The sequence below is a fragment of the Onychomys torridus genome, chromosome X (genome assembly GCF_903995425.1).
Source record: "Onychomys torridus chromosome X, mOncTor1.1, whole genome shotgun sequence".
Classification (NCBI taxonomy): Eukaryota; Metazoa; Chordata; class Mammalia; order Rodentia; family Cricetidae; genus Onychomys; species Onychomys torridus.
Window position 1 is genome coordinate 96,799,618 of NC_050466.1, and position 144,179 is coordinate 96,943,796.

The 144,179-nt window shown below is 36.6% G+C and overlaps 1 protein-coding gene across 1 annotated transcript; it reads right to left on the reverse strand.

The window, feature by feature from the left end:
• Positions 1–1,071: 1,071 nt before the first annotated feature.
• Positions 1,072–109,126, reverse strand: Brwd3 (bromodomain and WD repeat domain containing 3). The gene is made up of 41 exons (XM_036174419.1): positions 108,879–109,126; positions 108,676–108,734; positions 108,443–108,472; positions 107,983–108,042; positions 100,383–100,533; positions 99,897–99,995; positions 71,051–71,211; positions 69,722–69,943; positions 65,190–65,290; positions 64,533–64,603; positions 63,102–63,202; positions 60,740–60,780; positions 56,023–56,127; positions 54,648–54,801; positions 52,645–52,779; positions 51,293–51,421; positions 48,520–48,745; positions 46,716–46,883; positions 43,689–43,872; positions 41,938–42,031; positions 38,887–39,036; positions 37,862–37,938; positions 36,857–37,025; positions 35,514–35,627; positions 29,908–30,015; positions 26,896–27,020; positions 26,055–26,137; positions 25,087–25,198; positions 24,646–24,707; positions 24,384–24,539; positions 23,733–23,853; positions 22,438–22,563; positions 22,267–22,345; positions 20,089–20,145; positions 18,923–19,060; positions 17,909–17,980; positions 16,446–16,598; positions 14,286–14,449; positions 13,611–13,708; positions 12,627–12,785; positions 1,072–8,988 (listed from the first exon to the last, which is right to left on the reverse strand). Exons 1-41 carry the CDS (start codon positions 108,907–108,909, stop codon positions 8,234–8,236), a joined length of 5,400 nt encoding a protein of 1,799 aa, XP_036030312.1. The 5' UTR covers positions 108,910–109,126; the 3' UTR covers positions 1,072–8,233.
• Positions 109,127–144,179: the final 35,053 nt, after the last annotated feature.

The following is a 144,179-nucleotide window of genomic DNA, read 5'->3' on the forward strand; positions in this document are numbered from 1 at the left end:
GACATCATTATTGTTTGCCAACTCATTCACCGATTTTTTTTCCTCCTGATTTTGTGTTCTCTCTTCCAACACTTCTCCTTTACTAAAATATGAACGTGCACTACCACTGATTACAATCTGTCTTTTAGAGCCCCAAGGTCTTGTTTCATTTTCTCTACTGTTCTCCCTCTCACTCTATTGTCCACAACTTATTTGAATATCCAGACTTACCATAGCTCCTAATTAGTCAGCCTTACCTACCCAACTTTTCCCATTTTACAGGGAATAGAATCTTCTTCCTGAATCAGAGTGGATTCTCTCTCCTTTTGTTGGCCCTGTGAGATCACTTTGCAGCATAATGAAATGACACTGTGCCAGACACACCCCCTCTAGTTACCAAGGAATGGAAAAGAGAGTACCACACAGTACCATGTCATGACTGAAGGACCACTCCAGTCACAGTAGTTCTCATCAGCTCAATGAACAGTGTGGACACAATAGCATCAAAAATATCAGTAACAATCCCGTGACTCACATTACACATGGCATCAGACCCTGTAACCACCATGTCCCCAAATTTTGAGGCTTCAAGACACAATTCAGTGAACATCCTCATTAAAAATCTGAACCATGTGCTCACTTTGGCAGCACATATACTAAAACAGGGGGAAATGTGGACCAGAAGCAAACAGAAAAGTGCTCTTTAGGTTACACTTACATACATGACTTAGGACTCTCTATTTCATAGCAGTTAGGAAGCAAGCCAGCGGAACAGACGAAAAACTAGGAGTAGGTACCCTGGATGAATCAAGGTTTTTCTTTTTTGGTTTTTTGAGACAGGGTTTCTCTGTATTACCCTGTATATCCTGGAACTGGCTTTGTAGACCAGGCTGACTTAGAATTCAAGAGATCACCATGCTCCTGAATCTGAGTGTTGGGATTAAAGGTGTGTGCCTCCACCATCCGCCTGGAAAAATCAAGGATTTTTGATTTACTTTTTGATTACTAACTACATGGACCTAGGCAAATTACTTGATTTTACTGAAACTCATTTTTCTCATTTGGAAAAAAAAAAATGGGAGTCAACAGATAGTCTTTCTGGTGATTGAGACTATTGAGGGACAAATTTCGCAAACTATAAAGCTCTTTAAGAAATTACAGTGTTAAAAACCCAGAAGGTACAGATGAACAACCCTAGGAAGGAAGAGTGTACTCTTCCTGCTGCCATTTCCTGTAAATGCTGCTGGTAAATATTCTATAGGAAGAAAAACACTATATAACTCCAGAGAAAGAATGTGACTCGGTCCCTGACAATTTTCAGTTGAACAATTAGAAGTATGTGATAAAAGATTTAGTAACTAAAACTGTCAAGGGCAAGATATGTTATGAGGTCAGACTAGATCAAGTAACAGTTATTATTATTATTTTTTTATACAAGGTGGCTCTAGTTTATAAATTAAACTTAACATATGGAAACAATCCAGAACTATCAGCACTTCATTACTGACATTTTAAATGAACAATACCCAAGAGTAACACAATCTCCTGTGAAAATGTCTATTATACAATTTGGGAGGCATATTTCATTCAAAATGACATTTTGTAAAACTAGACGTCTTAGGACAAGTTTCCTCCTTAAAGTACTTGACAGAGTACACAAAATTCCTAGTACAAATTAACATACTACTATACAAATTCTGGGTGGGATTTCAACAGGACAAACATGAACCACATAACACCTCTAAGAATTAATAAAATTTCTTATCAATTAATATTAGTAACTTGTATTAACTGATTTGAAATGTTTTTTATTTCTTAAAATGTCTGGAAGAAAATTTATAAAATTGGAGACTCTAAGGGTACTGAGCAGGCAAGTTATTAAGTAGAACTTACAAATTAATGAAAGCATATTAGCATCACAGAGATTTGAAAGTCCTTAAGATATGCTAAAAGATTAGTATGCTAACAATTTTGCTAAAATTAGCTACTAGATGTTTATACTCTGGAGGTGAGAAGTAACTTCACTAAGTTACTACAGATGGCAAAGGAAACGTTACTAAAAAGTTACAAAACGAGAAAAAATGTTACTCCAATTCTTTTGGGAAAAATGACACCATAAAAATTTTATTTTATTTAATATTATATTTGGTCTACCAGCATTATGCATCATAAAAATGCCTTCAGTACTCATATAAAAAAACTTAAGACAGTAAATGAAGTACATGAGCTTAAATATAGCACCAAAGTCCCATGTAAAAGTTAACTCACAAGCTCAATGTATTGGTTTCAATTTATTTTGTGCATTTTTGGAAAGTAGCTTTAAGTAAGGAGTAAATAATATATAGAGAGGGCAAAGAGCACTTCTTCTCTTGATCTTCTCAACGAGGCAAACAATCTTCTGAATACTTCAGTAAAGTTTTGTCATAAAAATTCTTTAATTTTTCTATTTAAGAAATCTAGCGAGTGAAGAAAATACCAAATCCTGCTAACAAATAATTTTAATGAAACATGTTTACATTGTAAAAGAGGGATATTTTTAAGCAATCAAACAGCTAAACAAAAATAACAAGTATCCCCAGACCTCACTCAGGGTATTGTGAAAACTGGGCTGTCAGTCAATAGATCCAATGTCAGAAAAGAGGTGACCTGTACTGAGTCATCTCATTTATTTCTAAAAACACAAAACAGCCTCCATATGAAAGATGCAGAGCAGTCTTTAGCCAGCTTATTTATCTTGAACTCGGTAGAATTCTTGACACTGGGAGAAAACTTGTGGAGACAGATTAATGGCCAAAGATGAGTGTTCCTGGGAAAACGTTCAGATGCTGGCTCACTCCATTCCTCCCCCTCTTAGATTGACATTGAATTAAAGCACCATTTATAATAAATTCAAAGTTGATAGGCAATTTAACTCCAAATAAAAAGCAGTAGGTCTCTATAGCTTAGCTGCTAAACTTTAACAAGAAATATACTAGAAATCTGTCCATCTCAAGAAACTCTGCAGAACAATCAGACAAGTGCTTTGGAAGCTGCTATTGAAGGCACCAAGCAGCCCACATTTTAAAGTATTAACATACTCATCATCTCATGGTGATCCAAAGCATATCAGCAAGAACTAGGAACCACACCTGTTCTTTCATAGGAAGCAACTGAGTTGCTAAGATCAAAAAAAAAAGATAGTAAGAAAATATCTTATGACAAAGAGCCAAGGATTACACAATACAATCTCTAAAGCTGGGTAGTAGAAAGGTTAACTTCATATTTCTTATATTTCTTTGTCTTGTTAATTTATCTCTAGTATGAGCTAAGGCATAAAGCAGCCAGAGTGCAACTGATTCCAAACAACTTGGAATTTTATTGTAAACATCCCATAAAGAATGGAAACAAATTAGTCCAGTATTCTTTGTCTTTGAAGGTAATTGCTTATAATGACCGACAACTGCCAAACAAAACATCTTTTATAAACCAAGCCAGTTTTGTTTACCTTTTCTCCCCACTGAATTTTAGTTTAATGGACATTCTGCCCATATACAGCATCACATCAACTATTAAATGAATGTTTCTCCATCTTAAAATTTATGGACACTAAGAACAAACATAAAGTACAGTTTTGTTAATACTGTGTAAAGGACTACAAAAGACAGAGATGATAAGTTACAGAACAAAGAAATAAATTACTGATTGCCATCACCACAGTATTGTTTTTAAAGAATTAACAGTTGTAGTACTGCCTAATGTGTATTTGGTGACATATGCAAAGGACACATTTTCCAACTGGGTTTCTAGGTATTTCGATATGGGATTTTTAAAAGTAAATTACTAATGGCGATCTCAATATGTAGCAATAATTTTATTTTTTTTTTAGAAAATAATTACCATGCTTTTATATGTCTAAGTCCCATATTCTAGATTTAATTAAGATAGGTATAAGAATAAGAACTGGGCATACATATAAATAAACACACCTTAAGTCTAAACTGCAGGGCCTTTCTATTGTACTTCTCTCAAAAATGAATCAGAAATTTCCAGTCTGGTTCAAGAATGCTAGGTCAGGTGCAATGTCCATTGCAGAAAGAGAAGTGGAGCTAAGCGCCAGGCCAGATGACAGGAGTGACCAGACCAGAGCGGGGACTAAATAGGAAGAAACCTGAGTGCTAGCCATGTTCCCCAAAATCAGCACCATGAAACTACTTAACCTCATACTGGACTTGAACCCAAACTGTGTAAGTCTGATAAATTAACACTTGGTAAAGAAGCTTTCCTAAGAGATGTAAAGTAAAAACAGCATGCAAATATTTCACCACTAATTTTAAAAACAAGCTTTAAAAATGAGGGATACTATGAAAGCAGTGCTAAGAGGGAATATTTTCAATAAAACATTCATAAAGCCTTTCGTACCACAAAGAGGCTGTGGAATGTGGTTAGCAGTTAAAATAAAGAACTTTAAATATCAAAGGTCTTATTCCTTCCCCTGGAAATATTCACTTCAGATTTCAAATGTTATTGTAATTGCTTAAATGGCTGGGCATCAAAATGTAGTGAAAATCACATGTTAAGACTCCTTTTTAAGGGCATGAAAATTCAACTTTAAAGATAAGTACCAGTTGGCAAATGTGTATAAAATGATTCCATATATATATATATATATGATGTGTATCATTACCACAAACTTACAAATTTTGAAAAATGCTCAAAAAGTTTTATTAAAAAGTTAGAAGTGGTATTCACATCTTTCTCTTTTAATTACTGTATTGTCTGATGACAATCTAAAATATCTGAAATCTAATTTAGATGTATGAGAACTCAATTTTGTAGAATGACACTTGGGTATTTTACTCAGTTGCTTTGCCTCTGGGTGAAACAAAACACTGTATGGAAGAATTTTTGAATAAGCCCAATTTCTGGGGAGGAAAAGAGAAAAATAAACAAATAAAAGGGCAAAGCAAATTAAAAGAATAGAGGGGCACAGTTATATGACAAAATCAGAATTGGTTATCTAAAAGACATGATGACATGGATGATTAAGCATTAAAAAATGCACAGGCTGAGCTCTAAAGAGGCAAATAATTGGTAGACAGTGCCTTCCATATAAAATATTCTCTTTTTTAATGTCTGGGATAAGGTATGTCAAAGTGGAAAAAAGCTACATACATACAAGTACACAAACACTTATACAAAAACAAATTTAGTTATTAGGCTAGTAGGTTTGTGAATGTTTTGGAGAGCATCCTATTGCTAGATGAGATACATACAGCAAGCCAGCAAAGAAACACATGATTCAGTTTTATAAACATATACACATGCTAAGATCATAAAGCTTGGAATCTGAACATTAGTATTTATGAGAAATATAGCTTACTGAATATTCAGATATAGCATAGGATTAAACTTATAGTATGTATGCTCTCATGGGCCTAAATAGAACAGTGGTCTTCATTTGCAGAATTCTTAACTCATTCCCTATTTTCTTTGCTATGGCTGAACCCAGATCTTACTTAGGTTTAAAAGATCTCTAGAAAATGAAATGATAACATATTCAATATGACACAAATTATGACACATTTGTAGGAAGAGGTGTTATAAAACCTAAAATATAAATTGAGGAAAGGGGAAAGTCCAGATTAAAAAAGTAAAAATATCATTTCCCAGACTTTTATTTTCATACTTATGAAAATAATTTGCATGCAAACAGAAAATTATCTGTTTGTTTTATAATAAATGATAACTATGTTCACCTAACATACCCTGGTGACTAACTCTTTAAATTCTAATAACTGAAATCAACATCACAGCAAAATGCTGCTCACTAGTATTTCACAGTATTTCACTACATATAAAATATGCTTAAAAATGTCTTTAGCCTTATTATTCTAATTATGTAAGCCTAGAAAATCTTGAGATTTGGGGAATAAATGTGGCATTTTTATTTTTCAAAATAAATTATAAATAAAGCTCCAGACAGCTAACATCTCACAAATGGCAATTCTTCTACATTTGAAGGGGTCAGCTCTTCACAGAAGAATGTCAACACAAATTTCACACTAAAATGGTACACATATTTGGGTACATCCAGGAATTTAAGGAACTATATTATGTTGGTTGTTGTAGGACAAAATGTTACTGACTCCAGGAAATCATAGGCACAATTTAGTCTAAATGCCCAAGAGATGAATAACTGAAATCGTATATTTTAGTAAAAGTCAAATGTAGACTCTCAAAATGGGAACATTTGGAATCTATACTATGGTTAAAATGGCAGCTGAGTTATAACCAGAAATAGTTTTGGTATATAGTGAAGAAAAACAACAACAACAATAACAAAAATATCAGCTTGGTCTGCTCTCTAGCAACAGACATTAGTGCCATTAACAGTTCATTCTACTTTCTTAAAGCCTGAACATCATTTCTACTGCAAGTGAAAATTGCTTACGGGTATTAGTTCAAGAATAACCGCCCCTCCCCCAACCCCACCAAAAAGCAAAGTTATGTGTGCACTCCTTCCTCTGCACTTAACAGATTTTCAGATGCATGAAATGATTGAAAGCATGAGACAAACATGTCAGCTTAAGAAATATCCTGGATTACCAGGTGTACAGTAAGAAAATGTTTTATCACACAAGTCTGATCTAAGTGCAACGAAATAGCTGTTACAATTGTTATCCCTCCCACTTCAAGAACTGAAGTATCTAGCGAAGTAGCATAACTGTGATGTCAAATCTGAGGAATACAATTGATCTTGGACTGAAGCTCACTTATGGAACCATGTGCACTCTACTGTTGTAAACAAGACCAAAAAAGAGTTTAAACATTTTTTTTCCCTCAACTATAAAATAATGATTCAAAATATCTGCAGTGCAATGAGGCTCTTTTCTGGAAGTCTAGAACAGAAGAACCCTTTGGAATGAGGAGAGAAGAACCCATTAGAGTCGATTCCAACTATTAGCTAGCCAAAATAGTCCAACTCAAGTTAGGTATTGTTACCTTTTAAGAGTCAAATACAAACCAGTAACTCACAGCTGTGAAATATAGTAAGTGGTTGCAGAGATAGATAAGCAGTAGAACAAGTCTCCTTACATAAATATGTTCTACAAAAGCCTAGAGCATATAACACTTAGGAAATTTTGTTACAACTATCAATTTGAGAGCCAATATGATTATTGAAAATTCTCAGCTTATAACTTAGGAGTATTCATCCCTACCAAGCCTGTTCTAGTTCTCCTTAGTAATGAGTAACAGCATCTATTTTCCTTAGGATTTCCAGTAGTTGTCGTTAATAGAGGTAGCTGAGCTACTGTTCAAAGAAGTTATTCTTTGTGGATGAGGATTTCTCAAATGTTTAAGTTACTATTAAGCTACACAAGTTTCTATTAATGCAATAAAATATAACAGGAAAAGAAAAATGGATGCAAGAAACTTTTGCATTTGGCACCTTGTCTAGATTGATACCTCAAGTATTCTCTTTTAATAAAGTTAATGCACACATCAGGACACACCACAAAGATTTGCTACATATTTACAAGGCACCAACCCTTTCTCACCTTAAACGTGAATTAAGCAAATCAATGAAAAGCATATCAAGATACCCCCCACCCCACCCCAAAACTGCAGTATAAATATATACTTCAGTTCAGTACAGTTCATGAAAGTTTGGCCTGGGAAGAGTAAAATAATCCAGATCGTTCTTACAATATAGAAACTGTAAACATTTAATAGCTGCCTTTAGGATTGGTGTATTGTGCAAAAGTTATTATTACTGGGTATAGGAATCAAATGGCAAAAACAAACTATATAAAACTCTGTAAGAAGGTGCTATACTTCTGTGATACAAAAGCAAAGAGGGATATCTTATTGAGATAAAAATGTCATGCTACTCTTAAGAAGCAGAATGCTCCTTTTATGTAGTAAATCTGTAGTGTGTCTGTGGTGTGTGTGTTTGTGTGTGTGTGTGTGTGTGTGTGTATACGTATGTATGTGCCCGCTTGTGTATGCATGTCCACGCATGTGTATGTGCACACATGTATATGTGTGGGCAGAATTTGTTTTAATTTAAGGCCTAATGAGTAAGGCTTGTTTGAACAAATGAAGTGTGGAGATTAAAGTCTTGAAACAAATGTATACTGGCATAATGGAAAAGCACCAATGTGAAAGGAAGCAAAAGTCCCCACACAACTTGCTTTGTAGATTTTCTGGTAAATTCCCTGCAGTAGAAGGCCATTGATTTTATTTTTAAAAATTACTCTAAATTCATTAACTGTTAATAATTCCATCCCATGAGATGGCTAACCCTGGCTTTTTCTGTCATTTTCCGTACTCTGCCTGATCTGGATGTACCAAGATTCAGAGGATCCTCAGTGGACACAAAATTGTCATTATCTGAATCATCATTATATAAAACAGTCCTCCTGCCTTGGTTTCTTGTTTTAATCCGAGGAAGTCTACTGAAACGTCCTGAAAACATCGTATCAAATTCATCATCTGCAACACGTGCTCGCTTGGCTCTGGTGGCTCCTCTAGAGGCACCTCTTCCTCCTCTCCCTCGCCCTCTCCCTCTCCCGGCACCTCCACCTCTTCCACGCCCCCCTCGTCCCCTGCCACCTCTTCCTCTGCCTCCTCTACTCCATCTACCCCATCTTCCCCATCTGCCTCTTCCTCCCGTGCCTCTCATCTTCCAGTTTCGCTTTCCATTGGCATGTTGTTTTCTGAGTTTTCTTTTAGGTCTGGTTTGTATGAATTTGCTATAGTCATGATCGCCATCTACATAATCTTGATCTGTTCTGGAAGTAGATTCAGAGTCAGAATCAGAGCCACAGGTACTTTCTGAACTTAAACTGGATCCTAACTCTCCACTCTCTGAGGAGGATAAATGTGCTTTTTCTTTTGTTTCTTTCATTTCTTTTTCTCCTCCTCCCATGCTTTCATCCTCTTCTGATGCACTGAGAAGTTTTCTTTTGGCTCCTGTTCGGGGCTCTCTGCCATCACCATTTGTAAGAGGCCCATCAACGGAGTGATCTAAAGCAAAAATGAATGATTTTTAAAAATGAAGTCTTGACATTGTAAGATAGTCATTCAGACTCAAAATCAAAACAATCTATTAAAAATAGCTAGTGCTCCAAACTGATTGGACAGAATCATCAAAGGTGTTGGAACAGATACTTAGGTTGTCTGGGCAGAAATTTTAGCAAAAACTTAATAATTATAAGGAAGCATAAATTATAAGTTTCATTCATTTGTTTAACAGGTACTTAGCAATTAAATAGTATGGAACAAGTATTAGTAGAAGGTTGGAACTTGATGATGAATGAGATAAAGTCCTTGCTATCATACATCATAACTCATATACTACTGGGGACAGTCTGGACAAAAACAAAGTGAATAAATAACCAATGCAATTTTAAGTAGAGAGCTAAAGAATGAAAATAAGAGCAAAAAAGTATTTGACTATGTTTTGGGGTGCTATTTAAATCAGTAAGATGTCTTAGGATGTAATATTTAAATAATGAAATGAAGTGAAATGTGGGGGGAAAAGATCTAAGGGAATCTAGTTCAGTCAGGATGGAATAGAAACATGAAATGGTAGATGATTAGAGAGACAACATCCGATTTACATTAAAAAAAAAAACTATTACATAGAGAACAGATTGTAGAAGGTGTTTAAACAGAAGTGGAGATCAGCTAAAAGACCTCTGCAGTCGGTAGTCTAGATAAGACATAATGAGGTGTTAAGAAGTGATAGCCAATCTATTAGAACATTTCCTCATGGAAGACCAGCCAGAACAAATCTTTTATTTCAAAGGTGGAAACAATGGGACCTGCTGAGGGGGTTTCCATGTCAAATACTAAGAACAAAACAGTTTCTAGGCTTTACAGTCTAAGAAACTGGGTAATGGGCAGAAATATTGGCTAAGATAAAAAACAGTGAAGATTGAACAAGTGTGGGCAGTGTGCTGAGAAAAAGTCAAGTTTTCTAGTTTTAGATTCCAGTAGAAATCTAAAAAAGGAAATTAAAAAAAACAACAACGAACAAACAGAAGGTAGCTCAATGGTAATACGCTTAGCATTCACGAAATCCTGGGTTCAGCTCCTGATATACATATGCATATGTATATACATAAGCATCCCAAAAAGAAATGAAAAATCATATAGGTATACAAGCTGGATCTCATAAGATTGGAGCTAGAGAGAGAATTCTGGAAATAAATTTTCAGTCTACGGAGAGAAAATAAAGGGAAAGAAAATGGATGAGGAAAGCAAGCTATGTTATGTTGACATTTAAGATAAAATTGTTATGTTGAGGCCATAACTGCCAAAGTGATTACATTTGGAGATTGGAGATTAATCAAGGTCTTAAGTATCATAGAAAAAGGAAGAGACTTGGAAGTTTCTATCTCTCTACCCACCCCCAACACACATGGCAGGGGGTGGAGGCAGAGACAGAGCAACACACAGAGAAACAGAAATATAGAGCCGTATAAATGGCCACAAAGAATACAACTTAAATGTGGTATTCTATAAGCCTGATGAAAATTAAGCTCGTCAGATAATAATCTCCATGCACCTTCATTCTTTGGACTTAGAGCCTCCAGAAGGTTGGTAAAATCAAAGTCTGTTGTTTAAGCTGCTCACTCTGGTATGTTGTTATAGCTACCTAAAGTGACTAGTACACTCAGCTAGAGACGGAGTTGGTGTCACAAAAAACAAAACAAAAGCAAACAAACAAAAAAAGGGGAGATAAGACATTTCAGTAGTATTTAAGAGTTATAGTGGGACTGGAGAGATGGTGCAGAGTTTGTTTGCCAACACCTACATGGGCAGCTCCAGGGAATCAGATTCGGTCTTCTGGCCTCCGGGGCACTGCACTAATGTGCACAAACCCACAAACATATACACATTACCACAAATACAAATTTAAAAAGATATACAGATTTAACAAGGTTTTACAACTATGTGGATGTGAGAGGTAAATGGAGAGTTCAGATTACTGTGTAGGGCATGGTGGTACATGCTTCAAACTGCAGTATTCTGAAGGTTAAGGCAGAAAGATAAAAGAATTTGAGGTGAGCTTAGACTACATAGTGAGAGCACACCTTTAAAAAGAAAAGATTTAAGTTGAATGAAAAGGATGACCTTGAGACACAAAGATAATGAACATGAATGGAACTTACTTTTAGGAAGCACCTGGAAATGAGACTGAAGTTTGAGCTGATACATTTACACAGCCACTAGCATCAAGCAGACTGGTTTAAACTAGAAATGGTGGCACACGCATTTAATCCCAGCACTCTGGAGGCAGAGGCAGGCAAAACTCTGAGTCTGTGGCCAACCTGGTCTACACAGTGAGTTCCAGGCCATCTAAGAACTATATAGTGAGATTCTGGCCTATAAGGAATATGATGACTGGCTTAGTCAACAGATTTATTAGAGTTCTTTATTTGTAGGAGCCAAAAATCAAGTGAGGTACAATAGCAGAGAACTGCAAGCAAAGCAAAGCAAAAGAACTATATAGGAATAGCAGTGGAGTCTCTAAGGCAGTAAAGAAGAGCTTTAGAGGAGGTAGTAAACAGTGTCAAGTGCCACAGAGATCAAGAAGTCATGTACTAGGAAAAGGAACACTGGCTGGGCTGTCTATATTACCAGTGATTTGGGGAGAAGAGCTTTTGGGAGAGTGCCTGGTGCTATAAAGAGAGAAAGGGTCCTGGATGAAAGAAGAGGCAGAAAATACAGGCTACTTTGTCTATAAGCTTTTCCCATGAAGAAGAGTGAGGAAGTCTATGGCCTAAGTATGACCAATGCAATAGAATCAGAGAGAACAAAATTATAAAATGGCAACTATAAAAGTACATTTTAAATCAGTAAGTTTCCATTGCTTGTCAGTCTTTAACTCAGATCAACTACATGATGTTCCAATATTTTTCATATAACCAAATATATACTTATAGTCTATTTTAGCACATCTGTTGATTATAAAACAATGAACAAGAAAAATTAATATCCACTAAAATGTATATAAAGTTAAAAGGATATTCCAGTAACATATTTGTAAAAATAAATTAAATATTTTTACAAACTTCAAATAGTTGAACATAGAACTTTCTTTGAGCATGTTCAAGGTATGTACAGGACCCTATATAAGAGCTTCCGACTAATAGTAAACTTCAAATATTTATAAAATCAATTCTCTTGGCATACAAGATGGATAAATATGATCATGAATTAGGTCAATGATTTCTGTAAGCCCTACATTTTTCCCTTCAAATATAAAGTCATTGAAATAGCCTGTAGGAATGAGAGCTTTTAAAATATGAATTTTTAGTCTTTCTCAATTCTTATTGACATGGCTTAATATATGAAAAATCTTAAATGCTTCTGACAGTATGGTTCTTATGCACTTAGAAGAAGAATTATTCATTTAGTTTTTTTCCCCTTATTCATTTCAATTTACATTTTGTTCAAAAGCAATTAGTACATACACATCTGTTCTTAATTGTGGCTATAAAATTCTTTTGACATAAATTTGACTGTATTACAATTCTTATTAAGTGCCAAGACATTCTAGTTGTACTACCCTAATACATCAGCTTTTTAAATGACTGATCATTCATCATAAGAAAATAGAGAATAAGCTACCTCTCCAATATTCAATTTCCTACCTTGTTTAACTGGTAAAACTCTATTACGAAATGATTTGGCTTTCCCTGGGTCATGGCTATTTCCACTTCTGCTATATCCACTGAAACTCGATGGAGAAAACGGCCCATCTCCTTCATCATCAAGTAGATATAGTGAAACACCTTCAGCAGCATCTGAAACTTACATTTAAAAAGATTGTAATGTTAACTTCATTTCATTTGTTTCAGGAAATTTAATATAGGCTGCTTTAAAAATTCTACATTCACTATCTTACAATAAAATTAAATGTTGCTTTACAACTGGTAGCACATGTATATTCCCAGCTAGGAGGACAGTGACCCTAAAGTCCAACCCTGAAAGTAAATATGAATATCTGACCACAAGAAAACAAATAATTTATCATCACTAGACTTTCAAACATAAAATGTCAAAAAACCACCCTAGGAAATACCTCCATCACATATTTTATCTTCAAGTCTTATATTGACAAATATATGTACCAATTCTTTGAGATATTATAGACAATAAAAATCATAAAGTTACAGAACTTTCAAAAGGACATTTAGATTCTTCTAGTTAGGTACTAGAGAGAGATGGCTCAACATTTAAGAGCACTGGCTATTCCAAGGTAGATTCCCAGCACCCACATGGCTGCTCACAACCATCTATAATTCCGGTGCCAGGGGATCTGACATCCTCTTCTGGCCTCTGCGGGTACCAGGCATGCAGATGGTGTACAAATGTATATGTAGGCAAAATACTTATAAACACACAATAAATTTTTTAAAAATGAACTTGAAAATCACTTAGTCAAACAAAGAAACCAAATCACTTTAACCTAATATCTTACTGGAGGGCCATACAACTAGCAAGTAGAATAATGATTAAAATGCAATTTTTCTAAATCCAAATCTATTGCTCTTTGCAGTATAAACAGTGATAGCACTTCTATATCTTTTAATCAGCATCAAACTGTAGAACACAAAACCCAAATATATATTTACCAGGAGAAGAAAAAGGAGAACTAGTCCTGGCATAAGACACTGAGGTATTCTGGTCATTTTTAGGCTGTAACTTCATTTGCTTCTGTTTCCCTTTTGGACTGTAAACAAAAAAAAAAATATATATATATATATAATTATGACTTTTTTTCTGTTAGTAATTCAATATGATAAATAACATGACACAAAATTCTTAAGGTGACCAAAATGGCAACTACCTAAAATTCAAGTGAAATGCCTAAAATAGGTTATCTGACAAAGTTAAGCTTCAGTCATTTAATAAAGTAAATAATTAAAGCCGGGCGTTGATGGTGCACGCCTGTAATCCCAGCACTCGGGTGGCAGAGCCAGGCGGATCTCTGTGAGTTTGAGGCCAGCCTGGGCTACCAAGTGAGTACCAGGAAAGGCGCAAAGCTACACAGAGAAACCCTGTCTCGAAAAACAAACAAAAAAAACAAACAAACAAAAAAAACAAAAAACAAAAAAACGTAAATAATTAAAATTTAAAGCATAGTGAAATCCACATAAACAATACTTTGATTTACAAACTCCATTTTCCCACAGGAACAAGAGTTCTTGGGTCTCTTGAGAGATCCTGACTTTATTCATAAACTTTTGTAGATGAGTAACACACACAAAATGCTTTAAAACATAAAATGCTACATCAACATAATATACCTAGGAGCTCTGCTGCTGGATAATGAGCTGCTGCTGCTTCTCAGGCGCTTTCTGTACCGTGGCCTTCTCCTCTTCTGACTTTGGATTGCTGACTTATATTCAGAGATGATATTTTTAATGTGACTTTCAAATAAGGCAGACAACCTCAGCGTCATGCTATAGATCTGGAAAGGTAGAAAGTACAGCCTTGTTTTAGCAATTACCTTTAGTTATGGGAAAAGCATGAACATATCTGGACCAACATGAACATCATTGCAGATGAAAAACACATACTATCTATTTGAAAAATTCTTGAGGAATTAAGATGTCATTTTCATGTAATAAAAAATAATAAAAACTTTAAAAGATAATATTTGGTGCTGTGAAAGTCAGGGAAAAAAATCCTCATATAAGAGGGAATTTTCACTGAAACAATATTCTAAAAAAACAGTTTGAAATATGTACCACAGAACTTTAAAGATATACCTATCCTTTGGCTAATAATTTTATCTCTGGGAATCTGTTGTTTAAGGAACCATCAGGGGACTGTACATCCACGATAAGCATATTCAATGATATTAAAGACATTGGCTACAGTCATTATTTGTGTAAAATGGGAAATTATTTTTAAAGACTCTAAATTTGGATACTAGTAAAAAACAAAACTAACAAAATCCCAATAAACCATGAAATGATCAGATAACCTTAAACAGTCATAATATAGATCAGATCATCTCTCAACCCTCATCAGAGAAACTTTCTCTTTAGAGAAAATGGCATTTAACATTGAGACCCACAATTGGTCAAAGTGCAGAAAACAAAGGGTAAAGTGCTCAGCCCCAGTAAGACTTTCATATCTCAGCCCAAGGCTCAGGGATCTTCACAGAAGAGAGGGCAGAAAGACTGTAAGAGCCAGAGGTGGTGGATGACTTCAAGGAAACAATGCTTGGCAGACAAAGCAGGACAGATGCACAGAGAATGGGAAAGCATGCACAAGACCTGCACAAGGTCCAGACAAGACAAGAATTCCAACTTAGAGGGCAGGAAGGTTGACATGTAATCCTACCACTAGCGGAGGATTTAGAGCATTTAATAGATGCCGGGAGCAGGAAAGTCATTTTTTTTTTAAACACTGTGAGCCCCTTGTTGGCTGACCAGAACAAGGTCTGACACACACCAGCACAAGCCCTAATTGCAAGACTGTCTGGGCAACACAAATTGGCTTGATGACAAATGAATTAGAAGAAGAAAGTAATCTCAGCGTTGGGTGGGAAGGGTAATAAGTGATTATATTTTAAAAATTGTATAAAATTCTCAAGTAATTAATAAAAATTATTTTTAAAGTCATAATACATATATAACAATAACTTGAAATATGAAACCTAAACTTTTAAAAGCATATGAATGTTAAATATTAGTATAGCTAGGCCTAGAAGTAAGCACAATAAATATTAACTATAAATAAAAATGTGATAGTTTGATTTTTAAAAGTTTTTCATATTTTCCAAACTTTATATAGAGACTGTATTACTCTAAAAATTATGATGAAAGTGGAAAAGCAAATGTAAAAAGAATTTACGCCTAGAGAAATTGGCGAAATTGACTGTATATAAAGTAGTTGAAAGAGGTATATATATGCCTACCATGTAACTAATTTAACAGTTAATTGGACACTAGTGACTCCAAAAGATAAATATTACTGTTACTATTTCTTGTTCTTGGGATATTTGCAGTTTTGACAACACATAGGGGATTTATTTAATGTGAGTATGAATAAAGTTGTAACTTCCCAATAGGGATCGCCACTTGTAATAGCAATGGGAATATCCATATTAAGAGCTAATTAAAACACTTCATATAAATTAATATTGTCAACTACCTTTATATTTATCAGTTCATTTCCTGGAGATTTGAGTATTTAAATTATTGACTTTCCTCTCTTTGTCTTTTCTCTGGCAGATGTAATTATCATTAAAGAATAAAGAAGAGTAAGATAAGAGAAAGAAAAAGCTGCTTAATTTCAGAATGGTTATTCTGAATGTATATTGACATATGCCTTAAAAAATCCAGAATTCAGTAACTGTGTCAAAATATTAGAATATACTTGTTTACAAATCTTAAAAACTGTGGAAGGAAAACTGCCTGCAATACATAACTGCCCATTTAATATTAGTTTCATACCCTTGACTTTTTATTAGAAGTATAAGCTTTGGAGTTGCTGAATATTTGGCGAACATCTTTATAAAATTCCAGAGGACTATCATAATTTCCTGATTCCAAAGTTTCTTTCACAGTGCTGAAGTCCATAGGTGTGTCTATAACATCTTGATAATCCTACAAATAATAATGTGTTACATTTAAATACTCAAATTACAAAACAATTCTAAATAAAATAGCACTGAGAATTACATTACCCACTGATGCAAGTTATCTTGACACAAACACTACCTTGTCTACCAACTACTTATTCCCACTCCCAAACCAACTCCTTTTTAGGTTTCTGAAAATACTAGGAGTTTAAAGGGTTAGAAGAGAAAAGTCAAAGACACTGGCTTGAGCTGCTGATACCATGAAGTTACCTAATGACAGATGATGGGATTATTCAGGTGTAATTGAAGAGTTCCATTGCACAACCTACCTACACATTTCCAGGATTCTGAGTTATGAGATTTCACATTAAGTTGTTACTAGCTGAAGTCAAAGTTGACTGGTCATGTTTGTGCTCCCTACCCCTCTTTTCTGTCTCTCTATGCAGTGGAAGCTGCCTTTAAACTCATGATTCTCCCATATCAGCCTCCCAAGTTCTAGGGTTCTACTTCTGCACCATCACATTTGGCTTCCTTTTGGATCTCTAACCAATGTGATTTTTTTTATTTCATCTCTAGTCGTCAATCTCACTGATTAAGAGCTTAGTTTGAGTTTAATTAGGAAAAAGAAAAAAAATCCATTTTAACTTAAATCTTTTGTCTAGTTATTGTTTTCCTAGGGCTGTTGTATATGATAATATCTGAAACAGACTTATATTTCCTCCTACCATGAATTCATAAATTTGAGTAAAATACATAATAAGTATTCACTCATGCTACTTAGAATATTAAGAAGTAGAACTACCACATTTTCATCTAAGAAGAAAGTGAAAAGAGGAAAAAAGTAACAGAAAAATGGTATTATAAAGAAGAGAAAATGTTTTCCAAAGTATGAAAAACAATTGCTTTAAATAGATTTCCTTAAGTTATAAAAACACCAAAAGTATATTTCAAAAGACTATGCCTTATAAAGCACTAATATTTTCATAAGGAATAATGTCAGAACATGGGTAATCAGACAAAAACTCAGATTACTCAGATGACTATTTAAGGAGACCCAAGTGGGAATCATCGTCTGTGCTACAGACATAATACAGTCCACTGAATGTTCTCCGCTTTGCTGCATGCCTTTCTATCTGTATGTCCAAATAAACAACTATATGATGTCATGAAAAACAGCTGGGAACACATGCTGGTTCCAAAACCAAAATAAAATAATTAAAATGACCAAAAATAATTAAACAAACTTATAAAAAGAAACTAAGTCGAATTGAAAGGCAAACTGAGCAAATTGTACAAAATTCCAAATGGAACACCACAAAACTAGTCTAAGCCTACCTCAGAATGAGATGGATCTTGTCTGTCTGGAAGAGCTGATGCTGAGGGTTCTCCTTCTTGCTGTTGCTGAGCCTATCAAGACAAAGAACACAGACGGTTTCCATATCACCACTCTAGAGTATCCATGAAACTGTGAGTCAAGGCTCAAAAATCCATAAATCAAAATGATATTTTACTTGAAAAATTTCTGTGTTCACCATATTCTGCTTTGAAAAACACAAGCCTAATGTGTCCTCCTCAAACTTCCTACAAACAAATCAAACTTAGTTGAATGTAATATTGTTACTTAATTTTCTTTCCAAGACATACACACGATGTTTTCAAGTGTCTATACTATATGGAATTATCATATATGTATAAAAAGAAATCCAAGCCACAGGGCAGAGCAGTGCATGCCTTTAATCCTAGCACTTGGGAAGTACAATGTCAGCTTAGGACACAGTAGTCCCAACCAGCCTAGAGACCCTGTCTAAAAGTAAAAAGTAATTCTATAATCTAAATTGTCATAATGTTATCTTTGTTGAAAAGTAATGTTGGTATATGGATTACTCTATATAGCCATTCTGAAAACAAATTCACTATAAATTAAACAGGTCTGACATATTATTATTAAGTCTATGGTGTGTAAAGGTATCACTAGAGGTTTGTAGACTATACTAAACAAATAAATTAAAGCATGAAAGTAAAGAAAAGGGTTTTTTTGTTTGTTTTCTTTTAGACAGGGTCTCACTATTCAGTCCTGGCTAGCCTGGATCTCTGTGTAGACCAGGCTACCCTCACACTCCCAGTTATCCACCTGCCTCTGCCTAGGATTAAAGGCATGTGCCACCACATCCAGCTGATTAAAGTTTCTTTTAGAAACTGTGTAATTTACATACGAATTCCATGATAACTATTTTCCAAAGTTATAACTAAAAGGAAAAAATTGGGGAAATTGTTCCTAGATCGATACTAGCTTGGATAACTAATGGGAAATCATCCTGTTGGCAATTATTTAAACAACGGTAAGCTTACTGGGTTGGAATGAGGATCTCCTGCCTGTCGAAATGGCTCTGAGTCTTCACGTTCATAAATAAGGCTCAGTAGTTCTTTGCATTGTTTTTGCCAAGCATCAGGATTACACTTGAAGGACTGTTTTCTGCCTCGTTTGACCTACAAATTTAACAGAATTAATTTTTCCATAACCATTCCTTGATTTTCTCATAAAAGCCTAATATTATCCAAGTCAAACTCCAAGCAGCTGAGCTAATGTATCTGTCATTTGAATAGCATTCCCCTGTATAAGACACAACAACTACTACTTATGTTTCTTAGTTTAAAGCATCATTCTGTCTGGCAAAAAATAAACCAAAGTGAATGCCAACAAGTCTAGTATTCTGAATTTTCTTTAAAAAAAAAAAAAACAAAAATGCAAATAAAGTACAGACAAGTAAATATTTCCCCACTCCCCTTGACTTCAAATGTTGGCCTGTGGCCAATATGAGCCTGAACTGTTTCTTGAATTGTAAAGACTGTTTATTTAGACAGTATAAACAACGTAATCTATGCAGAGTGCCTGCTTCTCTTGTGGGAATCTGGGATGAAGGTATGCCTTAGTCAGAAGTTGCCTCCATTAGCAGCAGTCACTAGTAAAATTCTTGGTAACTGAGTCACTAATCACACACGTTTTTCTGTTTTGATTGCTGTGGGAAGAATGTGCTGTATGGCCCCTCATAGGAGGAGGAGGACATATGGGAACCTGTATGGTTTCATCCAGCCCTTGCTGTCTTTTTTTCCTGTGATTGGGTTGCATATCCTGACCCACTGCTGTAATAAACGTACATCACGTATAAGCTATGTGTTTACTACCAAGAATCCAGAATCCAGCTACTCTTTTTTTTGTTTGTTTTAAAGTTAGTTGTATTTAGCTTACTATTATTATTATTATTATTATTATTATTATTATTATTATTATATTTGTGTTATAATTTTACACATCAGCCATGGGTTCCCCTGTCCTCCCCCCTCCCGCTCCCACTCCCACCTCCCCCCATCCCCTCCTCTCCATTCTCATCTCCTCTAGGGCCAAGACTCCCCTGGGGATTCATTTAAACTCTTAAAGATTGGGTTAAGACTTTGGGATCTCGTGACTCAAAAAACCTGGAAATGTTTTGTTCTCAGCAAGTCACTGATTTACTCACCCTTCTTCCAGATGAAGTTCCAGGACCATCCGAATCTAAATCAACCATTTCTGTATCCTAAATTACAAGAGGAAAAGTGAGAGCTGCTGCTAAGGTACGTTAGAAATGTTAAAAAGCAAATGCACGCTCACACGTGAACGGCAAAGAAAACGACAGTTAACTTTCCTTCACTGGAGCAGACAGCAGAGCAAATGTAGGAAGGAGATTCACTTCAAACTTTGGCAATATGCTGTGTACAGGTTAGAAAACACACTGGGAGAAGAACTGAAAAGAATTTCCTTTTAAACTAGAACAAGAAATGAGGAAAAAGGTGAACTCTGTAGTCAAATAAGCGTGAGTATTAAAAAAAAAAAAACAACCTTATTCTATTTGACTCATTCATCTGATATACCAGAATTGAGAAATATTCTCAATTAAACATTGCTATTTCAACAATTAGTACATTTTCCCTAGGGAATTATAAATTTGTCCTAATTCAGTTAATTACGTCTCTGAGAGATAAGTCTGTCTCAAGACCAAAGTCAAGACCTAGGCACCACTGGTGAAGGGCAAAATAACTACACAATACATAGGAGAAATTAGATCAGAACATATTGATATTACTTTCCAATTAAACCAAGCTGTTAAAACTTTACCTTAAATTTCTAGTCTAAGCAAAACAGTACAAGTTTGTGGAGAAATTCTTATTATATCAAACCCTAAATTAAAATATATTTATATTAATGGTTAGAAAAAATATAAGAAAAAATAAACAATTTTGCTTGGATTTTTAATAGGTTAATATCTAACCAGTGTATTACATTTTCCATATTACTTGTATAAACAGCATTTAGGTATATTAAAATACATGATTTTATAGTCACATAAATTTTTACCAGGAAAGTGTCACATGAGATTCACAATTTTAAAGATAAATGATGCAAACAAGATGTTGTGGGATAATTTTTTTGTATACCGTAAAGATGTATCTCTGCCTAAGGTGCCTTCTGATTGGTTTAATAAATAGCTGAATGGCCAATAGCTAGGCAAGGAGAGACTAGGCGGGACTTCTGGGAAGAGAGAGGAACTCAGGGTTACAATCTGGTGCTCCTGGAGACAGGAGATGAAATGCCAGTGAGAGTCAGACATACAGAATGAAGGAGAGGTAAAGAGCCATATGGCAGAACATAGATTAATGGAAACAGGTTATTTGAAGTTATAAGATCTAGTTGGGAACAAACCTAAGCAAAAAGCCAAGCTTTCATAATCAATAATAAGTCTCCGTGTCATTATTTGGGAGCTAGTGGTCCAAAGAAAATCTGACAAGAAAGACTAGCTATAACAAAATAAACATGAAAAGTATCTTATGACCCTCCCATAAGATCTAGCATATTTGATTTATTTTATTTTATCTCTGGGGTGAACTGTTTTCTATTAAACATTCTGAATTAGCTAGTGGTACATGATGGTCTTGCTGAGAATATGAATTCCATTTCAGTCAGAGAAGATTGACTGTATTTAAAGCTTCCAAAAGGGAATGAGGTAGAAACTCCATGCATCTATTAAAACATTTAGACATCGAAATGCATAACTTAAAGATCTTTTGCTATTTTACATATAATATTGAGATAAAATCAGTAGTAAAATTAGCATCAACTGAACAGTTTTTTTTTCTTTTGTTTTTTTAAGACAGGGTTTCTCTGCATAGCTCTACCTGTCCTGGAACTCTCTCTGTAAATCAGGCAGACCATAGAACTCAGAGATCTATCTGCCTCTGCCTCCCAAGTGCTGGGGTCATAGGCATGCACCACCACTGCCTACCTCTAAGTAAACATTCTTTTAAAACTTTGAATGCAAAGAAAAAGACAAAAAACACACAAGAAACTCATTAAATAAGATAAAATGCAGGTGCTCTGTCTTATTTTTTTAAGGGCTAGAAACCAGTTGTTGATTGTGCATTATATAAATGCACCAAGTTTCAAGGGATAACTGGTTACCTATCTCTGACAATACCTTGTACATAGCACACCATTAAATTTTGGTATATACCATCTGAATGTGGCAAGATGTTAATATAAAAGATTCAGCTACCTTCCTAAAATTTTCACTATTCATAACCAATTATAGTATACACTAATATTTACTGTGGCCCAAATACCAGAAAAGAAACAGTCATACTCATGAAGCTGTGATTCTTACCTCCTCTGCATCACTGCTGTTTAGTTCTTCAGCTTTAACTTTCTTGTATGTATCCAAAATATCAGTACAGCTTTGATCCCTAAGAAACAAGATAAGTAAGGCAAAATACATTCCAATATTTAAAAAATAGAATGTTAGTTAGTCTCTGTAGAAAATAACAGCACATCTTACCCAATAAATCGAAGTAAGACATCAGTCACAATCTTGGCTGCTTTAACTATAGGACTATCTGGCTCATTGAAAGTCCTAGCATTATGCTCAATATAGCGTACCTCCCACATTAATGCTGATATTCTCCTATAAAATAAAAGATCCTGTTAGTCTTGGCCTGATACATTTGAATTATATACCTAGAATGTGCATTATTAGACTATTAGTCATTTTATCATTGTATGTCAAAGGTATTTCAATACATGTATGTGACACATATATATTGTGTGACTTATGCATGTTGTTAAAACATCAGCACGGATCAGTGGATAACCTGAAAATCTGATCCCAACACTCAGGATCCCACAGTTGAAGGAGAGAACCAATTCCTGAAAGTTGTCCTCTGACCTCCATATGTGTGTGGTGCCACAGGTGTGATGCCACACACACACACACACACACACACACACACACACACACACACACACCCCACACACACATTAAAAATAAATAAAAACCAAGCAAAAAGTTCACTGATAAATCAAAAAATCATGTGTAGTTTAAGGAAAAGGACAAAGGAAAGAAAGAAGAAAGTAAAGCAAGGAAGGAAGGAAGGAAGGAAGGAAGGAAGGAAGGAAGAAAAAGAAAGGGAAGGAAGGAAGGAACTTTATTTAGTGTGGAAAATAACACATTTCCATCTAGTTATGTCAGACATATTATCAAATGAAACAATACCTATTTTATAAAATGCACCCATTTCTCAAGTACCAGAGGCAGACTAGCTCACGGAATGCTGCAGTTAGTGTAAAATGGGCACAGCTGAATAAAGCACCAAGAACCGACCTTCAAACCATTTTATAATAATTTTTCTCCTAAGCTAAAATAAAGAACAAATAACTTGGTCTCTCTCTCTGTCTCTGTCTCTCTGTCTCTCTCTCTCTCTCAAGTAAATTTAGCCAAGGAGGATTTTAAATGTGCTGCATTATCTCTGTAGCATCTTGATCATGATACATTAGATTATTACCTAATCTGCATCTAGTAAACAAATTTACTGTAGTTTTTGTGTTTCACACAGTTGTGCTACTTATGTTTTCCACTGTCTTTTTGTCCATCTGCAAATGTGATCAAGTGTAAGGAGCTTTGGAGTATGTTTCTGGATGACTAGTGATCAAGTGTAAGGAGCTTTGGAGTATGTTTTTGGATGACTACTGGTGAAATTACAGACGACTATATCAGACATTAAAAAAAACAGATCTTAAAAAGGCACAAGAAACATAAACTATGGCTTCTGTAATAAATTATAAAACAAAACAAACCTGTAAAAGCGGTTTTCAAGTCTTTGTCTGATGGTATTGAGGTCAGTTGGATAAGCAACTACAGTACAATACAAGGGGTAGGCACTGAGATCCACTGGAACAGCAAAAGGGCTGGCAAAATCTACAAAAATCACCAAAAAAACCCACCAAAAACAGCTATTAAAGAGAACAGCATTCTTGTTAGTTAATATTCACATAGTGCAATATACCTAATTATATAAATTAATGTCACTTTTTCTTTGGACATAGTATCTTTGAATCATGCATGATATATTGGTTCAAATTAGATAAAATGAAACAAAATTAAATGAGAAATGTGCCAAATTTCATTTTATGTCTTTCCTGAATAAATGCTGAACTTCTCCCAGTCAGGCTCAGGAAATAGCTAGAGAGCCAAACTGACTCAAGAAAGAAAAAGGGACTTATATGCCTGCCTTCACTATTGGCCCCCAGAGTGATGAAAAAGTTTTATGAGTAACTAACTACTTTAGCCAAAAACATAAAATGTTAACATTAAACCAAAATCATTGTACTTGTTGAATTAAATGTAAAGTATACTGTGATAAACAATATTTCTTTGTGTAGAACTTAAAATTCTGCTGGCTTTCCAAGCTCCCCATTCTTTTCCTACTAATTTTCCATTCACCATACCCAAGGAAAGAAGGTGGTTGATGCCCTGAATAACTCGTTCACATTCCTCATCTCTGGAATGAGCTCCCCACTCTCCTTCCTGGGGTTTGTATAGCAAAGCAGTCAGTTCTTCCTGGGACACAGGAACACCAGCACCAACTTCATCTGGAAAAGCAGCTAGGTACAAAATAAAAAAAAAATACAAAACAATTAGCTTCCAACATCAGACTGCTGTCATTTTGCTTTCCCAAGAATTATAGTTAATTTTTAAAGGTATATTTACTTCCTTCTGGAATTGGCTCCATATCCCAGGGGCTCATCTTTTCTCTTTCATTATTGTCCCAGCTATCAACAAAAGAAGAAGATGCAAATCAGATTCCCAAGCATTGCTTTTCATGCAGTAACACAATTTGCATGATTTCTTGAGGGTGAAATTTAGAAAAAAGCAACAGAGTACTCAGGAAAGTACAACTCTGCTTATGTAAAGATAGTAATAAGCCACTGACAGAGAAAATATGCTACACCAATAGAAAGCTAAGAAGGCAGAAGCCCGCTCTTTAATAGAAGCTTTGCTTCTTTGCTGATGTTGTAATCAAGAATATATCTAAAATTAATCCACAGGAAAGAATACAATGATCTATTTGAAAAACAAATTTCAGGTGAAAAAAAAGTGATATTGTAGGAAACTTAGTATTTGTCAGAGTCACAAATGAGCTATACTTACTGAACACTGTAACACTGGAAAGAGCTATCAGGATATTCTGGCTGAAAAGGTTGCTGACTTTCCACAGTTCCAAACCACCAGGCATCATCTATTATACTGCGGAATCTATCACCTATAAGTAATTAAAATAATTAAAACAAAATGAGCTCTGTTCCCACTCAAATGCTTACATAGCTTTGAATACAGAAGCAGCTTGTGTTTAGCGTTTTCACATACAACTATGGTAAATTTGATAAATCGGGTATAGTAAGAGATTAGAAGTTGTATGATGTAATAAAACAACAATTAAAAATTATTTAATAAAAGGCTGGGCAGTGGTGGTGGCGTACGCCTTTAATCCCAGCACTCGGGAGGCAGAGCCAGGCGGATTTCTGTGAGTTCAAGGCCAGCCTGGGCTACCAAGTGAGTTCCAGGAAAATGGCAAAGCTACACAGAGAAACCCTATCTTAAAAAACCAAAAAAAGCTTGTGATATGGTTTTTCTCTTAAAGTAGTCTATTGTATTATAGTCACCCTTTCTTTTTGTGATTATGTGAGCTGGTACATTGAGATGAACTGTGGTGAACAATGTAGGCATATTAAGTACTGAAAGTAAAGGTGGGTTCAGCATGTTTGCCGGAGAAACCGGCATCCCAGGTAAGAAGGAATGTGACGGTGCAAGAATTCATTATAGTATTCAGAGTGAGGAACAAAATGTTTTGAGTTATTATTTTTGATATTTTCCATTTTATGTCTTTAAATTACAACTGGAAATAGGCAAATAAAACCATGTAGTGTGAAATGAGGTACAAGGGTGAACCCTTTGTTAAAAAAAAAATCAAAGTTACTTGACATTATGTTTAAATTTTTTGTTTTCCTTATAAATTTGACTTCTTTGTTCAGTTAAATCTTAAACTAATTTCCTTTTGTTAAACCAGGGTTAATACTGTACTTCAAGCTTAGTAATTATGAGTGACAATTTATACTTACCAATCTGCCAGTTCCTTTCTTTGGCTTCATTATAAAACTGATGTAACACAAGGAAATCAATGACATCTGGCATGTCATGATACCTACATAGAAAATAAAGCACAGTAGCATTTAATACTGTAATACAATAGTATTTATCACTTGCTCCATTTCCAAGGACAAATATTTGACAAAGAGGTCATTAAGAAAAATTTTTGTAAACTCCATGGTCTCAGAAATGCCTTTACTTAAATAATAAAAAGATATCAATAAAGGCTTTAAAAATTTAATATGAAGATCTTCATCAAAATTTTTAAAAAATGGATCAGCAGGTGTGGTGGCACACACCATTAACCTTGGCACTTGGGAAGCAGAGGCAGGTGGATCTCAAAACTTCAAGACTAGCAAGGGCTACAAAATGAGATCCTGCCTCAAAAAAATGGGTATATATTTTTTTCATTCCCTTCAATTTTATATTTAAATCCCACAAATAGCTATTTACTTATTCCTATTATTATTATTAACAAAAACAACACCAACTACTATGTTTCAAACATACTATATGAACATCTGTCTGATTTCCTACAACTCTAAAGAAAGTGTCAGCATTTAGGCATGTCCATTTTACATAAGCAGATTCAGTAACTTGCTTTGCTCATGGATAGTTCACCCATTCTTATCATACATTATACAGAGCAACAAACCAAGAACTAAACTCAGATCTTTGGAATCCAAACTACATAAAAGTGCTATAGTATTTCCCTTCCCATTGCTTTTGAGTTCTGAATTGAATATTAAATACATTAGCAACAATGTATTAAAAGTCATACAAACAAACATAGAATCAGAAATAGCTACTTACTTAATAGAAAAAGACTCTCCAGTCATTTTGCCTGAAATGGGGTCCAAAAACGCAAGTTTCAAGCAGCATAGCGTGGGTGGTCCAACCTCATATTTGATTCCTACAATCTTAACAAATTCTTGCTCCTATTCATGGAAACACCGATACATTATTTTTCTATAAATGACTACCTTTCATTAATACATTTCATTATTACCGGAATAATTTAAGAATTCTCTGAATACTAAAATGTTATTTAGTGTCTAATATCATAACAGTTGCAATTATGAAGTTTTATTTTATTATTTTTTTCATTTTTAATGAAAATTTAATTCACTACTTCCTCTCCTTTTCCTTCTTCCCTAAGCCCCTCCCAACCCCCCCCCCCCAAACTGCTGGCCCCTTTCTTTATTAATGTTAAATATATACAAATAAAAAACTATAACTTGTTGAATCAAAAAAGTGACTATTCATCAAATGGTAGGAACTACATTAAGCTGAACCTTAATATTGAACAGTAAGGCTGCTGAGGTGACTTAGTGAGTACGAATGCTTGCTCTGAGGGCCTGACAACCTCAGGTCATCCCCAGAAACAACAATGTGTGTGGAAACCAACTTGTAAAAGGTATCCTGTAACTTCCACATGTGAACCCTAGCAGATGAATATCTGTACACACATGCATATGCAATATGAAACCCCATACAAATAACAACCAAAAGAGATGGGTGGTGGTAGTGCATGCCTTTAATTCTAGAACTCAAGAGGCAAAGGCAGTTTAAGGCCAGTATGGTCTATATAGAGCAAGTTCCAGGACAGTCAGGGCTACACAGAGAAACCCTGTCTCGAAACAAAAACAAAAAGAATACTAAAAAGGTTGATACTTAAGTCAGGGCTATAAACAAGTCTAACTAGGAAAATCTTTAAGGAAGCTTTCCAGAACTTAAGTAATACCCTTAGTTCTATAGGTCATGGGTACACATCAGTCAAATATTTTTAAAAAGCGAACTTCTGACATTCTAGAAGATGCATTCTCACATCACCCTGTTCCTCTGGCTCTTAGAATTGTTCCACCACCCCACCCCCCGTCCCCTCTTTTTCAATGACTCTGGAGCTTTGGTGCAAGAATTGTGTTTTGGATGTATCAGTTGTGACTAGGTTCCAAAACTTTGCATTTTAGACAAAACAGACATGCTAACTTGGGAGGGGTAAAGCTCAACAGCCCTCAACCCTGGAAAAAGAACTACAGGCAATTAAGAGTGGGAGAAATAGTCTTCTCCAGGGAAGAGCACACCAATTATGTGCACATAGGATACCGCTAATTCCAAATGGTCAGCCCTGAAATATACACATATAACATACAAACTGAGCAGATTGTATATACAAATTATATATATATATATTTTCATAGCAACTAAAAAAGGGGGTCAGGAATTTGAAAGAGAGCAAGGGGGTAGACAGCAGGCTTTGACAAGAAGAGAAGGGAAAATGATGTAATTATATTATAATCTCAAAAATTAGAAAAATTACAAAAAAAAAAACTTCATGGGGACTGTGATACTATCTAGTTAAAAAACACCCACTATTGGCAAAATTAATAAATAATCATACAGATTTATATGTACATGTAATTGAGATGACAGATTTTTAGACAGAGCATTATGTCACAATCTTACAGTTTATTGATCACATTTGAGAAATAAGAAAAAGACTAATCTTCCTAGATATAGTATAGACAGCTAGAGATGAAATTCTTATATCTTACACATATTATCCCTGAATAGTTTCCTAGAACCACAGAGCTGTCATTAGAAATAAGACATTATATCTTACCCATTACCTAGGTTCTACAAGAATAATCAATTCTCATCTGATTCTAAATAGATGAGCAGGCAATAGAGATGATCATATAAAGATGATTTGACAGGATATTTTAACCCCTTAAAACATTAATATTTTATTTGCAAACGTCTAAAAATATACATGAATATCCAGATTTTTCTCTTTTATCTTCAAGATAAATAAACAGCAACTCTTAATTTTCTGTACAAAATCATAGTAAAACTGCCGTTTGTTTTCCTCTAAGTCAGAAACAAAGAATAAAACTCAAATAGGAATACATACTTATGCCTGCCTATACATATTTTATGTATGAGAAAGAATAAATTCATATTAACTGACAAAATTCCTCAATAAAAATAACGGTTTTAGTTGATGTTATAAAGCAATGTGAGTATTATATCCACAGAGATGATCCCACAGAATACAAGTCTTTAAGTTTCTTGTGGTTTATGATATTTAACCTGTCTCAAAACTACCAGAACCTTGAGAATGTCTGTAGTACACACAGTTTCCTCTGGAATGTACTCAATTGCTGATAGGGAAACTATTCAAACTAAGGAATGTCTGCTTTTCTGTAGTTGAGAAACGGTAAAAACAAGAGGACCCAAAGCTTACAGAAAAGTAGGGCAAATAAGATAACACACAGCATAAGAACTGTTTAATGATTTATTTTATGAGAATGATTGCTTTGCTTGCACGTATGTACGAATGAATACCATGTGAGTGGCCGGTGCCTGTGGAGGCCAGAAGAGAACATAAGATCACCTGGAACTGTAGATATGGAGGGTTAGGAGTCGTTATTTGGGTGCTGGGAACTGAATCCTGGTCCTCAGCAAGTGCTCCTAACCACTAAGCCATCTCTCTAGCCCCATAAAATGTTTTTCTTAATATTGTCCCAGTTTGTTTTCTCTGATACTGAGTCTCACTCTATAGCCTAGGAAGGTTTGGAATTCACCATGTAGTCCATGCTGTTTCAGCTTCCCAAGAACTGTGATCATCGATATAAATCACTATACCCTAGCATACAGATTTTAAGAACTATATATTATCCAGTCTACAAAATACCATGCATCAATTAATTTTGCAAATACAATACCATCAAAATACCCATGAAACTGAGAAGAAAAAAAAAGCTTAACGCAACTTAATCCCCAAACCCTCTAATTATATTCTAGTCCATTAGGCAAACTCACCCTGAGATCCATTTTGTTCCATGGCTGTTTTTGTAAATTAACACTATATATTTTTGATTTCCTTACAGCTCTCACATAAGCTTCGTGTCCTTGCCTAAAATAAATAAGCTAAAACAGAAAACAATGTATTACACAATCATATTTATTTTAACTCTACACTTTCCAATATATACTGTCTAAATATCCTCTTCCACATAAAATAATTACAATTTTTAAAAAACTTTTCCTGGTCAAATGAAGTTCATTCAACACTCATGTCTATCTAACCCTGTGCAAAGTTTCACAATGCATAAATAATATATGCAGTTTTTTTCTCCCAAGCAGCTGCAAAAGTCAACTGAAGAAAAGAGAGGTATATGAGAGGGGGAAAAGAGGTTTCAAGGTTGGAGGAGGGGAGGGCAACAGAACACCTGTGACATTAAAGTAGAACGGCCTAAAAGTGGAAGGGTACAGAAGGAGAACTGGGGCACGAAGATGTAGGCCATGAAGAGTGGGGGAATCAACCCAACCAAGCATTCATGAAAGTGCCATAGGGAAAGCTATTACATTCAATGATAATTTAAATTGTAGATATTTAGAATGCTACTTATAAGCTTAAACAATTCTTGGAAATGCAACCAGTTTTGTGTACATCCATGATTTTTTTCCTTCAGTGTGAAGCGCCTGGAAAACAGTATTGATATGAAGACAAATTGACAGTGTTTTGTTGTTGCAAGAGATTATGTCAGCACTAGCTGAGCACAGAAGGAATTCAAGGTAAGACATTTCAATTTCTTAAAAGATAGTATTTACTACTATTGCCTACATTTATTGAGGAAAGTTTCTTTTCCTCTGTGATTTCAGAATGTTGACAAATATAAACAAATAGAACTCTGTGAGTTCGAGGCCAGCCTGGTCTACAGAGCGAGATCCAGGAAAGGCACAAAGCTACACAGAGAAATCCTGTCTCGAACAACCAAAAAAAAATAAAATAAAATAAAATAAGGTAACATGAAATACCATATTATGAGAGTTTAAAATACACAATGAGGAATGAGCAAGATAACCCAAGGAATTCAATTTCTCATCTTTAGCGGAGTCCTGTAGATCAGTTCTCATAAAATGCTGTGGCTCTGAAAGTTCTGTACCAGTATGCTGTGTTTCTAACATCTAACTATATGCAAATCTCGGCAACTTGATTCTAATTCTCTGCCTGTGGTGATGTACTATGTCCCCCAATATAATTTATCTGAGGATCAGAGGAAAATGCCAGCCACTATACAGAAGTCAGGCAATGGTAACGCACGCCTTTAATCCTTTCACTTGGCAGGCAGGGATCTGTCTGGATCTCTGAGTTTAAAGCCACATTGGGAACAAAGCCAGGCATGGCACAGGCCTTAAATTAAAACACTAGTTAACCATGGAGGTCTGCAGGTCTGTACAGACAGACAGGAAGTAATAGAGCTAGGCAGGAACAGAAGTGATGTAGCTGGACAGAGAGAGCAAATCAAATGGCAGAACAGCAAGGAATATAGGCATGGGTAGACAGGAAGTAGCTCGCTCTTTGGAAGCTGCAGAGATGGTGAGGTGAGGTTAGCTTGTGGCTTTTCCTATTTCCCTGATCTCTCAGGTTTTCACCTCTATATCTGTGTTTTTTAATAAGACCACTTAGCAATTTGTCTACATCTGCCATCTCATTTGTAAATAAGACACACTGTGATATGCCTCAAATAGTTTATACCATGTAGCAATGGCCAAATGGTAATAACAGCTACTCTTTCTATTTGCTCTCATGTAAGAGACTATGCTTCACATACAGTACACTAACCAATCCTCATAGCATTCCTGTAAGACAGAACTCCTACTGTAAGTTATTAATGGAGAAGACAAAAAGGTAGTTTCCAATCATGAATGCTATCAAGTGAGCACATAAAGGAGGCATCAGACTGTGGACACAGCATCGTGGTTAATTTAGGTATGCTGCTGACATTACTATCTGAGAATGAAGGAGCCCTAGGTCCCCTCTGGGCCCTCTTGGTCTTACTGCCACAGTGGTGGCACTTAAGTAAGGCAAGTTCCCTTCTCCTTGCCTTCAATGAAATGCTCCTAAGTTTTCAGTTCTCGCTTCTCAAATACAGGTGAACAGTGTACCCGAACACACAAAGGCACACAGACACTCGCAAACGTGTGTCTGTGACTTTACTTGGAAAATACTATTTTTGGAGATATAATCAATTTAAGAGTAGTGAGTGCATAGCAGATGTATGTACACCCTAAATGATTGTACAGATAAGAAGATAGAAAGCAGGGTGCAGAGAAAATTAGAGGGAAGACTGCCTCATAAATTGAAGTACTGTGGCCACATGTTGACAAACACCAGTGATTCTGAGAACTACCAAAACGTAGTTTTTACCTTTTACCTTTCAAAGTGGCTTGGGAGAATAAATTCCTATTATATAAAGCCAAAAAATACATGAGCATACTCTATCAATCAAAACCTACATAAAGAGTGGGGCAGTGGTGGCACACGCCTTTTGATCTCAGCACTCTGGAGGAAGAGGCAGATGGATCTCTGTTAGTTCGAGGCCAGCCTGGTCTACAGAAAGAGTAACAGTAAGTATAGCCAGGGCTACACAGAGAAATTCTATCTCAAAAAAACCAACCAACCAACCAACCAACAAACAAACAAACAAAACCAAAAAAACCTACATAGAAATTGAAAGTATTTAAATATTAGTAAATAAAAATCATAGGAGTTTAAAATGCAAACTAAGGACATTATTATACACTCATTTTAGTACTCAATATTGACAAAATATATAAGCACAAAGTTCTAGATACTACCATAAGGTATTAAAATGTAGTATTTTCCTTTAAAGGGAAAGTAGTATAACACATACACAATCACACACACAATATAGGTATGAAAACTTGTGGTGATATTTTATTTGTACTGAAATGTGAATTTATTTGTATATTAATAAAGTTGCCTTGGGGTCAGAACAAGCCATAGCAGAAGCTGGGCTGGGCAGTGGTGGTGCACGCCTTTAATCCTAGCACTTGGGAGGCAGAGCTAGGCAGGGATCTCTGTGTGTTCAAAGATACAGCCAACATGGAGACACACGCCTTTAATCTCAATACCAACCATAGAAGACCTCTGTTCAGACAGGCAGTGACGAGGAGGTCACGTGGCTGGGTTTACAACCAATGAAAAGGCAGAACAGAAAGTCTATATAAAAGACAGGACACAGGAAGTAGGTCTCTTGCGGAGAGGAAAGACAGAGCAGCAGTCAAGGGTAAGGTTTTCAGCTCTCAGCTATTGCTCTGACCTCTTGGCTTTTAATTCTGCAACTGGCTTTGTGTTTCTTATTTAATAAGACGGTTACATCTCCAAAAACCCATACAGAAAGAGGTACAGGCAAGCCAGAATTTGGCATTTGAATTAGACCTTTAAGAAGAAGCATTTTGAAAAGCAATCACTTGTCAGTAGGGTTATTCTAAGCAAAATAACAAGGGCTTAACAGCTAGACAAAGTAGTAAGTAATGCTGTACTTAAGAAACACATTACATGAACAGTGCATTTGTGCCTTTATGAGCTCTTTTAAAAAACATTCTCAAATTGCTATTCAATTTCAGGATTCACTACAATAGTTTCTCCATTCCCCCAAAGAACTGTCATAGCCTAATACATAAGCTTGAAGCATATGATGTAATCAGTTTAATAAAACACAAGGACAGTGATTCCATCAAAGCATGGACTGACAGACATGGTCATGAAGTGGAAAGAAGGGTCTCATCAGACTTTAAAAGTATACAGAGGCTTATTTTCTTCTGTGAAGTCCTCTACAATTAATTCAACTTTACCACAGACCTCATGTCTCCAAATAGGCATTAAATATAAATACAATATAATATAATAAATTATCATTTCAGTTGTCAAAAATTTTAAGGCTTTTTAAATGTTTTATAATATAGCATTAATCATCAGAAGCATATTAGCATAGTAATGTAAACAAGAAATAACCAAAAGTCCAACATACACCAAAAAGAAACATTTTAAAAATAATCCCTAAACAAAATAAGCAAAGGCGAGCTTATTCATAATGTTATTTGATAGTTGTCTCTGCTACAAGATCTCTTTAAGAGAAAATTTGGCCAAATTTGTATTTGGTCTCATTATTTACTTGGTTTTCTTTTTCTGTCACTTATTGAAATGACAGTTTCACATTCCTACAATTAATTCTGAATTAAAAATGGTGTGCAGGGGCTGAGAGTACAACAGAATGGTACAACTGCCTAGTATGTATCAGCCCTGGGTTCAATCCCCAGCACACACAAAATATTTGGGCTTAAATATTTGGTCAGTCAATCCATCAGACAAAACAGTCTAACTAGAGAAAGGACATTCCAAGGTACCCATAATTTCACTAAGATACTAAAAGTTTCTTTTGGGTAATATTATATTAGCTTTTTCTATGCCTAACTATAAATGAGTATCTGCATTTATTCAATCACAAATTCAGTAATTATTCTTTAGCTCAGGGATTCAACTCTTTGATCTTGCAATGTAATATTATATACAAATGGGTTGCACCACGTTCATAAATATTCTGGATTGGACATACCTGCTTTAAAATATTTTCTATCAGGATGAATTTTTTAAACAATATTAGTTCTTGAATGAGGGCTCAAAGTACCACTCATTTCTACAAAATGACATTAAAATCAACAGTTTTCATAACTTTATAAACCAATCATGAATAAATTTAACTCCATGTTAACCTAGCATCTACTATGTTGACTCCATAATATCAGAGCCTTACGAAGGATGCAAAATTAATTACATTGAGTCACGTCCCTCAAGAAATACACAGTTGACCAAAGACACAAAGAGTACATATATAGTTACAAGAGAATTACAATATGAATTTCCTGGAGCCGGCAAGATGGTTCAGTCATTAAAAGCACTTGCTGTGCAAGTTGTCTGACCTGCGTTGAATTCCTGGAACCCATGTAAAAGGCAGAAAAAGAAACGATTCTACAGAGCCGTCCTCTACTTCCGTTTGTGCTCTGTAGCTTGTGTTCCCCTCAACTATGCACGTATATTCAATAATAAATCAGGTCAAAAATAAAATCAATATAAGATACCAAGATTGAATAATGTTAATTGTTGTTTTGGTTTTTTGAGACAGAGTTTCTCTCTGTAACAGTCCTGACTGTCCTGGGACGCATTCTGTAGATCAGGCTGTCTTCAAACTCACAGAGATCTGCCTGCCTCTGCTTCCCAAGTGCTGGGATTAAAGGCATGTGCCACAACTGCATGGCAATGTTAATTGTTTCTTTTTTTTAAAAAAAAATGTTATTGTTTGTTTATTTTAGTTTATGTGCCTGCATGAATGTCTGTGCACCATGTGTATGACTGGTGCCCACCATGGCCAAAAGAGGGCATTAGATTCTTTGGAACTGGAGTCACAGACAGTTGTGAGCTGCCATGTGGGTTGCTGGGAATCGAACCTAGGTCCTCTGGAAGAAAGTCAATGTTCTTAACTGCTGAGCCATCTCTCAAGCCCACTCTCAAGCCCAGTAGGGTTCTTGAAGCAAAAGGATTTTTATTGGGCAACAAGTACCTCATCTCCCATCTGTGGTACGAATGGAGAACGCCGTGGTATGGTATCCAAGATCCACTGAGGGGCAAACCATTCTTCATTGGGTTCGCCTGCCATAGAAACAAGTCCCCCTTTCTGAAACAAAACAATTTAAAAAACCCAATTAAAATATTTATACCAATAGTTCTAAGTACAAACTCATGAATGGTAGTATGAAAAACACAGGAAAAAATTATTTAAAATAGTTTAATTCACATTAAAATACATACTTTTTAAACATATCTAGGAACGGATCCCAGATAATAGCTTGACATTATATTACCATCTAAAAATAACACATTTTTTCTCTTCATGTTTCTAGACCACATTAACTCAAACAATAGTAATACAATAGTGACTATTAAGAATATAAGATGGAGGGTTGGGGATTTAGCTCAGTGGTAGAGTGCTTGCCAAGCAAGCATAAGGCCCTGGGTTCGATCCTCAGCTCAAAAAAAAAAAAATAAGATGGAGCAGATATTGCAAGTCTGTAATTCCAGATATTTAGGAAGCTGGGACAGAAAAATGTGCACGTCCAGCCTGAACAACTTGGGATTCTGTCTAAAAAATTAAAAAGTACACAAAAGAGCTGGTATATATACCTCAGTGGTAGTGTGTGAAGCAGTAGGTTCAAACCCTAGTATTAGTATTTATGAATACTAATAGAATTACTATATTAGTTTATTAATGTCTTTTAAATTTCGTATAAGAAGAATATGCAGAGCTCATGTTAATGGAACCAGCCATTTTCCATTTAGATACACAGATTTTTTTGATGTTCTAGTTCTAGAGAACACCAATTCTTTTAAAATAGGAAGTATAGAAACAGTATGTTCTTGTCACAACATTAACATGTAAACTTAAACTATCAAATTCAAAGAACTGTGTAGATTCAAGTATTATGTCCCGTAAACGAAATTATGGTGGTGGAAAGGAAGAATAATGGGGTAAAATAAAATACAAATTCATCAAACTCATCTATTCCATGAGTGAAATGTATACAGGAATACAAATTTATAATTGGGTAATGACAAGAATAATCATTTTATATTATTAATGGCTTATTCTTGTGGAACTTTGCTACATTTTAACAAGCAATTGTCAATGTTTTAGTTTAATAACATATTATAATGATGACATTTAACTGTTACCTTTGATAATAAGAAATTAAAAAATAATTCTTTCAAGTCAATTAAAATTTTATTTAATTGGCTTCTAAGACAATGTAGTTTTTAGAGAAAAAGCACATGTCACTATTAAATATTCAAATATCAAAGGCAAAAAAGAAAACTAAGGCAAAGATAAACTATTTATATATTACAAACCTTCTTTCTAGTCTGTTTAGGTTTCTTCTGCCTATCTTCCAATGACTTCACATTTTCATCTTCAGAGCTGCTGTATATTTTCTGTGTTGCCTGTCTCGTTTGTCTTTTGGGAGGCTGCAAATTTATCCCAGCATCTGCTGTCCAATCAGAATATTCACTTGATGAATCACTGTAAATAAATCAAAATGATAATGGAAAAGCGATCATTTTGTTATTGAAGAGCACTTACATGACAAGGACTGAAAAAAAGTAAGAAAATACAGAATTTTGATCACTATTTTATTTTAATCAAATGCTTCTTGAATACAAACACTTAATTTACTATAACAAGATTTAAAATCCCTGTTGGAAACACAAAACAGCCTAAAAATAAACATGAATCAATCCTATTGCTGAAATGATGAAAGAGATAGTTTTAAAACTGAAATAGAAGTTGGGAATGCTGCTGCATGCCTTTAATCCCAAAGGCAGGCAGGATTGCTGTGAGTTTGAGGCCAGCTTAGTTTACAAAGTTGAGTTCATGGACAGCCAGAGTTACATAATAATGCTCTATCTCAAAAGACCAAAACCTGAAATAATTATATAAAACTGCAAAGAAGCAGAATCATAAATTTTAAAAGAAGCTTATTTTATACATAAAGGAAGCCAGGCAGTGGTGGCACATGCCTTTAGTCCCAGCACTTGGCGAGCAGAGGCAGGCGGATCTCTGTGAGTTCGAGGCTAGCCTGAGCTACCAAATGAGTTCCAGGAAAGGCACAAAGCTACACAGAGAAACCCTGTCTTGAAAAACAAAAAAAAAATATTAAAAAAAAATAAAGGAAATAAACCTCTATAGTTATATCCAGAGAAAGTACTGGAGTCATGAAGAAATAAATGGTAGGTAGGTTTGAAATCCAGAACTTAAAATCAATTACATGATATTATTTTATCTATGGCTTTATCAAATTCCTACGAAATCGTAACTTCATATTGAATGCTGAATAATTTGGGGTCAATTAAAAGTACCTGGAGGAACTTTCACTTTGCCACTCAATCACAGGGTCTTCCACAGAAGCATCACTTGTACCAATAGTTTCATCTTCCTAGAGTAAAGAGACAGCAATTCAGATATATGTTCGGAGCAGCTAGTGTAATATAGAAAAAACTATTTGATTTATAACATTTCTTTACATCATCAAACATTCTACTTCAAATGCACATAATTATTTTCAACATAGATCTCAAATTTACAAATAAACATACTGGCTATGTTACAACATCTGGCATTATACTATTTATTGATATAAAACATTTTTATTTCTTAAAAAAAACTTTAAATCTCAAAATACTTATAGCCTTCTTAAATACTAAAAAAAGTTTTAAAAGTATTATGTGAGTATACTTTTAAGGTCAAGATATTCATGGAGGAAAGGGGAAATAAAATTACTTTAAGAACCATGAATAGCTGAAGAAAGAAAGTACTACATAATGTCAATGTGCAGTAAAACTCTCATGCACCTAAAAAATAGCTGTAAAAAGAACAATAGGATTGGGGAACAGAGGGAACAAGAAAAGAACTGCCATACTTTTTGTTCACTGGCATGATAGCTCTGAGATAAATCAAGACTCAATGATTTCCAGAATAGGTAGTTGGTAATAAAATAAAAAAAAATGGATGTACAAGCCAATTACAGAGTGAATCACTTCTGCGACTGTTTGCCTTATGTCTAGTATTTAGGTCTTATTTCTTTGCATTTCTAGGAAGATTTCCTGTCACTATCTTATCTCACTGTCACGGAGACAAACTTTTTCTGGCAAATGCTATACTCTTGCCAAGTTAGTATCTTAGGTAGAAGTTAGGATTTAGGTAGAAGTTGGGAAAGACAATCAAAAGGACTAAATGGGATACCCAAATCCATGTAAGCGCCTTATTAATGAGTAAACCTCTTAATTTCCTATTCAAGTGACTTTCAAAAGTAAGCTTAAATGAATGGTACAAAAGAGAAAACTACAAAATTTTCATTCAATAAGTAATAGCAGCTCTAACTAACCTCTGAGGAGCTATCTGAATCTTCTTGTACACCTGAAGTTTGAGATGATGCCTGTGAGTTATGCTCTATGTTGGACCGCGTTAAGTAAGTATGCTGACGCTTGCGCTGTGTTCTCCGTAAAGACCGTCCACAGCTGGGCTGATAATCATTCTGTAAACGAGAAGGAAAATGCATTTTAAAAGAAGAAATACAAAAGTGAATACCTAGGCTGCAAGAATTTGCCCCTTTAGAGTTTATAGGTGGTATGTTATTCACAATTATCATAGGAGGAATAAATAACCATGTTATATTTAATGTAATCTTTAAATGTACTTTATTTATTTAAAAGAAATATAAGAACGTCTGTTAAAGCATTAACATGACTAATTAGATTTAATCATTTATAATTCTTTCATTCCAGATTAGCATTCTTAAGATTTTTAAGGATTCTTTAAGATCTTTAAGTCAATTGAACACAGCTTTACATGGTTGTGCACACTTGTAACCCCAGCACTTGGGAAACTGAACCAGAAGGACTACACTAAGTTCATGGCCAGCCGGGGCTACAGAGTGAGACCCTGACTGTATTTATTTTTCATTTCATGCGCATGGGTGTTTTACCTCCATGCATGTTTGTATCTCAAATGCATGCCTTGTGCCCATGGAAGCCACAAAGAGCATTCATTGGTTGCCCTCAAATGGACGTTACAGATGATTGTGAGCGTGAGCACAAGGAATCAAACATGGGCACTCTAGAAGAGCCGCCAGTGCTCTTAACTATTGAGCCATCTCTCTGGCCCCAGAAAAATAATTTTTAGAAGCAATTTAACACATTTTCCTTGTAGAAAGATGCCCGGAGAGAATCAATAGACATAAAATAAACTTTAGATTATATAAGTATAAAAGATGAAAGACTCAAAACAATCCACATATAAAAAGTATTCAAATCAGATATGTGGCATATACTTATACTGCCCAAACCTGTGAATGGAGGTAGGAGTTTGAAGTAAGAAGATATGGACTTCAGGAGTCCAAGGTCATTTTCAACTACAATGTTCAAGGCAAACCTGGGCTATATGAGACATGGTATCAACAACAATAACAACAAAAATAGTAAGATTCCAGCGAGTTGCAGAGCCCTGCATCACATGCTGTCATCTTTAACCCTGAGCATAAAGCCCTTATAAAGCACTGTCAGATCTTGACTGGCATGATGACACATGCCTGTATTTGCAGCATTCAAGAGTCAAGAGGCAGAAGGAACATTGCGTTCATGATTAGCATGGTCTACATAGTAATTCCTAGGCCAAAAGAGGCTATATAGAAAGACCCTGCCTCAAAAAACAAAACCAAAATGAAAAAAAAATTCAATTTTTGAGCACAGAAATATGCAATTAGATAACAAGCAAGGAACTTAACTTCTTATATCTCATTGGAGTTAGTCCTATTCTTTGTGAACAATGTCAAACAGACAATTTTAGTAACAGGCAGTTCAGCTGATATTCTAACCCAGAGCTGGCAGAAGATCAATTCAGTATACTGGTTTAAAACATACTTAATTAGGGGCCCAGCTTGATGGCACATGCATTTGATCCCAGTGCTCAGAAGTCAGAGACAAAGGCAGGTGAATCTATTTGAGATCAAGGCCAGCCTGGTCTATATAGCAAGGTCTAGGCTAGCCATGTCTTCCAAGCTAGCCAGGGTTACATCAAGAGACCATTAATAAAAGGTACTTAATTTTAACAAATAAAATTTAATATAATATCAACCTTTCTACAATACCTAATATAGATAAGTAGAAAACATTATTGTTGATAATTATCACACAGCAAAGCTACAGCCTTAATGACATTGGGAGGAAGTTTAAAACTCTTATAAACTAGTCTTGAAGGGCCAGTTTCTTTTTCTTATATGTAAATGTTACTATGTTATCCAGAGTGACCTCAAACTCTCATTATCTTTCTACTTCAGCACCCAAATTTTGGGATTAGAGATAAGCACCACCATGTCTGGCTTCTTTCATCTTCAACGTATATAAAAATATCTAAATACTGGCCTCAATATCTAAATGCTTATATAACTAGTCTAAACCCTAGCATTTCCAGATAAACTGACAATTGGTAAATAAGCGAAACAAAAGAAACCATGGGTTAGATTTATATTAGAGATTTAAAAAACTTAAAAAAAAACAACTTACAATATACAAATTTAAAGCAGGTATCAAAATCATGTACAAATATTTTGAGGTATTTATGATAATTACCCCTAATTTTGTTCATTGATATTGAAAAAAATAATTAGAATTCAGAATACATTGCTTAGCTTTCCTTTAAACACTGAAAAATCATCAGTCTCCAATTAGCCATATTCGACAGAGTGGTTGTAACCTGGGAAGAAAGTTTCCATTTGATGCCTTTTGACTGGTGAATGAGGAGTATTAATAAGCTTATTAGGACAAATCCAGTACAGGTATCCCATTCATTGCACAGCAGGGTCTACTGGGAAATGAACCCAGTACATCTCAATGGATTGTTAGATTTTGCTTACATGATTAGGCAGGCTATACATGGGTTTGCAGTAAGGTCAGCAAACTGTAGAGGGTCAGAATGTCTGGCTTCTGTTCCAACTGCTCAACTCTGTCTTTATATATAACACAAAACAACTAAAGGCAAGCTATAATTGAGTATTTGGCTATATTTCAATAAAATGTAATTAACTAAAATAAACAGGATTTCATTCATGAGCTTGTCAACCTCTCATCTAATGGATCTAGCATTTGCTTTACATTGTGACTGATGATCAATAAAAAGTTTAACCATATGAAAATAGTATTTTTATACATATACACTAAAAGACATCCTTTTATTTAAATGTTTCTGTTAATAACCATGCACATGTATGTATGTTTGTATGTATGTATATATAGGTAGGTATGTGTATGGATTTGAGGTTTAATTAGGATCCCTGTAAGCAGATGCCAACTTAAATATCCTCCTGATTGATAATTGTTGCCTTTCAAATAACTTTTATTTGCAAACATTAGATTACAAAGCATGGAAAAAGCAAACTTACTCTTTGGATAGGATAAGATGGCTTTTTCTTCTTTTCGACTGTATAAAGACTAATTTCTAGGTCACCTTTTGCATTTCGACATTCTTCTTGTACCCTAATAAAATATCACAGGTCAAAATAATCAAAAGAATCCAATAGTTTAACCATCAAATCTGAAAACTGAGCAATTTCAAAATATAATATTTATCTCTGTAGTCATTTTAGCTATATACCAAAATGACAATGTTCTGCAATCACCACCATTACCTATTCCTACCAGTTTTCCATCCAAGATAAATTCTGTACCTACTAAGCAGTTACTTCTCATTTCCCCATTCCTCTGGGCTCTGAAAACTTCCGATATCTGTTGTATGTCTATGAATTTGCCTGCTCTAAATATTATTATGTTTAGTGGCGTTCCACAAAATTTGTCCTTTTGTGTATGTCTTCTTTCACCTGGCAAGATAGCTTCAAATTTTATTCACATTTCAGCAGTTACCAGAATGGCTTCATTATGAACTAATAAAATACTATTGTATGATTATCTATTTATTTACTGATTTATTTTTGATTTGTTCCACTACTTGCTCATTTGAATAACATTTCAATGAATATTAGTATGCAAATATCTAATACCCTGCTTCCATGTTTACTTTTTAGTTTTTCGAGACAGGGTTTCTCTGTGTAGCTTTGTGCCTTTCCTGGAGCTCACTTGGTAGCCCAGGCTGGCCTCAAACTCAAAGATCCGCCTGGCTCTGCCTCCCAAGTGCAGGGATTAAAGGTGTGTGCCACCACTGCCTGGCCCCTTGTTTACTTTTAAGTAAGAATTTTTTTTTTAATTTCTCTATTCTAGCAGTTGCAACTCATAAAATTAGATGTCTTTTTTCTTGATTCCTACTTACACCAGAAAGCAGAGGGGGAAATGGAAATTAAATATTTTTTGCTGCTTTTGGGTTATTTTTTTTAAATACTTGGCAAGGTGGTATGGTTAAAAAGAATTTTATATGTTCTCTGTAATAGTTCATATATATATATTATATATACACATATAACATATAAATATACATATAAATATACAACACATATATATAAATATATAACATATATACACATATATAAATATAACACATATATAACCATTTTCTTGTTGTGATTAATTATAATTGTTATTATAATAAAAGGTAGTTTTACAAGTAAGAATAGTGATTCTAGATTTGAAATTATATCAATGAAATCCTTTCACCACTGAAGACCATCTAAACAACATTTTTAAGTACATCTACATTGCATATTCAAACTGCTCCAATACTTAGTTGGTGATCATTTTTCGTGGAGTCACTGTGGAATACACGCTAAATATGCTACTCATGTTCACATATGATCTATTATGAATCCTTTCTGAATAATATATGTATTCTTACCCTAACTTAGATGATAACTTAATGCATTGGCAATAATGCTTCACATCTTCACTATTTCCCAAAGCATTTATCAAAAGCTGGGCACATTTAAGATTATATTTGTGGGTTGGGGATTTAGCTCAGGGTAGAGCATTTGCCTAGCAAGCGCAAGGCCATGGGTTCGATCCCCAGCTCAAAAAAAAAAAAAAAAGATTATATTTGTTACAACATAAACTAATTAGAATTAGTTAATATGGAAAAACTACTACATGATGCAACTAGATTAGAATATCTTGGTTATTAGTCCTATTTAAAATAATTCATTTGTAAACACAGTTTAATTTTCTTCTGAAGGGTACCACATCAACTCACCTACTGACTCCATTATTTAGTTCATTCACCACCACTCTTCGGCTCCAGGCCATGAGGTCTCGTTCAGTGGCCATCTGGCTCCTAGGAGCATTGTTATGCATTTGCCGAACACCTTCAATTTGACCACTACGCCGAAGCCCAATATTTGGGGAAGAAGGTACGTCCATGTTTGGACTACTTAGAGCTAAAGCAAAAGCAAGGAAAAACAGTTTTCTGAACAAAGATACCAGTGTTGGAGATTAGAGCTCTAGATAAACTGTAAATTTCAAAGACAGGATGTCTGGGACTGGCACGGTAACAGTGTTAGATTGCTTGCCTAGGATGTACGAGGCCCTAGATTTGATCCCTACAAGAGACGAGAGGAGGGGAAAAAAACCAAAGAGACTTCTGGAAATATGAAAGTAACTGCTGCCCCCATTCTACATTTTTCTGTGTACTCAATAAATGTTGAAATTTTGTACAATTCCTTTCATTTTTTCAAAGCACTGCTTATCAGACCTCTATTAAATACAGAATACAAAACTATGCCCAAGTATGATCTGAAAGATTCACGTGTATGTATTAATAATAGTTTAAGTTGCACCTTTTAAAAAATTTAAATTCTATCTATCTTTGTTTACATAATTAGGACATTTGTCAGTAAACTAAGTGAGTGTGGAGATGCACATCTGAGATTCTAACTCTTGGAAGCCTGAGGTAGATTATGAGATGTAGGCTCGCCTAGGCTACAGAGTATGCTACTTGTTAAAAATAATATTTCAGAATAAAACTTATAAAACTTTCAAAACCAACAAAAAAATTGAAAAGTACAAGCAGACACTTGGGAGATAGCTCAGTCAGAAAAGTGCTTGCCCTGCAGACATGAGAACCTGAGTTTGGATGTCTAGCACACAGTTCCAGTGTCTGTGCCGATAACACCAGCAGTCCGAGAAGCAGAAAGGGGAGCCATGGGATTGCTGGCTAGCCAGTCTGGATGAATTGGCTAGCAATAGATTCAATGAGAGACAGTCACGCCTTCCCATGCATACACTACACTGCACTACACTACACTACATAAACACACACACACACACACACACACACACACACACACATACACAGAGAGAGAGAGAGAGAGAGAGAGAGAGACAGAGACAGAGACAGAGAGAGAGACAGAGACAGAGAGAGAGAGAGAGAGAGAGAGAGAAACAAAACAAACAAACAAACAAAAAACAAAACAAAGTAAAACCAAAACTCACAACAATCAGGGTCTCACTCTGTAACTCAGGCTGCTGAGGAACGTGCTATGCATCTCAGGCTGACCTTGAAACCACTGTGACCCTGCTCCCATGACATAATTTAAGGCATGAGCCACCACATCCAGGTAGCAAAACATTTTTAATATCAAAATTCGCTTTTAAGATTAATAAGCAGTAAGAAAAATGCACTGACAGAACTTTTCCTTTTATTTCTCTAATAAGCTTCCTGTTGATTTTTTCATATTTACAAATTAAACCCAAACAGAAAACTGTAAATGTCAGCTATAGAAATAAGCACTCAAAAACAATCCAAACAAAATGAGCATTGCAAACAGAAGTGAGTGGGGTTCCATTGGCGAATGGACTTTCTAACCTAAAGCAACTTAGTATTAGAAGTAGAGCTAAAGATTGATTTCCCTAATGAACATCTAAATTAGGGATCTAAGAAACTCTACAACACAGGATTGCCAGTCTACTAATCTTGTCCAAGGTTCAGGAAACTTAACTGAGTTAGATGCCCCAAGGGACCTAAGTGAAGAACTGTTTTATTATAATTTTGTGAAATACTCAAGAAATAAGTAAAACCATTCTGTGTATTGCCTCAAATTTAAATAATATGTTCATTTCTGTGCAAACCTACATGTGATCTTACCAAAAAATTACAGTAATTATGTAAGTATAAAAAGAAACAAGCAGACACACTAGTATCGGCCTGAAACTCCTGGTCCTTTTGAGGGTAAGGCATGATGGCTGCCAACTTTAAGGCCACTGTGGACAATGTAGCAAAACTTAATCATAAACAAAAATAATGGGCTCAAGATGTAGTTGAGTGGTGGAGACTTTGCTACATAAGACATTGAGTTCTATCCTTAGCACTAAGAAAAAAATCTTGTCAGGTTGGAGGTGGCTCACACCTTTAATCCCAGCACTAAGGAGGCAGAGGTAGACAGATCTCCGTGAGTTAGAGGACAGCCTGGTCTACAGAGTGAATTCTAGGGTAGCCAGGGATCCACAAAGAAACACTGTCTCAAAAAACTCACATTTCTTGACAAGTTCAATATATATACACATTAATCTCAGGTACATAGGCACATTTCATGGTAAGTGAGAGAAGATGTACAATAGATAATAATAATATTCATGTTGGGGTAGCAAGATGGTTCAGCAGGTAAAGGTGCTTGTTCTGAAGTCTGGTGACCTGAGTTCTAGACCACGGACACACACATACTCACAAATACACACACTTACACGCAAAATAAATAGGGAAGAGAATAATTAATTATATAATAGCTTCTACTGGTATTAAGAATAAGCTGTTGTGCAAGCCTCTCCAGGAGTTGTATCTGTATTCCTTAAGAGGGCCAGACTTTTTCCTCCTAGCCTATTTCACTCATTCAGAAGTGAAGGATGATATCCTGCTCTCCTTTCAACAAGAAAGGCCAATTACTGGAATGGCACTTTCTATATTTAAGGTAGTTTACGTTTAAAAACTTCATAGGTTGGGTCCCCAACAAAAGGGCCAGACTTATTCCAAGACAATAAACTGAGTCAGGAACAATACTGTATTTCAATATACTACCTACATTTCTTTGAAGAAGCTGAATCCTTTCAGTCATAAATGGTAACAATGAGATCATACTACTTTGGAATACTTGATATTAAAGTTATAAATTAATTAAAATGTTTACACTTATAAATATGAAATGTTATCACATTATACATTACACATAGTATAAGTAAAATAGCTGAAATATGTTTTTGTACTTTCCACAAATATACAACTACTTACCACCATTAACAGAATATGATCTATTAATTGGAAAATGTGGAACATCTCCTTCATTAATTAGTCTGAGATCTTGTTCTCTCTGTAACTCCCTGATTATGCCATCAAGAATGCTTTCTTCTTGGTCATTGGTTTGTTGCCCAATTACCTGTTCTACCACCTCACCATCACCTTAATGAGACCAAAGACAGAAAGTCAGATAAATTTATTACATTTTAGTATACTTAGTATGGTTAAAAAATAGTAAGCTTAACTTATAAATTGTGAGTGAAGTAATTAGAAATAATTTAAATTGAAAATAAAGTATACATGAAATAACACTTTATGGGTATTTAAAAAAATACATTTAATGATTCAGCATTTGTACCTGACTTAACCAATAGTCCTAAATTAGACATTGTTATCAAGGCATTTTAAGGAATAATTATAATGTTAAAATCCTTTTTAAAACAAGTTTTTTTTATATGCTTTATTCTAAGAATTAGAAATTTAAATAAGTTTTTATTTTTTACATTGGGTCTTACTCTGTAACCAAACTTGGTCTGGAACTCACTATACAGTCTGGCATGGCCTGAGTTCATGGCAATCCTCCTGCCTTAGCCTTTTGAGTGCTGGGATTACAGCTGTGAGCCACCATGTCTGGCCTGAGTAAATTATAAACAAGCTTAGTCACAGTTACCTAGAATGTTCTACATCTTTTTCTTATGAAACCTTCATTCTGACAGAAATTAAGTCTTTTAAGTAAATAAGTATTTTCATTTTTATACCACTAGTGACTTAAGTAGAAAATTATTTTTATGATAAACTCAAATTCAATATTTACTTCTGAGTGAAAACTTTAACTTTTATCTTTCTTAAATGCATCATGTCCTGTTTTTCATCTTGCCCTGAAATCAGATCAAATGCATTTGACAGAGCATTGAAGTAATTAGTTCTTATAATATTAAGTATGCTAAATTAGTTTTTATTTAGATAGTTTGAGCCTGATATTCTATTTATTATTTACATTTTTCTCTTGGTTAATAAATATTAAGTTATCAGAGTAACCAAATGCCTTAACTACATTACCTTACAAATTTTTACTTCATTTTATTTTATGAAGGTCAATTCAAACATCAATTTCCTAGCAAAGAAAGAAAGTCCAGAAGACAGCAGTGGTGTGGCACATGCCTGGAACCCCAATAGCAAGAAGCCGAAGACAGAAGAAAGGCAAATGAGCTAGCCCGGAGTACATAGTGAGGTCCCGCTTTAAAAAATTTTTTAAGGAGGGAAAGGAAATTCTATTTGCAAATCTGTAACTTACTCCTCTATAATTAAATGAAAATTGCTAAGTACCAAACCAATACAAAGGCATTCTATGGAAGATGAAGCAGAAAAGACAGTCAGTCTACACAGCTAAAACATCTAGCTAAAGAAACCTAGTCTCCTTTTGGGGGGTTCATTAACTAGCAGCTTTCAAAATGAGCTATTCATACTATAATCAATATAATTTTACCAATTAAGCTTAATATAGTAAAGTTAGTAAGTTTAATCATTACCAGAAGTTGCTATACAGAACAAGGTCATACATATGGTAATGGTTTCCACTGTGGTAGGTGAACAAATTTACCTCGAGCACATTACTGTTTGTATTAAACCAGTTACTTTTGCACAGCAGAGCTAAACAATGAAAAACTACTCTGTTAAGCTGTAATATATAAGTAAAAATTAATAAAAATAATATACAATGCATGTTATAACCTCTTTCAGAATTCAGTAAGGAACATACATCTGCAACACTTTAAATTTGCTTTAGGAGATAACATACCATTAGCCACATATCCCAACTGTGGAATAAGCTGCTCATCTTTACAATTTTCCCGTCCTGGTACCAGCCGTTGAAATTTTGTAGGATGAGGATTTCCATCAACATCCACCAAGAATGGGGGAGGCATGAGGTGAGGAGCTTGCTGAGTTTGTTCATCTAATACATAGTTATTTGCATCTCTAATAAGTGGTCGATAGTCAGTGTGGAAGAACATCTGATCTGGAATCTTTGTGAGAGATGTTTTGTTAGTGTTTAACATATCAGAGATGTATAGTGTGAGCCCTTATTTTCACTCCTATAGCACATACATATTTTGAATCATGGTTTTTATGTTCACTCGTGGTTCTATGTTGTCATATATTCCTCTAGGAAGAAACAAATGACCCAGATAGTAGTTTTCTTATCTATGAAATTCTATGATTTGCTTTATTTTGAAGACCTCATATTATATTTCCCTAATTAGGATAAGAAATAAGGCAACAATCTATCAAAAGTTGTGTATTTTGATTTGACTTATAACAAACACACAAACCTATATAACTTGAGTTCTTATTTTTATTAAAGTAAGAATAAGTGAAGCATAATATGCATAATGAGAGTGATAAACATCAACCAAATCAACAATATTAAAAGCTATTGAGCTAACCTCAATGACGGTGAGGTCTCTTCCCACTATAAGATTTCACAATCTCCCTAGATTCATAGCTAATCAAATACAAAGAACCAGTTGTATATGCTACAGCATACCTATAATCCTAGCACTTGGGAGACAAAGGAGAGGGTTACAGTAAGTTTGATGCCAGCCTTTTAGCAGAAAAACTAAAAGATGTGAATGGAGGACTACATATATGACCTAACAAAATTAGACGAAAATGAGATAAACAATTTAAACAGAATTATAACAAGCAACAAGATTGAACCAATCAGGGAAAAAAACTCTCAACTTAAAAAAAAAATCTGAATTCTATCAGCCCATTAAAGAAGGATTAACACCAATGCTCCTCAAGTAATTACATAAAACAGAAAAAGGAAAGAATGCTACCAAAATCTATTTACAAAGCCATTGTTACCCTGATACAAAAACCAGATGAACACAGAACAAAAATAACACTACAGAGTAGTATCCCTAATGAACATTGAATCAAAAATAAGATACTTTCAAACCAAACTCAAGCACACATCAACAATGTCACTCAACATGATCAAGATGGCTTCAATTCAGAAGAGATGATTCTACATACCTAAGTCAATAAATCTATCACATAAACAGACTCAGGGGCAGGAATCATCTCATTTCATACAGAAAGGCTTCTGACAAATCTCAGTATGACAAAGGTACTAAAGAAACTAAGAACAGAAGCAGCACATCTTGGGGGCTGAAGAAATAGCACAGCAGTTAAGAGTACACACTCCTCTTCCAGAAGACCCAAGTCCATTTCCTGGCACATATATCAGACACTTCACAACTACCAGCAACTTCAGCTCCAGGGAGATCCAACGGCCTTTTCTATCCTCCACAGGCACTGCACTCATGTGAACATACCCACACAGACACACACAAATCTACACATGAAAATAAAATCTTTAAAAAAAGAAGTGTGAGCTGGACGGGAGGATGGAGTTCAATCTCTAGCACCCACGTGGTTGCTCTGACACCTTTTCCTAGTCTCCATTGGCACCGGGCATGCATGTGATGTACAAACATACATACATACAAAATACCCATACACACAAAATAAATGAATGAAGTTCAAAACACATAACATATCTCAACATAATAAAAGATAAATATGGAAAAAACTATAGCAAGCACCAAAGTAAATAAGTTAAACTCCAAGTATTTTCAACAAGAGCCAGGACAAGCAGGCCTATTTTCTTGACTCTCACTCAATACAGTGCCTGAAATCTTACAAGATTAAGACAAGAGACAGCTATAAAGGTGATAAAAACAGGAAATGAAGAAATCAAAGTTCCTTTATTTTCAGATAATAAGACTGTATACACAAGAGACTCTAAAAACTTCACCACATGGGACCAGGCGAGGTGGCTCAGCACTTAATAGCACTTGTTCACAGAGGACTGGATTCAATTCCCAGTTCCCACATGTTGGCTCATAAGCATCTGTACCTCCAGTTCCAGGGTACCCTCTTCTGACTTCTGAGGGCACCAGGCATACATATGGTGCACATATACACATGCAAGTGAAACATCCATACACATAAAATAAATAAATCTAAAAAACATTTTAGAAGACTTCTGGAGAAAAACTCTCGAGGTGATAAAGATGATAGAGCAGCAGAAGGATACAAAATTAATGTAAAACAATCAGTGGCCTTTCTTTATACTGATGGCAAACACACCCAAGAAGAAATCAAGAGAACAACCCCACTCATGCCAGCCTCAGAAAGAAACTAAAATACCTTGTGATAAACCTTACCAAGGAAGGTAAAAAATCTGTACACTGAAAATTTCAAAGCACCAAAGAAGAGAAATACGTTTTCTCTCATACATGGGCCCTAGATTTCATATTGATACAAAAAGCAATCTATATTTATGACATGAATGAAGAAGTAAAACTATCTGGGGGGACTAATGTCTGTGGGGGACAAAGGAAAAGGGAAGGGAAGGACATATTCACAATATACAATATAGACTTGTACAAAAATCTCCTCATGCAACACAGTACCATGTTTCATGAATACATACAATGAAAAATTTCAATGAACGGTACAATCTCAAATTATTGTCTGTAACAAAAATTATATATACTAACCTTTTCATAGTATTTACTGCATCCAAAGCCAAATAGCAACAAATGCCCATGGGAATCTGTGCAGGCAAAATGGTTTCCATCTGGTGAAAATTTACAATCAAACACTGCCCCATGACCTTGGCCTTCAATCTGAAATTCAGAGGAGTCTTTTAAGTCATTTTAAGAGTCCTTCTCAAATATTAAGTAGGCAATAGCTTCTCCTAGCTATTCCCTTGAACTATGTGATGAATCAACACTCCAGTATACACTCTGGCTTCTGTAGCCAGAACTCTAGAGTAAACAATAAATCTCTGAACTATAATTATGGAGGATAAAATTGAGGTGAACACAATGAACAACTGCACCTAACATAATAACATACGAAATAATAAATGGATGAAGGAGGAGAGTTCAAAGGATCTACATGCAACCAAACTGACAGTGGTGCTATTCAACAAAGGGAAGATAGTCTTTTTATATTTTAAGTTGTAAGATAAGCCTTTCAGTAACTATCCTAAAATTAAACTATGCAAATAACCCACTAGCAAAAGACAGTATTATCAATGATCTGGATCTATGTAAAGTCTGTAGAAGTGAGCTCAAAGGTCCAGCCACAGTTTAGCATTGTTTAGTTGAAGCTTTTCTTTAAAAAAGGACCCTAAACGTTCAAGATATAAGTATACTCATCATAGAAGAATGATACTTTACTCAGAGAAAGGATAACTAATCAATTTTTTATGAAATTTCTATGAGATTTATGTCACAACCATCTCTATCAGCACATAAGATCCTGTCTCAGAAACAAATAAATTAGCCACGGCCAGGGGTGACAGAGCACACCTGAAATCCAATCACACAGGAGGTAGGGCAGGGGGATCAGGAGTTAAAGGTCATTGCTGGTTACACTGTGAGTTTGAGGTACACCTGGGCAATATGAGATACTGTCTCCAACAACTATAAAAGAACATGCATGTATGTAACAATATATATTTTCCAAGTAAGTTTTGGACTATGAAACTCACATAGTTGAGGTGTATACCACAGATAGATTCATGATTTAATTTTTCTTTGTATTCACGAATTGAAATTACAGGTTAAACATTGATCTTTTGGTATTTTAGCTTATATTTTTAATCCAATTGTAAGAAATTTGATTGAAGATTTCAGTTTAGATGTACATATCAGAATATGAAAAGTGCTAACACCAAAATAAGTAGCCGTGCTGAAAGATCTAACTCTAAGCCCCTGAGTCATTCTCTGAATTATTTCACTGACTTAAACGCAGATGACAAGCTGTTCCTTTGTCCTAGGCCACTGGATTATCAAAAAAGCAAAGTAAGATTTAATATGAATTTTAAACACAAGTTTCTTACCATATTAAAGTAATTTCGAATTTTGGTCCCTCGGTCAAGGTCCCAAATAAAAATGTTCCCATCATGACCTGCTGAAAGTATGATCCTTTGATCAAATGGATGTGCTTCTAGAACAAATACTTCATCATCATGCCCCTGTGATGAAAATCAATATTAGAAATGAAAAGCAACACCTGATGTCTAGTTTATTTGTCCAAAAGATCTTGAGCACTAGAAGTCTGGTTGAGATGAATTAATACATACCAATTGACTAGCATCCACTCATGGGTACTCCATAAATAAATATTTTAGTTAGAGGGCCTTAAATGCAGAACTGCTAGTTTTATAAACCTGATAGTCTTAGATAAGACACAGAAAGATAATTAATGCTCACTAACCACCGAAATGTAATTTGGAGACATAGGACTTCAATAATAATTTTTTAAAAGCCACAGAAAACAACAAGCAGGGTGTGATGGCATATGTACTTCCAGCAGTCAAGGCATGCATGTGGACAATCAGGGCCACCCTTGACTATAAAGTGTGTTTGAAGCCAGTCGGAATTATACAAGATAGGATCTCAAAGTAAAATACGGGTTGGAGGACAAAGAAAGGAAAAAAGAAAATATAATATTTCATTACCATCTACCCCTACCACCATGATAAAAAACCTTGACTGGTTTCCATCTAACATTTTCATCATGGTATCTGTAGTGTCAGAACGCACGGGTCTAATCTGAACTATATAGTGAAACCTTACCTCAAAAAAAAAAAAAAAAGGTGCAGACCGGCCCAAAATATAAATTGCTAAGATGAATATGTAAAATTCCACTACAGAAGGAACTATCAATAACTTGAAGACAATCAAAATTCTTTCCTGTGACTACTAAAAATGTTCTTTCTATTCTGTAAGACCTCTGTTAAAAAACCAATCTGAACAGCTACTATTTTTCAATTTCCTAAAAGAATATTCAATAAAGCATAAATTGATACTGATAATTCAAATGATAATGGCATATCTATTTCAGAGTACATTAGGAAAAAGTCTCTCCAAGATCAGATCTGATCACTGGTAGAAATTTGAATTGGTACATCTTGCACTTTTCAGAAAATCCTTATTTGATTAAAAGGTACTCTCTTTCAATAAGCTGTAAGGAGAAAATTTTGCTTAACTTTCCACTGATTTCTAATACCTGGTCCAGAACCTTTCACACAGTAGATGCTCAGGGGGCATTGTTTGGAATAGCTTTATTCCCCACCAAGACCCTGATATAAACTGCTACAATTGAAATGTAAGTACTATATGAAATGAAGGGCTTGAAATTTAGATCAACTGGCAGAGAGCTTGCCTAGTATCACACCCCTGCATAAAACCATGTGATGACATGTGCCTATAATCCCAGGATTTGGGAGATGGAACCAGGAAGAACAGTTAATTCAAGGTCCTCATTTGCTAAATAGAAAACTTAAGGCTAGACTGGGCTACATGAAACAAAGAAGAAAAAAACAAAGACAAAAAAAAAGAGAAAAGTAGCTTTGTCTATGACTGTACAATTCAGTGAAAACAGATGATCTATGAGTCAGCCCAGAAGAAGAATGTCACTAAACAAGGCTTTAAGGTAATTACGAAGATGGAACTTTACATAGATTTATTAAATTAACAGCTATAACAGAAATGGGGAAGGAACTGCTTTGGGGGAATGGGATGAGAGGAGGGAGGGGAAACTGTGGTCGGGATGTGAAATGAATGAATAAATTTAATTAATAATAAAAACATCATTCCTGTTTTCAGTGGTGAATCATGTATTAGTCCAAAGACTAGTAAGTAACAGAAAGGAGAATACAACTTGAATGTCTTTTTTCATTCTTTCTAGAGACAAGGTCTCACTATACTGACCAGACTGCTCTCAAACGCCTAGGTTAGAGTAATCATTATACCTCAGTCTCCTAAGCACTGGACCTACAACACACCACTTCACTAGGCTTAAATGGTTTCTTTTCCTATTAAAAAGTGTAATACTTACAGACAAAGTATGAAGAAGCTGCCCTGTGACAGAATTCCAAACTTTCAAAAGGAAATTGTTCACTGCAGTAATCACAGTGGTGTCATAACGATCCCATGCCACCATGGTCACTTTTAGTTTAGTGACTTTGTCCTCTGCAGATGTCAAATTATTCCTGAAGCAAAAATTTGAAATATTTGTATCTTGCATATTTTAACAAATGTAAACACAAAACATCAAACTGACAAAATTTTCTAGGAGAATGCAAATGATTAGATAAAAAAGTCTAAGAGTATTCATGAAAAAAAAACCTGTACCCCATCATGGAATACCACTCATATGTTGATGGCAGTGAAGGCTAAAAAATATGGTAGGTAAGTAAGTAGTTGTGGTTAGCTTGTTGTCAATTTTGCACATGCTTGTGTCATGTGGGAGGATGGAATCTCAATTGGAAAAATGCCTCCATTAAGTCTTAGGTAAGACTCTAGGGCATTTTCTTGACTAACCATTAATGATGGGGGAGGGCCTAGCCTACTCTGGGTAGTACCACCTCTGGGCAGGAGGTTCTGGGTAAGAAAGCAGGCTGAGTAAGCTATAGAGAGCAAGCCTAGTAAGTAGTGTTAGTCATGGCTTCTGCTTCAGTTCCTGCCTCCAGGTTCTTGCCTTGAGTTCTTCAGTGATGGAGTATGACCGGGGAGTTGTAAAATGAAATAAGCCCTTTCCTCTCCATGATGTTTAATCACAGTGATAGAAACCAAACTAATATAATAGTTGCTTGGACACACACAAAAAGTGAGATCAGAAAGAACACTGTATCTTAAAAAATAAAATTCACAGTATGATCTGGTTGGCTGCCAGACATACAAAAATGTACAGTGGGGATATTATCTCCTTAAATATTACTTTTAAAAATAATAGGCTTTTCAAAAAAAGGTTTTGTAAATAAGAATCAGCAAATTAGTTTACTTAAATGACTATGGCATTAACAATATCTGTCCATGACTAATAAGGTAGTCGATTTAAAGGTCAAACATGAATAAATCTAATTATTTCAAAGAGACTGACATATCTTCTAATAAGCAGTATTCTGATGAAAGCAGATACTGATTAAATGCATATATAATGCCGAGTATAAATGCTAATAATATGAAATATAAGGGAGAGTCCTCAGTAATTAGAGTAAAAGGTAAACTTAATACAGTATTCAGCAATGTTCTTGTCAATCAACAGCAAAGGAACAGTTGCTAAGAGACTAAATAAAGGTGTAAATTTCATGCCCAGTAATTAATTTCAAACTATTTACTAACATAAAAATTATAGGCATTATTAAATACGGGCAATGCAAAGGACAATAAGCCAAGGGAGACCCCCTGAAATAGCGAACATCCATTCTTACCCACTCATCTTAGTAGCCATATCTAGCACTATACTCTTCCATTCTTGTTGTTGATACTGCCATATTCTTGCTGTTCCATCTCTACTTCCACTAACAAATCTTAAACTGGAAAAAAGTTAAAATAACCTTGTTATTTTTTCCAAAACCCATCACCTTTTCCTGATTAGAAAATGAATAACCTTTATACACTACTGGAACATGTGAAACAGTGCGCTGATTTTAGAGAATAGTTTGTCCTTTCGCCCCAGCAATCCAGGGACAAATCCACCAAAAGCAATGAAAACATTAGTCCACATAAACACTCAATACCAAAAGCAGAAACAAATGAAATGTTTACCAGTGGATAAATAAAACATGGCATTCATATAACAGACTATTATTCAATAATAAAACCGGACACATTTTGTAATGTGGGTGAATACTGAACATACAAGTAAGTTTAATAACAAAGAGAGGGACAGTTGCCCAGTACTGGCAAAGAGTGATGATAGGCTTGAGGATTCATAGCTAAAGGGAATGAGCATGCTATAGGGTTAAAGAACATGTTTGCTCAAAGATGAACACTATAACTATACAGACATTTTTATTAGGAGCTACCTTTAATAGTATATTTGTTCACCCACAAGTTTGATATTGTATTTTTTTCTGATCTTTCAGACATGCATTTAAACCAAACATGTTTGCATGCCTGTTGCCCTCAAGAAGATGAGGCAGGAAGATTACAAGTTCAAGGCCAGCACGAGCTATATACTAAGAGACTGTATGAAAAAAATAAAAATCCACTGAAACATATATATTGACCCATTTTCCCCATAGGGAAACAGAATTCCACCATATACAAGGTTATTCATAACTGTATATTGTAGCTCTTAATCTACGTTTACAAGTATAAAGCTATATCAAAGTGTTCAACTATATGAATATATCAAAATTTACTTAATGAAGTCATAATGATCAATAATCATATTATGTGGTGGTCTGAAAGAAAATGGCTTCCCAAAGGGAGTGGCATTATCAGGAAGTGTGGCCTTATTGGAGTAGGTGTGGTGTGGTAGGAGGAAATGTGTCACTGTGGAGGTGGCTTTGAGGTCTCATATATTAAAGATACCACACAGTGTCACAGAACACTTCCTGTTGCCTTCAAGATGCTGGACTCTCAGTCTACTTCCTGCTGACTGCATATCAACATGTAGCAGCTCCTTCTTAAATACCATGTCTGCCTGCATGCCACTATGCTCCCGCCATGATGATAGTGGCCTAAACCTCTGAAACTGTAAGCCACCACCTCAATTAAATGTTTTCCTTTATAAGAGTTGCCTCATGGGAGGTCTTACCTTCTTGTAGAAGAGAATGGGGGGTAGGAGGGGGAGGTTGGAGGAGCAGGAGGAGGGAAGAGGGGGATCTTTGATTATTATGCAAAATGAATAAAAAAATTTCTTAATAAAAAAATTTTTAAAAATAGAAAAGAGTTGCTATGATCATAGTGTCTCTTCACAGCAATAGAAACCCTAACTAAGACATATTCACTTTACTTTACAGCTTTAAATTTAATGTTATGAAGGGCATGTCTAGCTGTTTTTGTACAATCTCATATATTGTATTGAGTTAAAAGAGGTACATCTTTAAAAGCTCTTGATGTGTACTGCCAAAATGTTTCCCTATATTTTGAAAAAAATAAGAATCTTAAGAAAAGTTATTGGGCTGGAGAGATGGCTCAGAGGATAAGAACACCAGCTGTTCTCCCAAAGGTTCTGAGTTCAATTCCCAGCAACCACATGGCGGCTGACAACCATCTGTAATGACATCTGGCACCCTCTTCTGTGTACATAATAAATTAATAAATCTTAAAAAAAGAAAAGTTATAAGAAAGGATCAATTTATAATACTTAATATATTGAATATTAAATTTTTAAATATCCTGTAATTTTTTAAAGAAAATTCTGATAGTTAAGACGTAGTAACAATGCTTTTGAAATACACATTTACAAATAGACAAATTAAAATTTCAGGTTCTTTTAGTAGGTAAAAATAGTAACATGGGTGCTGGAGAAATGGCTCAGTGGTTAAGAAGGCCTGTAACTCCAAATGCAGGATTTCTGACTCTCTTTGTAGGCAACTGTACTCAGGTTCACATACCCCCATGTAAAAACACACACACACACACACACACTGAATTCAAAGTAAAAATAAGTGATATAGGGATGACTCAGCAGTTAAGAACATATATTGCTCTTCTAGAAGACTCAAGTTCAATTCCCAGCACCGTATCAGGAGGCTCACAACCTATTAATTCCAGCTCAAGAGGACCTGATCTCTCTCTAGCCTCCTTAGGCACCCACACATATGTGGACACTTATTTATGCATGCACATGCATGCACGCTCACACACACACAATTACAAATAAAAAAAAAACGGGCTGAAAAGATGGCTCAGTGGTTAAGAGCACTGACTGCTCTCCCAGAGGGCCTGGGTTCAAGTCCCAGCACCCACATGTCAGCTCACAACTGTCTGTAACTTCAAGATCTGACACTCTCACACAGTCTATATGCATGCATGCAAAACACCAATGCAAATAAAATAAAAATAAATGAATTACAGGAAAAAAATCAGTTACTTGGAAAATAATACTTAAAAAAATAAATAAAAATAAATAACCTAAATATTAAAAAATTAATAACTCAGCTGGGCGGTGGTGGTGCACACCTTTAATCCCAGCACTCAGGAGGCAGAGGCAAGCAGATCTCCATGAGTTCGAGGCCAGCCTGGTCTACAGAGCAAGGTCCAGGACAGGTACCAAAACTACACAAAGAAACCCTGTATCAAAAAACCAAAAAAAAAACCTAATAATAATAACTCATAGAGGTGGCTCAGCAGTTAAGAGTACTTATTGCTTTTCCAGAAGACCTGGATTTGGCTCTCAGCACCCATGTCACATGGCCTACATCTGCTTATAACTCCAGCTCTATGGCATCCAAGCCCCTCTTCTGGTCTGTGCAGACACCAACATATATGTGGTTAACACACACAAATACACACACAGACAAACATACACCCAAATAAATAAAACAGTTTTAAAGCCAGGCGGCAGTAGCACATGCCTTTAATCCCAGCACTAGGGAGGGAGAGCCAGGAGGATCTCTGTGAGTTTGAGGGCCGGCCTGGTCTACAAAGTGAGTTCCAGGACAGGCACCAAAACTACACAGAGAAACCCTGTCTCAAAAACACCACACACACACACACAAAAATAGATTTAAAAGTCAATTAAGAATGGCAATATGGGTCGGCTGGGTGGTGGTGGTGCACACCAGTAATCCTAGCACTCGGGAGGCAGAGGCAGGTGTATCTCTGTGAGTTCGAGGCCAGCCTGGTCTACAAAGCGAGTTCCAGGACAGCCTCCAAAGCTAGAGAAACCCTGTCTCAAAAAACCAAAAACAAAAACAAAAAAACAAACCAAAAAAAAAAAAAAAGAATGGTAATATGGTTAAATTCTTCTTAAATTTTGTTTTTAGGTTTTGTCATTTTTAATACAGATAAACTGTCAACCCTCATTATTTGCTTTTATAGTTCACAAGTTGGTCAAAATTCACCTTTGTAATTACTCACTGTTCAAAAGTACTTAGAAATAAAACAGTCACTCACAGAGTTGTCATACAGGCATTAGATACAAATGTATGCTAACTTGATCTATTTTTTTTTAATCAAATTTTAGACCAGCATAAACTATTACATTTGGGGATCAGATATTTTAGAGGGTTCACAGCTAAGTATATATAAGGTATGCCTTTATAGAGATAGGGAATGTGTCTTAGGAGTAGTAGAGACCAGTGATACAAATGTTCAGAGGATGGCAAAATAAATATAAAATCAGGAGTCCCCAGGAAAAGCTCCAAGTGGGACATGAACCTTCAAGCCCAGATGAGACATAGATAAGATAGAATCAGGAGGGAGAGAAAGGGAGGAAGAGACAGAAGAGGAAGGAAAAGAGACAAGAAGGGAAGTAGTTCGTGTAGGAGGGGAAAATTAGGTAGAGGGTAGGGAATGACATTTCTGGCTAGGACTTATGTGAGGGAAAGTAGAAGTGAAGTAATGAATGAGATTACTTCACTTCTATGAACATATGGAATAGGAACAATTCATAAAGCAACTAGGGAAAATGTATAGATTCACATGAGAAAAGAAGGCCTTTGTCTAAGTAAGTCAAGTTGTCTAGAATTTGAAAATGCCATGTTGACGTTTAAAATTTATTCCTGAGCAATAGAAAAGAAAATGCTAAAAAAAATTTCTGAATAGAACAAATGTTTAGTTGTCAGAGGCATATTAATCAAATAACAGAAGAATTCTTGATTAAGTTAGGTGGTAAAAGAAAACAGAAAGAGCAAAGTAAACAAGAACTCAGGAAGATGAAGAGTTGATGATAGACATCATCTAAAATCCCTTTGGCAGTCAGTGAAACTAGGGTAGAATAGGGAATCTCCAGGCCAACAAAAAATGTCTTAGGGTACCAAATGTCTAGATGCAACTGCAGTAACTGTAAACTGAGCTCAAATAGCTTAACTCTGGGGAAGATGAGGTGAACACAGACATTTAGCCTAGCAAAGATTTCTAAGAGAGTTACCTGACAAGTCAATGTCTGGATAGCAACCATATGGGTTTGGAAGGACTAATTTTTAAAAAACATCAAATATTTCTTTATACAAATATGTACTCCATAATTACCTGTCTCCATTGTTACAGAACTGAACAGCAACAACTTTATCCTAAAAAAGAACAGACTTTGGATTAAAATGATAAAATGAGGTTATGTGAAAAATAAAATGTCCTCCTAAATTTATACACAACAACTTTACATAGTAGATTCTATTTAAATATGATTTTTAATTCTAAAAAAATTGCTTAAAATGATGAATCACTGACGCCTCTAACAATGTACAAATAAGTAAGTTGGTGGCATTCTCAAACAAACTGGACATAAATCTGCCTATAAAACATCTCAAGAGATGCATAGTTCTGAATAGGTATCGCTGTATTACCTCCTCCCTAAGACAACACAGTAAATCTCATCATTCTTTATTAATAAAAGCCAGGAGTCAGTTATCACGGTAAGAACCTGAACGATCAGAGAAGCAGGGGAACAGCCACCAGTGACTTCCTACCTCTTAAGACAACTGAGTTCAATGAAATTTCCCAATTGTTTTATTTGTACAACTTCAGAAAACTATTTATTTACTTGTTTTCCACGTGTTCTTTTCAACAGTAAGCTGAAATTTATAACTCTTTTTACTTTCTTTGACAATGAAGCGAAAATGCATCCTCACACACTGTACTCATTTTCACAATCTCCAGTTGTCAAATTGCACTTGAACTTAACTTTTAATAAAACAGAAGCAAATCATTCATAATTAATTTGATTTTTAAAATTAAGCTATTTATATAGCCACATGTTTCTGATTTATATTGTTTTATAGCTTCAAAGTGGTATTTACTGATAAATTCTGAATTCTCACTGACAGTTTTCCTAATTTTTAGATGTCCTGACGAAATAATATAACCTTAACAACTTACACTCATTCCAACAGGGGATTTTTACTTGGTAATACTTTTGTACTTACCTGGGCCCCTGTAAATTAAATTTTCTTCATTTCCCCCCTTAATTCTTTCCCACTCATGTATTCTCTCCGCTCTCGAGGCTCTATGAACTAGACTGTGCTTGTATATGCAGTACAGAGGGATTTCCTTGTACTGAGCTCAAATGGACTTCTTACATTTAGTGGTCTCAGAATAAGAGCTAAGTTTTTTTTCTCTTGCACAACTTAAGTAAACTTCCAACGTTTAGTATCTAGAATATGAAGCAGCCAGGTGAGAGCAAGCTGGATTTGCTATATCTAAAATTGCACAGTCCTCAAAGGAAGAAATGAAAATGGTCAATTAATATTTGAAAAGGCATCAGCATTCTCATCCATCAGGGAAATGCAAATTCAAACTACAGTAGGATTCCATCTCACCTCAGAATGGTCAGAATGGCTATGAGAGAGAAAACAGACAACAAAAAACTGATGGCCAGGATATGAAGAAAAAGCATCCCCGATGCTGCTGATGGGAATGTAAAGTGAGAGGCACTATGAAAACCAGTATAGACATTTCTTGAAAATTGAAAAGGGAATACTATCATATGACCCATGTATACTAACTACTCTTGTGTATTCATATAAATGACTCTAAATCAACCTATAACAGAGATACTTGGGTATTCATGTTCATTGTTGCATTACTCTCGATAACAAGTAAGTGGAACTATGCTAAATGTCCATCAGCAGATGAATGGCTAAAGAAGATGTGCAACATAATATTATGTGATTCTGTCTATGCGTACAGCAGAATGAGATCATGACATTTGCAGGAAACTGGATGGAACTGGACATCATTGTGTTTAGCTAAATAAACCAGGCACAGAATGTCAAATATATTTTCTCTCATACATGGAATCTACATACAAACACACACACACACTTCTGTATATGCACATGAGAGGAGAAAGAGATTTAAGTGGATGAGAGGGTAAGAGAGGGTAAATGACTATATGGAAAATTGAATGAAAAGAGGAAAGGGATACATCAAAAGAAGGAAGGGAGGTGGAGGAATGAGTTTTAATAAGAACAAAGCACAAGGTCTACGTATGAAAATGACATTGAATCGGATTAGTTTGTATGCTAAATAAAACATTAATAACAAAAATAAATGAAGACTGCTATTGCTAAGGAAGATTAGATTCTATTGAGCCTTTGATGATACTGTGAAAAACATAGAGATCAACAAGCTCAATTCATAAAAGTATTTTTCCTATGAATATACTTAAAATGCTTTTTAAGTCTATGAACTTTTATGTACAGTCAAATGGGGCTCTTAAGTACTAAAACCATAATTCCAGAGTTTCACTTTTTATCTTCATTACTAAAGAGGCATCTTGAGTTAATGGTTTTAATACTCATCTACATTAAAGTATGGTACAGATCAGAAAAGACAAGAGAGAGATATTTAAAAAAATAAGGGAATATATACAAGTTTCTTATTGTGCTCTTACCGTATGCGATTCTAACTCAGCAATTTTCTCCGGTACTTCAGAACCCAAATAGTATATTCTAATAACATGGTCAGTGCTACCTGTTGTAATGAACATACCACCTGAAAGATTAAAAACAAAACAAAAATACAAATAGTACCAAGGAGCTTTTTTAAGTTCTATTTAATTCTTTGTATTAGTAACAAGCCTTCAAGAAACACAAAACTTTCTTACAAACACTAATATCATACTAATATTTCAAAGAAAAAGAAATAAAATTCAAGAAAAACAACAGAGTTGTGCCAATTAACACAACTATAATTCTAGCTACCAGGAAGGCTAAGGCAGAAAGAGCATAAGCTAAAAGTTGGCCAGGGCTTCAGAGTGACTTCAAGGCCAACCAGGGCAATTAAGTAAGATCTTGCATCCAAATAAGAAAGTAAGGGCCAATGACACAGCTCAGTGTATTAAGGTGCTTGTTGCAAAGCTCTACGGATCTGAGTTCAATCCTCAAAACCCACATGGGTAGAGGTAGAAAACTCACTCCCAAATGTTCTATTCTGACCTACCAAAATGTGCCATGGCACATATGCACACATATACAATAAATGAATAAATGTTAAAAATTAAAGACCTCTGGCTGTGCATGGTGGCACACGCCTTTAATCCCAGCACTTGGGAGGAAAAGGCAGGCAGATCTCTGTGAATTGGAGGCCAGCTTAGTCTACAAAGCCAAGTTCCAGGAAGGCCAGGGCTGTTACCCAGAGAACCCCAGTCTCAGGGGAGAAAAAAAAAGACCTCCAGGTTAAAAAAGTTAAAAATTAATAAATAAATAAAAAGTAAAAAAGAAGAGAGAATATTGTGGATATAGTTCAGTGGCTGAGTGCTTGCCTAGTACGTTCAAGGCCATAGATAGGTCCAATACTCATTGCCATTAAGAGACAAAGAGAAAAAAAAGATAAAAAGACAGACACATTTAAGACAAATATATCCTTCACCTAACAAAATGTACCAATTATACATTAAACATAGGCTTATTGATTAAAAACAATAAAAGTCAAAGCTTTTAATAATTATATTTTATATAGAAATAGTATGTCAAAACTCTAAGAATAGTTACAATTATCTTACAACACCTTATATATGAAGCCACAACTATGTACACTTTCTGTAAAGTTAAGCTAGGAATTTTGGTTAATGGGTATTTGGGCTGGGGGCTGATAATTCTTTGCCAAATAAAACCAGCATTATATAAAATGTATTAAATTAAGAAAAACTATTACTAGGTGCTAATTAATCAAACAGGTTCATGTAGCATATAACACACAGTTTTACAACTTTGGTAGGTTTAGTTTTCAAGCACACACACTTTTTCTTCATAAAAAAAATTTAAATCAATCTTTTATACATGGATGATTTTGAGTACTAAAAGCATCAAATTTTGATACATACCAGAACTGAAAGATGAACAAGATATCTGAACTCCAGGTCTAGATCTCTCAGTAAATTTTACTGGGCGATCTCTAAAGAATAAATAAAAAATTTTTTTAATTCTATCAGGCTCATCTAATGGGCAAAAATCCTAGCACACCGACGAGTACTGATCTACTTAGCATCAATATTATTTTTAAAAAGATAAAGGAAAGAAGCTAATAGTGGCTATGACATTTTCAGTTAAAAAATTTTTTTTCTTCTCCCCCCGACCCCCAGAGCTGAGGACCAAACCCAGGGCCTTGCACTTGCCAGGCAAGCGCACTACCACTGAGCTAAATCCCCAACTCCAGGTAAAAATTTTTAAACCTCATAAATATAATTTATGACATCAGATGTTGACAATAGTTTTGCAAACATATTGCTGTTATTTAATGCCATTATTATAAAATGTTCAAATATATTATCACACTTTTCCCTATGAATTTCACAGTCTTAACACTGATTTTATAAAAATATTTATTCTATCTCTAAACATGAAAATAAGCATGGATATAAATATACACAGGGAGTTTATTTACATGTATATACTTCAAAACTTGAACTATTATATCACCAAGGTAATGAAGATAAACAAACTGATTTTTCACAAAATCCCTAAAATGTATTTAAACTTACCTAAACTTCATTGTTTTTACATGCCACTGCCAGAAACAAATTGTTCCATCAGCACCAGTTGAAGTGAGGTATCTAGTTGTGCCTTTAGTTGATGGACAAAACTTAAAAAAGAGAATTAAAAAACAAAAATAAAGTTTTCCTGTTCAAAAATTCAGTATCGGTCCAGTGAGATGGCTGAGTGAGTAAATGTGTTTGCCAAAACGCCTGAGGTGCTGAGTTCAAGTCACAGAATCCAGAGAGAACCAACTCCTGTAAGTTGCCTGTCTGCATGTTACTATGTTGATTGGCTGGCCCTGCACTTACCTCTGCCTATGGAATACTGGGATTACAGGTTTATGTCACCACACCCAATGGATTTTGTCTTTTTAAAATTTATAACATTTTCAATTGTTTTCTTGAACATAATTAAATATACTGAATCTTTATTAATATCATTGCATTATAAACAGACTGAGAAAAATAGACACAGGTAACTCTTCAATTTAAAGAATTATAACCATTCTAAATGGACCAGAGTCTTTCTAACAGCATACTTCTCAAACTCTGACTCTGGGTATTTTACATCTCCTCAGAAGAGAATCAGAGAGAAGGGAGGAACCATCAGCCATCAAGATGGCTAAGACACAGGAAAAAGTTTAAAATCAGACTATATTTTCTAGTATGGCTATAAATTTTAAAATCAAAACTGAAGGGCTGGGAATATTGGTAGACTATTTGCCTAACATGCACAAGGCCCTGGGTTCAGTCATTAATACCAGAATTAAAATTCCAAATGGAGATAATTATTTCCACTGAGATTGATAAATATTTTGAACTCAAATAAAAATAAAATCATTATACATATTAAAATTAACTTAATAAGTTCATCCTAAAGACTTAAATTTGAAATAAGATTGTCCATTAGTGTTGTCTATTAGTAACTAAGAGATAAAGAAAATCAGCATTCAGGTAGCAAGCCCTTTTTACATAGTTTCAAACTTCAGATAAATAAACTCTCACTAAAAGCTTAATCTACAATCTATAGTAGGAGGCAACAAATTATGGCCCATATATGATAGTCAGCTTGCTGCCCATTTGTATAAGATTTAATGGAACACAGTAACTTTATACTGTCTATGGCTGTTTTATCAATTGTAAGAACAAAGTTGAGTAATTTGACAAAGACCACATACTCTGCAAAATCTAAAATATTTACCAACCAGTTTGAATTGGCTGCTGATCTGTGATCCACAGGAATGAGAACATAAACAATGAGAATTTCATTGTCTCAAAAAATTCTGAGACCTTTATTATGCCCATTAAATTTAAATTGCTTTATCATATGTTGACATGTCGCTATATATTAATTACATTATTTTATTTGCTAAATAATGTTGGAGGCTGTTGAAAAAAAAACATATATTTCTCTTTCTTTTTGAGATAGGGTCTCTCTATTTATTCCTGGCTGTCCTGGAATTTGCTATTTAGACCAGGCTGGCCTCAAACTTGTAGAGATCCTTGACTCTACCTCCTAGGAATAAAGGTATGTGCTACCATATCTGACATGAAAGAAAGCCCATATATTCTAACCTATAAATTGATATACAACTCTTATAGAAAATTGAGCAAAAATAAAAAACATAAAAGGAACCTGAAATTTTATCTTGATGTTATTTATAAAAGAAATAAATTGGAAGGATAATATATTGTGAATGAAAGGACAGTTAATAAAATCATAGTAAATAATATAGAATGCCAAAGGAAAATTTTTGCTGTGAACCAAATGGCATGCCAACATGCCAGTGTGTGTAGCAGGAATCTTAAATTGGGCACAAAGTGTTGATGGGTAAAATTTTACAAGGTCTTACCCCTAGATGAAGAGCTATTAAGAGGGGGAGAATGAATTTTCTCTAGGGATAAGCATGCTGCTATATTAGCCAATCCTAAGTGGTTAGCCCTAAATACATACATATATAAGCAACACTAAGAATACTCAGCAGGTTGCACATATGTGCACGCGCGCACGCGCACACACACATACACACACAGATATAGCAATAATTATTGAAGAAGAGGTCACAAATTTGAGGGGGTGGCACAGGAGGGGTTGGAGGGAGGGATGAAAATGATGTAAATACAGTATTCCTGTGTGAAATTCTAAAAAATTAAATTAATTAAATGAATAACAATACAGCAGGAAGACAGAGATCATTAGTAGACTAAAATGGTAAAGTCAGAGATGGTTTCCTTGAGAAGATAAGATCTGCAGAGAATATTTACAAAGTGAGGGGACAAAACATGTGAGTATTTTGGGATGACTACTCCAGAGATAGAAAATAGTAGGAGAAAATCAGGAATTTCAGCCTAGCATAATATATGGGAGGCTGAGATAGGAGGAAGAGGATGAGGAGGAGAAGGAGAAAAGGGGAAGAGGAGAAGAAGAAACACAGAATTTACCAGGAACTAAAACAGAGTGAAAATGAAAAGCAAGTAACACTAGATGAGGTCAAGGAAAATCTAGAGGCTGAGAATGTCCATAGGCTTCCAGTTGGTACAGTCCTGTGAATCACTGGAGAGGCTTATAGCATCTAACCTGGGGAACAGAAGCTGTAAATTAGGTTCTGACTTCTATTTTATGATCTTTTAGTTACCATGGAGAGTCTGGACTAGGACAAGGAAGAATTCAGAGCAGGAAGAGCAATGAGAAGTCTGTTTCAACAATCTAGACCACAGATGTTAGTAGCTTTAGACAACACAGTACAGATGTAATTCATGAGAATGTTCCAGATTCTGAGTATATTTTGAGAGTAGAACAAAATGATTGGGTGACAGATCAGACAAAGGGAACAAGAAGATAAACATTAATTAAAACCATGAAATCACCATATGCTTAGATGATACTATAGTTAGGATGTTGTATGTCTCCACAAAGGTCCACATATTAAAGGTTATTAAAGATGATGGAACCTTTCTGAAGAGGGACATTGGGGGAAATCTAGAGATTACTGAGGGTATGCCTTCAAGGGATTGTACCCACCTCCACTGAGTGTATGGGACTTCCTGCAGTGATTTAAGCGTTTACACACACATACCTCCTCCATGATTCATTTATTTTATTCTGCCATACTTCCACCTTTCTTATTTACAGCATGAAGTCATACAGACTAGGGGTAGTTGTGGAGCTTGCATTAAGCCATTCCAACTTTATATCTGATACTGTGAGCTAAATAAACCCTCTTTACTTTGTAAGACATGTTTCAGAGCCGGGCAGTGGTGGTGTACGCCTGTAATCCCAGCACTCAGGAGGCAGAGGCAGGTGGATCTCTGTGAGTTCAAGGCCAGCCTGGTCTACAAAGCGAGTTCCAGGACAGGCTTCAAAGCTACAGAGAGAAACCCTGTCTCGAAAAACCAAAAAAGAAATGTTTCAGGTATTTTGTTGTGACAAAAAAATTTACTTAAACAGATAAGGAAAGCTTTGGTGAAATTAAATTTGAGGGAGGAAGAATTAAATTTTGAGTTTGAGATACCTAGGAGACATTCATATGATGATGCTAAGTACACAGTTGAATAGGCAAAAACACAGCTATAAAATGGGCCCAAGATGTGGATATCTGATTTATCGGGTTAGTCAGCATCCAGACAAAATTCAAAAACACAAGGCCAAATGGTATCATTAAGGGCAGGTGTGAGGTTTTGCAAAGTCCAAGGTTATATACAGAGTAAGATTATGCCTCCAAACAATACACATAATAATCTTAACTACTCAAAATTTTAATGAAAATTTTTCATTCAATACAGAATGAGTGCACTTTCTGCTAGATCCCTATAAATAAGTGATATGTTATTAAAATAGCACATGAGAAATGTAAGTAATGGCCTCTTACAAAACTATTATCTACATGTGAAAGTTTAAAAAGACTTTCTGGTTTTCTCTTGAGAAAAACAGAATGGTAAAACTTCAGCTTAGTTTTGTTAAGAGTAATGGCTTTTGAGATATCAGGGACTTCCACTACCAACATCTGCTCAAAATATTATATGAACAACATATTTTTATATCAAACACCAAACTGAAACTAAAAATACAAAAGTCTCTTCCTAATATTAAAACTACATGTACACACACATACTAAATCTGGCATACATTTTGAATTAAACATTAACAGAGTATACCAATATTCATGTTAAAACCTGTTTATATACCTGAACAGGTATTTACTAGTGTGCAGGCAGGCATTTACAAGTACAATCCCCTCTTCACATATACTCATAGATAAATATGTTGTCTCATGCTGTCACGATTTGAAGAACCTTCTCCATTATGTTTTTTTTTAATTTATTTCTAAAGGCACAGGTTTCTATAAAAAGGAAAAAAATAAAAACATTTCTCTGCAGAAGAGAAGCAAATCTCTGCAAGAGCATTTTCTCTGTTGTCATTCTTTGTGCTATTATCCACATTATACATATCCATGTAATGTATAATATATTCATAATACAAATGAGAAAATCCTCAGCTTTATTTATTAATATGTCAGAGATTGTATCATTGTTCTCACCTGTATGGAAGTGATAGAAGCTGAATGTCCCTGAAGGACAGCAACTGGTGCACAAGTTCGAAGACACCATACTCTCACAACTTTATCACAGCTGCCTGCGGCAATGAGAGTATTTTCATAGTTAACAGCCATGTCGGAAATTTCAGCAGAGTGCCCTCGAAGTGTGGCAAGGAGGCGTCCATCATCCGTAGCCCAGATTTTCACCAAGCAGTCATCTGAACCCTACAGCAACACAAAAGACAGAAGATTTATAATGAAACAGAAGTTTGCCATTTAGAGCCAGAAGGAAAGCAACAATACAAAGCAAACATGTTATTAAGGAAAAAATGTGTGGACCCAGTAGCAAATATAAGCATTGTTTAAATGATAGAACTAAGTATTGTCCAAACCAACAGTGGCATTTAAGATAAAGTCTTTAAAACTAATAATCCTAGAAACCTTTTAAATATTTTATGCATATACTCAAGTGATTAGCTATTAAGCATTTCCGCCATTGCTTCTTTCTATATGCCTAGCAGCCTCTGGCTTAATTATCTTAATATTTTGTTTCTACAAATATTTTAAAATATAAGTCTATAATCTACAATGATTTCTCTGGAGACCCGAGGCCAATAATAACCCCTAGTGAAAATCTTTATGTTGCACTTCCCTTTAAGAATTCCAAATGAGTTTTAAATATAGTAAAATGAATTCTATCCTAATATGGTAAAGTGATTGCCTATTTATTAAAAGAAGACATGCACCATTATTATTTCATCATAGTTAGAGACATAAGGCATCAGCAGAAGAGTCTGTAGTACAATCTAAAGGGTTTTAATTTCTCAAAATATAAAGCACTTCCTTGGTTGTAGGAGACAGAAAGGTGAAATTGTGTTACTTCTCGCACCTCTCACTGCTATAGATTTATCAAAGGCAAAGCCCATGACTTAGCAAAATTTAATAAAATTGAGTTTTTAAAAACAGCTAACGCTAAAAATCAAATATATATATATATATATATATATAATGTAAGTTAAATCCTCATCTTGAAGGTGATATAATTATTAAAACCAAACTTGCAGCAGAATAAAACTGAGTATATTTGTTTCACATAATTTAACCATCTTGAGTTTATATAGACTTCCAAAAGCATAATTTTTAAAATAAATTTTCCAAAAGATAGTGGATATCATAGCTTATCCTTCATTTATAAAAAATTTACAATTTAAACACAACTTTTCCTGCATTAATAAGTCCAAATAAAACAAATTATTTATAAAGTATAATACAATGGATGGCACAGATTCTTGCTTCAGTTGTAACATCACATATCGTAAATTTTTAACTCACTGTAAAAATTCGCCTCCCACTTCGATCAAATGCTACACAGTAGACAGAAGATAAGTGCCCCAGGATTCTCTTATGCATCTTAATGTGCTGGTAAGCAGATGAGGGGAAAACATGGCTGAAGCGACTACATCCGGTTAATTGCCTGGCTGAGGTGATATTCACTGCAAATAAAATGAAATAGGAGAATGCATCTGAAAATCTAAAAGTGAAACTTACTCCGTTAAATTTTGAGTATTAAAATAAGATAAAGTAGGGTATACCTGCCATACAAATTCTGCAATAATGAGAGCTTTAAATTCCCTTATGCATTTCATTATTTTCTATTCTCAATAGACGAACAATACTGTTCTGTTAGGTCTCAGGGGTCTGTTATTCTACTTGGCTTTCTGTAGTTTCTCAAGCACATTCTCTTTTTCCTTTTCTATGACATTACATAGGTGTTCAGCAGCAAAATAAATAGATAGATAGATAGATAGATAGATGAATAAATAAATAAATTAAATATAAAGAAAAGAAAAAATCCCTTTTAGGACTGTCAATCAGTTCTCACCTTCAGGATTCTAGGTAGAGTTTCTTCCACTAGTTTATCATCATTGAACTTTTGAGGCTTTATCTCTCTTCTCTCTCTCTCTCTCTCTCTCTCTCTCTCTCTCTCTCTCTCTCTCTCTCTCTCACACACACACACACACACACACACTAATAATAAATAAAAAATAAATATGTGTAATCTTAAAAATTGCCAAGACTGCAATATAAGCTGAACTATTCAACAAATACCACCTAGATTGTGTTCACTTCTAAAATAGAGATTTTGGTTATAATGTAAGGCTTTACAACCACACATTTTTCTTGTGAAATCTTTCCAATCTTACCTTAGCACACTGAAAAAAAAAAACAAAAAAACAAGTAACTCACAACATGTACTTTATTCATAACATGGAATTGCTGTATGTTCAAAGTCACCTTGGGGCAAACCTTTTGGCATCTTAGCACCCTGCAAAAACTGTGTGGTACAAATAGTAACAATTCTATCTTTAAGCACAGCAAACTTAAGGCAAGAGTTCAGTTCTTGCAAGATTAATATGATTAGACCATAGCACAATACAAATATGAAATCTTTTAGTGTCTTACTGTATAAACAGCTATGAAGTCTACCTTTCAGGAAAAGGTACAACCACTGGCCACTTAAAACTGGCAAAATTACAAAAATATGAATGATGAATGTCGTAATTAGAAAAATTTGAAAGCAAATCATTAGAACGTATTAACGTATTAGAGATATGATTACTTATATATTCTGAGACAATGAGTAAATGAATAATGGTTAAAAATAAAAATGACAGAAAATTTGTAAGAATAAACTCTAGATAAGAGGATTTCTTTTTAGTAGCTATTCCCTATCCAGCCAAATAGAAAATTTTACAATTCTAAGACACGAATAAGTAAGCACGCTCCTTCTCTAGACAAATATTTCTTTTTTTTTTTGAGCTGAGGATGGAACCCAGGGTCTTGAGCTTGCTAGGCGAGAACTCTACCACTGAGCTAAATCCCCAACCTATGCATTTAAGTTTCTTGTATCAACAACTACGTACGTCTGCCTTCCTTTTCTTTTTCCATTTTTTTTTCAGGTACATTGGAGAAAAATTATATTGTTTTAGTGTATGGCATTTCAACTGAGGAACAACTGACAGTTTGGGCTGGATGTTTCTTTGTTACAAGGGCGGATCTGTTCATTGTAAGGTGTTTTCGCAGCAACCTTGGCCTCTACCCACTGGATGCTAACAGCATTACCAGCACTGAGTGTGACAAGCAAAAATAGCTCCCTACATTGCTAAATATGATTTGGGGGTGGGAGAAACACCTTCATTGAAAAATCACTTCTTGCAGGATAAAAACAAGTAAGAAAAAATTAAGAGCAGGAAGAAATAAAAAATAAATAACTTTGAAGAACAGGCAGAGCTAGAATTCTAAGCAATGAGCACAGATATCTTTCCATTTATTCATACAGTCTTTGGTTTATAGCATCAGTGCTGCAGTTTTTAATCAGAGAATTTTCATTTTCTTAGTTAATTTATTCCTATATATTCTATTACTTGATACTGTAAATGAGATTTTTTCATAATTTCTTTTTCAACTAGTTTATCATTAGGGTACAGAAACATCACAGATTTTCATGTGTTGCTTTTGTAACCTGAAAACTTGACTGAAATTGCTTATCAGTTTCAAATGTTTTTTGGTGCAGTCTCTTGAGTTTTCTCGGTATAACATATGCCATCAACAAATATGTCATTTTTCCTTTCATAATCAGATGTATTCTTTTTTTTTTTTTTTTTGGTTTTTCGAGACAGGGTTTCTCTGTGTAGCTTTGCGCCATTCCTGGAACTCGCTTTGGAGACCAGGTTGGCCTCAAACTCACAAAGATCCGCTTAGCTCTGCCTCCCGAGTGCTGAGATTAAAGGCATGCACCACCACCGCCTGGCCACTTGATCATGTTTTATGATTTCAGTGTGCTGTGTTAGTTGCTAACATTTTGTTTTATTTTTGTTACCTATGTCCATCAGGGATACTGGCAGTGACTTTGATCTCATTATCAAGATATTGGTGGTTGGAAGCAGTACCTCCTTCAACTTTCAGAACTTTGAGGAGTAATTAAAATAGTCCCTCTCTAAAAGTATAGTAGAATTCAGCAATGAAGTTATTAGGAGGCTTTTAGTTTTAATTAAGTCTCTTCATGATTTAACTTTGTTTTTTATTTTTGTTGTTGTTTTTTGAGACAGGGTTTCACTGTGTAGCCCTAGCTGCCCTAGAATTTGCTCTGTAGACCAGGTTGGCCTCAAACTCAGAGATTCATCTGCCTCTTCCTCCCAAGTGATAGGATTAAAAAAGCATGTGCCACCACCACCAGGCTCCTGATTGATTTTTTTTAATAGGTTGCATTTTTGAGAAATCTTTGTTTCTTTTAGGCTATTTAATTTTTGCTATATAGTTGTTCACGGTAGTGTAGACTATCCAATTTTTTGACGTATAGTTGCATCTTATGAACTTTGTATTTCTGTGTTATGAGTTTTAATTACTTTCATCTGTTTGAATCTTTCTCTTTTCTTTAAAATGACTCTAAGGCTTTGGCCATATCTTTTCAAACATTTACTTTGAACTCACCAAAGACTTGGCCCATTAACATTCTATCATGGATGGAGAGAGACTCCTGGATCATGAGATCTCAGCCCTCCCAGAGGAGCTATTAGTAGATAAAGGTTGCAAGGGGAGAGGGATTCATTTTCTTCAAGGTCTAGGCATGACACATTTTGAATGCTCCCATAAAGAATGCCTCCTCCTTGCTCATGCAAGCAACCCTAATTGAACTCAGCACGTCAGAAACAAAACCAAGCAAAAGCAAAGTCCAAACACTGCACAAAACATGAAAATAGGAGAGGGACTTGCTGGGAAGAAGGCAGATTGCCAAAAATGCATTATTCCTACAATATACATGGATGAAATCATCAAGGAGTGGAAAAGTTACAGGCATGAGCCACCACTGTTGCTCCTTCATACTGTTCTTGTAGTCGTTCTTTGGTCTATGTATGTTCTTCATTAATTCTTCTTCTAATGAATTTATGGTTCCTTTAGTCTTGTTTTTTCATTAGGCTGTTTCATACAGACATGTATTGCCATAATCTGTTCTCTGGACTACATTTGCAGCATATGATAAGTGTGTACAGATGAAATATTTCTTTTAGAAAAATAAATGTTTACAATTGCAGATTTGGGGGGGTTGGATTACTTGCATATAAATTATGAGATATCCTGGGAATGAGACTCAAGCTTAACAAAAACTTAAGTTGTTTTGGATACATTTTACACATATACACAGAATATTTTCTACAATATTTTTAGTGGTGCTGCATTCCATTTTCTCTTCCTAAAATTTTTAAAGTCTATTTTGTCTAACATTTGTAGTTACTCCTAATTCTGTTTAGGTTTCCATTTGAATGCAATATTTTTTTTACTACATCTCATTAGATGTATAGTGATTCATCTGTACACAGTATGAATTGAGTCTTTTGTTAGGCAGTCATCTATTGGATAACATAAATGAGTGAAGTAATTTATAGAATCAAGTCAATCACTATCAAAATTCCAATGACATTTTTCATAGAAGTAGAAAATACTTCAAATGGAACTACAAAATTTCCAAACAGTCAAAAGGATTTTAGAGCAGAAAGAACAAAGAATAAAGCATCAGATTATCTGTTACTAAATACATTATAACTGGGCATTGGTGACTCACGCCTTTAATTCCAGGACTCGGGAGGCAGAGCCAGGCGGATCCCTGTGAGTTCAAGGCCAGCCTGGGCTACCAAGTGAGTTCTAGGAAAGGTGCAAAGCTACACAGAGAAACCATGTCTCAAAAAATATATATAAAGCTACTATAAACAAAACAGTATGGTTCTAGCAAAGAAACAATATACAATCAACACAAAAGAATAGGATGTCCAATAACAAGGACTTAAAATAAATTGACATTCAATAAATGTTCAAAACACAAGCAATGGGGAGAGGATAAATATATCATTAAATGCTGTTGGGAAAACAGGATATCCACATGCAAAAGAATGACACTGGACATATAAAAATCAATTCAACATGGGTCAAAGACTTATATGAAAGCTCCCAAACCATAAAGCCACTAAAAAGTACTTTGTACAGCATTCTAAACAACACATATAATGAAAAATTAAGAACAAATGAGATTTCAACAAACAAAAAAACTCTATACCACAGGAAACAACAGAAAGATGATATCACCTGCCGATTAAGAGAAAGAATGTGCAAGTCACACATCTGATAAAACACTAGTATCCAAATCACGTAAGGATTACAAGGAATTCGAAGAACTTAACAACAAAACTCTGAAAATGGGCAATGAACCTAAAGAGACATTCCTAAATGAAGATATAAAAAAATAACAAGGAAAAAACAAGTAAAGGGCTGTAGGATCTGAGTTCAATCCCCAAATCCACATATTAAAAAGAAAGCATTGATTCCTGAAAAATGTCCTTTGACTGATACACCTCGTGAAAACACACACACACACACACACACACACACACACACACACACACACAGATACACCTCAAAAAAACAAACACAGCTGGCGGTGGTGACACACACCTTTAATCCCAGTGTTCCAGAAGCAGAGGCAGGCAGATCTCTGTGAGTTCAAGGCTAACTTGGGCTACAGAGTGAGTTCCAAGACAGCCAAGACTGTTTCACAGAGAAACCCTGTCTCGAAAAACCAAAAACAAAAAAAAACAAAAAACAAAACAACAAAAAAAACCACACAATACACAGCCATGATAAATAAGTGTTAAGAATACATGTTAAGAGTGAGAATGTAAATTATATATAAATCACTTTCCAGAATAGTACAGAAGTTCCTCAAAAAAACAGAAGTACCATATAATCCAACAATCTTACTTCTACTAATTAGCCTGATAGAAATGATATTGTAATGACGAAGAAATATCTGAACTACCATGTTAACTTCAGCATCATTCAGAAGAGCCAAGTTCTAGAAGATGCCTAGGCATCAACAGATGAATAGACAAAGGCAATGTATGTATTCACAATGAAATGTCATGTATGGGTGGAACTGAAGGACATTGTGGTAAATGAAGTCACACATAAAACAATAAAGCACGACCGCATTTATGTGTGAAATCTAAAGAATTCGATATAATAGGGACTGGGGGTGGGGCATGGGAAATACTCAAGTATATATATATATATATGAAAGTACCTTTATGAAACCATGTACTATATGCAATGAACATATGCCACTAAGAATAATACTATAGAACCTAGTAACAAAAAAGGAAATAAAACTAGTGTTGATTCTTTCTTAGTAAGTATAATATGAAAGTTTCTAATAATCTCCTCCTGCTTCTAAAAATACAAACCAATCTCTTGTTGGATAGACTTGTCTAAAATTTTGTCTGGAATAAAAGCTAAAGTCACCACTTTATAGTTTTTGAAACTTTTCCTTCCCTCTGCATGCTTGCCCACTGGCTCATGGTGCATTTGTCCTAATTTGGCTTTATAAAGATTATCTGTCATTGAAAATCACTTGAGTAAGGTAGCAGGCTTAGATTCATTTGGGCCTTTTAAAAAACAGCTAGATACTCATATATCACTTCTTGTTGACTGAGAAAATAATAATGCTTATTTCTATTTTTCATATTTTAGACATATTAATCTATTTCCTGATAAATACTCTCTAGGTTTTAAGTCCTGTTAAACTAACCTCAGAAATAAATTAAGACTACCAAATAGTTAAAGTCATAGAAAAAGTGTCATAATTCAAAGTGTGTAACAATCATCACATACATACATCAGACTATTAATAGAGCATTTTACATGCTCAAATCCCTCTTTATATGGCTGAGGATCAAACCCAGGTCTTTACTCATGCTAGGTAAGCACCTGTACCACTAAGACCTATTCCTAGCCCTAGTCCTTAAATTCTGTCTTTGTGTTTGGTAGGTAGGTCAGTGTCTCATAGCCCATACTAGCTTGGAACTTGCTATATAAACAAGACGGTCTTGAAATGCTGATCCTACTGCTTCTTCCAAAAGTGCTGGGATTGTAGGCATGAGCCATCATGCCAAGTGAATTTTAGGCCTCAAGCGTATTAGGCAAGTAAACATTCCTTCAACTGAGCTCCTAGCACCTACTTTCCTTTTCTTTCAAAGTTATTATTTGATATCTTATAATCTAAGTTAATAAAGTTTAAACTTAACTGACTTCAGTCGTGTGTGTGTGTGTGTGTGTGTGTGTGTGTGTGTGTGTGTGTGTGTAGGGTGAGGTATTAAGGGTTAAAACTAGGGCCTCATTTGTTATAGGCCAACACTCTTATCTACCACTTGAGCTATATCACCAACTGCTTTTATTTTCACATTTCATTTTTGGGACAAGATTTCAATACAATGCTTTGACCTTTCTCTGTACCCCAGCAGACCTTGAACTTACAAATCATTTACCTCAGCCTCCAAGTATCTAGGATTACAACAGGCTTATGTCACCCTATAGCACACTAAATTATTCTAAGAATATGAGATTCCTGGAATGAGAATACAGCTCAACTGATTGCCTAGCATTCATGGAGCCCTGGGTTCGATTTCTAATACCAAATAAAACCAGACATTGTAACACATGCCTGTAATCCTAAGAAGGTGGAAGCAGTCAAATCATAGAACAAGGTCATCCTCTGTGACATGAGTTCAAGGACAGCCTGGGGTACATATGACCCTGTCTTGTTAGGAAGAAAGAGAATATGATTCTTTTCTTATTTTACTCCTTGCTTCAGAATATATCTGTTAGCAATCCATCCCACCATTTTCTAAACATTACCAAAAACCTGTTAAGATTCTACTGTTAGAGAACAAGAAGTTTTATCTATTTTAGAACATTTTTACATTGTGGGGTAGTATGTGCTAATTTACTATCTTGTGTTAAATGCTAATGCTTAATAGTATACTCTCAGGTATTGATGGGTAATAAAGCAATGTGAAAAATGGAGGCACAATGACAACAAATCAAAATCTTATTGTTAGGTTGTTACACTAAGAACACCTTAGCAGTACACCAGCTTATTCCCACAACAGTTTAAGACCAGTCTGTTCTCCTAAATCAGTCAATCACATCAGAACACCTAGGTCAGGAAGCAAGAAATAGAAGGATCATTGAAAATGAATTACTTCCGCCACAAACACCTCAAAGTACATTCTCATCTATTGCCCTTACATAGGAAAGCTAGAATACTATTATATTCCCCAAATGTCAGGAAGCCTATGCTGAAACACACTGAAAATTATAAAACACGTAGAAGGGCCACAATGTTGGAAATTGAAAAGCAGTGGTCAGCCATAAAATATTTGTCACTCTACACTAAATTTTAATGTTTTTGCTTGCTTGGTTTTTGGAACAGTGTCTCATTTCATATCCTGGGTTGAGCTTGAACTTGCAGCAATCTTCCTGTCTAAGCCTCCTGAGTACTGAGATGACAGTGTATGCTCCACACTTGGCTAGTATATTTTATATATTAATAAAAAAATGCAGTTATACATTTTAGATATGTCTTCTTACACCATTTATTAATGTATTGAAAAGTTCTTTTCTGGACAATTAAAGTTAAAGCATACTAAAAAGGTCTTTTTTTTATAGAAAGCCAGACTCAATATGATTCAACCACATGAAGAAATATTTGCCTACAGGTACAATTAGAAATTCGGTATTTTTCTTACTTTCTATGTCCTTACAAAGTTTTCATTGGGATCTGTATTTCAATATAACTAAGTCTAAAGATAGGAAATGAAGAACACAGCTGACTCACAATTTCTGAGACGGTAGGGAATAATTACATAAAGTTCCGTTTTGACTTTCTGTTTGTTTGAAGTAATACAGACTAGAGTGACTAGTGGAATAAAAAAAAAAGCAAATAAACTGGGTGGTAGTGGCGCACGCCTTTAATCCCAGCACTTGGGAGGCAAAGGCAGGCAGATCTCTGTGAGTTCGAGGCCAGCCTGGTCTCCAAAGCAAGTTCCAGGAAAGGCGCAAAGCTACACAGAGAAACCCTGTCTCAAAAAACCAAAAAAAAAAAAAAAGCAAATAAAAAAACCAAGATATAAGCTAAGTGTGGTAGTATGCACTACAACCTTGGTTATTTCGAAGGTAATACAGAAGGACCACTTAAAGTCACATGCCTGAGAACAGCCTGCTCAATATAACCAAATTCTATCTTTAAATCAATTTTATTGAACGATAATCTGCTAAGAAGAAATTTACTTTCCATAGGAGAAAATTATGCATAGACTAAAAATGAAAAGATAGACTAATATATCCATATATCCCACTCAAATGAGATTCAGAAGAAGGAATACTCATTTAAGATATAATACTCTTTAAATGAAAAGCAGTAAAAAAATGATAAAGGCATTATATAACATAAAGGGATCAATTAAACAACAGGAAATAATTCTAAATGCATATGTGTCCAACATCAAACCATTCAAATATATTAACCAAAAACATAACTAATATGACATGGTGGAATAATTAACATCTAAGTGAGTGAAGTAGAAAAATCTCTAACAAGCAATCCATTGTTACACCTGAAAGAAATAGAAAAATGAGAAAATAAATACCTAGAAAGAAAAAAATAGTTAAAAGATCAGAGAAAAGTCACATGAACTAAATACAAGAAAAACAACACACATACGTACACATATACATACATACATACACACAAAAACTTAAATGAAACAAAACACTGTTTCAAAGACTTAAAAGTAGACAAACCCTTAAAGAGAGAAGATTCATGTGAAATTATAGATGAAATGGGACACATTACAACTGACTCTACAGATGTTGTTTATTTATTTATTTATTTATTTACTTACTTATTTATTTATTTTGAGCTGAGGACCGAACCCAGGACCTCTAGCAAGCGCTCTAGCACTGAGCTAAATCCTCAACTGACTCTACAGATTTTAAAAAGGTTTTTAGAAGTTATAAAAAAGGGCATCAGCGCTGGGAGGTAGTGGTGCATGCCTTTAATCCCAGCACTTGGGAGGCAGAGCCAGGCAGGTCTCTGTGAGTTAGAGGCCAGCATGGACTACCAAGTGAGTTCTAGGAAAGGCACAAAGCTACACAGAGAAACCCTGTCTCAAAAAACAAAAACAAACAAACAAAAAAGGGCATCAGCAAATGTGATAGCCTGGAAGAAATGAACAAATTCATTGAAACAGACATGTTTCTATACTGAATTGTGAAGAAATAGAAAACCTCAGCAGATCAAGAATAGATAATAAAATTGAAGCAATAATTAAGTCTCCAGTCAAAGAAAATTTCAGAACCAGCAATCATGTTGATTTAAAGAACAATTAATATCCATTGTTTTTATGGTATGCCCAAGAAATTTGAAAAAGATTTCTTCCAAATGCATTCTAGAAGGCCAGTATCACCTAATATCAAAATAAGAAGGTATTAGGGAAGAAGATTAAGAGTTCCTGGGCTTACCCAGCCTGCAAAGCTTTTCTCAAAACAAAACAACATAAGAGAGAAGAACAACAACAAAACCTGAATGAAATTGGGGGTCACTGTCGCAGAGTAAACACTTGCCAGCATATACCAGGCCCTGGGGTTTGGTCCCAAATACTACAGGGGGAAAATCAAAACTTGTTTTCTAAAAAGAAAATTGCAGCCTGGATGAAGAAGCCGAATGAAAATAGAAGTAAATCACTTCACCAAACGATCAGCAAACCAAATCTAACCAACAGCACACTGAAAAGATCATTCACTATAATCAATTGGAATTTGCCTCAGAGAAGAAAAAAAGTTCAACATATACAATTCAAGAAAATGAAACACAAAATCATGACTATTTCAATAGACACAGAAATCAACAAAATTCAATATTCCTCCCAAGACAAAATCCTGAACAAAGTGAGTACAGAAGGAATAGCTCTGTAATTAATAAAGGCTGTTCAGAACACCAAGTGCTACCATTGGATGCTAAAAAGGGAACAGCAAAAAGTTTTCGCTCTAAAATGTGTAACTCCCTTTATTATTGTCTTAGTCAGATATGGTGGCTCACAAAAGATGCTGAGAAAGGAGTACAGTTTGAGGCCAGCATGAGCTACAGAGCAAATTGCAGGTTAGCCTAGGCTACTGAGTGAGAACTTATCTCAAAGCAGTAAAAAAGAAGACTCCAGAAAACTCTACCAAAAGCTATCAGAACAAATAAATGAGTTAAGCAAAGTTGCAGAATGCAAAATAAACATGTAAAATAAGTAAATTGTAATAGCAAATTATCTTGGAGTGCAACTACCAAAATAACCCTTAGGTTTCTGAGAATTTTGCTTTTTTAAGTCCTAATATAGAACTTTTTAAAAAGGTGGAGGGAGGATAAAAATCAAGAAAGCAATCTATTTGCGATAACTACAAAACACCTGTAAGTAAATTTTAGTAAACCTATGAAAGATGTCTTCAGTGAAAATTACAAAACATGGAAGAAATTTAACAAGATTCCAAAAAGTTATGTTAAATGTCTACAATATACAATCTGTTTACAAATAAAATCTTCTTAAAATAGTAACAATCTTTTTACAACTAGAAGAAAATCACATAATTGTATGAAGCCACAAACCCTAAATAATCAAACACATCTTCAATAAGAGGAACAAGTGTGATTTCAAAATATACTCTAAAACTATAGCATTTAAAACACAGTATTGGCATAAATATAGGCAGAGAGAACAATACAAGAGAATAGTGAGCATTGTCGTGGGCAAGGATTGTGTTAACCCTGAAACCATAGGAAATAAAGTTAAGTATTAATACCCAATTATTATCTCAAATTTAAAATGTTTCTGCACAAAAAAAATTGACAGGCAAAAAACCTATAGAGAAGAAAATATTTAAAAGCTATTCATATGACACAGGATTGATATAGACATATCGACAGCATATATGAGCATCCAAAAGCTCAACAGAAAACCAATGAGCACACAGTGAAAAAAATATGCAACAGATTTTTCTGAAAAGACAACAAACATGTGGTTAAAATACATATAACAAAACTGACAATATTATAAATCATCATTGAAATGCAAATCAAATAATCACCTTATCCCAGTTAGAATGCTGTTATTGAGCCTGGGAGAGAAATCAGCAAATTTAGTGTTTGCTATGCAAGTCTGATGGCCTGAGTTCAACACCCCAACCCATATGAAAAAGCCAGATGCGCTGTGGTGATGCACAGCTATATTCCCAACAACACTCCTTCAGTGAGATAGGAGGCGTGCCTGCCCAGCACGCTCAGGCCCTGGGTTTGAGCCGCTGTATCACAATGAAAGAAGAACTTATTCTGGCTTCAAGCAGTACTCTAACTTCTGCCCATTGTCTTGACTAACTATTCTACACTACTGTACAGAGAGCAGTACAGAAAGTTTCTGAAAAAATTAAAAATAGAATTGTTATATGCTTTAGCAATCTAATTACATAACATACAGTCAATGAAAATAAAATCAACATACAGAAGAAGGAACATCTATACTATACACATATTTACTGTCCTATTTACAAGTGACAACAAACAGAAGCTAAACTGTCTATCAGCTGATAAACAAAGAAAATGTGGCACATATGCACAATTAAATACTATTAAGCTGTAAAATGAATGAAATCCTGCCATCCAAGCAAACACAGAATTAGAATTCATATAATTACGCTAAGTGAAATAAAATAGGCACAGACATACAAGTACTGCATAATGTCATTCATGTGGAATATAAAAACTATGAAAGAAGCCAGGAGTGGTGTCACACACCTTTAGTCCCGGCACTCAGGAGACAGAGGCAAACAGATCTCTATGAGTTTGAGGCCAGTCTGGTCTATGGAATAAATTCCAGGCCAGCCAAGAGCCACATAGTGAGAGAAGGTACATTTAAAGAAGAAAATAGTTTGAGGGTTAGAGAGATGGCTTCAGCAGGTATAAGCACTTGCTACCCAGTCCTGATGACCTCAGTTCAGTCCTTAGAACCTTAGCAACACCATATACAATGACTCACAGTTATAATCCCAGCATTTCTATGGCCAGATAGAAGGCACAGACGGGAGAATGCTGGAAAACTAGCAGGTCAGCTAACCTGGAGTCCACAAAGCAAGAAAATCAAAGAGAATCTTCCTCAACAAGAGTTCAATCCCTAGATCCCACAAAGTGGAAGAACTGACTCCTACAAGCCATCCGCTACCCTCCATATGTACTTCACAGCATGTGAGTGTACACACACACTAAGCAAATGTGAAATAATGGGGTGGGAGGATAACCTAGGGGGAAGGTATTTATCTAGCATGTGAGAAGCCCTGAGTTTAATAACAGCCACAAAAATAAAACTACATCTCCATCAAATAAATACAAATGGCTTTCCTGTCACCATTCCTAATAATAATTATATAGCATTTAAATTATTGTAAGAATTATTAATAATCTAAAGGCAACTTTAAATATATGGAACAAGGTATATAAGCTATTTTCAAAAACTATGTGTTTATTTATTTTATTTTACTTTTTGCAGCGCTGGCAATTAAATCCAGGGCCTTACACACAGTAGTAAAGCTCTCTATCACTAACACATAACCACAGCACCTCTGTGTCATACAAGGACCTTGAACATCCACTAATTTAGTCATCACAAGAGGATGGTCCTAGAACTAATCCTCCATGATACTAAGTGACCGCTGTGTAAGATTAGTAATTGACACAGCTAATTTTGAAGGCAGTCTAAAATCACTTCCCTTTTCATAAAATCTAACTTCAAGGAAATAGAGGGGATGGAGACAAAAAAGAGGAAAGGAAGAAGTCTACAGCTGCACTTTAGACTGGATACATAAAAGACCCTAAAGACTCTACCAGAAATCTGCTAAACCTGATAAACACATTCAGCAACGAAGCTAGACACAAAACTAACACACAAAAATCAGTTACCCTCATATATACAAATGACAAACACATTGAGAAAAAAAAACAAGAAAATAATACCATTCACAACAGCCTAAAAAAATAAATTATCACTGGGTGGTAGTGGTGCATGCCTTTAATCCCAGCACTCGGGAGGCAGAGGCAGACGTATCTCTGTGAGTTTGAGACCAGCCTGGGATACAGAGTGAGTTTCAGGAAAGGCACAAAGCTACACAGAGAAACCCTGTCTCGAAAAAAAAATACAAAACTTAGTATCAGTCTAATCAAAGAACTTTTAAGTCACTGAAAAAAGAAACTGAAGAAGATACCAGAAGATGAAAAGACTTCCTATGTTCATAGATAGACTGGTATTAGGAAGATGTCCATCCTACCGAACATAATCTACAGATTCAAAGCAATTCCCATCAAAATTCCAACACAGTTCTGGATTGAAATTGAAAGCATAATCTTAAATTTCATATGGAAATATGAACACCCAGCACAGCAAAAAAAAAAAAAAATCACAAAAGAAATAAAAAAACTGCTGGCATATTACCACCCCAGATTTCAAGTTATACTACACAAGCTATAGCAACAAAACAGCATGATATGAAAACAAGACACATAATGATCAATAGAATAGACATGAGTATCCAGATATAATCCTATACTCATATAGGTGCCTGAATTTACAGCCACCTGATATTGAGAAATAGGTAAAAAATTTTACACTGGAGAAAGGATAGCATCTTTAATAAATGGTGGTGGTGAAACTAGATAGTTTCATATAAAAAATGAAACTCTATCTCCTCTCTGATCCTGCACAAAACTCAATTCCAGCACTTCAACATAGTCCCTGATACCATGAATGGAACAGAACCCATCTGCCTTTCATTTCCAACAGTATTATTAGAAACTATGATTCAAATCTGTTGTGATTTAAATGAGAAATGTCCTTCACCGGTTCCCATCTGGGGGCTGATTAAGAGACTGTGAAACCTTTAGGACATTGAGCCTCACTGGAGGAAGTGGGTCACTGAAGGTAGGCTTTGGAGTTTTATACCCCCTCTGTCTTCTGTCCATTCTCTGCTTCTTAACAGGGATGTGGGAAGTCCCAGCCACATGCTTCCATGCCTTCATCTCCATGAAGGACTGTATCTCCTGGAAACCATGAGCCAAAATAAAACCCCCTTCCCTTATGTTACTTTTTCTCAGGGTACTTGGTCATAGCAATGGGAAAAATGACTAATATAATATAATTATAAATTATACTTGCGCAGGGCAGTGGTAACACACATCTGTAATCCCAGCACTTGGGAGGCAGAGGCAGGTGGATCTCTGTGAGGCCAGCCTGGTCTACAAAGCAAGTTCCAGAAAAGATGTCAAAGCTACAGAGAAACCTTGTCTCAAAAGAAGAAGAAGAAGAAGAAGAAGAAGAAGAAGAAGAAGAAGAAGAAGAAGAAGAAGAAGAAGAAGAAGAAGAAGAAATTACACTTGCATAACAATTTAAAGTTCAAAATGTAATTCCAAAACATCTCATTTGAATATGCAGTAATTCTGATAGATCTGAAAGCAAGTATTTTCTTCATTTTTTTTAATCTTTTTTTTTTTTTTTTCTGGAGCTGAGGACTGAACCCAGGGCCTTGCGCTTGTTAGGCAAGCGCTCTACCACTGAGCTAAATTTCCAACCCCTTTTTCTTCATTTTTAAATAAGGAAATACAAAATGTTACCTAGTACCGCAGAGCCAATAAATGGCAAGCCTACACTTAACTCAGGTTTCCTGATTTCACTGCAATATTCTTTCCACTTTTTAAAAGCTACCTGTTTAATTAAACATTACAGAATATACAACTAGTGTGAGCCTAAAAAAACCCAATGTTAACAATAAAAAGTCTATATTATAGATCTCAATCTTACTTCCATTTGTGAGACACTTAACACAATCAGCAGGGATTCTGGCTAGACCACTAACTAGTTTATTCATTTATAGTAAAAGAAGTTTATATTTCAACTTTCCCCCACAAGTGCGGAACCTTGAATTGTCAACTACAAAATATTTCTAGCCCTCTCCCCAAAAGATTTCAACTCAACAGATTAAGAACACCCCAAGGAGTCCCTAAGTAACCTTAATGACAAATAACAATCTGCAGATCATGTTCTTTAAAGTTATAAGGCTCTGTTTTAAAGTAGTCCAAAGCTATCCAGGACTGAAAGAGTCAATCAGTGACAACTGAAAACTAAAACAAAAGCCCTAAAATTAATCAAATCCTCGGGAGGACAGATACAGATAAAAGCAGCTGCAAAGTTAACAGGAAACATTGCTTTACCCAAGATTATATAGCAGTTTTAAAATATCATTAATAAACTTCCCACTCACTCCTTGTGAGTTTTCTTACCAATGATATGCACACACTCATTTGCTATTTTCATATACTCCAAGAGAGAATATCTAACCCCTAAAACACCTTTGCTTAATAATAACATCCAATACCTAGATAATTCTCCGTTTTCCTAATGTGCCTCAGAAACGGACACCAATCTAGAACTGATCTGGCTTCCTTTAAACCCTCCTAAGAATTCTTTAGTTTAATCAAAATGTAATAAAGCTGTTTCCATCCCTCAGAGACCTTCCATGCTTCCATGAACTTATTCCCTCACTCTGAAACGCTAAATCTGATTCTGTCAGATTACAGGCTAACACTTGGTTGTCTTTACTGAGTACACTTTAAACAGGGAACATAATTAAATTATCCTATATAAGCTGCAGTTTAGTATTGACAAAACTCCTACCCTGAATAAAACTTGAGCCTAAAACAAAACTGTAAGTATAACTCACTGAATTTTGACATGTATTATTTTGTTAAATGATAATATGATAAATATTGTGATCAATTAACAGTAAAAAAATATGGGATTTAAGCAAAGCTAGGTAAATTTTATATTGACTGGGAGAGAGCATATTATCAAACTAGCACCAAAACTCGCATAAAATCAGAAGTGTACAAAGTGGTGATAATATCTGATTTTTTTTCACATGATTCAGATAACTCTTGAGCAATTTCATCTGCCCTGGACAATAGGTTCTATATACTGTTTATGAAATCCTTCTGTAGTTTTCTAATCTTTAAATATTTTAAAATTATATAAAAATAGAATGCTTCTAATTTTCTTTTTTTTTTTTCCTGTTTTAGGTTTTTTCGAGACAGGGTTTCTCTGTGTAACACTGCTGCCTGTCCTGGGTGTCGCTCTGTAGCCCAGGCTGGCCTCAAGCTCACAGAGATCTGCCTGCCTCTGCCTCTCAAGTGCTGGGATTAAAGGTGTGTGTCACCGCTGCCTGGCAGCTTCTAATTTTCTTAAATGACAGTGAAATACAAACCAATTTTCCCTCTCTTTTATAAAATGTCACTTGGCTAATAATAATATTCATTTTATTATTATTTTAATTAGAGAAGAGTACATATATGCGACCTTAAGCAAACAGTGGCTAAAAATACAAAGGACCGTAACAGACTAAGAAACTGGCCCCTCAAAACCCCTGAAAAGGCTGGTGAGGCATTGCAGCAAGTAAAGGCACTTGCCACCAAGCCAGACTCACTCACTGAATCCAATGCCAGAGACCCATATGGCGGGAGTAATTTTCTGACCTCCTCCTCTACATGTGCCCCGTGATGTGTATGTGTGTGGGTATAGGTGGGTGTACACACACAGGAATCATCACAACCTCTAGGCTACCCTGGGCTACAAAGTGAGTGTCTCTCAAAGTTTAAAATCAAAAGGAAAAACAACATAAAAAAAGACATTCTGGTGCTATAGTTCAGTGGTACAACAAGTATGTTACATGCCCCCAAGTCCCATCTGAAGCACTGTAAAAAACAATCAAACAAAGCAAACTCGTAAAATTCAGCATCAGCTCTACATCTGCAAACGATCGTAGGAAGCCTGAGTAAAACTATTTTTTTTTTTTGAGAAATGCTTTAACAACAAGACAAATTAATATCCACTAAATTTGAAAGGTACTAGAAAAGGAATAAAAGTAAATTGAAATAAAAGCTGGAAAATCTAGTAAATACATAAAACTACAGAATAATTTCTTTCATCAATTCAATGTTACTAAGGATCAAATTATGTCTGTAAAACTTTAATCATTCATACTAAAAGTTTATATGTGGTGGTATTGTGTTCCCCAAAATATTGTGTTCCCCGAAATAAACATATCTGGGGTTAGAGAACATACAGCCACTAGATACAGAGCCACAAATGGTGGCTAGAAAATGGGAAGAGTAAGCCATAACAGAAGTTGGGTGGTGGTGGTACACACCTTTAATCCCAGCACTTGGGAGGCAGAGCCAGGTGGATCTCTGAGTTCAAGGCCACGTTAGAAACAGCTAAGCATGGTGACCCATGCCTTTAATCCCAGAAAGCCAACCTTTAATCCCAGGGAGTGGGGGCAGAAAGAGAAAAGTATATAAGGCGTAAGGACCAGGAACTAGAGGAGTAATGCATGTAGTTAGTTAAGCATTGGGTTGGTTAAGCGTTCAGGCTTTGGAGCAACACAGTTCAGCTGAGATTCATGTGAAGGAGGACACAGAAGCTTCCAGCCTGAGGAAACAGGATCACCTGAGGAACTAGCAAGGTGAGATAGCTGTGGCTTGTTCTGCTTCTCTGATCTTCCAGCAATCACCCCAGTAACTGGCCTCGGGTTTGTTTTTATTAAGAACACTTAAGATTCCTGCTATATTTATAGTTTTCAAAGAGGATGCCAATTCCATCCCACAGTTCTCATCTGCAGCTTAGGCTTACTAGGTAATGGCCATACATTCGATTATTGCTTAGGTAATACTGAGTTACAAAACAAAACAAAACAAACAAAAAAACCTAGTCACCTTTTCCAGTTCTGCTCAGCCTTTCTGTCAGACTCTCTGCAGTTATTTAAATGTAATATAAGTGCAACAACAAACATCGTAATTTTGTTTTGTTTTGAGACAGGGTCTCTATGTAGCCCTGGCTATCCTAGAACTCTCCAAATAGACCGGGCTGCCCTTGAACTTAGAAATCCTCCTGTCTCTGCCTCCTGAGTGCCCCATCACAATGCTTTACATTTGTATTTTTCTTCTTATTCTTTTAATCATCCTCTAAGCCTTTAAACCTGATTTGGTTATTAACCCAGAAGTTTTGGATACACTTTTCTCCAATTTCACAAATTTAACACGTTTTACAACTTCCTTTGATGAACTATAAAGTTATATTTCTGTAAAGCACTTGATCAAATGCATAGTGCAGAAAAAAGACTAAAATATTTTGTATTGTATGAAAAGGAAAAGTTTAGAATAGACTTAGGGGTTGAGGGAAGAAAGAGAAGGGGGAAATGGTGTAATAATATAATCTCAAAGTCTAAAAATCAAAAGCTCCTAAAATTACTAATCCTAATATTACTGCAATACTGATTCCAGAAATGTATGTAAAGGGCTAGAAACTCAGCTGTATAAACAATGCAGTTACCACGGTGTTTCCGTTTCCATGTGGCAGTAATTATAGCACTTCCATCCATTTACTATTTAGTAAGCACTCAATGCAGCATATACAAAGGACTGAGTTTATATTTCAGTTGTAACTACTTGCAGGTGTGACAAACAGCTCTTCCTCCTCTCTAGATACATAAAAGCAAGGACGTTAGAAGCAACTTACTACATGCACAATTACCTAAGTACAACTAGGAGGAAGAGTAAACGGGGAGAGGCAACCAACACAGGAAAAAGTCTGGCAAAAAAAATGACCCGAGATAGGAACTACAGAAAATTAAGGAGGAAGAATAATAAATATTTCTGACAGAACCTCAGTCATCTACTCAAGATAACAGTTTAGCTGAGAGTACTTTCTTCAAATTTATATCTATATATTAAAAAGAGGCAGATTTCCCACCTCCAAGTAAATTCTGGCATTAACTATGACACATGGCCAGTAAGTCAAGAGACAATCAATGCTAAATGGAAGCCTATGTCAACTTGTAAATAATAATTTGACTTTAGAATTAATGCAAGCCTCCTAAAGTGTACACAATGTAAATTAAAGGCATGCTATGTAAATTATAGCATCTAGCTATAAGTTAATTGGACTGGAGATAAAAGTTTAAAAATAGCATCTTAATGCATCACACCTTTGACTCTGCCTACACATACAAAAGCAGGCATATTTCTTCTTGGGAAACAGTGTCAATATGTAACTAAATGAGTTAAGTCATACTCTTGCCCTTCTAAGAGAAACTGTATGACAATTGTTTTGATATAAAAATAGGAGAATTTCTAAACTTTTTGCCATGATGGATAATAATTACTAGTTTTTGAAAGTCACATTGAACTTTTAATATTACTTCCCTAATGACTAACTAGCTCAACAGTAGATCGGTGTGTGCATAAAATTTTAGTCTTAACCACCAGTTCCCATAACAAACATTAATCTTGCCGGGCGGTGGTGGCACACACCTTTAATCCCAGCACTCAGGAGGCAGAGGGCAGACAGATTCTGTGAGTCCAAGGCCAGCCTGGTCTACAAAGGGAGATCCAGGAAAGGCGCAAAGCTACACAGAGAAACCCTGTCTCGAAAAACAAAAAAAATTTAAAAAAATTAATCTTTAAATGGATGACTAAATAATAACATACAGTGGTAATAGGGTAAGACCCCAAGCAACACGACAAATATTACATATGCCCCAGTATTTATTTAAGTTATATTTAGTATTTATAGTATTTGAGGTTGGTTCAAATATTTTCCTGATTTAATCTTGGCACAATGAAATACTCATCTGGATTAGACAAACATCCAACTAATGAAATAGCATGACTGGAGTGTAAATAAAAATGTAAATCTTATAGCCATCTCGTTTTTTAAGATTTCTTTTCATTTGCATGAGTGTTTTTCTGTATGTATGTTTGTGTAACACATGTGTACCTGGTACCTGTGGAGATCAGAGAAGGATGTTGGATCCCCTGAAACTGGAGTTATAATGCTTTGTGAGCCGCAATGGGATAATGGGAACCAAACTCAGGTCTTCTGTAAGCAGAGCAGGTACTCTTAACCACTGGGCCATCTATTCAGCCACTATAGTTATATTTTGTTCTTTCTCTAGAGAAATTTAGAAATTCACCCTTGATCAAGGGAACCACACATATATTTAAAGTGGTATATTAGTTAGTATGGAAAAATGGTATCTGGAATTAAATCCCAAATTCCTTCATCATGCTTCCCTCACCTCATTTCATTACTTTTAATTCTTTGGTAACTTACATAAAGTATATTGTTTTGCCAAATCAATACAATTGTGACCTTGGGGGCTGGAGAGATGTCTCAACGGTCAGAATTGTATTTAGCCAAACACTGCTGTAAAAATTTCCTTTTTAAAAGAGTATGAGAAAAGTAAACTCTTTGAAATTCTCAAAGAATTAAAAAAAGACAAGCACAAAGTCCTGGATCCAGTCTGAAGCACCACATAAAGCAAATCATAGTGGGACATAGCTGGAGTCTCAGCTCATAGGATGGAGGCAGGAGAATCATGTCAGGAGCACATATCATCTGCTATACAGTAAGTACATGCCTAGTCTGGACTACATGAAACCCTGAATCAAAAAAATGTACACTAATGGGAATATAGCTTAATGAGTAAGTATTTGCTTAAAATGTATACATACATTATTGATGAAATTCCAATCATAAAATTAAGAGGGATATATCCATTTTTGATTTTTAAAAAATCTCTTTAAAGTAGGAAAGGTAACATCTTCAAACTGATTCAATTAAAGCATCTATGATGATACTTAGTAATAAGAATTGCCTCGTTTTAATCTTAAAATAAGGAACAAGGCAAAGGATTCCATTCTTACTATTTTAGCCAACTACTTCACAGTGCAAGAAAGAAATTCAAGGGAAAAAGAATGAAAAATGTAAACTATCTTTGTGTGTTTACACTATCCACATAAACAATCTCAAGGTATCTTTTTAAGTCACCAAATGTAAATGAGTATCAGAAGGTCTATATAAAAATAACTGAAAATGTAGTTTTTATCTAGAAATAAATAACTAAAATCTTCCCAAAATTGAGTCATGTAGTCACTGATATTTGAAGGAAAAGCCCCAAAGCTTGTTTGTAGTAATTGAAAATGGATTATAAATTTTATATGAGGGCTAAGGATGAGAAATGTTGAAACAATTTTGAAAATCTTTTGATCTTGTGTTAGGCGACAATTTCTTAGATATGACACACACACAAAAAAACTTTAAAAAAACTGATGAGCAGGGCTTCATCAAAAGCTTCTGTCCTTTTAAAGACTTTAAAAAATGCAAAGATAGTCACAGACTGATCCAAAATAGTAAAGAATTGTAACCAAAATATATTCAGAACTCGTTAAGAAAACGGCAAACCATTTTTAAAACGAACACAGGACAGATACTTTTATAAAGAAATTGGCAAATATGCACATAAAAAAGATACCAAATAATCATACAAGAAACGATGAGGATGAAGCAAGTGCCAATCTCTATATCACTGGTGGAAATAAAGATGGCACTACCACTTTTAAAATTGTTCCATGGTTTCTTATAAAATAAGTTTGTATGTAGCATTCGATCTATCAATTCTACTATGTAGTTGCTTCCCCAAAATCAAACTATATGCAGGAATATACCTATACAAAAAGATTTGAAGTAGCTTTATTCATAATACCCAAAATATGAAAATAATCTAAATATCCAATAACATGGAACTAAATAAAGAGAATGCAATGTATCAATACAATGCAATACTACTGGGCAATAAAAAGGAATGGTACAGATATGACATGACTAAGGTCGCATAAAATGCTCATCTAAAAGAAATCTGCTAGACCTCAGCATTCAGGAGCTACTCAGGAGAATCACTATACTTTAAAGCCAGCCTGGTCTTCATAGCAATTTCTAGGTGAGTCTGAGCTACACGATAAGATCTTGCCTGAAAAATATATCTGTGGGCTAAGTGTGGTGGTTCACTCCTTTAGCCCTAACACTTGAAAGACAAAAGCAGGTTGATCTTTGTGAATTCAAGGTCAAGAACATGATAGGAGAATAAAAACAAGATGAGATGATGAACCTCATCTACATAGTGAGTTCCAGGCCAGCCAGACTTACTTGGTGTTCAAAATAAATCAAATATATAACCACAGAAGAAAAGATAAGTCAATTTCCAGGGTTGTGAGACAGAAATTCAGAAAATGATAGAAGTATTACATCCTTTATTACTCTGGAAGTTACACTAATGCTTACATGTCAAAGTTCAGTAAACTGGACAGTTTAAAAGGGAGAATTTTATTCTATATCAGTATACCTTAACATACTTTACTTTAAAAACAGCCAGGCCTTGTATCAAAGGCCTGTCATCCCAGCCACATGGAACACTGAGGCAGGAAGAGCCAGCAAACTGAAGGCCAGCCTAGCCTGGTGCAAAACACTGTTTCAAAATCAAAATATTAAAACGATAGCTTCAGACAGAGCTAAGTGGTAGAGAGTTTACCTAATATGTATAAGGTCCTAGCTTCATCCCTAGCATCAAAAATAAAAAGATGATTGATTGATAGATATACAGATTCTAAAAAGTCATATAGCTGGGCCGTGGTGGTGTACACCTTTAATCCCAGCACTTGGGAGGCAGAGGGCAAATGGATCTCTGTGAGTTCTAGGACATCCTGGCCTACATCGTGAGTCCCATGATAGCCAGGGCTACATACTGAGACCCTGTGTTAAATAAAAAGTAATATAGGGGTGGGGATTTAGCTCAGTGGTAGAGCACTTGCCTAGCAAGCACAAGGCCCTGGGTTCGGTCCTCAGCTCAGGAGAAAAAAAGTAATATAGCTAATTATCTACTTTTGCAGCTCAGTAAGTGTATTTGAAGTATGAGCACCTGACTATAGCAATAAAAACAAAATAAGAAGAAAAGCAAACTATCTTCAACCAATTATATGACTTCCTTGGATTTTGTTAGGGCTTCTATGCTACAAACAGGGAAGCCAGTTTCCCAGATATATTCTCTAGAAAAGTTTAGAATCTTCCTTCTTTTGTTGAGACAGTCTTACTACACAGCCCTGGCAATCTGTCACTTCCTGAATTTAAGAGACTGGCCTGACTCTGCTGGAAAAGTGCTGGGACTACAGGCTAATATCCTCCCTAATTCCTTTCTTGCCTCTTTTCTCCAAGGTTTAATTACATAAGAAGTACCCATCATTAGGTAAACCACAAAATACTTTACTTATGAAAGGCTCAGAGGGCCAGGCAAGCCTTTAATCCTAGCAGAGCCAGGTGGAGATGGATCTCCGAGAGTTGGAGCCCAGCCTGGTCTACAGAGAGAGAGAGAGAGAGAGAGAGAGAGAGAGAGAGAGAGAGAGAGAGAGAGAGAGAGAGATCAAGGACAGGCATCAAAACTACACAGAGAAACCCTGTCTCGAAAAAACAGAACAAAACAAAACAAAAAAAGGCTCAGAGTAGACCTACAGTTTACAAATTTTCCTTGTTATTGTTTAGATACAACTGCTTTCCATATTCACTAATGTTCAAATTTTCTCTAGTTGTTAGATTTTTTTTATACAGCTTTTAAGACTTACCATCATGTTATAGTTCTGATTATCTGATTATCTGTGAAACACTAATTTCAAACTAACTATGGTGAAGTGGGTATGGTAATACAAGCCTGGAATCTCAACACTTTGGGAGGTGAAGTAAGACAGATCGAAGGAAGATCATGATTCAAATGTCAGCCTTGGCTACAAATCCAATTTGAGGCCAGCTTGTCTCAAGAAACCAAAAATGGAATGAATGAATGAATGAAGTAGGTACAGAGAAATGCTCCCCACAATGAGAAAACTTCCTGAAATTAACAATGTTTTGTTATATGGTATAGTGATATTTTATTTATATTGAAATGTGATTTTATTTGTATGTTAATAAAGTTGCCTTGGGGTCAGAGCAAGCCATAGCAGAAGCTGGATGGTGGTGGTGCATGCCTTTAACCCCACCACCTGGGAGGCAGAGCTAGGCAGATCTCTGTGTGTTCAAGGATACAGGCAGCATGGCGACACATGCCTTTAATCTCAGTACCAACCATAGAAGACCTAGAGGTCTGTACAGACAGGCAGTGATGAGGTCATGTGGCTGGGTTTACAACCAATGAGAAAGCAGAACAGAAAGTCTATAAAAAGAAAACACACACAGAAATAGCTCTCTTGCGGAGAGGAAAGACACCAGAAGCAGTGAAGGGTAAGCTTTTCAGCTCTTGCTCTGACCTCGTGGCTTTTAACTCTGCAATTGGCCTTGTTTCTTATTTAACAAGACAGTTACATCTACAATATGGTTTGTCTGTGTAGACTTGGAACTTGCTATGTCGACCAAGCTGGCATTGAACTCACAGAGATCCACTTGTCTCTGCCTCCTGAGTGCTGAAAATCTTTGTGTAATTTTATTCTCTCACAGAGCTCAGGCAGGCCTCAAACTTGCTAAGAAACCAAAGCTGACCCAGCCTCTGCTTCTCCTCCTGGAACTTCCTAAATCCTGGAGATTACAGTGTTTAGATTACAGGAATGCATCACCACACCTAGTTTTGACATTACAATTTTAAAAGATCTGGCATTCATATTCTTTACTTTCTTTTTTTTTAAAGATTTATTTATTATGTATACAGAAGAGGGTGCCAGATCTCATTACAGATGGTTGTGAGCCACCATGTGGGTGCTGGGAATTGAACTCGGGAACTCTGGAAGAGCAGTCGGTGCTCTTAACCTCTGAGCCATCTCTCCAGCCCTTCTTTGCTTTCTTAGTCAAAGTTTTTTTTATCATGGTCTGAATTCTAAATCTCTTAAGCTTAATCTTAGCTAAATCTTTTAAATTTAAATCTCTTACACTTGACTAGTGTGTTCTATGTGAAAACCAAGTGAATTATATCTAAACTCCTCTCCAAATACAAGGCAGGTTTTAAGATTTTTTTTTGTTTTTGTTTTTCAAGACAGGGTTTCTCTGTAGCTTTGGAGCCTGTCCTAGACTAGCTCTATAGCCCAGGCTGGCCTCGAACTCACAAGAGATCCTCCTGCCTCTGCCTCTGGAGTGCTGGGATTACAGGCGTGCGCCACCACCGCCCGACAGGTTTTAAGATTTTAAAAGGAATACTGGCAAATCTTTCATTACTAAGCAATTATTCAGAGAATACAACCTACCTAGCAGGAGGCGGAAAGACTATGCTTAGTTCAAATAACAGAAGATGCAGAGTGTGTGCATCATCACATTTGTAAACTCGCCACTCAGGCTGAAGAAGGATCCCAACTGTTTAAGGCTAAACTGAGCCACAGAATGAGATTACTTCTCAAAAACTGAAGCAACAACAGTAACATAGCAAAAGGCAAGGAGTGTGGCGTGTGGCTCAGTGCTAGAACACTCACCCAGGAGCACTAAGTTCTGCCCCAATACCACAAAAAGAAAGAAAACAAGCTAAGAGGCAATTGTGACACATGCCAGTAACTGAGGGCTCACCGGGGCTAGACAATAAGATCTTGTCTCAAAAAAAAAGTAAGTGAATAAAGACCTAGCAGTGGTGGAGTGTGACCTTAATCCCAGCACCTGAGAAGCAGAGGCTAGTGGGATCTCTGTGAGTTGAGACCAGCCAAGTCTACCTAGGGAGTTTCACGGCACACATCAGAGCTATCTAGTGAGAAACTGTCTCAAAATACATAAATAAACAAGAAGAGAAACATGACTCTTTTTAGGATACCAGCAAGAGCAGGGGATGGAGAAAGGAGGAAGAACGGTGGAAGAGAGAAAGAATTAGAACAAAGTATAATGATGCCATGCATGTATGAGAATGACAAAATTTATTACTTAGTAATGCTAACAAACTATTTTTTTTTATTTTTCCAGACAGCATTTCTCTCTGTAGTCCTTGCTATTCTGAAACTCACTCTGTAGACCAGGCTGCCCACTAATTCAGAGATTCGCCTCCTCTCCCTCCTGGGTGCTGGGATCAAAGGCATGCGCCCCCACTGATGACTAAACTTATTTAAGAATTTAAAGCAAGGCCTGTCTGGTGACACATGCCTTTAATCCCAGCACTTGGGAAGCAAAGGCAGACAGATCTCTGCGAGTTCAAGGACAGCCTGGTCCACAGATCGAGTTCCAGGACAACCAGGAATATACAGAGAAAAACCCTGTCTCAAAAAACCAAAAAAAAAAAGAATTTAAAGCCTGGCAGGGTGTCACACACCACCATTATTAATCCTAGCACTCTGAAGGTAGAGGTAGCCAAATCTCTGATTTTACATATATCTTTGAACACAAGTAAGTACATGAGGAAAAAGAAACCTTCCTCAATTCAATTCAATATACTATAAATAAAAATACTGGTACATAAACTATCCCTGATAAAGTGAAAAAATGTTATCAGCCAAGTACCATCCAAACTATGAAAGAGTTCGGTTAGCAATGCACTCCTAAGTCACCAACTTCTCTTATGAACATCTATGTTTAATCAATGAGTTTGTCTAATTATCTTTTCAAATAATCTTTACCTCAATTCATTTAACCCCTAGGGGTTAATAAGTTCAATTAACTTACTTATATAATAGTATTCCTTTTGAAAAATTGTTAATAAACGAGGCATATGTCTGTAATCCCAGCACTGAGAGATGTAAACAAAAGGATTACCATGAGGCTACCCTGGGTATGAGACCATGTCTCAAAAAGCCAACAAGAAGCTGGGCAAGGTAGTGCACACCTTTATTCTAAGCACTTGGAAGGCAGAGACAGGCAGATCTCTGTTGCCAGTCAGGGATACATAGTGAGACCTTGTCTAAAATTTTTTTAAAACGGTAACAACAAAAAAAATGCTCTTATCTTTTGAGCTGAAGTTTATCTATTCAAATGTTAAGGCACAGTGTGTAAGCACTAGGAACTATAGAAAAATATGTAATTTTTATGGAAGCAGAATGGCATTCCAGCACCTTAGTTTTACAAGTACTTTGTAAATCCTAATTCTAAATTCTAATCAAAATTGTTTTAGACTGAGATCTGCCACCTTGGTAGACCAGTAACTATTAATTCTTCAAAATGATTTGGCCAGAGATGTCCCAAGAATAACTAGGGATGTGTGAGTTCTTGTAAACTAAAATTAAAAATGGGAATATTTTGCTTAAAAAATAGAGCAAAGTGTAGTGCTTCATGCCTATAATTTCAAGAATCAAGAGACAACAAGTTAGAGGAATGCCTGGTTACACAGTGAATTCCAATCCAGTATGGGAAACAGCAAGACCGTGTCACAAAACAACAAAAAATAAATAGAGATGACTGATATAAAATACATAACATCATTATAAACTTGGCAAAGAAATAGAAACAGAACATACATTTGTTTCCTTCTGTAAAAATTTGTGGAAACTCAATGAAGAGATCTAGAAATAGAAAGCCATATGGCTAAAACCACCCATACTATATGTTCAAAATGTTTCTGAGGCAGGGGACCACCACAATCTCAACATTTGTGAAGTGGAAGCAGAAGTGATCAGGAATTAAAGGGTGCCCTCTGCTACAGTGAATTGGAGGTTAAACTGAACTATGTGGGATCGTGTCTAAGTTTCTGCTAAGAAAGAAATGAAATGTAAAAAATAAGTCATCTTTTACACAGTGACATTAGCTCTAGGTAGGAAATGACTTTAAAAATATAGCCCTGAGGCCCATGACATGGCTCTGTGTGTAAAGGTACCTGCAGCTAAGCCTGCTGACCTGAGACCCAGAAGGCAGAAGAAATCCCAAATCTACAAGTTGTTTTCTGACCTCCAAGCACGCACACATGCACGCACGCACGCACGCACGCACATACAGGCGCACGCAAATAAATATGTTACTTTTAAAGTATATGGTCCCATTAAGAAATTTTGGAGGACTGGAGAGAAAACTTAGTGGTTAGGAGTGCTTGCTCTCTGAGAGGGCTGGATTTTAGTTCCTAGCACCCATATTGGGTGGTTCACAATTGCTTGTAGTTCCACCTTGGCAGGATCCAACTCTCTCTTCAGGCCTCCTCGGGCACCTTCAGGCGTATAGTATACACATACACAGACACATACACATATAAATCAATCTTCACAAAAATTAAGAATCTAAGCAGCGTGCTTATATTTCAAATTCAATTGTGGTGCCTACATTTGGCTACCAAGAGTTCAAGAATGAGTCAAGATCCAGGACAGCCAGAACTATTATAGAGAAACCCTGTCTCAAAAACAACACCAGCAACAACAAAGAATCAAGAATATGTTCATAACTTGCATATTACTTACCCACGTTTGGAGGTTTCACATAATTTACAGGTAGTTCTGGAGGTCTGCCTCTGTGTAGAGCTGCAAAAGCAGACCCATTCCATAGTGTACTCTTACAGTCTATATAAAAAAGACCAAAAGTTAGTTAAGGAAAGAACAAACAATCAAAAAAAAAAAACTTTTTATTTCAAGTACTCGAGACAAAAGGACTTGATTTTATACCTTTAGAAATTTACTTATAGCCAGGTGGTGGCAGAGATAAGTAGATCTCTGTGAGCCTGGTCTACAAAGTAAGTTCTAAGACAACTAGGGTTGTTACCCAGAGAAAACTTGTCTCAAAAAGAGGGGATGAATTCACTTGTACATTTAGAAAATTAATAAAATCCAACAAGTTCATAGAAACTAAAAGAAAGTATTTTTTAAAGGCATGTGAATATTCATTTGAAACTACATTGATCTACTCTTCCTCTGTAACAGTGTTAAATATCTAAAAAAAAAAAATCTTACCTTTGGCATCCCGTAACAGAGACTGCCGACCAACACCTAGTAATGTCTGTACCCCAGGGACACTCTGAGGGATCTCCTTATCTAGTAAGGGACCAATCCTCTCACAAATTTTAAGGAGGTAGTCTGGAGGAATGTGTGCATTGGCTGCCACCTAAAAAACATAAATAGAACACAGGGGAAAAAAACCACTTAGTTCCAAGGTATCAACTTATTGCATCACAGAGCAAAGTATTTTAAAGTTTGAAATCAAGGAAATTAAAGTTAAATATTTAATATGTGAACCAATTTTATGAAACAGACACAACGGGGTTGGAGAGATGGTTCTGCAGCTAAGAGCACATACTTCCTACCTTGCACATGTCCAAGCTTAGTTCTCACATAGGTAGCTCCCAACTCCTGTGATACCAGAAAAACTCCGCCCACCTGACACACACACCCATTAAAACAAATCCTTATAGAAGAAACTGACACAAAATAAGTGTAGCATCTTTAAATGTTGCCATAGTATTTACATAGCACATGCCTGCATTCTACAGATCTTTATGAAATCACTGTAACTTAATTTTATATAAAATGTGGGACAAGATAGAAAAACGCAACCATGTGAAAAATAAAACATACAAAGTAATGTGTAAGCCAGGTGTTAGTGGCACACACCTTTATTCCCAGCACTTGGGAGGCAGAGGCAAGTGGATCTCTGTGAGTTCGAGGCCAGCCTGGTCTACAGAGTGAGATTCAGGAAAGGCACCAAAACTACACGAAGAAACCCTGTCTTGAAAAACAAAAACAAACAAACAAACAAAAAAAGTGATGTGTAAACTCTCTGACCTCATTTATTCATTACTGAGAATTAACTGGTTAAGAAAAGAATCCGGAGCTAGGCGGCGGTGGTGGAGGTGCATGCCTTTAATCCCAGCTCTTGGGAGGCAGAGGCAAGTGAATCTCTGAGTTCAAGGCTAGCCAGGTCTACAAAATGAATTCCAGGACTGCCAGGACTGTTATACAGAGAAATCTTGTCTCAAAAAAACTAAATAAATAAATAAACAAACAAACAAACAAATAAATAAATAAATAAATAGAATAAAAAAGAAAGAAAAAGGAAAAGAAAAATTCAAAGAATCTGAGGTAGAGGCAGGCAGATCTCTGTTCTGTGAGTACAAGGTCAACCTGGTGGTTCCAGGCCCCCTACAGATACATAGTGAGATCTTGTCTCAAAGAAAAAAAGGAGAAAAGAATCTAAACTACTAGTTTCTAGCAAAGTGGCACATGCCTAAAATTCCAGCACTTGGAGGCTGAAGCAAGAAGATTCCAAAAGGTTTAAAGGCAACATGCACTCTAAACTGAGTTACAGGCCAGCCTGAGCCACATAGCAAGACTCTCAAAAGAAAAGTACTAACAAGTGTATATCACCACACCCAGCATTTCAGGTCCATTGTTTTGTAAGCTTTTGCTAAAATTAATGGGAATCTACTCAAATAGGTAGAACTTAGGCAATGATCATGACGCTCAGAAATAATAGCACCCATGCTGTTTCAGGTTTGTATTTAGCAAATTTACCTTTAGGTTTGGGACAAAGGTCAAGGAAACACTTGGTATTATTTTTCATATCTTCAGTTTGCTTTAACAAGCAAATACTTATAAAGAACTATACTTCATTTAAAATATGCAAGTAATACTAAAATCAAAGCACCTGATGATCCAATCTAAAAATATTATCTATAGAAACCAACATCCTAATGTCCCAGCACATGATAGTTACCATTCACATTGGCTTTTTTAGTAAGTACATCTCATGTAAATATATACAGTATGTGAAAGGAAAAAAAGCCTCATGGCACTGTCTATTTACATACATACAAACTATGCAAATTTTCCAACATTCTCAGACAAACTGAGTTCCTTATAGCAAGTAAATGTTATATGCGAGACTCTGTATAGAGTAGTAAGTTGATGCCTTTCTTGGTAAATATTTTTTTTTTGGCCCTTGACAAACTTGTTATAAAACCTTAAATAAGTTAGGCAGTGGCAGCCCACACCTTTAATCCCAGCAGAGGCAGGCAGGTCTCTGTGAGTTCGAGGCCAGCCTGGTTTACAAAGTGAGTTCCAGGACAGCCAGGGCTACAAAGAAAAACCTTGTCTCAGACAAAAATAATCTTACATAACTACCCTAGATGTAGAATATACCTAGAGACACGTGATGATGCCCTCCCACAACCCCCTGTGGAGGGAACAAACTAGTAAATAGAAATAAATCAAAACTCCAAGTGCCAGGCGTTAATACGGAGACCTAAAGAAGCAAAACTATCCAGGCATTGATGTAGACACCTTTAATCCCAGCACTCAGGAAGCAGAGGCAGGCAAATCTCTGAGTTTCAGGCCACTCTGGTCTACAGAGTAAGTTTTAGGATGAGCTAGGGCTACACACAAACATCCCGTCTGGAAAAGCCCAAAACAAACAAACAAAAAAGAACCCAGCAAAAATAAAGTATTTTTTCCCCTAGAGGTAAGAGCTGTGTCTCCTAAGTGTTCTCTAATCAATATTTTAGGTTTACTTAAAAGTCAGGATTGAATCATAAACTCACATCTTAAATCTTGTGGCAACTTTATAGAAATAAAAATGTCTGATTTTCTGATAATTATGTAAAAAATGTTACTAAATATGAGGCGGGGATAGTTGTACAGAAATAAAAATAGCAACAGGTTCTTCTCTAATCAGAACACTTCTTTTCCTTTCTCTCTTTTTAGGGATTTCTCCAGACAGGGTTTCTCTGTGTAACAGCCCTGGCAGTCATGGAATTTGCTTTGTAGACAGGATTCCCCTGCCTCTGCCTCCTAAATTCTGGGACTGAAGGGACTCCAGAGCACTCTTTAGCAGCACAGGTTACAAGGTCTTAAGATAGCCTACAACTCTCCTTTGTGAATTTTCATCAGTATTAATAGCATTTCTTTTTCTTTCTACTACTTTAAAGATTTTCCCTAGGAAAAAGAAGCCTCCCACCCTCCTAGGGTCAAGAATTCTCTAGGTTTCAGCACTTCAAGAAGTGATAAGAGTGGCTGAGCCTGGGGCACAATTCATTAATCCCAGCACTCCAGAGGCGGAAGCAGAAGCAGGCACTCTTGGGACATTCCAGGCCAATCTGGTCTTCACAGCAAGTTCCAGGACAGCCAGAGCCACAATGTAAACTGTCTAAAACAACAAAGAAAGGGGAGGGGGAGGGGAGGAAGCACGCTAAGAGGACTCTTCTTCATTAACCTGAGTGAAGATAAAAATCAAGAAAACAAAAAACAGGAAAGGCAAAGTCCAGAGGCCTGTGGTCCAGAAGTTGCTACTCAGTAGAGAAGATAAAGTAAAGGGAATAAACTCTGTCAGTATCAGCTAACAGCTTAAATAGAGTGTGTGAGTGTGTGTGTGTGTGTGTGTGTGTGTGTGTGTGTGTGTGTACAAATACAGTATTTGCAAACGTACATGAAACAATATACTGCTTTTAAATTGCTTTTTATTACCAAAAAGGTTCCTAAGCAATCAGTAAACAACAGAAAAAAAAAGCACACAAATTATACTACCAGTCATGTGAAAAACATGACAAAGAGGATTTCTGGCAGGCTGGAAAGAGGGCTCAGCAGGTAATGTGCTTGCCACACAATCATGAGGACCTTAGTTGGAATCAGCACCCACGTGCACGGCAACATGGGCTTATAATCCTAGCCTTGAGGAGATGGACACAGGAGAATCTCTGGGGTTTTCTGACCGGCTAGTGTAACTGAATTAAAATTGTAGATTCAGTGAAAGATACTGTCTCAAAAAATAAGGTGTACGGGGTGAATATCACCAAGATACTTTGTTTATATGCACAGAGCAACTGAGGAAGACACCCCATCAACCTCTGGCCTCCACATGTACAGAAAACACACATAAATTCATATACTCACACACATATTCACACACATCTCCCCCCAGCTTCTCTCCCACACACACACAGGAAGAGAGACCAGGATGACTTCAAGACAAAATTCTGTGAGTAGAACTCATGAAACATAAATTCTTACCACCCTATCATCTACTCTCTTCACTTACGATACCACCGCACTTGTACTGAGATACCAGTTTTTCCAGAATTATCAAATAAATCACCAGAAAAATTTTAATCACTAATGTGAGTTTCCTACAGGCAAATCTAGGTAGTCGTAAGACAATAGCAACCCCAGCTTCCAGAGACTGACTGCTCTACCATAATATCAGTTAGTATTATGACACTGCACTGCATTGGATTTGAAGGTTTTGCTCCATTCTATTCTTCGTAACTGAGACTGTGTCACAGAGCAGATTTTAAGTCACACATGTTTAAGTTGCTTCCATGCTTACACATTCAATAACTATGCTACCAGCATTGAAAAATTAGTCTGCTATTCTAGTAGCCAATTTAAGTTAGTGTTAGCAATTAGACAAAAGCTGAGCAAAGTAAGGAAAGAATATAGGTATGTCTGGAATGCCAATAAATTGTTGTAAAGTAGTTGTTATGAATCAAATGACAATGTGAAAACACTCTTAATAGGGTTCGGGCTGTGGCTCAGTCACAGTGTTTGCCTCGAATGCATGATGCACTTGGTTTAATCCCCAATACTGTCAAAAAAGTTTTAAAGCCTGAATGTTTTAATACAAATTCTTAGAATAACAATTATCTTCATAAATGCATATACTCTTTTTACAGACAATAACGAACATATAGTACTTTTTGAACATATAACTTTGATAAATTTAACTTAATATTATCATTGCCTCATGTATTTTGTATATTAAATAAGGGTAATACAACCTATGCCATTCTAATATAATGCTAACTAGTGCCTTCAATTTCATGGATGAAAATTGTGAACAAGGGGGATACAGAAAAAGAACAAGGTATATGATATTAAACATTAAATGAAAAAGCAAGGGTAGATAGTTTATCTGAAATACATATAGTCAAACAGCATAAAAAATCCTCTGCATATAAAAATTTTAAATGTATATAAGAAAGGTTTTGGAATGTAGCTTATAAACAAGACTCATGGTTCCATCCCGTGTGTGTGTGTGTGTGTGTGTGTGTGTGTGTGTTTGTGTATGAAAATGTAGCCAGGCACATGGGCTGGGAAAGACTGTAGAAGAAGGAATGAGTTTGAAGCCACCACAGGATCACAAATTCAAGGCCAGCCTTGGCTAAATTATAAAACCTTGTGTAACAATACCAACTAACTAAATAACTAAATACTGATGAGGTGCGTCATACCTGTAATCCCAGCATTTCTAAGGCTGAAGCAGGGGGTTGCTTCGAGCTGGAGGCAAGCCTGGACTACATAATGAGCTTCAGGTTAGCATACACAACAGGATGTGACCCTGTCTCAAACAAGCTAACAAAACAAATATATGAAAGAATAAAATCAAAACCATATAAACAGATAACTGCATTAACAGTAACTGTAAAAAGTAACTGTTAAGGGTTAATTACGTCTCAGTACAAATAAAAAATGTCTATTTCAGTCAACTTCCGCAGAGTGATCTTCAATATAAGACAAAAGCTACAAAGCTGATGAGCTCCTTTGACCTTATTCATAAATTCAATTTAGAGAACAAATGTGTAAAAAATTGCCTTTACGCCAGGTGGTGGCGGTGCACGCCTGTAATCCTAGCCCCCAGGAGGCAGAGCCAGGCGGATCTCTGTGAGTTTGAGGCCAGCCTTGGCTACCAAGCAAGTTCCAGGAAAGGTGCAAAGCTACACAGAGAAACCCTGTCTAGAGAAACCCTGTCTCGAAAAACCAAAAAAAAAAAAAAAAAAAAAATTGCCTTTACAGTTTAAGTAAAGGACTATTAAATTGGCTTTAAAATTGTATAGTAAGGAGAAAATTTCAATTATTCAATTTTCTATCATGTTAGGTTTTGTTTTTCGAGACAGGGTTTCTCTGTGTAGCTTTGTGCCTGTCCTGGATCTCACTCTGTAGACCAGGCTGGCCTCGAACTCACAGAGATCCGCCTGGCTCTGCCTCCCGAGTGCTGGGATTAAAGGTGTGCGCCACCACTGCCCGGCTTTAAAATATATTTTCCCTTTTCAGTTTCCTTTTGTCATTTGCTCAAAGATGATCTACCTGCACACACATGTATAAACTGGAAAGGGGAAATGTAAACAAAAATATTGTCCATATACTTAGGTATTAAAACTATTTTCAAACATGCATCAGTAAGTTACCTGCTAAAACATGTTACTAGTGATTATTTTGGTTTTACATTCTGTGGTACAAGTAGGACATATCTAACAACAATAGCATAAAACTTCTGGCCAAAATTAAAAGTAGTAACAGGTATTCAGAAATAATTTGTAGCCATGTGAGAAATTGTAACCATTAATAGTAATGGTGGTGGCATTCACTGTTATTACAACTGTACCATTTTTTAATTTGGCTTCACTCCTGTAATATACAAAAATTATAAAAATGAATACCACAGCAATTTAAATGTTTCTTCTTACAAGAATATTTTAAATGATTTTATTTATTCTATTACCCTTCTAACTTTTTTTCCACTTTCTCTGATTTTCCTCATTTGGATCTTATTTGGAGGAAAGAGAGCTGAATTTAAATTTTATCACTCCTTTGATTGCTTACACTGGGGCCAACAGAAGAACCTCCTTCCCAAAATATAAAGGACCACCTTTTTGTTTCAGTGCAGAGGAAAAGGTGCACTTATACTACGAATTGTACTTGCAGTCAATCCAATAGCTTTGCTCCTTAACTAAAGTATATTCTATTTTTTTTAAATGCCTATTGTCTCCTAATCCCCAAATCATGTTCACCTATTCCCAAAAGGTCATAATCCATAGTTTTGATTGAGTGAAAATGTTATTTGTACAAATTCGATTTACTGATGAATTGATAAGCTATTTTCTAAGATCTGAAATATACAACAATGTTTTTATTCAGTAGTCCATTATCTGAAGACGGCAAATCTTGGAATTTACTCAGTGGTCCTTAGTATCTTTATTTATGTCGTTTTTCTCATTTACGAGTCAGCTCCCCTTCTGAGCCCCTTCTCCCCTCCCCTCTAAAAAGAAAAATAAGAAAGAAAGAAAGAAAAAGGAGAAAAAAAGGAGAGAGCGAGAGGAAAAAAAAAAAAAAAACACCCAAGCCTGGCCTCAGTTCCCGTATTTCAAGCCAGGACCAACCAGAAACCAGTTTTCTTCCACTAATCCGGAACTCCGGGCTGTTACCAACGCTGTCATTGGCCAGCGTCAGTCCTTGGTACGTGCCCCAAGATAACCCCCTGGTTTCTGTCCCTTCTCCCCCTACAATGGGCCTTCTCCGATGTTTGTAACATAGTCATAATCCACAACACAGCACCTCCAATAACCAACTCACATTCTTCAAAGTTTTCGGGTGATAATAGGCAAGGCTGGAGGAGGGCAAGGTACCCTTTCCGACACGCTGGGAGGGGGAAGGGGCAGTCGTTCCAACACCAAACAGCAGGCTCCGGGAGCCTTGCGGGCTGAAGGGTCAGGGGCGGGTTGGGGGCACAAGGTGGGGAGGGAGTGGAGAAAGAGTTGGGCTAAGTTGAAATGAAAAGTTTACTAACCAGATCCTCGAAGCTTCTTCGGTGCTCTTTCCCCTCCCAGTCTAAGCGGCGCGGAATCAGCTGGGGGCCAGAGGAAAAGAAAAGGGGGGGGTGGTGAAGGAAAAGCCTCTGCTCCCCATCAGCAGCACCCAGCCCGGAGCCCAGTCCTAGACCCTTTAGTATTTTTATTTCTTCGGTCCCGGTGGCGATTGCCGCCGTGCCGGGGGGGGGGGGGGGGGGGCAGGCCAAAGGGAAGGAAATCCTGAAAATACACCTCCCGCCGGAATAAAAGAGAACGAGTTAAGACCCCTGCGTTGTCCGCCCCTTCTGAGAAAGAGCCCGGCTCACCCCAAGTGACAACAGCCCGGAGTGTCCAGCTCGAAGGCTCCCTCCGGGCCCCTGCCCTCGGCCCGTGACCTACCTTACCCTTCCTCCAGTTTCTCCCCAGCCCTCCCCAGTCCTGCTCAAAGAGGGTCCATACCTGATGCTCCTCGAGCTCTTGCACTAGCACCTGAGGAAGAGGGAAACGCGGATGTGAGGAGCAGATTTGGGGCGCCAACCCATTCCTCCCTCCCCACTTCCAACACAGCCGCTGACTGTAGGACTAATCGAGGCCGGCCTTTCCCTCCCCCTCCACTGCACTGCTCACCCGGTGCCTCAATTTCCCCATTGGGACCATTCCCCAACACTCCCAGATATTCTTCTCCCTCTCACCTGAGCGGATTTGTTACAGGGTCCGGACTGCAAGAACCGAGCGATCAGGTAATACAGCTCTAAAGAAGGGGTGGGGGGGGGGGGGGGGGGGGGGGAGACATTAAGAGAGACGCAAGGAAGAGAAATACAAGCTTTAAAAAAAAAAAAATTCTGACAGCCGTCGCGCAAACCCCCATCCCTTTAGCCCCGACTCAGCTACCCACCGGCTTCGATCTGGGTAGGTGCCGCCGCCATCCTTTTCCCGAGGGGGTTTGGGGGCTTCGCTCCAGAGGGCTGGCTGGGGCGGGTGGGGGCGCTGCCTCTATTGTGGTGAAGCCCCCATGCTTGGGAGTCCCGCCGCTTCCGCCGCACTCCTCGTCCCAGTTTCGGTCTCTCTGGGATTCATCGCATCACGTTTCGACCCATAGATATTCTAGCCCGAGATCTGAGGAGGCGGAGGAGGAAGGAGAGCGAGAGAGAAGGAGAGGGAGGAGCCGAAGTCGCTAAGGGGTGGGCGGGGGCAAAAGGGGTGGAGTCATGGAAAGGGGGGAGAAAGGGGAGGGAGCAGCTTGCAGCACTCACCGCTCGCCGCCAGAGGCACTAAGGCAGCCGCCTAGCTCCGGCAGCTTAAGCCGGCCCGAGGTTGCCTAGCTACTTCCCAGAGAAGGAGGAAGAGGTGCTAAACGCCGGCAGACGCTCTGGCAACCTCGGGGAAACTCTGTGGTGGCGTTGGCGTCCCGGAGCTCCAGAGTTGCTTACCCTTCCTGTGAGGGCGATCGAACCCTTTCCGGTGAGGTGAGGGAACCTTTCATAAGAAACTTGTAAGGGACTAACTTGACCTAACTACCTTAGGTCACCCGAAAGGGTTTGGTCTGTTTATTCTGTTACTACCCCAAGGAAATGGCTCTAGCCACTAAAAGATTTTGTGTCCAAAGGAGGAGCATTGCTCCAAATGAAAGTGCTGTACTTCCCCGATGACCGGAATACACAGATAATATTCTTATAGAAAACTACTTAAAATATCCCTCTTGAGTCTGATAAGTGTTGCATGACAAATTTACACTGTAACCACGAAGCTGTTTCCACTTTCTGAATTGTTCAACAATGCATTTTCCCCATTCCTGTAGGATAAGTTTGAACTCTGTTTTGAAACACTGCCAAAACAGTTTACCAGTTCTTAAATGTCCATTAAAATTTGGATAGAAATGATAGTTCGTTTTGTTTTGCCTTTTAAGTATTTTCGGACATGCTCTCACTATATATCCAAGGCTCACCTGGAATTCAGTGGCAATCCTCCTGTCTAGCTTCCCTGGTGCTCACATCACAGGCGTAAGTCACCACACTCATTTACAAAGTTATTTTCCACAGGTTTGAGACTACAACTGTTCTAATATATAGCCTCAACTCTTAGGACAGTACTGACATTGGTGGTGGGTAGTTAAATCTTCAGTGATCAAAGGATTAGTATAAAAAAATCTTTTTTAAAATTTTTAATTAAGTGTTTTATTATGCAGAATAACATTTTCTATTTCATTGTTTTTTAAGAATGGTATTTCTATTAGACTTTAATAGTATTTAATTTGGTCCAGCTTTTTGAGCTCTTTAATTTGAAAAAATAAATAACTGTTTTTCAGTTCTCTCTTATGTAATAATTTCAAACATAATTCATTGAAATTTCCTCCCTTAACATCAACATATTATATTCTAGTCTCATCCAATTAAGAATATCAATCTCACTTTTTATTTGTTGACTCTTGAATCCTTTAAAAATGGATTATTTAATTACAAAATATGAGTTATCTTTCTCATTATCTTATCGGTATTAACTTCTGATATGTAATTCAATTAGTCATTACTGTAATCAGAGAACATAAACTCTATGTATCTATCATCTACCTTGGGCTTACACAGGGACACTTTGCTCAGCCTGGAAAGAGTGGACTGGACCTGCCTGTACTGAATCCACCAGGTTTAAGTGAATCCCCAGGGAAGTCTTGGCCCTGGAGGAGATGGGAATGGAAGGGAGGGGGTGGGGGGAAGGTGGGGCGGGGACTGGAGAGGGGAGGACAGGGGAACCCATGGCTGATGTGTAAAATTAAAACACAAATATAATAAAAAAGAATAGTCAAAAAAAGAATAATATAAGCCATACTTTCATGATTCTCAAAATTCACTATGAAAAAAAATCTTATAATAAAAAAGACACGGAGTAAACTGGTTCACTTACCCACTTTCTTTTAACATTCTTTTCTCATTCTTTACTTTAAAATCAGAATTCATTGAAGTTAAACCTGATGGAAAAACAAACTCTGAATTCTATACATTATTTACAGTTGAAATACTCAAATTTGATGGTTCACCTTCTAAACTTACGGCAATAGTAGCAGTTTGGTTTTCTCATTTATTGAGCTTAGCCAGTACCACTGTGGGACTAGAATTTCATTAAGTTAACATAAACTTAGTATATCCTCACTAACTCTTTCTGTTTCTTTTATTCAGAAATTAATAACAATGCAAAGTAATTGTGAAATGTTATGTTTATCTTTGGTATGATCATTATTCGAAAAAAGTAGATAAAAATAATATAAAACATCAGAAAATCATTGGAAGGGGTTTACTGAAATAGTAACAATTTTCATAATTCAATATAATATAATCAAGAGTTAACCTTTGTCAAGTCCTTACCACATATGTTACCTGCTGTAGCTCATTTAATTCTTACAGTGACCTAAGAGATAGGTTATTATTGTTTTCTTCATTATACAAATAATAAAAATGACTACTATATGACTTTAGAGCACTCACATTTTATTAATTATATTCCTTATGTGTAAAGTATAAGAATAAATAAGACTTGCCATACTTACTTAACTTACAGAATTTCTGTAGAAGTCATGTGAGAATATATTTGTGTTCTATTTTAAAAGGTATTTAACATAATTATCCCTGTGCTCACTTAACTATTGATTTGGATGCCATTGAGAGATGAAACCCCACAAATTTACAGAAGTTTAAGGTAAGAAATTTTATTTATTTATTGTGTACATGAGTGAGGAAATGTCAGCTGCCCTCCAGGCAAATAATTGTTTTCACAGGAATTTGAAGTGATAATGGATTAGGAATAAAAAAAAATAAAGATTGGCTTTGTGTGGTCTGATAAACTATAATCCCAATGCTAGGGAGGCTGAGGCAGAAAGATCTTTAGTTCAAAAGTAGACCAGGCCAGGCGGTGGTGGCGCATGCCTTTAATCCCAGCACTCGGAAGGCAGATCCTGGTGGATCTCTGTGAGTTCGAGGCCAGCCTGGTCTCCAAAGCCAGTTCCAGGAAAGGCGCAAAGCTACACAGAGAAACCCTGTCTCAAAAGCAGCCTGAGAAACAGTGATACCCTGCTTATAAAGAGAAGGGGACTGAGAGAATGCTCCATGACTTCAGGAACTTCCAAAAGCAAACTTTCTTACATTGCTTCAAATGTTCTCTACTGACAAGTGAACTGAGAAAAGGAAAGATAAAATGTAAAGCCCAAATCCGTTTCCACAGAGCAGTCAGTAAGGGTGACTTTGGAGATGACAATCAAGAAACTGGTGAACTAGCATCAATTTTCTGGGACTCAGTAGGTAAGAAGGAAGTTTTTGAAATGTGTATGTATATTTCCACAAAACGTATTCATTGTTCAGAACTAATGCTAACTAATCAGACACTTTGAAGTATTTCATAATCACCCCTCCCCCCACCCCCCTCTGTGTGTGTGTGTGTGTGTGTGTGTGTGTGTGTGTGTGTGTGTGTGTGTGTGTGTGTAGGTCTGAAAAGTGTTTGTGAGAGTTGGTTTTTTCCCTTCATTATGTGGGTCCCGGGACTGAATCCAGATTGTCAGGCTTGACAGCAAGTACATTTACCCACTGACCCATGTTACTGTCTTTCTTTAAGTTTTTTTTTTTTCAAAGGTTTGATTAGGAGAGGAGGCAAATTTTCATCTGTTACAGTAAGAATGGATTTATGTAGAAAAATATGAAATGTTACCAGGCATTGTGGTGTGTTCTTATAATCCTAGCACTTGAGAATTTGAGGCAGGAGGATTAAGAGTTTAGCACCATCTTTGGCTACTTGCCTGCATGAAAATATCTCAAAAAAAAGAAGAAAACTAAGACAGTTGGCAAATGGCTCCTGGGGGAAGTTGCTTGCCACCAAGCTTGACAACTTGAGTTCAGTCCCCAAGACCAATACAGTGAAGGAGAGAACAGACACTCAAGTTGTTCTCTGACCTCCACACTTTTGCCCTGGCATGCACTCCCCACCCCCACACAAACAGACTAAATAAATGTAAAAAAATGTTAATAAAAAATGTTTACTTAGTAGACGCATTAGTTTCCTGGGGCTACCATAACAACTTCTAATCCAGAGGGCTTAAGAAAGCAGAGGGTTGTCCTTTTACATCTAAGAGCCAGAAATGTAAAATCAGCCTGTGGCAGAGTTCATGCTTCCTCTGAAGACTCTGGAAGAGAATCTCTTTTACCTTTTCCAGCTTCTGATGGATCCTTAGCATTCTTTGACTTGTTGACAGCATCATTCACGTATCTTCCTCCATCTTCACATACCCTTGTCCATTTGTGGCCCAGTGTCAACTCTTACCGTATTTTGTGTGTGTATATATATATATTTGAATCTAGGGACTCACCCAGAGCCTCCCAAATTCTGGACAAGCACTCTACCACTTAATGTGTTTGTTATGAGGACAAAAGTCATTGAATTTCAGGCCCACTGTGAATCTAGAATGATCTCACGTTAATGCCTTAATTATACCTACAAAGACCTATTTCCAAGTAAGGTTATATTCACTGGTACTTAGGGTAGAACATGAACAAATTTGCAGGGGACGCAATTCACTGAAGTATCCTTTACTTTATTATCATTTTTATTTTATTTTGGTTTGATTTTTTTCAAGACAGGGTTCCTCTGTATAGATCTGGCTGTCCTAGAGCTAACTCTGTATACCAGGCTAGCCTCCAAATCAGAGATCCACCTGCCTCCACCTGTTCTGTGTGCTAGGATTAAAGGCATACACCACCACCACCACCACCACCACCACCACCACCACCACCACCCAGCTATCTTCTGTCTTTTTAAGTAAATCTTATTTACCATTATTGTATGCATGAATGGATGTGTGTGCATGAGCCTGTCTGCATGTGGCTGTCAGATGACAACTTTGTGGAGTTGGTTCTCTCTCTCCACTTTTATATGGGTTCCACGGATCGAACTTATTTTCTTCCTTAAATTACATCGAAGGATCATTAAGAGCATGTGGAGCAAACCTCACAACCTGAGTTGGCTCCTCACATTTACAGAGGAGGATAGAACTGACTTGTGAAAGTTGGCCTCTGACTTCAACACATGTGCCATGGTATGTGCTTGTAGGAGTACACATGCACAGAACAATAAATAAAATGTAAACAGAAGTAAAATCACATTTCATGAACCAAGGATATGGCTCAGTTAGTAGATTTCTGGGTTAGCATGCAAAATAATAACTAAAATTTAAAACTCACCAAAGAGAACAATCAAAACTTGTACAAGGAAAGCAAAATAGTAATTATTGATCTAAAGCAGTGGTCTCAACCTATGGGGCATGATCTCTTTGGGGGTTGCATATCAGATATTTATATTATGATTCATAACAGTAGCAAAGGTACAGTTATGAGTTAGCAACAAAATAATTTTATGTTGGGGTCACCACAACATGAGGAACTGTATTAAAAGGTTGCAGCATTAGGAAGGTTGAGAACCACTGATCTAAAGGCTAATAGAGATTATGAATTCTGTAAAACAAAAATAACAATGAAAATTAAAGAGAAAAAATGGAAGGGGATCTTGGGACAAATAGACATTATATTCACCAACACGTAAATACACACACACACACACACACACACACACACACACATATATATATATATATATATATATATATATATTAGTGAAAATATTATCGAGTGAGAGGAAACATAATAGAATATTTTGAAGAGACAATGCACCAATGTCAGAGGCCTTTGTTTAAAAGTAAACTTACATACACAGGAAGCTCGGTGAACTACAAATATAAACATTTAATAGTGTCCACTAGCACAATAAAAATATTGAAAATTAAAAAAAAAAACAAAGTCCTTGGCGCATGCCTTTAATCCCAGCACTCGGGAGGCAGAGCCAGGCGGATCTCTGTGAGTTCGAGGCCAGCCTGGTCTACAAAGCGAGTTCCAGGAAAGGCCCAAAACTACACAGAGAAACCCTGTCTCAAAAAACCAAAAGAAAAAAAAAAGTCTTGAAAACAACTGCATCATTAATAAGAGAAAATTAAGATCCAATTTCTTATTAAAAACAGTGGAGGCCAGACGCAATAGCATAGCATATACATTGTAACCCAAGAATGAACACGTCACACAAGAATCCTATATTCAGCAAAACTAACTTTAAAAACAAAGATGAAGCCTTTAATCCCAGCACTCGGGAGGCAGAGGCAGGTGGATCTCTGTGAATTTGAGGCCAGCCTGGGCTACAGAGTGAGTTCCAGGAAAGGTACAAAGCTATACAGAGAAACCCTGACTTGAAAATAAAATAAAATAAAAAGATGAAATGCAGCTGTTTCCCGATAAATAAAAACGGAAACAGCTTGTCGTTATCAGATCCACATTATGAGAAAGACTAAGTTATTTTTTTCAGGTGAAAAGAAATAAATTCCAGCACCTCCAGTGGATGTCTAAAACCAATTCCTTATCCCTAGATACACAGTTTATTTGCCTTTTCTTTTTCTTTTGGTTTTTTTTCGAGACAGGGTTTCTCTGTGTAGTTTTGGTGCCTTTCTTGGAACTCACTCTGTAGACCAGGCTGGCCTCGAACTCACAGAGATCCACCTGGCTCTTATTTGCCATTTTATTTTGAGCCAGGTTCAAACATTCCATCATTTCGATTCCACCATTTCAGTTCTATAATCATAGACATGTTCCATCTTGAGATACAAATTTTGTGTCCTCTCATAACAAGGCTTTGTTTTTTCTAACTTTTTCAGTCAGAAATATGGTACCAAAAGTAGCACAGATTTCTTGAAGATGAATATAAGATATTTTGTTTTGCTGGGCTGTGGTGGCGCACTCCTTCAATCTGAGCACTGGGGAGGCAGAGGCATGCAGATCTCTGTGAGTTCGAGGCCAGCCTGGTCTACAAAGTGAGTTCCAGGAAAGGCTCCAAAGCTGCAGAGAAATCCTGTCTCAAACAAAAATTTTTTTTAAAGGTAATTGTTTCCTTCTCTTACCTCCTTCTCTTTCAGTACTTGGAATTAAATCTAAATCCAAGCTCCTCTAAATACTAGGCAAGCACTCTAGTATTGATCTACATCTCTGTGTTTTGTTCTATTTTGTTGTTTTTGTTTTGTTGTTGTTGATAAAAGTCTCACTAAGTTGCCTAGGTAGGCCTTGAACTATCAGGGTCTTTTGCTGTTTGTTTGTTTCAGAAAGAGTCCCTTGTATCCCAGGCTGGTCTTGAATTCACTATGTACCTGAAGGTGACCTTGAACTTCTAAGTTTTCTGCCTTTACTTGCCAGAGGCTGAGCAGACAGCGAGGCATGTGCCACCACATCTGGCAAGCTTTGGGATTTCAGTCTTCTACCCCAGCCTGTGTAGTAGCTGGGATTGGAAACTTACACCAACAGGCCCAGCTATAGGACTCATTCTTTTTGCATTACTTTTATCTCTTTGTATTTTTTAGCAAGTAGAGGTCAGAGGACAGCTTTACAGAGTAGGTTCTCTCCACCTTGTTGATTCCAAGAATCAAATTCAGGCCAAGCAGTGGTGGCACACGCCTTTAATCCCAGAACAGAGACAGAGACAGATGGATCTCTAACTTTGAGGCCAGGCAGCCTGGTCCACAGAGTGGGTTCCAGGACAGCCACGGCTACACAGGGAGAAACCCTGTTTTGACAAAAAGAATCAAACTCAGGTGAAGCTTGTAAAGCAAGTGCTTCTACTCACTCAGCCATCTCATCAGCTGTTAACTAAGTTAAGGGGTTCTGCTTCTTTTAACCATGGAGTATTGCCTCCCAAAGAAGGACAAAATTATATTACTTTCAAGGAAACAAATGAAACCAGAGAAAGAAAGCATCATATTAAGGAAAATGTGCCAGACACAGACAGACAAATACCCAATTTTCTCTCTCATGAAGAATCTCGACTATACACATACATATGTTGGCAGATATATGTGTGTGCAGATGGCATGAAAGTAGAGGTCAGACTGTGGACAAGAAGATTCACAAGGCAAAGAGTACAAGTAAAGTACATAATATGCATACATGAAAATATTAGTAAAATACATGATGTGCATACATTAAAATGTTGCAGGGAAAGCACCATGATTATCCACAACTATAAAAATACATAAATAGATAGGGCCAGGTCAGTGAGGGCATGATCTTGAAGGTATCAGAGCTCAAGACCCTGCTTTTCCTCTCTCTTTGCTTCCTAGTCACATCGAGGTGAACAGGTTTCCTTTGGCATGCACGCTAGCTGTGATTTACAATGCGATTAGAGGCTCATGTCCATGGACCTAAGCAACCATGCACTATAATCTCTCAAAGCCTGAGCCAAAATAAACCTCTTCTTCTTTGATTTGTTTTATTTCATATATTTTTCACAGAGACAGAAAACACATTAGCACAAAACATTTTGCCAAATTCACCACCATTTCTAATAAATATTTCCAGCAAACTAGTTTAAGGTGGGAACTTCATTAAGCTAATAACAGGTGTCTATGAAAAACCTGTAGCTGCTATCAGAGTTAATTGCGAAATACTAAGTCCTACTTTCTTATAATCAGGAGATCCAATTGAAGGGAGAATTTCTTCCCTTTCAGACAGGATCTCATATAGCTCAGACTCTTCTCTAGCTCCCTATGCAGCCAAGGCTGACTTAGGACTTCTCATCCTCCGAATTCCACTTCCCAAGGGCTGGGACTAGTAGCATGTACCAGCACACCTGCTTAATTTGATGCTGGGGGTCAAAGCAAGAGTCTCGTGAAAACTAGGCAAGTACTCAACAAGGTGAGCTGCATCTGCGGCCCTTTATTTCTGTTCACCCTTGTCCCAGAGGTCTTACATGTTCAATTAATTAAGAAAAAGGAAAACAGATCTGGTGTGGGACAGAAAAAAGATCTCTTTTTTAAACTTTATGATCTTACATAGAAAAAACCTTAAGAAACTTCTGAAAAAGGTTATATCGGGGCAAATGAATGAGCAGACCAAGTGTGCATGATACATGACCAGGAGAGAACGTATATTTTTGTACCCCGGAAGTAAAGATTCTGAAGTGAAAACTGTTTCAGTTTACAGCAGCAAAGAGAATAAAGTCCTTAGGAATATGATTAACAAAATAAATGTAATAATAGTGCAGTGAAAACTGTAAACCAGTATTGAATGAAATTAAAGAACACCTACAGAGCCAGGCAGTAGTGGTGCACGCCTGTAATCCCAGCACTCGGTAGGCAGAGGCAGGTGAATCTCTCTGAGTTTGAGGCTAGCCTGGTCTACAAAGCCAGTTCCAGGACAACCAGGACTGTTATGCAGAGAAACCCTATCTCAAAAAAAAATTAATCAATAAATAAAGAACACCTAAAGAAACAAACAAACAAAAAACCATTCCATGTCCATGATTTGGAAGATATAATAGTAAAATAACAATACACCCAGACTGATCTACTTTGCATAAAATCTGTAGCCAAGGGGTTGGGGATTTAGCTCAGTAGTAGAGCGCTTGCCTAGCAAGCACAAGGCCCTGGGTTCGATCCTCAGCTCAAAAAAAAAATCTATAGCCAAATCTCAGCAGGAATTTTGGCAGAAACTACGTGATTCATACAAGGAACCCAGAATAGCCAGATCATCTCTTGGAAAGAAGGATAAATTAGGGAGGCTCACAATTCCCATGCTCAAGCCTTACTAACTAGAAGCAACTATCCGGAGGAGTCTGTGATACTGCCATAAAAGTGCTTATCCACATCATTGGAATAGAATTGAGAATTGAGAAATAAGCCCACAGATTTGTTATCAGTTGTTGACACTGGTACCCAGACAATACAATTTTGGAAAGAAAGCAAGTGCTAGGACAAATGGATATTCACATGCAGAAAAATCAGTTTAGACCACTACAGTATAATAATAGATACAACAATTAACTCATATTTGTTCCAAGCTCTAAGAGTAAAACTAAACAATTTTGAAGAAAATATATATGTCAATATTTGTTACTTTATATAAAACAAGTGTTTCTTAGTTATGATACCTACAACACAAGCTAACAAAAAGGAGATAAGGTAGGCTTTGTTAGAGTGAAACATGTTTGTGCAATAAATAACATTATCAAGAATATTGTGGCCATTAATCAAGCAGCTTTACACTGCCAGCCAGAAAGAACACTCTGAAATCATGAAGCAAAATAAATCAATCCTTCTACCCTTAAAAAAAGAAATAAAGGGCCAGTGTAGTGGCACATACCTTTAATCCCAGCACTCTGGAGGCCGAAGCAGGCAATTCTCTTTGAGTTTGAGGCCAACCTGGTGTACATTTAAAGTTCCAATTCCAGGCCAGCCATGGCTACATGGTGATACCTGTCTCATGAGAGAGAGAGAGAGAGAGAGAGAGAGAGAGAAGGGAAAGAAAGAAAAAGAAAGAGCCCAATGAAAGGGAACACAAACATATCAAATACTCTGGAAAGTGCAAATTGAAACCATAATATGACAATACCTGCTTTCTATCCAGTAGGATGGATATAAAAAAAATAGTGAGCCAGGCAGTGGTGGGGTACAGCTTTAATCCCAGCACTCGGGAGGCAGAGCCAGGCAGACCTCTGTGAATTCGAGGCCAGCCTGGGCTACAGAATGAGTTCCATGAAAGGCGCAAAGGTACACAGAGAAACCTGTCTCGAAAAACCAAAAAAAAAAAAAAAATAGTGGTGAGTATGTAGAGTTACTGGTACTTTTACACGGTGCTCATTGAAACAGCTTGGTAGCTCCTCAAAAACTTAAACTCTCACTGTATACCCCAAAGAATGGAAAAATCAGTACAAGTTGTACACAACAGGCAGGTGGATCTCTGAGTTTAAGACCAGGCTGGTCTACAGAGAGAATTCATGGAAAGACTGGGCTACACAAAGAAACCCTGTCTCAAAAAACTGGGGGTGGGGTGGGGAACTTTATTATACTGGGCACACACCTTTAGTCTCAGCACTCGGGAGGCAGAGGCAGAGGAATCTCTGAGTTCAAGGCCAGCCAGGTCTACAAAATGAGTTCCAAGATGGCCACAGCCATGCAGAGAAACCCAACCTCAAAAAAAAAAAATTGTACACAAAAGTTCATAGTAGCCAGGCGGTAGTGGCACATGCCTGTAATCCCAGTACTCGGGAGGCAGAGCCAGGTGGATCTCTGTGAGTTCGAGGCCAGCCTGGGCTACCAAGTGAGTCCCAGGAAAGGCACAAAGCTACACAGAGAACCCCTGTCTCGAAAAACAGAAACAAAAACAAAAACAAAAATATCATAGTATCCAAAACAACATAAGAAGCTGTTACAGTGGCATATATTTGTAATCAGCATTTAGGAAGTGGAGGCAAGAGAATCATTTCAAGGCTAGGCTCAGCTATACAGAGAATTCAAAACCAGCCTGGCTTTCATGAAAAACTCAGTTCACAGTGCCTTTCTTTCTTTCTTTTTTCTTCTTCCTTCCTTTCTTTCTTTCTTCCTTCCTTCCTTTCTTTCTTTTCCTTCCTTCCTTCCTTCCTTCCTTCCTTCCTTCCTTCCTTCCTTCCTTCCTTCCTTCCTTCCTTTCTTTCTTTTTTTTTGAGACAGGGTTTCTCTGGGTATTTTTAGAGCCTTCCCTGGATGTCGCTCTGTAGACCAGGCTGACCTTGAACTCACAGAGATCCACCTGGCTCTGCCTCCTGAGTGCTAGGATTAAAGGCATGTGCTGTGGCCACTGCTCTGCACAGTGTTATTTCTAATAGTTCCATAATAACACAATGCCCGGCAACTTATGAATGAATAAACAAGATATGCTCTACTTATCAAATTGAGTATTCTAACAAAAAAAGAACAAAGTAATGACATCACACACACACACACACACACACACACACACACACACACACACACACCCTGGATGGATCATAAAAATATGAAAGAAGCTAATCAGAAAAGAGACCACATGCAGTGGGGCTATATGAAATGCGAAGAACATGTGGAACTATGGACGTAAAAAGTAGATTATTGGTTCCATGGATCTAGGGAAATGGAGTAAGGGGATGTGCTTGCATGTATTACATTTATTTGGGAGGGAAGTACCTCTAAAGTTATACACCTAGATATGGTAATGGTTGGGCAACTTTGTAAATATATAGAAAGCCATCTAAGTGAACCTTTTTTATTTTTGGTTTTTCAAGACAGGGTTTCTCTGTAGCTTTGTAGCCTGTCCTGGACTAGCTCTGTAGACCAGGCTGGCCTCGAACTCACAGAGATCCACCTGCCTCTGCCTCCCGAGTGCTAGGATTACAAGCGTGCGCCACCACTGCCCGGCTAAGTGAACCATTTTTTATTAGTGTGTGGGTGCTGTAGGTATGCACATGTATAGGTGTGGATACTCTGATCTGTGTGTGGAGGTCAGAGAACAGCATTGTAGGGTTAGTTCTTTGCTTTCACTTTTACGTGGATTCCAGAGATCAACATCAGATCACCTGGCTTATGTGGCAAGCCTTTTTACCTATTCACTGAACCATCTTTCTGGCCTTAAATTCACACTTTAAAACAGTGAACTTGAGCTGGAGATGTAGCTCAGTGCTTAAAATACTTCTCTAATGGTGAACTTTATGGTATGCAAATTATGTCTCAAGTGGGGTCTTAAAAAATGTGGTGCATTGAATAAAGATAAACTAATAAAATCAGATTTTCTTTAAAATTAATTAAAAGGGTGTTTGGTTAATAAATTTAATTATGATCATAGTATGTTCTTAACATTTTTTCCTTGTGGAGCTGTAATTGAATATTTCAAAACCAAATAGTATTCTGATTGTTTCTTTTAATCTCGGCTTGCATTTTTCTCCTTCATTTTCTTACACATTTTCAAATTGCTACTTTGAAACAGTAAGGGGTTAGGATATATATCAGTGTTAAGGGTTTTGATTATCATGTGCTGGACTCTTGATCACACATATAATATTTATTAAGTATCTTAATATTTGTAGAAATGTCATTGCTTGTGTACATTACATTTGCTTTTACTTAATATTCTACATTTGAATTTTCTCCTCTTTGTTTTCATTAGTAAAGTATCATTTATCACATGAGGTATTATTTTTTTTTGGTTTTTTTTGAGGTATTAATTTTTGTCTGTATTTTTTTTCCCATTCAGCTCTATATTAAACAAGTCAGAAGGTGTCTTGGCAGAGACACATCTTCACAGTGTGCAAAAAGATTCTCCCACAACAGGAGAGTGATAGCACAGATGAGGATATACAGGTCCTAGTTTCTACCAAACTCCAAAAAGCATTCCCTAGGAAGAAAACATGGGTCTCCCCTTTCCCCGACTACAGCCACAGAATGCTAGATTTGTACAGCTAATCAAAACTACTTGCAAGGTACTAATTTTTGTCTGTTTCTCTTTCTTTAAAAAAGTTCTTTGAGACAGGTCTCATTGTGCAGCCCTGCCTAACCTAGAACTCTGTGTATAAATTAGACTGGTTCCCAACTCATAGAGAGCTACCTGCCTCTACCGCCCAAGTGCATTAGGAGTTTTTCCTCCAACTGACTTTTCCATTAATTTTAGCTGGGCATGGTGGTGCATGCCTTTAATCCCAGCACTTAGGAGGCAGAGGCAAGCAGATCTTTGTGAGTCTGAGGCCAGCCTGGTCTACAAAGCAAGTTCCAGGATAGTCAGTGTTGTTACACAGAGAAACCCTGTTTAGAAAAGAAAAAAAAAAACTACTAATTTTTATATTCTGTTCAGCATTGTATAAAATTTCTATATCGGGTTGGGGGTTTAGCTCAGTGGTAGAGCGCTTGACTGGCAAGCACAAGGCTCTGGGTTCGATCTTCAGGTCAAAAAAAATTCTATATCATAAGTCATCATTTATTTATATCTATCTGTCATCTATCTATTATTTTCAGTTGAAACTATTTGGCTGCATGTAAATATGTTTTGTACCTGTTTATTAGCCATTTATTTCATCTGTGAATTGTCAGAATTGCCTACTTCCATCTTATCAATTTGTATGATATATATAAATATATGATTATAAACAGATTTTATGGGTTGGGGATTTAGCTTAGTGGTAGAGCGCTTGCCTAGCAAGCTCAAGGCCCTGGGTTCGATCCTCAGCTCAAAAAACCACCCCATATTTTATGCATGTTTCTGCAAGAACATTTCCAATTTTATTATTCCCTTTGTTATTTGTTTATTATTAATTAATTTACTTTTTTTTTTCCAAAACAGGGTTTCTTTGTGTAGCTTTGCGCCTTTCATGGAACTCACTTGGTAGCCCAGGCTGGCCTCGAACTCACAGAGATCCGCCTGGCTCTGCCTCCCGAGTGCTGGGATTACAGGCGTGCGCCACCACCACCCAGCTTAATTTACTTATTTTTGAGACAGGGTTTTGCAGCTTAAGGGCCAGTCTCTATGTCACCATTCTGTTTTAGTTCTCAAGTACTGAGACTACTGGCACTAATAATAATGCCCAGCTTGTGGGCAGTGGTGGCGCACGCCTGTAATCCCAGCACTCAGGAGGCAGAGGCAGGCGGATCTCTGTGGGTTGGAGGCCAGCCTGGGCTACAGAGTGAGTTCCAGGAAAGGATCCAAAGATAAATAGAGAAAGCTTGTCTCAAAAAACCAAAATAATAATAATAATAATAATAATAATAATAATAATGCCCAGCTTGTTTTGAAAATTGGATTTACTTGGTTTATAGTGGGGGAGAGTTTAAAGTTAATCTTCCCCATTTTTCTTTTGATTTATTTTCCATTTGTGATGACGAATCTTGGTTGTCAACCTGTCTAAAACTGCTGCTGGGTACTAACTACTGTGAGGGATTTTCTAGATCAGATTATTTGAAGCAGGAAGGCACACACTAAATCAGGGTGGCACCTTCTGGTGGCAGCTCAGAAAAAAAGGAACATTGAAAAGGGAAAATTCGTTTTTTGACTGATTGCTCTCACTCTCATTGGCAAGTCCCTCTGCCTTGTTGCTACAGAATTCCTTCACTAGTGTTAAAACCTACTTCTTTGGGATTCCAACAGACTGAAGAGCAGCGGCTGTCCAGGACTCTTCCAGGACTCCAGTGCCACATCGGGACTTCTGAGACATCGAGCCTTGTGTATTGAACAACAACCAGAATCTTGGCCTTTCTATCACAAGCTAGACATTGTTGTTGGATTACCTACAGTTCTGTTTCTTTAGACTACCCGAACACACTATTGTTCTTAAACTTGGAAAGGGATCCTCATCTTGAGATTTCTTGCATAGTCAGTCTTTCTTTCCTAGTAACATGTATATTTATTTCCTTATTTATTTGGAGACAGTCTGGAGCTTCCTATCATCCAGCTTCTTCCTCCTAAGTGATGGCATTTCAAATCTTTATGTAAAAAACATGTGTCACCATGCCTGGTACAGGTGGTTCTGTGGATTGAACTCAGGGATTCATGAATGCTAGGAAAGACTCTACCAACTAAAATACATTTGCAGCCTTCCATTGTCTTTCAAAAATAACTTGAGGGGCTAGAAAGATGGCTCAATGGCTAAAGTACTTGCCATATAAGCACGGAGACCTGAGTTCAGATCCTCAGCACTTATAAAAGCACACACATAGCCCTAGATTAGTGTGCATGTGTGTGAATTTGTGTGTGTGTGTGTGTGTGTGTGTGTGTGTGTGTGTGTGTGTGTATAGTTGTATTCCAGGGTATTACTGGTTTAATTACAGACCATATGTCTAATAATAATTATAATATTGTGAAGAGCAATAGAGGGAGACACCAAACACCAGCCTTTGGACTCTACATGCATACATGGATGTGCACACTCCCACCACACCCACATATGAACACACCAAAAGATGTGAAAATAGAAGATGGACTACTTGGGAAGAGGATATTGGCCAGAGTGTCTTAGTCTGTGTTCCATTTCTATGAAGAGATATCATAACCAAGGCAACTCTTCCAAAAGAAAGCATTTAATTGGGGCTTGCTTACAGTTTCACAGGTTTAATCCATTATGCTGATGGCAGGGCACATGGCAGCATGCAAGCAGACATGGTAGCTGAGAATTCTACATCCAGATCCACAGGCAGCAGAAGAGCAGAGCCACTGGGTTGGACTTGGGCTTTTGAAAACCTCAAAGCCCACTTCCAGTGACACTTCCTCCAACAAGGCCACACCTCCGAATCCTTTCAAATAGTGCCACTACCTAAGCATTTATATATATGAGCCTATGGAGGTCATTCCTATTTAAACCACCACAAGCAGGAATAGCAAAGTGACAAGAGGAAGTAATAGGGTATGGATATAATCAAACTACAATATACACATACATAAAAATGTCATAATAGGGGCTGTAAAGATAACTCAGAGGTGAAGGGTTCTTGCTGCACAATCATGAGATCTCAGCACCTATGGATCAAGCCAGGTAACTCACAAAAGATTATAACTCCAATTCTGATAGATCTAATACCCTCTTATGTCCTCTGCATGTGTGCACTCTTCTTGCCCCCCAACATGCATATATTCTCATGCAAACACAGACATACAAAAAAATAAAGTACACTTTACATGTGTTTATCTAATTTGTAAGAATTTGGTTATATGTAGGTGGTATACTATGCCTATGTAGAGGTCAGAGGACAACTTGCCCGAGTTAGCCCTCTCTATCATGTGAGTTCTGAGAATCAAACGCACATTGTCAGTCTTGGCAGCAAGTGCCTTTACACACTGAGGTATCCTTGTTTATTCTCTGTCTCTGTGTGTGTCTTTGTCTCTATCTCCCCCGTGTGTGTGTGTGTGTGTGTGTGTGTGTGTGTGTGTGTGTGTGTCCATGTCAGTGAGCATGTATCTCATGTGGCTTTGAAGAGATCAGAAGACAGCTTGGGGTAAGTTAACTCCTTTCACCTTGGATTCTGGGGATCAAAGTCATGGCTATAAGCACCTTTATCCATCCCCTGATCAGTCTCATGGGCCCAAATAAAATAAATCTTTTTTAAAACTGGGAGCTTGGCGGTGGTGGTGTATGCCTTTAATTCCAGCACTCAGGAGGCAGAGGCATGCAGATCTCTGTGAGTTCGAGACCAGCCAGGTCTACAGAGTGAGTTCCAGGAAAGGCGCAAATCTACACAGAGAAACCCTGTCGGGGGGGAGGGGGAACTGGGGCCAAAGAGATGACTCAGTGGGGTTAACTGCTAAGTTTGATCCCTAGAAACCATGCACAAGCTAGAAGGAAGAGAACTAACTCCACAAACTTCCTCTGAGTTCCATATACATTCCCTGGCACTCATGTACCCAAAGACACAAATCACACACACACACACACACACACACACGTACACTAATATTAAACTAAGTAATTAAAACTTTGAAAAAGAAAATATCATAATGAAACCATTCTTGTATGTAATTAAAATATCCTCTATAAACAAAAGACAAAGCAATAATTTAATATTTTTCTGTATGACTTCCTATTTTCCAACTGAATTTGTGTATGAGGATTGTGTGAAAAACAGCTATTTTTATGGCAATATTTATTAAATGTTTTTGTTTTCCAGTTGTTACATTATGCAGTCATTGTCATTCATGAATGTGTTCATTAAGATCTATTTCTTTTTGTGTGTTCTTTTCTATTGATCTGTATCCTGGTTTCAAATGCAATGGAGGGGAGAAAGGATTTATTTTAGCTCCCAACTCCAGGTTACACTTCATCATTGTAGGCACTTCAAGGCATCCAGAACTAGTCATAGCCACAGTTATACATGTTTGTACTCAGCTCATTTTTTCTTTTCTTTCTTTCTTTCTTTCTTTCTTTCTTTCTTTCTTTCTTTCTTTTTTTTTTTTTTTTTTGGAGCTGAGGGCCGAACCCAGGGCCTTGTGCTTGCTAGGCAAGTGCTCTACCACTGAGCTAAATCCCCAACCCCCCTTTTTTTTAACAGTCCAGTACGTAGCCCTACAGAACAGAGCTGCCCATTTTTAAGCTTAGTCTTTCTGTAGTTGAAGTTTTCCTATGTCCCACCTGGCCCATGGTCAGGACAAATCTCTCTCAACCAACAATCCTGCAGCTGCTTGGACCCAAGTAAACACAGAGGCTTATATTAATTAAAACTGTATGGCCTAATGTCTCAGGTTTTTGCTGGCTAGATCTTACATCTTAAATCAACCCATTTCTATAAATCTATACCTTACCACATGGCTTGTGGATTACTGATTTCTTTACATCTTGCTTCCTCTGTGTCTTGGCTGGCAACTCCTAACTCAGCCTTCCTGTTTCCAGAATTCTTGTCTCTCTTTGTTCCACCTATACTTCCTGCCTGGCTACTGGCCAATCAGCACTTTATTTATTAACCAATCAGAGCAACACACATTCACAGTATACAGAGCGATATCTATGGCATCCACATCAATTAACATAATCAAAACAAATCCCTACAGACATGCCCATAGGCCAACATAATCTAGGCAATTTTTCATTGAGACTCCATTCTTAAGTGATTCTAAATTGTGTCAAGTTGTCAATTAAAACCAACCATCACTATTTGGTACAAGTACCATGTTGATTTCATTGTTTTAAATTACATTGCATTTGAGCATCTGACAAAACTCGATTGTACACACACCAATGTTTCTGTTTCTCATTCGTTATCTCCTTTTCATGGCTTGTAGAAGTCTCATATAGTAAAGGCTTGCTTCTCCAACATGTATAGTTATTAAGACATAATTAGATCAAGAGGGTACTAAACTCATCAGTGAATTAATGCATTGGTGAATTCTGAGGTAAATGGTCTAGTAGGAGGTGGGACCTCAATGGAGGAAGTGGGTCGCAAGGTACACCTTTGAAAGGTGTATCTTCTCACTGGACCATTTTCACTCCTGTTTCAAGATTGGGTGAGGTATGCACTTTAATTCCACTATACCCTTTTACATGTTTCTACATTGCCAAAGAGCTAAAAGCAGTATAGTCAGCTGACTGGATTTAAACCTCTTGAAACTTTGAGTGAGAATATATTTGTATTGCTTTGAGTTGTTTCACTCAGGTGCTTTGTCTCAGTGAAGACAAGCTAGCATACATCTTTTTATTAAAGCAACTTCAGAAACACTTTGTCTTGTTTCTCCTCCCCTTTTGCTCTTTTTTTGATTTTTTGACACAGGGTCTCATGTAACCTAGCTAGCCTGGAACTCAGTGTGTAGACCAGATTGACCTTGAAGTCACAGAGATCTACCTGCTTCAGCCTTATGAGTGCTGACATTATAAGCAAGCACCATGATGCCCAATTTATAAAGTACTAGGGATTGAACCTAGGCCCTTATGTATGTTAGATAAGCAGTCTACAAACTAAGCTATATCCACAGCTCCACAGTCATAATTCATTATTTTTTTCTTTATAAGAATTCTACACATGCTTTTTTAAGGATTATTATTATTCCATAATTTCAACTTCTTTAGAGTACAGTTAAATAGTACCTATTAGATGCTAGAGCCTAAGCTAGACATTCACATGTATTATTGGTGGTTGTCACAAGAACCCTGTGTAGTATACATTCATTATTCTCTGCTTTAGAAATAAGGAAATCTAATAAACTAAATGTTTTGATCAATGTCACAAAACTAGCAAATTCTTCTATGTAGTCCACTATTTCTCTTTCTCTTCCCCTCCTTCTCAATCTCTTTCTCTCTCTACCTCTGTTTGAGACAAGATACCATCTAGCCCAGGCTTGGACTTGTACTCACTTTATAGTTAGTGCTAAGGTTAGAAATCTGATCCTCCTCCTTCTATCTCCCAAGTGCTGAAATTGTAGGTATGTACCACCATGGTTCTCTTTCTTGTTTAATTGGATGCCATTTATTATTTTATTGGTTTAATTGGAATTTCAAAAGGCTATTTAAATAATAGCATTCAACTGGCTACTTACCTTGTTTGCCTCTCTACTTATTGAGCAGAAAATTCTTCATTATTTCTACCTGTTTGAATGGCTGGGAGAGGGTTCCAGAATGGTTGAAATGATTGTTATTATGGAAGAATGGAGATAAGGGACAGGCACCATGTACTTTGTTGGAAAAATTCTACTTGTTGACAAAGATTGTCAACCAGATGGTTGTGAGCTGCCATGTGAATGCTGGGAATGAACCCGTATCTTCTGGAAGAGCAGCCAGTGCTTTTAACCACTAAACCTTCTCTCCAGATCTCATAAACCATTTTTTAAAAAAAATTCTGAGGCTATATATTAAAAGAAATTAAAGCTGCTTGATACTGTCTATTTTGAATCAAAAATTTTGATTCTAGGCTATGACAACTGATCTAGAAGCAAGTTATTTAATTTCTTTTTTTTTTTTTTTTGGTTTTTGGTTTTTGGTTTTTTGAGACAGGGTTTCCCTATGTAGCTTTGTGCCTTTCTTGGAACTCACTTGGTAGCTCAGGCTGGCCTCAAACTCACAGAGATCCACTTGGCTCTGCCTCCCGATTGCTGGGATTAAAGGCGTGCGCCACCACTGCCCAGCCTTTTATTTAATTTCTAATCCTAAATTCCTTCATCTTTATAAGGGAAAATGATATCTATGGAGGCCTTAGGCATTTAGATATTTGGTCTCCAGATGGTAGCCCTGTTTGGGGAGGCTTAGGAGGTCTGGCCTTGCTAGAAGAAGTATATCACTTTGGCCAAGCTTTGAGGTTTTGAAAACCATCCACAGTTTCCAGTATGTGCTCTCTGCTTCATGTCTGCAATTCAGGGTGTGAGCTCTCAGTTTCTGCTCCATCTGCCTGCTGTCTCTACTCTACCATCATGAACTCTAACCCTCTAGAACCATATACCCCAAATAAACTCTTCTATATGTTACTTTGGCCACATAGTTTTAGCACAGCAGTATAAAAGTAACTAATAATATTTATAATATTTTCAAGATAAAGGAGGTGAAATGAAATATTGATAACTGTACTTACTGTATGGTGAGCATTCAAAAATACTATTACTAATAGTATCCTAGTAATTTTACAAGTGATGAGTTTTAGTAAGTAGATAGCTAAGTCAATTATTTATAGTGATTTAACTTCCATCCCACTCTAATATCTAATTCATACATTACTTCACTGGTGAGAAATTTCAATCTATGTTTAGTAAGAATGAATATAATAATTTAAATGTTCATAACTTTAAAAAATTCATTGTGGGGGTTGGGGATTTGGCTCAGTGGTAGAGCGCTTGCCTAGCAAGTGCAAGGCCCTGGGTTCGGTCCTTAGCTCCAGAAAAAAAAAATTCATTGTGTTAAACTGAGTATGATAGGCGATATGAATTTACAACATGCCCCCACAGTTGGGCATGCCTGGAGGACCTAGACACTTCCGCCTAGTTATTTCCGGTTCAAAACAGCCATTTCTGGGTCAAAACATCTCCTGTTACTAGGACCCCGTGGCTTTGCGTGGTTGCATAAAGCGCACGAAGCCATGTGATCTACATGCATGCATGGAGTAGCCACATGGGTTCCTGTATGCACGCGCACGGCCCACCCTTTATAAGCCGGTGCCATGTTCCTCCGGCCTCACTCTTTCCCTTGACCACGTGTGTTTTCCACAGGCCTGTTCACATCTGTCTCTTTCTCTCCTATCTTAATAAAAACTCTTGTTAGTGGATTTGTCGTGTTTCGGGATGTTTCCTCGAAGGGTAAGAGCGCCGCCAAATAACTAACAGTACTCTGGGGGTGAAGGCAACAGGATTGGGAGTGTAAGGTCATTGTTGGCTATGTAATGAGGTTGAAGCCTACCTGAGCTACATGAGACCTTGGCCCAAAAACAAAAACAAAGTATAATGACACATATATGTGAAAATAACATTATGAAACACATTACTTTGATTGCTAATTTAAAATTGATTCTAAAATCACAAACACATTCTTTTTTGTTTGTTCTTTGTTCTGTTTTATCGAGACAGTGTTTCTCTGTGTAGTCCTTGCTGTCTTGGAACTTGCTTTGTAGACCAGACTGGCCTCAAACTTGAAGATACACCAACCTCTAACTCCTGAGTGCTGGGATTAAAGGTGTATATCACTACTCCTTGCTCCATAAAAATGTTCTTAAAACCTCAAAAATGTCATTGTTTTCATTGGAATATGTCTAGTATTCTATATAATACTGATTGTTTCTTGAAGATTGATCTTTATTATAAGGGATTGAGAGATGACTCAGAGGGTTGGGGATTTAGCTTAGTGGTAGAGTGCTTGCCTAGCAAGCGCAAGGCCCTGGGTTCGATCCCCAGCTCCACAAAAAAAAAAAAAAAAAAAAAAAGAGAGATGACTCAGTTGTTAAGAGCACTTGTTGGTGTTCCAGAGGACCCAGGTTCAGTTCCCAGCACCCACATAGAAGTACATAACTGTCTGTAACTATAGTTCTGTGGAGTCCAGTGCCCTCTTCTGACCTCTGTGGGCCTTGCACACGCATGATGCACATATATACTTGCAGGCAAAACACACATACACACACAAATGAATAAATAAAAGACTAATCTTAATTATGATTAAAAAACAGTTATTCCTAATAGTGTAAGAAAAAATTTTAAATCAGAAATGGCTTTTTGTGCTGACAAGATTTCTCAATGGTAAGTGACCTGAGTTTGATCCCTGGGACCTGCATGGTAGGAGAGGACTGACACCCACAAATTGTCCTCTGACCTACATGTGCTGGCCATAGTTTGCACATGCATGTGTGTGTGATACATACATATAATAAATAAATGAATGTTGAAAAATCATGCTACAGAAAGAGAAAGCAAAGGCTTTCTAAAATATATCAAATACTTTAGTTGGGCATGGTGGCCATGCCTGTCATCTTAACACTTGGGAGTTAAAGGTAAGACAATCAGAAATTCAGAGTCATTATTAGCTATATAGTGAGTGTGAAGTCAGCTTGGGATACATGAGTATTATCTATTAAGGTAACTTTTTATTGGAAACATTTTTGCAGGTGTGTTTCTGTGTGTTTTGTTGCTAAGAATTAAACCCAATTAAACTTGTGCATGCTATGTGTATGTATACAACTCAGTTACACATTCAACCTCAGTGCCATTTGATATTTTTGTTTTCATCTACTTGCTCTTTCATTTATCTTATCAATCCCATTGTATGTATTTTGTTTTTGTTTTGGAAGACAGCATCTTACTGTGTAGCTCAAGTCAGTCTCACCCCACTATGCTGCCCTCTCACAACAATCTTGCCTCATCCTCTGTAGTTCTGGAATTACAGGTGTGCACCATATTAAAATTATTCTATAGCATACTGTATGAATATTATACACATTACAATTCATATTGATGCATATGATTTTGATATAAGGTCTCATATACCTCAGATTGTCTGTAACTTAAGCTGCCTTTGAACTCCTAATCTTCTTGCTTCAACCTCCCCAGTGATGGAATTATTAGTGTGCACTACCATGCCCTGGTAATATACTTCTTGGTATAAAACAGTATTTCCATTCTTGAATAAGTCCTATTTATTGTGCCACACTTTTTATTTCTAGGTCATTTTAAGATACTATTGAATAAGAATATTTTTTGAGGTAGGGTCTCATGTACTCCAGTCTGGACCTGAACTCAGTATTAGCCAAAGATGATCCTTTTTACTTCTGATCCTCCTGACTTTCTATATTCAGAGTGCTAGAGATTTTATTTGTTTGTTTTGTTTATCTTTTACTTGGGAACAAATTATATAGTGTTGTCACACAACTAAATAGTCACAGTTTAAGGATATATTCATTAATATTAAAATTTAAAACTATGACCTTAATGGGCTGTGTATGTGCATATGTGTGTGCAAGTGTACATAAATGCATATGGAGACCAGAGGTTGACATGAGCCTTCTCCATCACTCCCCACTTTATTTATTTTCTTAATTAATGTGTTTTTTTTTTTTAGTTTTTGAAACTAAAATACAATTACATCATTTACCTCTTTTTCTTTCTTGAGCCCTTCCATGTATGCCCCTTGCTCTCTTTCAAATTCTTGGCCTCTTTTCTTTAATTGTTGTTGAGATAGAGATAGATAGATAGATAGATAGATAGATAGATAGAGATTATATATAGTATGTATTTATATATTTATTTATGTATTCCTAAAGTATATAAATACAACCTACTTAGTCCGTACAATTTTATGTATATGATTTCAGAGCTAGCACTTGGTATTTTTTTTGAAGCGAGGTCTGTCATAGAACCTGCAGCTCACAGATTTGGCTAGATAGACAGGACAGTGAGTCCCTGGGATCTGCCTGTTACTACTCATCTCTTTCCCTGATATGCACCACCACACCCGGCTTTTACGTGGGTTCTGAGGATCAAACAAAGAAGGTCTTCATGCCTGAGCAGCAAGCATTTTACCTACTGAGCCATCTCCCACCCCCATATTAATGACTGATTATTGTCTACAAATACAAACAGACCCAGTCTTGATAAAATCATATTTGTATCCAAATAAATTGCTCCCCTTGATTTTTATTAATTGATTTTATGCTATTCAAGAAAGTAAATGAGTTTTTTGTTAAATTTTAGGGAAATCCCTAGGATCAATATATAGAGACACTCAAAATATTATAGAATTCAGTATTCTGTAAAATTAATTATTCTATATGTTCCAATTCATGAAAAAAAATCTATAGTGAATTCTAAGGAATTCTGTCTGGTTAATCATCCAATACATGCCACAATCCATCATTTTCCCATCTCTCTAATTAATACATATTGTACTGTAGTTAACTTTAAAGTTCATCAAAGTCCACATTACTCATTTAGTTTAATTTTGTTTGAGACATGGTCTCATCCTATATCTCATCTCAAATTGGCATGCAATACGCCATAGCTCAGGTAGGCCTTAAACTTATAGCAATCAATCCTCCTGCCTCAGCTTCCCAAGTCCTATGATTAGAAGTGTGAGAGCACCACTCCCAGCTTTTTTTTTTTATTTTTAAACACTGTGGTTGAAGTGAAGTCACCTGCTCCTCAAATACTCACTCTTTCTTAAAATACAAACTTTTTTATTGCCCTAAGAATATCTGATGTGCATTTCTTCCCTGACTAAGCCAGCTTTCCACTTGAGCTAACATCAAAGTACATTTTTACTGCTGTCCTTTGAAATTCTGATGAGCTCACTACTAGTTCTACTTCTCTCAAAACAGCTCTTTCTCAGCATGATACAATAATACTGTGAGAGTCAGAAAAACAACAACAACATTGTTCTAATCTTGGTTCTTTCATTGACTGTGACTTTAGGGGAAAATCACACAATTGTTTAGAGCGTTTATAAAGAGTCTATACAATGGCTAGACTTGCCCTACATCTAAAATTCTATGGCTATAATCTCTACTTTTATGTCATTATTTCTTCAATTTCAAATTTCAATACCTATTCAATAAAGATGCAAGTGTTATGTCTCTGATTTTCTTCAAGACACAAAACCTCATCTAACACCTCCCTATTCCCTTTGGATCTCAGGTCTTCTAGGTACTGTCTTTTTCTCCTTTGTAAGTAGTTTTGCAGAGACTTTGGTTCTTTGGTGACAAAATATACTTCATCTTAAAAATCTGTTTTTCACTAAGCAGTGTCTTGCTCTTGCTTTCACATGCAGGCACCCTTTCTCTGCAGTCTTTCTCACTAACATGTAACTTGTAAATCCTGCAAAACCACTTGGATTCCTCAAGATCCAACTTCTGCAGCATGGGCAGTAGTCCTGGAGAAATCACATGTGGCCTCCCAAACATCTAATCCTGCAACTTTAGGCACTTCTTACCCCCTGAGTCTTCCTTTGATCTCACACCACTTCTTCCCTTTAGATATTCAAGTGAGATACCTCCCACTCCATCTGAACAGCCCTTAGGCACCCACCCTAGGGGGTGATTCTGTGATAAGATGTTACTTTAGTGACTTCAGCATAATCTTCACAATCTTCATTTCAGTCCTGGGCTGTGCTGAAATGGGGACCTTCTTTCTTGGGTGCCTTTGTGCTATTTCTTCATTCTTGAAAAGGTTTTTGTTGTTTTGTTTGGTTTGTTTGTTTGTTGTTTGTTTGTTTTTTGAGACAGGGTTTCTCTGTGTAGTTTTGGTGTCCATCCTGGATCTCGCTCTGTAGACCAGGCTGGCCTTGAAGTCACAGAGATTCGCCTGGCTCTGCCTCCAGAATGCTAGGATTAAAGCTGTGCGCCACCACTGCACGGCTGAAAGATTTTCTTACTTATTTCTTGCCAATCCTTATTATTCCCATTTTCTCATACATAAAATTTTCTTCTGTGCTGGGTATTGTATGTAGAGCCTTGTACATGCTAGGCAACCACTATACCATTGAGCTATATCCCCAGCCCAGAATATTCTTTTCCTTATATTGATTGTCAAATTATTGTGTAGTTTTTATTTCTAAATTCAAGCTCTATTGATATGAATATGTCTACTTTTTTCAGATTAATTCACTCCTTAACTCTGTGCAATCAAACATCTCTCTGTACTACTACTGAAAAAAGCTATGTAATTCAAGAGCTTCCCTACTGTTTTCGTTGCTTGGGGAAAAATGCCTTGAAACTCCCCCACAAGTTTTCATATTTCTATAATGTTTTGTTCATCTTTCAGAAACTCTAAATGTTCTTTATATGTTTCTTCATCTGTAGTTTTTCTCATACTGTTTAAGCTTCATTACTAAAGTCTGAATATTTTCAACTTTGGAGTTTCTGTTTTTCTTCTCTAGGTAATTCATATTCTGTTGGCTTTAGTTCCCTTTGATCTAATGAAATCCAATTTATATTTGCAGTCCTAATACCACTTCTAAACTTAGTTCTATAATATTCTTTGTTTAGATTTATTTTTATTATTTTTAATTATATGTATGTTTATGTGTCTATAAACATATTAGTATGTGCACGTGTGCAGTGTTCACAGTACCCAGAGAAGCTGGATGCCAGTAGAACTGGAGTTATAGGTGGCTGTGATCTTCCAGATGTGGGTGCTTGGAACCAAATTCAGGTCCTATGAAAGAGCAGTAGGTACTTTTAATTCCTGACTTGTCTATCCAGCCCCATCATTCTTTTTTTTATTATTATTATTTCAACACATACTGAATACTTAAAATAGCCAGGCAAGGTGATAATGAAATAAAAAAGGTGAACAAAACACATGTCTTATATATGGCAAATATGGATAATTAAAAACATTGTACATTGTGGTAAGTGCTGTAGTTGAACTAGATTGTATTATAAAAATGCTTAATCTAATTTTGGGAGGAGGGCAGGGAGTCTTCCCAAAGAATGTAAATGAAATGGGAGGACAAGCTTGAAAAGACAGTTCCAGACAAAAGGAGTCAACAAGTTCAAAGGCCTACAAGTCACAGGGAACATTGTGTTTGGGGAAAACTACACTTATTTCAGATCATAAAGTTCCAGATCAGTTAGCCAGAGTTAAGGAAAAGGTGATTAAATAGAAGTTGAAGCAAGGTCTCTAAAGTTTTTTTTGTTTTTAGTCATTTTTATTGGGAAAAATTGTTCATGGATTCTGATTATGGTTTCCCCTCTCTCAGCTCCTCCTTGATTTTCCTTTCCTCACTGCCCACCCAACTCCACACTCTTTTTTTCTCTCTTAAAAAAACTAATAAGCGGCTGGGCAGTGGTGGCGCACACCTGTAATCCCAGCACTCGGGAGGCAGAGGCAGGTGGAACTCTGTGAGTTCCAGGCCAGCCTGGTCTACAGAGTGAGTTCCAGGACAGGCTCCAAAACAACACAGAGAAACCCTGTCTCAAAAAAAAAAAAAAACAACAACAACAACAAAAACAAAAACAAAACCAAAAAAACCTAAAACACAAACAGAAAACACACACACATACACACACACACACACACACACACACACACACACACACACACACCACAAACAACAAAACTCCCTCATAAAATCAGAAACCAAAATATACAAGCAAAAGATAACAAGAGGAAAAAATTGCCCAAACAAAGCTCTATGAGACAAAATGTCTATGAAAATAGCATTGAGTTAGTTTTGTGTTGACCAACAACTCCTGGTCATGGAGCCTACCCTGGATTGTGGTTAATATACCCAGTGACACTCCATTAGAGAAAACTAAATTTACCTTTCCAAGTGGGTACCAGTAGCAGATAGCTTCTAGGTTAGGATGGGAGCCCATGTCCACTCACCTTTCTCAATGCTAGGATCCTGTGTGGCTTGAACCTGTGCAGGCCCTTTACATGCTGCTATAGTCTGTGAGTTCATAAGTACATTGGCCCTGTTGTATCTGGAGGACACTGTTTCCTTGGAGTCATCCATCTGTTCTGGCTCTTACAATCTTTCCACCTCTTCTTCCACATATCTCCTTGAGCGCCAAGAGGAGGGGTTTGATAAGACATCCCATTTAGTACTGAGTGCTCCAAAATTTTTCACTATCTACACATTGTCTAGTTATGGGTCTCTATGTTACTTGGCATCTACTGCAAGAAGAAGGTTTTCTTGTGATGGCTGAATGAGGTAGGTATAACAGAATGTCATTTGGAATCATTTTATTGCTGTTTCTTTGGCAGAAATTTTTTTTTTTAATATTCTTCCAACCTCAAATTTACTATTTACAAGTTAGCAAATAATGATTAAATCTTTTCTCTTGTAAGAGTTGCCATGATCATAGTGTCTCTTCACAGCAGTAGAAACTTTAAGACAAGCAGTATATGCTCTTAACCACTGAGCCATCTCCCAGCCACATGAGTCACATACATTTATGTTCACTTTTTTCCTGATGTCACTACCATTATTAATCCTTTGTCATTGTCTGTGTTGTGCTTACACTGAAACAAAAAACTCTATGCTTTCTAACAACTCAGTTTTGTACTTTATTTCATGTCTGCCCTTTAAGGAAACTTTCCTGACCTCTTTTTAAAATTTTTTTTAAAATTAAGAAATTTTCTACTCACCCTACATACCACCCACAGATCCCACCTCCTCCCTCCTCCCACCTCACAGCCCTCACTCCAAAGCCACCTGGATCCCCATATCCTCCAAAGCCTAGGCAGGTCCAAACCCCTCCCCGCTGCTCCAAGGCTCCTCAAAGTGTCACATGGCAGGCACCAGGCTTCCAAAAGCCTGCCCATGCACCAGGGATGGATCCCAATCCCCCTGCCTGGGGTCCCCCAAACAGTTTGAGCTATCCAGAGGGCCTGGTCTCATCCCATGGGGGCTCCGCAGCCATTAGTCCACAGTTCATGAGTGTCCACCAGTGTGGCTGGTCATATCCGCAGGTCTGGTCTTGACGTTCCCAGTGGAATCCCTCCTCTCTCTCATTGATTGGATTCCTGGAGCTCAGCCTGGTGCCCCGACATACATCCTTGCATCCACCTCCATCAGTCGCTGGATAAAGGATCTATGATGTCAGTTAGGGTATTCACTAGACTGGTCAACAGAGTAGATCAGTCCAAACTATAATCATACTGAATTTTCTTTTTCTTGGTCATATATACCTAGCTGGTCATTGTTTTTTAAAGATTTTGTTATTTTTAACTGTGTGTACATATGTGCATGCACATGGGAGTTTAGGTACCTGTGGAATCCAAAGATAGTGACAGATCCCCATGAGCTGAAGTTATGACGGTTGTGAGTTGCCCAATGTGGGTTTGGGCACAACCCAAGTGCTCTAAAAATAGTGGTTCTCAATCCATGGGTTAATGACTCCCTTGAGCATCAAATGATCCTTTCACAGGGATCACATATCAGATATTCTGTATATTAGATATTACAGTTATAAAGTAGCAATGAAATAATTTTATTGTTGGGGTCACCATTACATGAGGAACTGTATTAAAGGGTGGCAGCATTAGGAAGGTTAAGAACCACTATTCTACAAGAACAACCTGTGCTGAGTCATCTCTGCAGACTAGTCATTAGATTTATTTAGCCATACACCATTGTAAATTGTACAATAATAACAATTCACATGTTAAAATATTTATTCAGTACTTTCTGTTGCCAGATGTTGTACTAGACAAAAGATATTATAGGGGTAAATAAGATAGATAGGATTTATTGTTCATAGGTTTTGTGATGTAGAGGTTCCTGAATGCATTATCATTTCAGATTACACCTAGGGTCTTGTGCATTCTAGATGAGCTTTTTCAGTGAGACTGTAAGCTCTTTCAGGTAAATGATGGAATCTAAAGCTTTATAATATGCTTGCATCAATTGAGAATAACAAGAAATGAGGAAAAATCAAGATGAGCCAGTAGGAAGACTGAGATACCACCAAGATTCTTATAAATGTTCCTATGTGGTATGGACACCTTTTGTAGCAAATGGGACATTTTTCTAGGACATAATATATTTTGATCTGTAATACTTTACAGAACATTTACATTTGTCAATGGTTTACCACCACAAATATTTGACATGTTTATAAAGTAAACATATATTTGACATTTTCTGACAAACTGTAACTTCTGTACATGAATCCAGAGCTTCTCATCACTATTGACACTCTGGGCCACATAATTCTCATAATTGTCATAAATATATATATATATATATATATTGGTTAGGAGCTGTTGAAAGACCCCCGGAGAGATCTCCCTTCAGGAGAGACCCCCGGCTCAATGAGCACGCAGCGACCACCGATCAGATGCAACAGCATGAGGTTTATTAAAACACAGGTACCTGGGGCAACCAAGCCTCTCGGAAGACCAGCGCGCCTCTGGGTTGGTGGGATGGGTTTTTATAGCAAGAAGCGCGGGAAAGCATTAGTCAAAGGGTTCTGATTGGATAGTTTAAACAAGGCGCGAATGGTTACAAAGCTCTGATTGGACAATTCAAGTGAGGCGCGAATAGTCAAAGGGTTCTGATTGGATAGTTTAAACAAGGCGCGAATGGTTCTGATTGGACAATTCAAGTGAGGCGCGAATATATAAGCATAAATCAAATGGGGCGTGGATTCAGGCTCAGGGCGGTTTGTGGGTTTCCTTGGTAACCAGATATGTGTGTCGACTCAACCCCTATCTAGAATTCCAGCTGCTCTGGTTGCCTTCTAGCTGAATTCCTTTGTTCCCCTACGTGCCTCACAAGCTAGGGGGTTTGCACAACAGGGCAATGCTTATCGGCTATCTGGGCTGCGGTGGGGCCATTCTATTTCCTGGAACTGTCTTTTGTTCCCTTATAAGCCTTGCAAACATAGCATTCCTATAGGGGTGCCGGGGGGTCTTTCACTGTCATATGCATAGATGTGTATTTTGTAGCATCTGTGTCCTCTTTACACTAGATGTGAAACAAAACTGTTCCCAGCTTGGGGTCAATAATGTCTTTAGACATTATTAGTGTACTTAAGCAATTTGTCTAAACTTATGCAATTGGTGGTTGTGTGATTTGAAAGAAAGTGAGCCCCAAAGGAAGTGGCACTATTAAGAGGTGTAGCCTTGTTGAAGTATGTGTGTCACTGTGAGGGCGGGCTTTTTTAAATGCTTTTGTTTTATAATTAACTTAATTTCACATATCAGCCACAGATCCCCCCCCCCCCCGTCCTCCGTCCTCCCCCTCCAGACTCCCAATTCCCACCTCCTCCAAAGCAAGGTCTCCCCTGGGGAGTCAGTCCAGCCTGGTAGACTCAGCTGAGGCAGGTCCAGTCCCCTCCTCCCTACACTAAGGCTGAGCAAAGTGACCCAGCATAGGTCCCCAGGCTCCAGAAAGCCAGCCATGCACCAAGGACAGGTCCCCTAACCAGTTCAAGCTAATCAACTGTCTCACTTATCCAGAGGGCCTGGTCCAGTTCCATGGGGGCTCCTCAGCTATTGGTTCATAGTTCATGAGTTTCCACTAGTTTGGCTCTTTGTCCCTGTGCTTTTTCCAATCATGGTCTCATGATCTCTCACTCATACAATCATGAGGGCGGGCTTTGAGTTTTCTTTTGCTCAAGCTTTGCTCAGTGTGACACTCAGACAATTTCCTGTTGCCTTCTGATCAAGATGTAGCCAGCACCATGTATGCCTGCATGCTGCCATGGCCCCTGCCATGATGATAATTGATGGAACCTCTGAACTATAAGCCACCACCTCAATTAAATGTTTCTTCACAGCAATAGAAACCCTAACTAAGACAGTGTTTGTATATGGATTTCAAATTCATTCTGACACCTTTTAATCACACCAACATACCTTTCTTTCTTATCAATAATCCTTAAAGAGGAATCAGTTATAAAGCAAATTTTTATAAAAATTACAAAGATTTATAAATATATAAAGGTAAACATCTTTACATGGTGACCATCTTACCTTGCCATTTGTAGTTAGAGTTTTCCTGCCTGGCTCACAGTCAGGACAAATCTCTCTCACTCGCCAGGCCCATAGACGCTCAGACCCAACCAAGTAAACACATAGAAACTTACATTGTTTACAAACTGTATGGCTGTGGCAGGCTTCTTGTTATCTACTTCTTCTATCTTAAATTAACTCATTTCTATTAATCTGTAAGTTGCCACATGGCTCGTGGCTTGCCGGTACCTTACATCTTCCTTGTCATGGTGGCGGCTGCCAGTGTCTCTCCACCCCAGCCTTCCAACTCCCAGAATTCTCTTCTCTCTTGTCCTGCCTATACTTCCTGCCTGGCCACTGGCCAATCAGCACTTCATTTATTTTAACCAATCAGAGCAACACATTTGATATACAGAACATCCCACAGCACTTACCAGTCCAAACATCAGCTCACTTTTTTATGTTAATAATATAACTGCTCAGAACTCATCAGTTACTGAACACAAATGCATTGATAAATAGTCAAAAGTTGGTTAAGGCATTGCATGCCCTGTGATCCCAGCATTATGGCAGCTGAGGAAGGAGATTCCCACAAATTCTAGGATAGCTTTAAGTTTCAGAATGAGTACCAGCAAAAGTCACATAGCAAAACTCTGTCTGAGTAAACAAAAAGAAGCAAACTATAAACAGAAGAGATTGGTTTCTCTTACCTGCAGATAAACCAATGGTGTGAAGAGGATAAACATGTAGTGACTATATAGTTAACATCTCAGGTTTCATTGACCTTGCAGATCTTTTGTGTAGTCAGAATAAGGTTTGTTATCATGAGACAACCTAAAGGATTGTGTTCTAAAATAGCTCCCATTCTGAGAATCACAAGAGTCCAGAAATTTAACTCCTGATTCTATCATTAATATCATAACACTAAGCAAGTTATCTCTGTACTTTGCCTCATGTTCCCTTCCTAATAATGCAGGGAACAGAACACAGGATTTCTAAGGCCCTTTCCAGCTCTGATATTCTACAGAGATTTGTACTGTAGAAAACCCCTAGGGAAGAATAGAAACCAAAGCTAAGCATAGTAGCATATACCTGTAAGCATAGCATTTGGAGATGAAAGCAGCTGGATCAGGAGTTCAAGTCATCCTCCACTATATAGAGTTAAAGGCTAACCTGGGCTACATGAGAACTTTTATTTAAAAAAGAAATAAAAAAAATTAAACATTGTATATGTGTTATTAAGGCTCCATTTTGTATATGTTTGAGGATTGCTAGGGATCATTCTCAGGGCTATCTACATACCAGATAGGTGCATTGCCAGCTCAATTTGTCTCTATATAAAACCTAAATGATAGTAGAACAAGGAAAGAACTTCAAAATTGTGTATAATCCTACAACTGGTGGTTCTTTAAGGATAGTTGTTTGATCCTTTTTGAATCTTGTTTTGTTTTTTTTCTGTTGGAGGTCAGAGGTTTCACAATATAACACAGGCTTACCTGGAACCCACTGTGTAGCCCAACCTGGCCTGGAACTTGTGATCCTTCTGCTTAGATATCCCAAGAGCTGGGATTGCAGTCATGATACACCACACCTGGATAATTATTTTCAATTTAATTTTTGTTTCATTTCTTTTTTGCTTAGGAATTTTTTGTCTTTCCTCTAGATGGTGCTCCATAATAAAAAATCATTTAGTGATTGAGAAGCTATCAAAAAATATATTGAGCCAAGAGATACACCCACTATATTCCAAAATCTGTATTATATTTCATCTATAGCATAATTTATATGATAATAGGAATATGAAAAATAATTATATTTCCTACATTTTACAAGGTTATTTAATATAGCACAAACCACCGTCTGTATGGACTACTACCATCTGTTACACTGTGCAAAGATTCCATTTCTCATGTCTTTATTATGACATGTAGCCATTAATTGGTATTAGAAATACAGTGCCCTATTGATATGCTATGTGACACTCATAGAATAAAGGTTTTAAAAGCATGGAAAATTCTAAGGAAGGTGTCATGGTTTGAATAGGAATGGTTCCCATAGACACACATGTTTGAATGCTTGGCCTAAGGGAGTGGCACTATTAGGAGGTGTGGCCTTGTTGGAAGAAGTGTGTCATTGTAGGGGCAGGCTTTGAGGTCTCATATGCTCAACATATAGCCAGTGGGACATACTTAGCTTCCTGTTGCCTGCAGATCAAGATGTAGAACTCTCAGCTCCTCTTCTAGCACCATGTCTGCCTGCATGCCATCATGTTTCCTGCTATGATGATAATGGACTAAACCTTTGAAACTGCAAGCCAGCCCCAATTAAATGTTTTTCTTTATAAGAGTTGCCATGGTCTTAGTGTCACTTCACACAAAAGAAACCCTAACTAAGACAGAGGGAAAGGCAGTTTTCTTTAGGGATATGGTCACTGTTTGCTCAACCATGCTTCAGTGGATAGCCTCACATCTATGAGAATATATGAGCAGCACAAGTTGGACAGGGTAGATTAGGGGTATAGAGATAGAAGATGCATCTGGAAGGAGTTCAAGGAGGAAGTAAAGAGGGATCTAATAAAATACATTGTATGCATACATGAAATGCTTAAAGAATTAATAAAAATATTATATTTTAGAATAAATCTACAGAAAAGTGTGGGATGCCTAGAGTTACATCTTATTTATAATTCTGCAACAGCATCATGAATAATATAAAGATAAAATGTTTTATCTATTATATAGTTTATTATTATAACATTTTATTAAATCATGATATTAAAATGCAATTTCAATACCAGATATATCATATATATATATTGTTTGTTTGTTTGTTTGTTTGTTTGTTTTTCGAGACAGGGTTTCCCTATGTAGCTTTGTGCCTTTTCCTGGAGCTCACTTGGTAGCCCAGGCTGGCCTCGAACTCGCAGAGATCTGCCTGGTCCTGCCTCCCGAGTGCTGGCATTAAAGTGTGCACCACCACCATGTGGCTATATCCTATATTGATTTGACTTTTATTAA

Excerpts from the sequence above, each read along its gene's own strand:
- Brwd3 (XM_036174419.1), bottom strand. The coding sequence starts at position 108,909 with ATGGCGGCGGCACCTACCCAGATCGAAGCCG. Across the intron at positions 108,473-108,675 it reads CCTGTAACAAATCCGCTCAG|GTGCTAGTGCAAGAGCTCGA; the intron begins GTGAGAGGGAGA and ends CCTCTTCCTCAG. Across the intron at positions 100,534-107,982 it reads GAAGAAGCTTCGAGGATCTG|GTGGCAGCCAATGCACACAT; the intron begins GTTAGTAAACTT and ends TATGTTTTTTAG.